Source organism: Lepidochelys kempii, chromosome 1 (genome assembly GCF_965140285.1).
Source record: "Lepidochelys kempii isolate rLepKem1 chromosome 1, rLepKem1.hap1, whole genome shotgun sequence".
Classification (NCBI taxonomy): Eukaryota; Metazoa; Chordata; order Testudines; family Cheloniidae; genus Lepidochelys; species Lepidochelys kempii.
In genome coordinates this window covers 167,633,752-167,742,490 of record NC_136380.1, presented here as the reverse complement: position 1 = coordinate 167,742,490, position 108,739 = coordinate 167,633,752, and the positions used below count along the sequence as shown (strand labels likewise).

The 108,739-nt window shown below is 42.6% G+C and overlaps 2 protein-coding genes across 24 annotated transcripts; both read left to right on the top strand.

The window, feature by feature from the left end:
- Nucleotides 1-13,489: 13,489 nt before the first annotated feature.
- LOC140905436 (uncharacterized) lies at nucleotides 13,490-15,148 on the top strand. The gene is made up of 2 exons (XM_073328830.2): nucleotides 13,490-14,042; nucleotides 14,631-15,148. Exons 1-2 carry the CDS (start codon nucleotides 13,490-13,492, stop codon nucleotides 15,146-15,148), a joined length of 1,071 nt encoding a protein of 356 aa, XP_073184931.2.
- Nucleotides 15,149-32,639: 17,491 nt separating this feature from the next.
- BACH1 (BTB domain and CNC homolog 1) lies at nucleotides 32,640-87,583 on the top strand. Of its 23 annotated transcripts, none has more exons than XM_073362700.2 (8): nucleotides 32,640-32,835; nucleotides 34,898-34,920; nucleotides 38,406-38,527; nucleotides 41,682-41,843; nucleotides 51,000-51,297; nucleotides 53,320-54,705; nucleotides 57,108-57,314; nucleotides 72,180-87,583. In XM_073362700.2, exons 5-8 carry the CDS (start codon nucleotides 51,058-51,060, stop codon nucleotides 72,636-72,638), a joined length of 2,292 nt encoding a protein of 763 aa, XP_073218801.1. In that variant the 5' UTR covers nucleotides 32,640-32,835; nucleotides 34,898-34,920; nucleotides 38,406-38,527; nucleotides 41,682-41,843; nucleotides 51,000-51,057; the 3' UTR covers nucleotides 72,639-87,583. The 23 variants fall into 23 exon arrangements, 21 of the variants coding, with proteins under 21 accessions (XP_073218801.1, XP_073218754.1, XP_073218786.1 ...); XM_073362653.2 differs by having other exon boundaries at nucleotides 34,898-34,924; XM_073362685.2 differs by having other exon boundaries at nucleotides 34,898-34,924; nucleotides 38,391-38,527.
- The last annotated feature ends 21,156 nt before the right edge of the window (nucleotides 87,584-108,739 follow it).

The following is a 108,739-nucleotide window of genomic DNA, read 5'->3' as shown; positions in this document are numbered from 1 at the left end:
AGTACAAAACAAATCTGGTCTATTTCTTGTTTTGACCCACTCCATCTATCTTTTACATCTTTGGCTGGCAGCAGACGGTGCAGAAGGACTGCATGCCATCCACATCTCATGGCTGCTCGGCAGAAGACGGTACAGTACGACTGCTAGCAGTCTATATCGCCTGCCCACTCACCATAAGACGGTTCAATAGGACTGACTGCAGGACTAAAGAGAATGACCTGGTCAAGTCACTCCAAATTTAGTCCCTGCGCCCATGTCTGCCCAGGCGCTCCTGATCGACCTCACAGAGGTGACCAGGAGCACCTCGGACATGACGATGACGGCTACCAGTCGTACTGTACCGTCTGCTGCCACAAGGCAAGGGGTTGCTGCTACTGTGTAGCAATGCCGTACCGCGTCTGCCAGCACCCAGGAGACATAGGGTGACGGTTACCTGAGCGGGCTCCATGCTTGCAGTGGTATGGCGTCTGCACAGGTAACTCAGGAAAAAAGGCGCGAAACGATTGTCTGCCCTTGCTTTCACGGAGGGAGGGAGGGAACGGGGGCCTGACGATATGTACCCAGAACCACCCGCGACAATGTTTTAGCCCCATCAGGCATTGGGATCTCAACCCAGAATTCCAATGGGCAGTGGAGACTGCGGGAACTGTGGGATAGCTACCCACAGTGCAACGCTCTGGAAGTCGACTCTAGCCTTGGTACTGTGGAAGCACTCCGCCGAGTTAATGCACTTAATGCACTTAGAGCATTTTCTGTGGGGACACACACACACTCGAATATATAAAACCGATTTCTAAAAAAACAACTTCTATAAATTCGACCTTATTCCATAGTGTAGACATACCCTAAGGGCCTAAGTCCCATTGACTTTGAATGAGACTTGCAATAAGTGCTATGTCACTTTTGAAAATGGGACTTAGGCTTCTAAGTAATTTAAGCACTTTTGAAAATTTTACTGTTGATTCTCACATAGTGCTTTTTATCCATAGATCTCAATGCACTTTACAAAGGAAGGTATGTATCATTATCCCCATTTACAGATGGGAAACTGAGGTATAAAGCAGTGATGTGACCTGCCCAAGCACACGCAGCAGGTCAGCGGCAGAGGCATGAATAGAATATAGGTCTCCTGGCACCCCAACAAGTGCCCATCGACTTGATTCCCTGCATACTATTTCTCTTTTTATTATAGGTGAGATTGGTAACACCACATGTTATTAAGGTTGTCTGACAATTCCGATTATAAGACCCTTTCTCAGTTGCTTATAACTTTGTCAAACTTGAACTTTTGGGGTAAAATGTTCCATCCTGGTTGTCTGCCTCAAGCTGAATTTATAAGGATACGTTCTGTTAAATCTGTTCTGCAGTTTCTCAGAGTGAGGCTACAGAAAAATATATATTGTTTGGCAATGTTAAAAAAAAATCTATGGCAACCTTTTCTTTGAGAAGCTGTAGCACTCCTAGTTTGGAGTAGGGACTTGAAATTTGGCAGTGATGTGGACTATGTATCAGGGATGTGCTTTTTGCCATCCTCATGAAAATCTGACCAACTTCGGCCAAGTTACAAGCCTTTGAAAAATCTCACTTGACACATACTCAGTAAAGACTTCTTAGAGTTTAGCAGCTAAAATCTCTGAAGATTCCATCCTCACTGAGCATGCACCATTGCCTCGCAGCTCCTGCATGTGATCTGCTATTCCCACACAGCAGTTGAACATGCTCCATCCCCTCATAGCTCCTACACGTGACTGGCCTGCATGTGTGCCATCCCTCTCAGAGTGACTGAGCACACTGCATTCCTGGGTTAGAGTGGCAAAGCTGGCTCTTCCCATAATTTGCAGCTCCCAGCTGCTCAGGGCCAGGTGCTGGAACTGGGAGTAGGGAGCCTCCATCTTCTGGGCTCTCAGTGCCTCCCTGATGGCACACAAGCAGAGTGGAGGAGGAAGCCGTCCAATTCCAATGCAAAGGGCACAAGAGCCATACTGAGGGGAGAGAAAGAAGTAGATTGGGACAGAAAGTCTGGTGAGACAAGGACTTTGGTAGGGGGCAGGAAAAGAGAAACTGTGACTGGAAGTTGTGGGGAGACAGACTGGGACTGATTGGACAAGGAGACTGGGACTGAGATCTGAGGTGGGGAAAAGAGAGCCTGTGACTGAGTGGACAAGGAGACTGGGAGTTGGGGAAGGGGAAGGAGGTTGGTACTGGTTCAGCAAGGAGACTGGGAGCTGGTGACGGGAAATGGGAGCCAGTTTGTAGGGGGAGGAGGGGAAGACAACATTTAAATTGGACAAGGAGCTGGAGGAAGAAGGGGAGATTGGGACTGGAAACCAGTGGCAAGGAAATAGGCCTAGCGGGAGAGAGGAGATGGATCTAATGAGGAGCTGGGATGAAAGGGGAGAATTGTGAATGACTGGAAAAAGAGACTGCAACAGGGAGCCGGGGGTGGACAGGGCAGGAAATAGGAGCATGAGCATGGGCGCCAGGTGAACCGCAGGCTTGGGGAGGCTACTCCGCAGCTGACCCATCCCTTCTGCCCCAGGCCCCACTCCTCCCCTCCCACCCTCCTTCCCCCTCAGAGCTCAGAGACCCCCACCCCACCAGTCCCAGGCTGCCTGAGCACCCATCCCCCCAACCCCAGAGCGCCAGGTGGGCAGGCAGCACGAGCACCGGCTCCGACCTCCCAGAGTCCCTGGTTGTAGGCTAGCCCCAGGTGCCGGATCCTTTCCAAAAGGGTAGGGGGCGGGGAATGCCTGAGGTGAAAGAAGACCTCTCGCAGAAGCAGCTCTCCCCAACCCAGCTCTAGCTGGTGGAGGGGAGCGGGAGCCTCAGAGCCGCAGCTGGGCGGGCAGCTGTAGGGAGCCACGGCAGACCCTCTACCTGCCCTGGGCGGTGGGCCCAAGCAGCCCCCAGCCTGTGTCCCCACCTCTCAGGCTCCCCGCCCAGCTGCGGAAGGAGGAGGGTCTGCAACTCCGTGGCTCCTCAGAGCTGCCCACGCGGCTCTTACCATGGCTGGGCTGTGGCTCTGAGCCCCTCCCCCTGGCCAGAGCCAGAGCCAGAGCCAGGTCGGGGAGAGCTGCAGAGGCAGCTGTGGGGAGCTGGCATGGAGTTGCAGACCCTCCTCTTGCCCCAGGTGGCCGGGGAGCCCAGGGGGCAGGGACACGGGCCAGAGGCTGCTCTCAGCTCCCCCGCACCATGGGCAGGTGGAGGGTCCACCGCAGCTCCCCACAGCTGCCTGGGCTCCACGCTGGCCCAGCCGGAGGTGGGGCCGCTTGGGGAAGAGGAGGGGAAGGGGGCGGGATCCGCCCTGGTGAAAAGTGGTTGGGCCAGGCTCTGGTTCTGGCGCCACTGGCCTGGGGCCCCGGCCACATGGGAAGGAAGAGCCACACCCACAGAAGAGTGCGGTGGGAAGCAGGAGGGAGGTTGGGGTGCATTGTGGGTGGGGACATGCTGGCAGTTTGTGTAGGCTTAGCCTTCCCCTGCCTTTGATACCTGCCGCCCATGAGCATGAGGGGAAACAACAGGAAGCTGGAGAGAGGGTAGAGACAGATCAGATGAGGACCTGGGAGGGGAAAACTGACCGGGGGCATGGAGCAGGGACGACAGGGACTGGCTGAGCAAGGAGACTGGTGGGGAGAGACGGGGAGAGTGGGGAGAGACGGGGCCTCAGACGGAGAGCCTGGAAGGGTTGACAAGGACTGATTGGGCACGTAAACTAGGACTGTCTAGTAAAAATAGTGTACCATCATGTAATTAAAAACAGTATCATAATGCAAATGCACAAGGGAATTGAATTAAGGTTGCACTAACCTTTGAGTGCTTGACGATGAAATCTTAATGTGGTCTCAAGTAGGTTTTTTTGAGTGTATTTGTTTCTAACTATGAATAGAAATTACCATAAAAACCGAAATATGGCCCTGATCCTATCTGGTGCAGAGTGATCTCAACTCCCAGTGACTTTAATAGGAGATAGGAACAACTGACCTAAATTCTTTATCTGTGAACAGATAGTTTTTTACCCATGTACAGACAAATTTTGAAAATATTGAAATAATCAACACTTAGTCCATCAAATCGCTAATAGAAATTCTTATGATATGAAATTGTTCTTTTTAAAAGCAAATAAATAAACACAAAAACCTGCCTTTAAACCTTAGAAGAACATGCAGAACTTTCCCCTGACTTGCTTTATCGTCCCCTCACTAGTCATTGAATGCTGACCAAAACTGAACTATTTTTAGCTTTAAAAGAATGTTCTTTATTCAGGAGTATTAAAACACGTGCTAAGGAAAGAGAAGCAATTTAAGTGGAGTGGTTTTATAAATACACTAAATATGCAGTGAGCTTAGACCTACAGTGATATGTGCTGCTGAACAAACAAAATGCCTATTTTAGTATGATCTTAAGCATTTGGAGCTTTTTGTCTAATGACATGCTTTCCTCTTTAAAGAATAGGTATTACTTAATATATGTCTGAAGTAAGAAAAGGTTTAATGAAATTGTTAAGTCTTAAAATAGTGCTCAAGTACAGCTGCAATTGTGAGACACTTTTTTAAAATTTATTTTTTTAATGGAAGCTTCCGGTAAATACCACATTAATTGAAGTAGCAAAGCCAACCAAAGGGAAGGGAGAAAAGAAGAGAGAAACACTCTCTGTATTATGTAAGCATTGTGGCTATGATTCATTGAAGTAGAATTTTCAAAAGCACCTAGAGATTTTGGGTGCCCAGCTTGAGGGAGCTTAATGGGGCCTGATAATCGAGGCTGGGTGCTCAACACTTTATAAAGTTAGTACAAATTAGTACTCAGTAGGGTTGCCAACTTTCTGATTGCAGAAAACGGAACATCCTGAAGGCCCCGCCCCTGCCCCACCTCTTCTCTGAGGCCCCACCCCTGATCACTCCATCACTTGCTTATTTTCACCGGGCTGGGGCAGGGGGTTGGGGTGCAGGAAGGGGTGAGGGCTCCGGCTGGGGGTGCGGACTCTGGGGTGGGGCCAAGGATGAGGGTTTTGGAGTGCAGGAGGGGGCTCTGGGCTGGGGCAGGGGGCTGAGGTGTGGAAGGGGGCTCTGGGCTGGGAGTGCAGTTTCCAGGCTGGGGCCAGAAATGAGGGGTTCAGGATTTGGGAGGAAGCTCTGGGCTGGGGCAGGCGGTTGGGATGGGGGGAGGGGGGGGTCCAGCTGGGGTTGTGGGCTCTGGGCTGGGGCTGGGGATGAGGGGTTTGGGGTACAGGAGGGGGCACTGGGCTGGGGTGTGGGGTTGAGGGCTTCAGAGTGTGGGAGGGAGCTCTGGGCTTGGTCAGGGGGTTTGGGAGTGGGAGGGAGTTTGGGTGCTGGAGGGAACTCCGGGCTGGAGCCGAGGGGTTCACAGTGAGGCTCAGGACTGGGGCAGGGAGTTTGGATGTGGGAGGGAGCTCAGGGCAGGGGAAAGGGGTTGGGGTAAGGGAGGAGCGGGCTCTGGGGGGTGCTTACCTCAGGCAGCTCCCAGGAAGCGGCAACATGTCCCTCTGTCTCCTCGGTGCAGGGACAAACAGGGCCGGGGGCTCTGCCAGTTCCTGGCCAATGGGAGCTGCAGAGCCAAAGGTCAGGGAGGCACCTGCACCATGGGCAGAAGCAGCATGCAGAGCCCCCCTGGCCACACCTATGCCTAGAAGGAAGAAGGACATACCAGCCGCTTCTGAGAGCCGTGAGGAACCAGCCGCTGCAGCTAACCGGACTTTTAGCAGTCCATCAGCTGTGCTGACTGGAGCTGCCAGGGTCCCTTTTCGACCAGAACGCCCAGTCAAAAACCGGACGCCTGGCAACCCTAGTACTCAGTTTTGAAAACCTAGGCCTTAGAATTTATATTGAAGTAGGCCCCAAAGACCCCGGTGTTGCTCCATTGGACTAAGTGTTGTACAAACACATAGTCATAGACCTTTCGCTGAAGAACTTGGAACCTTGAAATACAAAACCTAGACAAAGTCTGGGGAAAGGGATGAAACAAAGGGATCAGAGAGATTATGCACACAGCTTGTATATCCATTTCTTTTTCTACTTCTTATGAAGGCAAGGGGGTGGTTGAGAGGTAATGGCAGCAGAAGTGAATATACAGGAGCAAGGGAGTGGTGGAAAAGGAAGGAGGGGAATGGAAGGAAGTGGGATGGTGATAAGGGGAGATAAGAAGAGGAGGGAGGAAACGAAGGATGGAAAAGTGAGGCTGCCAGCAGAAGAATTGTAAACGACAGAGGTGGGAGGAGACTAAGGCAACAAACCAGTCAGCAGACAGAAAACGTCCAGAGTTCAAACTGTAAAAAGTAGTCTGCTGCTGACCCTGCCATCCAGCAATATCCTCTGGATGAGCTTGCGGCCGCCCTGCTGCTGCTCAGGCAGTCCTTGTTCTTCCCAAAGGCTGGCTTCACCCAAGAGGAGGTCCTGCTTTGTGTTGTCCCTCCCTTGTGGCTGAAGGGCAGGGAAGTGATTTACTGCCCTGGAGTGGGTGGGTGTCTTTAGAGGAATTTCCCCTCACTGGAATCTAGGTCCAGGAGAGCAGGGAACTCTGTTTGTCTTCCCTGCCCCAGAGCGGCTGCTCTCAGCTGTTGCTAAGGAAAGTTACTAGTGCTCAGAGGGTCTGGCTTACACCCAGTGGTGAGCTGGAGCCGGTTCGCACCGGTTCACTAGAACGGTTGTTAAATTTAGAAGCCCTTTTAGAACCGGTTGTTCCGTGAGGGACAACCGGTTCTAAAAGGGCTTCTAAATTTAACTGGCCAAAAGTTAGGCGCTGACTCCATGGGTGTTCCAGCCCTGAAGCTCCCAAGGGGAAAATTTGGTGTGTGCAGAGCACACACCCCCGGCCCCAGCTCACCTCACCTCCTCTCCGCCTCCTCCCCTGAATGCGCTGCCCCGCTCTGCTTCTCCGCCCCCCCAGGCTTCCCGCGAATCAGCTGTCCACGTGGGAAGCCAGGGCAGGCTGAGATGCAAGCTGCAGCTTTCCGCTCAGGCCCAGGGAGGCAGAGCGGAAGTGAGCTCGGGGGAGGGGCGGGGGGCAAAGGAGGGCCGCCCGCACCACAGCAGGTAACCCATGTGGGGGGGAGTGCGCAGGGGAACCGCTCCCCGCCCCAGGTCACCTCCGCCTCCCTGGGCCTGCACCCACCAGTTTTTCCTGTGGGTACTCCAGCCCCAAAGCACCCAGGGAGTCAGCACCTAAGGCACCACTTTTGATGTAATCAGTGGGGGAGCAGCTGCTCCCCCTGCTCCCCCCCTAGCTACGCTCCCCCGCCCCTAGGAGCCAGAGGGATCTGCCGGATGCTTCCTGGGAGCTGCCCCAGGTAAGAACCGCCAGGACTCCCCACCTCGCCCCCCAGCAGGTGCCTCTGCCTCTTAGGGGTGGGATGGGCACCCACTACGGTGGCCCACGGACCCTCCTGCCCGGTTCTGGGGGCAGTCAGGGGACAGGGAAGGGGGGTGGATGGGGCAGGGGTCCTGGGGGGGCATCAAGGAACACGGGGGGGTTGGATGGGGCAGGAGTCCCGGGGGCAGGAGTCCCAGGGGGCTGGGATGGGCAATGACCCCCTCATGGGGTGAGGAGGGAACCCGTTGTTAAGATTTTTGCAGCTCATCACTGCTTACACCCCAGAGGTCCTGCTCTGTTTCCTTTATTCCATGTGGTTGGGGAGAGGTAGCAAGGGCACCGGGGTGCAGTCTTCTAGCTAGTCACAGAAGGAAATGAGCACAGCTTGTCATCATGGCTTTTGAGCATCAACAAAATGAGGAGTCCAAAAGAAATCCAAGTCTACAAACCAACCTAACATTCTGAGGGATCAACAGTGGGAGGTCCTAGAGCAGGCAAATTCTTTGACATGCTTCTCTCTTCTTGCTGATATTGCCTTTCTTGCCTTAGGTTTAGCTTTAGCCAATTGTTTTTCATGCAGGTGCTGATCTCAGCTAGGCAAGCAGAAAGCTGTTAGATGGTGCTATTTACATTCAGTGTAGAGGAGTTGCAGAACTGGGTATTATCTGTATATTATCTGTATATGGTTGGCATTTCAGTCTGTGTTGTCTCACTAACTCTCCTGATGGTTTCATGTAGATGTTGAATGAGGAAAGAGGATTGAGATTTGTAGGATTCTGCTGGTGAAGATTTAAGAGATAGAACAGTTGCTCATAACATCCTCTGGGTTTGGTCTGGACATGAGCCATTTCAGGGTGTTTCTGTTCACCCTGCAGCTTCTCAGAGGCAGGATGGGAGTATTTGGTGAACAGCAGTATCAAATGCCAGAGATAGGTCCAAAGGAATGCATAAGTATTTACTTAGTCTGTAGACAGTAGGGAGATCATCCACCAATGCAACAACTGCTGTCCTTGTACTGCTCCCTGGCCAGAAGTCTGACAGATAGGACTCCAGGACTCTGGCAGCTAACAGGTGGTTGAGACTGTTTTGTGCTTGCTTGGAAGGACTTGGATATTATTGAGTATTTCCTATCTAACAATTCTTACACATATAATATGGCCCAATCCTTCAAACAAGTCATGTTTAGTCATTCATAGGTCCCTACTGACTTTCAGGTGTGGGCCCTTAACTTAGACAGAAGATAGTTTACATTTTACAAGATTTTGGGAAGAACTTATATAAAAAAACCAACTAAATATTAATTCCCTGTGACAGTCCTTGTGGGCTCCAGTGGGGAACCTCTTGGGCCAGTTCTACCAGGATAGGGAGGGTGTATGCGTGGGTGGGTAAATAATCTCTGTTGTCATAGAAGAATTGTTCAGTTGTGTGGAGCCATTATAGTAACTCCCAAACACACACAGAGCCCTCCCACCATGTAGGGTATGTGGCCAGGGCCCCTCTGTTTCTGGTTGATCACAGCTTCTGAAATAATTCCTGAGGTCTATTGGAAGTCTGTGCCCCCCGCACTTTGGACTTTCCCTCAGATCACTTCAGCTGGCCTGGATAATCTAGCCAGTTTACTATTAGTTACCACATAGTTTACTGACTCCATCTGACTTTTTCCTGATGCTGTTGCTCATTTTTATTGGCATTATATTAAATATTCTGTGGATTTATTTCCAATTTTATCTGTCTTTATGCTTAATTGTTTCTTGAAGGTTTGTGTTTGTTTCATCTGTTCATGTAATTGCTGTATGAACTGGTGATCCATTTTGGAAAATGCAGATACATTAAAATGCAGTATTGCTTATGAAATCTCTTATGATGGAGTCACTGAGAAATCAAGAACAATTTGATCTAACTGTGGCTATTTTGCTCTTTTCACTGTTTTCTTAATTAATTGAACCATTTAATCTGACTTTTTCTAGTAGCGCTTCAACCTTCAACTTGGTTTCCAGATTTCTTTTTGGTCTATTGATTTTTCTGATTTATTCCATTAAAGGCCAGATTTCCTCCTTCACTGTAATATTTGCCCCAAGGTCTTGCCTGCCTATACATAGTTATCTCGTTTCAGATAAATCTCAGTTCCCTAATGTCTATAGTCTGTTATACTTGCTCATCTAAGGACAACCTTTTAGTCAATAGGTCTGTAGTACTATCCTGGATTCGATAAAGTAAATAGTTTTATATTGTTCTTGAGGGCTGTATATTTTTGTTTGAAATATTATGTACAGCATGTGAGTAGGCTCAATTTGATCCAGCCCAGTTCTAAAATTGGTAATTGACTGTTGTAGATGGTTTTTGCACAGTGAATTAAACCATCAGTTAAAGATTTGAGTTCTAGAAAGTATGCACATTGGTAAAAATAGAATCCTTGTATCTGCTGTATTCATACTGACTAGAAATGTGTGGGGTAAGCTCTGGATCTAGAAAAAAATTGCTACTCTGCTGACAGCTGATGAAAAGAGGAACTTCTGGATATGGGTGAGTACTGTTTTGATATCTATTGTACCTCGGAAACTTCTGCAATAAACGCCTTTTATTAAGGAAATCCAACTAAGTGCTTTGTGACACTTCAATACGTAAAAGGCTCTTTGATTAGGCTTTATGCTGTCAGATTGTAATAATACTTTATTAGTCAGCTGAATTTTTGTGTGCTCTCAAATGACATAATTTGTATCTCTTCTCCTGTGTGAATGAAAAGCACTTCTAAGAGTCCAGTATAAGCTAATAAGAGTAATACAACAATACCTTTTGTCGTTATTGTATCTTTCAGAGAACAGCTTCCTTAGATCAATGGTTAGAGCACTCTTCTGAGATGTGGGAGACCCTTGTTCAAATCCTTTCTCTCACCTGTGGCAGAGAAGGAGAGAACTGAACCTGGGTCTCCCACATCCAGGCAAGTGCGCTAATCACTGGGCTAAAAGTTTTAAGGTGGGTAGCAACAGCACCAACACTTCCTCATCTGGCTGTTTTCCATGGAGTGAGGCAGCCACCTAAGCCATTCTCACAAGGTACGTCTACACTACAAAATTATGTTCACCTAAATTACGTCGACATACAGTCATTGCAGTAATTCAATCGCTTTTGCATGTCCATGCTATGCTCCTTTTATTGGCGGTGTGCACCAATTGCACCAATTTAATTGTCAGAGTGGGGCATTTGGGACGGCTTTGGGAAGCCACCAACAGTTGATGAAAGCAATACAGCGTCTACACTGACACTGCGTCGACCTAGCTATGTCGACCTAAATACTAGCCCTGGTGACTTAATGCAGTTTACATCGACCTAATTCTGTAAGTGTCTACACTAAAATGTCACTCCTATTGACGTAACTATGCCGACTTAATAACTCCACCTCCGCGAGAGGCATAGCACTTAGGTGGACATAGTTAGGTCGATACACTGTCAGTGTAGACACTGCGTTGCTTACAGCGACAGTGGCTGGCTTTCAGAAGCTGTCCCACAATACCCCATACTGACAGTTAAATTGGTGCAAGTGCTCCTGGTGAGGACGCACACTGCCGACACAAGGAGTGTAGTGTGGATGTGCAAAAGCGATTGGCTTTCTGCAGTGGCTGCATGTTGATGTAACTTAGGTCGACATAATTTTGTAGTATAGACATTGTTGAAGCTGATTGTGGTGTCCAGGCAGTTGATGCTAGTGTGGGAGAGTTCCAGAGAGATTTTAGTGGATGGGTGGTGGTTGTTGAAGTTGTGGCAGAAATCTATGAGGGAGTTTAAGCCGTCTGTCCAGAAGATGAAAATATCATTGATGTATCTCAGGTATATTATTGGTTTCATGGTATATTTGACCAGAAATTCTTCTTCAAGGTGGCCCAAGAAGAGGTTGGAATACTGGGGAGCCATCCCAATACCCATGGCTGTTCCCATGGTTTGGGGAAAGTGTTTGTTGCTGAATGTAAAATTGCTATGGGTGAGGATGAAATATTTGAGTTTAGTGATGTGTTTGGGGTGGATATCTGAGAGTTGTCCATTGCCTTATAAATATTTGAGGCAGGCAGATATACCATCTTTGTGAGGGATGTTGGTGAATAGGGAAGTGACATCCATCATGGCAAACATGTTGTTCTGAGGGAGGTTATGAATATTGCAGAGTCTGTGGAGGAAGTCAGTTGTGTCCTGGAGGAAGCTGGCCCTTTGTGTGGTGAGTGATTTGAGGATGGTTTGTATGAGTATTCCTTCAGGAAGAATGATGTGGCCAGATATGCTGGGACTGTCTGGGTCTTGTGTGCCGGGAGCAGCAGCACTGGTCTCTTCATAGCTTAGTCCTCCAAATAAGTCACATTAAAGTTCTCCTTCCCACCCCACCCTTCTGGGGTATCACAAGTCCTTTGAGGTAAACTGTCCCAGGCAGTCCACTGCTCACTGCCTGGTCTGTGCCACTCCCCCAGTGGCTGGTAGTGGAACCTGGGCCCGCCCTCTACACCGAGTTCCCGTCCAGAGACCCTCAACCCAGCAGCTCTGGGCTTTTATTCTCCCGGCCCTCACTGCTCCTTCCATGGACTGCTTCCCGCTCTGTCCTTGCAGGTTCCTGCTCTTCCCCCTTTGTATCAGGGAGTGAAACTGCCGGTTTTCCTCCTCCAACCTGCCAACTTCCTCTCTTTGTAGATCCTGCCAAGCTCCTTCCCCTAACTGGATTTCATCTGTAATTAGACCCTAGCACTCCCTAGGTTTCCTCCAGGTGCAGCCTAAGGTTAATTGGCCTCATTTACCTCTTCAGGCATTTTGTGGAGTGGACACCCCACCACAGCCTTGTTAACATAGTCATCACAGTTGAGGACTACGATGGCATGCACTTTATCTGCTGGTTTGATCACTATCTGGTGGTTAGATTTCAGGGACTGTATGGCTGTCCTCCAGGTGGTGGAGAGATTCTGGTGGATGAGATGTTTGTTAAGGATTTTGCAGACAGACAATCTTTTTTCCTGAAGTAATCAGTGTAGTGATCAAGAGTGTGGTTTCGTCTGCTCTGTGGTATCCAGACAGATGATTCTTTTTTCTTATGATTGTTGGTGGGGATGTGGTAATTGTGAGTAGTGTTGTCACTGTTGTGAAAGGATTCTTTAAGGCAGAGATGGTGGAAGAATTTTTCTAGTTCTCCATGTTAGGATGGGATCCGGTTCTGTGGTGGGGCAGAATATCAGTCCCTTAGAGAATAAAGATAATTCAGTTCCAGTGCGAGGCAGTCTTGATAAACTGGTGATGATTGGGTGTCATGTAGCATCCATGTGGTGGATACTGGAGATGGTGTTCTGTGGGTCATTGAGTAGTTGTAGTTGATTCCACTTTTTATTTTTGTGTTGGATCCCTGTCATCAGTTTTTTTTATAGTTGTTTTGGATTTCTTGCATGATTTCCAGGTAACTTTCCTTGTTTTTTTCCTTCAATGTGTGAGAGCATGTGATGATTTCTTGTCTGAGATGGTCTCTTCTGGAGTATATGAGGTGCAGTAAGTGGTCCTCAGTTTCTTTGAAGTCCATCTGCAATTGTTCGACATATTTGGAGTATACTGGAAGCACTTAAACTGCCTGACTCTATGTGGCTGGTTCGTGTTCATGGATTACTAAGCAGAGATAGGTGCCTCCCTACAGCCAGATTTAGGCACCTATCTCCATGACAGGGGAAGGGCTTAACACCTCTTCCCCCCAATCATCAGCATCTCCCATTGTCTAGCTTAAGCATCTCCCTGCCTAGCATGTCTTTTGTTCTCATTCTGCCCTGGTCTACACTAGGACTTTAGGTCGAATTTAGCAGCGTTAAATCGATGTAAACCTGCACCCGTCCACACAATGAAGCCCTTTATTTCGACTTAAAGGGCTCTTAAAATCGATTTCCTTACTCCACCCCTGACAAGTGGATTAGCGCTTAAATCGACGTTGCCGGCTCGAATTTGGGGTACTGTGGGCACAATTCGATGGTATTGGCCTCCAGGAGCTATCCCAGAGTGCTCCATTCTCACCGCTCTGGACAGCACTCTCAACTCAGATGCACTGGCCAGGTAGACAGGAAAAGAACCGCGAACTTTTGAATCTCATTTCCTGTTTGGCCAGCGTGGCAAGCTGCAGGTGACCATGCAGAGCTCATCAGCACAGGTGACCATGATGGAGTCCCAGAATTGCAAAAGAGCTCCAGCATGGACCGAACGGGAGGTACGGGATCTGATCGCTGTTTGGGGAGAGGAATCCGTGCTATCAGAACTCCGTTCCAGTTTTCGAAATGCCAAAACCTTTGTGAAAATCTCCCAGGGCATGAAGGACAGAGGCCATAACAGGGACCCGAAGCAGTGCCGCGTGAAACTGAAGGAGCTGAGGCAAGCCTACCAGAAAACCAGAGAGGCGAACAGCCACTCTGGGTCAGAGCCCCAAACATGCCGCTTCTATGATGAGCTGCATGCCGTTTTAGGGGGTTCAGCCACCACTACCCCAGCCGTGTTGTTTGACTCCTTCAATGGAGATGGAGGCAATATGGAAGCAGGTTTTGGGGACGAAGAAGATGATGATGAGGAGGAGGTTGTAGATAGCTCACAGCAAGCAAGCGGAGAAACCGGTTTTCCCGACAGCCAGGAACTGTTTCTCACCCTAGACCTGGAGCCAGTACTCCCCGAACCCACCCAAGGCTGCCTCCTGGACCCAGCAGGCGGAGAAGGGACCTCTGGTGAGTGTACCTTTTAAAATACTATACATGGTTTAAAAGCAAGCACGTGAAAGGATTACTTTGCCCTGGCATTTGCGGTTCTCCTAGATGTAGTCCTAAAGCCTTTGCAAAAGGTTTCTGGGGAGGGCAGCCTTATTGTGTCCTTCATGGTAGGACACTTTACCACTCCAGGCCAGTAACACGTACTCGGGAATCATTGTAGAACAAAGCATTGCAGTGTATGTTTGCTGGCGTTCAAACAACATCCGTTCTTTATCTCTCTGTGTTATCCTCAGGAGAGTGAGATATAATTCATGGTCACCTGGTTGAAACAGAGTGCTTTTCTTCAGGGGACACTCAGAGGAGCCCATTCCTGCTGGGCTGTTTGCCTGTGGCTAAACAGAAATGTTCCCCGCTGTTAGCCACAGGGAGGGGGGAAGGTTGAGGGGGTAGTCACGCGGTGGGAGGAGGCAAAATGCGACCTTGTAACGAAAGCACATGTGCTATGTATGTAATGTTAACAGCAAGGTTTACCCTGAAAGAGTGTAGCCACTGTTTTATAAAATGTGTCTTTTTAAATACCGCTGTCCCTTTTTTTTTCTCCACCAGCTGCATGTGTTTCAATGATCACAGGATCTTCTCCTTCCCAGAGGCTAGTGAAGCTTAGAAAGAAAAAAAAACGCACTCGCGATGAAATGTTCTCCGAGCTCATGCTGTCCTCCCACACTGACAGAGCACAGACGAATGTGTGGAGGCAAATAATGTCAGAGTGCAGGAAAGCACAAAATGACCGGGAGGAGAGGTGCAGGGCTGAAGAGAGTAAGTGGCAGGCTGAAGACGGGGCTGAAGCTCAAATGTGGCGGCAGCGTGATGAGAGGAGGCAGGATTCAATGCTGAGTCTGCTGCAGGACCAAACCAGTATGCTCCAGTGTATGGTTGAGCTGCAGCAAAGGCAGCTGGAGCACAGACTGCCACTGCTGCCCCTCTGTAACCAGCCGCCCTCCTCCCCAAGTTCCATAGCCTCCACACCCAGACGCCCAAGAACGCGGTGGGGGAGCCTCCGGCCAACCAGCCACTCCACCAGAGGATTGCCCGAAAAAAGAAGGCTGTCATTCAATAAATTTTAAAGTTGTAAACTTTTAAAGTGCTGTGCTTAAAGTGCTGTGTGGCATTTTCCTTCCCTCCTCCCTCCTGGGCTACCTTGGTAGTCATCCCCCTATTTGTGTGATGAATGAATAAAGAATGCATGAATGTGAAGCAACAATGACTTTATTGCCTCTGCAAGCGGTGATTGAAGGGAGGAGGGGCGGGTAGTTAGCTTACAGGGAAGTAGAGTGAACCAAGGGGTGGGGGGTTTCATCAAGGAGAAACAAACAGAACTTTCACACCGTAGCCTGGCCAGTCGTGAAACTGGTTTTCAAAGCTTCTCTGATGCGTACCGCGCCCTCCTGTGCTCTTCTAACTGCCCTGGTGTCTGGCTGCGCCATGGCATTAAGGGGTAGGCTGGGTCCCCAAGGATACATATAGGCATTTCAACATCCCCAACAGTTATTTTCTGGTCTGGGAATAAAGTCCCTTCCTGCAGCTTTTGAAACAGACCAGAGTTCCTGAAGATGCGAGCATCATGCACCTTTCCCGGCCATCCCACGTTGATGTTGGTGAAACGTCCCTTGTGATCCACCAGAGCTTGCAGCACTATCGAAAAGTACCCCTTGCGGTTTATGTACTCGGCGGCTTGGTGCTCCGGTGCCAAGATAGGGATATGGGTTCCGTCTATAGCCCCACCACAGTTAGGGAATCCCATTGTAGCAAAGCCATCCACTATGACCTGCACATTTCCCAGGGTCACTACCCTTGATATCAGCAGATCTTTGATTGCGTGGGCTACTTGCATCACAGCAGCCCCCACAGTAGATTTGCCCACTCCAAATTGATTCCCAACTGACCGGTAGCTGTCTGGCGTTGCAAGCTTCCACAGGGCTATCGCCACTCGCTTCTCAACTGTATGGGCTGCTCTCATCTTGGTATTCATGCGCCTCAGGGCAGGGGAAAGCAAGTCACAAAGTTCCATGAAAGTGCCCTTACGCATGCGAAAGTTTCGCAGCCACTGGGAATCGTCCCAGACCTGCAACACTATGCGGTCCCACCAGTCTGTGCTTGTTTCCCGAGCCCAGAATCGGCATTCCACAGCATGAACCTGCCCCATTAGCACCATCATGCATGCATTGGCAGGGCCATGCTTTCAGAGAAATCTGTGTCCGTGTCCTGATCACTCACGTGACCGTGCTGACGTCGCCTCCTCGCCCGGTATCGCTTTGCCAGGTTCTGGTGCTGCATATACTGCTGGATAATGCGTGTGGTGTTTAATGTGCTCCTAATTGCCAAAGTGAGCTGAGCGGCCTCCATGCTTGCCTTGGTATGGCGTCCGCACAGAAAAAAGGCGCGGAACGATTGTCTGCCGTTGCTCTGACGGAGGGAGGGGCGACTGACGACACGGCTTACAGGGTTGGCTTCAGGGAGCTAAAATCAACAAAGGGGGTGCCTGTACATCAAGGAGTATTTCAGGCAGGACTGCACGGAGGGTTCCAATAAGAAATGGTGCACCTAAGTTATTGTTCTTATTGGAACAAGGAGGTTAGCCTGGCCTCTGATTGATACATGGCTAGATTTACCTCGCTGCACCTTCTCTGTGAGTGACTGCAGTGTGACCTAGAGAAATGAGTCCCCTAGACAGGGGAGGAGGCAAATGAGTACAAAACAAATCTGGTCTATTTCTTGTTTTGACCCACTCCATCTATCTTTTACATCTTTGGCTGGCAGCAGACGGTGCAGAAGGACTGCATGCCATCCACATCTCATGGCTGCTCGGCAGAAGATGGTACAGTACGACTGCTAGCAGTCCGTATCGCCTGCCCGCTCACCATAAGACGGTTCAATAGGACTGACTGCAGGACTAAAGAGAATGACCTGGTCAAGTCACTCCAAATTTAGTCCCTGCGCCCATGTCTGCCCAGGCGCTCCTAGCCGACGTGGCCAGGAGCACCTCGGACGTGACGATGACGGCTACCAGTCGTACTGTACCGTCTGTTGCCACAAGGCAAGGAGTTGCTGCTACTGTGTAGCAATGCCGTACCACGTCTGCCAGCACCCAGGAGACATAGGGTGACGGTTACCTGAGTGGGCTCCATGCTTGCCGTGGTATGGCGTCTGCACAGGTAACTCAGGAAAACAAGCGCGAAATGATTGTCTGCCATTGCTTTCACGGAGGGAGGGAGGGAGGGAGGGAACGGGGGCCTGACGATATGTACCCAGAACCACCCGCAACAATGTTTTAGCCCCATCAGGCATTGGGATCTCAACCCAGAATTCCAATGGGCAGCGGAGACTGCGGGAACTGTGGGATAGCTACCCACAGTGCAACGCTCTGGAAGTCGACTCTAGCCTCGGTACTGTGGAAGCGCTCCGCCGAGTTAATGCACTTAATGCACTTAGAGCATTTTCTGTGGGGACACACACACTTGAATATATAAAACCGATTTCTAAAAAACCGACTTCTATAAATTCGACCTTATTCCGTAGTGTAGACATACCCTCTGAGTTGTTTGTCTATCCCCATTCATTGTTTAGGAACCTAGGTGCCTAACTCAGCCTTTGTGGATTGTAGTATTGTTTCTATGATTTTCTAGGTGCCTAAAAGTTAGGTGCCAGGATGCTTAAAGTTGCAATGCCTAAGTCCCACTCCTATTGTACACACCGTTTGACATCTTTACAATCATGTTACCTGATCATCAGCTCACACAGTTGTAAAGCTGTTAAACCGTGTCCATGCTAGGTGCTAACTGGTGTTTCAAAGCATATTAGTTACCTTGACTTTTAAAAAACACATTTTTCATAATCTACACAAGGTTTAAGTGTCTATTTTTATGAAGACAAAAGTTAAAGAACAATGCATGCAAACAAAATTTAAGTTTTGATTAATTTGCCAGACTACTTGGGAATAGGGCACATAGGGCATTTGGAGTTTAACTCCTGTCATGAAGTTAATCAGAAACAACTCCATGTGTAGACAAGCCCTTAATACTGGATATGATTAAATTAAAATTGATGCTTTAACTTTTCAAAATTAAAAATTAGTGACTGTCTTTGGTGTTAGGTTAGAAAGGGCATAGGCATCATTTCCATACTTAGGATGAAATTCATGTCACTGAATAAAACACAGATAAAATAGTGGCATCCTACTCCTCTGTACCACTTGTTTAGATAGTTAAGACTACTGAATTCACATGGGGACAATAAGCTATTCCACAATATTAGTTGCTCTTTAAACACACTGTATCTTATTTCAGAATAATTTTCAGACATTCTTTGGCCGCTACCTAGGTTTATTCTTGGTCCACCCCAATGTCATTCTTCACATCAGCCTCTGCAGAGCCTCCTACGGTGCACAGAGGATGTGAAGGGCCCATAGGATAGCTGGCTTGCTTGCAGGTTTCTCTGTGGAGACCTAGCACAGGCCTTAAGTAATGAAAAAATGCTCTTCTGGCCCACTGGATTGTGAATTTAACCATAATTATTATTTTTTATTAGAGTCAACAGGGCACAAGCAGATCCCCACTGTACATTGTGCTGTACCAGCACATTGAGGTTGAGTCCCTTCGTCAGAGTTCATAATTAAAATCATTGACTTTAATGGAACTGTGTCAATTTACTACACCTGTGAAGTTGTTCCAGTTTGCACCAGCAAATAATGCAACCCAATATTTAGATTCTCTGCATAGATCCTTTTGGTCATTTCCCCTACTTTAGCTCACTGAATCTTATCTGTCCTCATCAGGAGATGGTGGTATGGCAATATACAAATCCTTATTCTTTATTTAGGTTAAAATATACATCTATGGAGTGTGATTATGAACATGAATGAAACATTGAAATTAAATGTTGTTTTCCATTTAGTATTTATAGATGTCTTAGTTTATTCAAAGAAAATATTTGACTTCATAAATGTGCTATTGCTTTTAACAAAAAATGTTAGATTTAAGGTGAATTTCTCTATTCTTAAATGTATTAATAGTGTAAAATCTAGTCTAGAGTTGAACTGCACCAACTGCACCACTCACAGTAATTGGACAAAGCTGATGTTTCAAAACCAGAAAGTACCTGGAAAACACAACTGACTCTCCAGTCAGCATTTTTTTTGTGCTGCATCATTTCCACGGAATTGGCAAATAATGAAAAACCACATGCAAGTCTTTTGTGTCCTTACACAAATAAGTTTTAGTTGGTACTGGTTTAACTAAATCAGAAGCTTCCTTTTCTTGTAAAAGAAATTCTATAAAAGTTTATCCTGGTTCAAAAGTTTTAATCGGATCTGGCAGCATTTCCCACTGCATGTAATAGTAAATCTCTCTGTCAAAATGGTAAAAACTTTCAGAGCAATAGAAACATTGTAAGCAGGACCACCATACATTTTATTTATAACCTTATTTGTTTGTGAGCACCATAAAAGTTGCTGCTAGTTTCTTGTCAGTGCAAACGTAGGACTCAATCCAGTAAACGCTCATATGCTTGACTTGAGTAGTCTCAACAGAGCTGCAGGCTTTAGGTCTGGGGCCAGAGCTGAATATAATTGATTGACATTTCAAACTACATTTACATGAAAGTTTATAGTTTGGTTGATAAGGTGAATCAAATCTGAATGATTGTTGAATATCTCATGTATGTGGCTAGAAGGAAAAAATTAATTTCTCAAAGATAATTACTCAGAGCAGCCATAATGAAACTGATACATTTCCATCGTACTTTTAACAGGATTTTCCTCTGAAAACTGATTGCAGTTTTTTGGTTTGAAAGATCAGTGTTTTTTAAACTTTTCATATGACACATTTTGCTGTATCACTTTAGACTTCTTAGTCATACTGCGTTACTGATGAATCCACAAAGCAGTATTAAAATAACTTAAGATGGCTACAATCCACTATATATTTTACAATATTTAAACATAGTGGGACACATTATTAAACAGGTTTTTAAGAGTTTGCTCATTCCGAGTTTACGTAGTCCCATTAAAATCAATTTAAATGGACTAGTCATGTTCTCAAAGTTAGGAGCATGCTTTGCTGGATCAGGGCCACATACAAATACCCATCTTACTCTTTCTATTGGGGGCATTCAGCACAACACCCCATCGTTAGTTGTTATTTTAAATTTATCAGATCATCTTTAACTTTTTAAATTAATATTTAAATTCCTGCTAAGAATCCCATGTAGTCAACTGAATTGTTTGCTCATTTTCATTGTTGAATCTTCTTTCATGTATTACTTTGCTCCAGCAAACTTTTTCAAAGTTGTTTCTGTGTTGTCCATTTTTTACGTATGCCTTACTATTTATTATGTTGGTCTCCACAGTAATTACTGTCCATTTGCATGTAATTTCTTATATGTTGTTAATATCTGGTTTACTGAGAATCCTGATTCACTAGCAAAAACATACATGTTGCAGTTTGTTGTGATTACTTGATCTAATATTGTATTAATTCTTTTTTAGTACAGTTCACTGTCAGACTTTAGTAGCTGTGCACTTTTTGCTTCTTTTTTACTTGTCTAAAAAGGACTTCTAATGTAATATATGGTCTCATCATGCCATATAATCCCTTGTAGAATATTGTCATGAATTACCCCATATGCTACAATATGTTCATGCACAAATTTTCTAAAGAGTTATGTGACAAGTGTTAACAGTGAATGTTGTTTTTCTTTGCAGTTATTATCAGCAGGAGAAAAAAACTTTTGTAGTGATAATCAAGATGGCCCATTTAGACAGTTGACAAGAAGGTGTTAGGATACTTAACATAGGGAAATAGATTCAATATGTGTAATGATCCAGCCACTCCCAGTCTCTATTCAAATCCAAGTTAATGGTATCTAGTTTGCATATTATCCTGCTGATAATAGCTCATCTTAATTAATTAGCCTTTTACAGTTTGTATGGCAACGTCCACCTTCTCTGTATGTGTATATATCTATCTATCTTCTTACTATATGTTCCATTCTGTGCATCCGATGAAGTGGGCTGTAGCCCACGAAAGCTTATGCTCTAATAAATTTGTTAGTCTCTCTAAGGTGCCACAAGTACTCCTGTTCTTTTTACTTTGTATAGTTTGACATGTGATGTTGACAATTTGTGTTTTAATAGTTATAAAGCTTTAACTTTTTGAATCTCAACATCGGCTGTCATTAAATAATTATTCTCACCCCGTATAATTTCTTGCAGCTGTAAAAATTTAAATTGATAAAAATAGAAAAAAGCTGAAAAATAAACATCAATATTATCTGTCAAAATTATAAAAAAATAAAAATCAAATTCTGCGAAGCCTGGTTCTAAGGGAGGTCCACCTCCCCACTAGCTGTTTTGTTTCCAGCCCTGCACACAACTTAGGTAGCCATATGCCTATTTTCCCTGGCTCAACAATCACAAGCAGAGCTAGGCACCTACCTGCAGCCTGGACTTAAGCATCCATCTCCATTAGAGAGGCAGGGCTTGGAACACTTACCTGACCTAAGCCCCTGCCAAGCGTACAGGCTTTTCTCTGGATCAAAGTCTAACGGCCTGTCTATCTCCATTCATTGTATAGGGAGCCTAGGCACCCAGGTCTGGCTTTGTGGACTCAGTTTTGTTCCTGTGATTTTCTAGGTGTCTAAAAGTTGCCATGACACTTAATGTTCCAATGCCTAAATTCCTTTGTGAGTCACCCCCACAGTTGAGAATTTGATTGGGTTAATTAGTGCCTGGACCTGAGTAGCCTCATTTATGGGGCATGCAATTCTACATTTTGGAGAAGAGACAGACACAGAATTAATTTTTGCTGCACAAAGAAAACTAGGTACTTGTGGTTTGTGTTACTGGGTTAGAGCAACAAAGAGGGGGAGAATCAAGGACTCCCTCTTTTATAAAGTAAATGAGTAATCTCAGAAAAGGATTATAGATACTGAAAAAAGGAAATAAAATAGAGTTAAGGTGAGGAATAATCCAATTCTCTTTTTGGCAATTTACCTTGTGACCAATAGAGAAAAAGTAAGTTATAATAAGAACCACTGGTCGTTAAAATTGGAGCTATGCCAAAATATTTGAAAATAAGTCCTACTTGTTTACATTGTTTATTTTGTGTTAGCTCTACAACAAAAGTAGACTGGATATCAATTGATGGTAGCTTATCCACTACAAACAAAAAAGTTGGGTTTATTTTTATTGAAATGTTGATGTTATGCCACATGGTATAGAATCGTATCTTGTTTTTTGTCATCAGGTCCACCAGAAGCGAAGTCTCCAAATGTAAAAGCAACTTGACTCTTTACCTGTTGCACTGATATATTTAAAATGATCTTCAAAATGAGCTGTGTGTGTAAATCTTGCAAATAGTTTACTACCCAACACCTTTAAAATTAATCCTCTCCTCAGGCATTAGACTTCAAAGCAGCACAAGCTCAAAAAGCTAGTGTTGTATTTCTTAAGTGCGAGTCAAACAGTTCAGATGTGCTAGAATGTAGATTCATTTCCATGGTTTCTTTCAAAGTGCCATAAGTGTTTGTCCTCAAATGCCAGACAACTTTATTAGTCTCTTGCATCATTTGATGAATATTTTTGTTGTTCATATGTCTGTCTCAGTTGCATCTGACATCTGTAATGGTTATGATCAGAACACATTCCATTCCTTTTTCCTTTCTTCATGATGACTCAACAGCCTCCTCCTTTCTTGAGAGTATGACTACAATTCTTAAGGAATCATTTAAATCTATTGTATATGCTGTAAGGTTTTATTAATCTATCTCTGTGTGTATCTGAGAAACTATTCTTATACCATTTTCAATGCCTTTTCCCAGGGCTTTTATTTTTAATTTTATATATATAAACCATATATATAAACTATAATTTTGACCGCTGAACTGGTTAGTTCATGTCAATAGTGGACACTAATTGTTTTATAACATTTTTTTAAGTCTTGTCCAGCAAACACAATATTGTTTTTGTTTATTTAACTGTTTCTTTTGGTTTTATAAATGTAAAGTATTTATCTTGTGATTAATACTACACTTTTTGAGTGTGAACTAAAGACTTTTATAATAACAAACCATAAAAAATACATGTAGTTATGGAGGCAAATGGTACCACACATGTCCCCACTGAAGGACAGCTACAGAGTAGAATTCTTTCTTTCTTTCTTTCTTTCTTTCTTTCTTTCTTTCTTTCTTTCTTTCTTTCACAAAGTATGTGACATAAGAGAGTCCACCTGAGATTTTAAAAAAAACTTCTTTTTAAGAGTTTATCACACTAAAAGACAAGAAACCAGATCCTCATCCTGTACATATTGGCATAGTGCCATTGACTTTAGTGGAACTATACAAATTTACAGAGGTTGAGAAACTGGCCCTTTAAATATACAAAATATAGTAGTAGCTACTTGGTAGCAAGATTGAAAGGTAGAAAATGTAAACGAAGTGGGTTTTTTTTCCAAGTTTAATCATTTGTATATTTATATGCTGTCCATTAAATGAACTAGTGGTTGGGAATATTGGTAAACAGCATGCCTCACCAATAGATATTCCAATTTCAACTAGAGCTCAGGCAAGTTAAATATGTTAGAATCTGACTACTCTTACTTACATCTTTTATACCACTGTAGCTTAAATGTTATTGGAATTACTCCAGATTTACACTGATGTAAGAAAGAAGAGACTCAGGTCTTTAGAGATTTTACTGTGGTTATTCTGAGCCTGGCTCCATGTAGGAGCACACAGTTAGAATCTGGATCTGTTGTAACTTTCCTCTGGAGAATTTATTAACTAAATTTCTGTGGTTTGTTGTTCCTGTGTACAACAAAGGAAACAGGAGCAGGCAAAGATACGTTTTAAGCCATCTTTGCAACACCCTTATTTTGGGCTATGCCAGAAGCATAGAACAACTAAGATCAGTCAAAGGGCTGTAAATTGTGCTGAGTTGCAAAGGCCCTCTGTGAGCCATTACACCAGCACAGACTAAGCAGAGCACAGTGCAATCCAGCCACATCTCCTCTCTCCCCAGCCTAGTCTGGCACATCTGCTGCACTGGAGGCAGGAAATGGAGCTCTATATCAGTTGTCAGCTCTATATAAGTTGGAGAAACAAGGATATTGTGTGAGGGTCATGTAAACCCCCTTCTATGCTTCTGCATTACAAATCAGTAAATGGGTCATTAGTTTTTGTTTAGCTTTTTCATTTATTCTGAAAACTCTTAATGAGCATTAATTTCAGTTCATGCATTATTAAGCCTGTTGAAACCACAGCATTACTCATCTATAGGAAGGTCTGCTTCCCTATTTTCAGTTTAACTCCCAGATCTCCTTTTTGGTAGTTTCATTTCTCTTTTTTAGGAAAAAAAATTGGACTATTATTTTTTTCCTTTCAAGCAGTGCCTAATTCAATAAAGACAGTATTAGGTTCTTCAGTGTGGTCATGTATGAGAAACAGGGTATTACAACATATTTTAATTCTGTCTTGAGTTGTTTAGGAAGTCAGCATTGCTAAAGGTGATGCACTGAAAACAGTAGCCAGGAATCTCTTCCTAGTTCACATGGGGCAATATTTTGCATACCAAGTTTCAATCCAGAGTAAAAGTTCTTTTTGTTTTGATTTCCTTTTTCCCTCCACCCTCCCACTAAAAAGTCATAAGGGAAAATCCATAAAACTTGTAACAGACCCTTATATTTTATGCCCTCTTTGTCTTATACTTCTGCAATAGTTTTCTCCTTGTCATTCTTAATTTGCAAATATGAACATTTCAGATTTTCAACCTGCTCCTGCAACAGAATTTTTCCAGTTAAACAGTTCCCCTAAAGCTACTTGCCTCATATCTGGATTTAAGCAAATTGAGAGTTATGACAACTACCAATATCCATGGAAGTAGGTGGGAACATGAGAACCATAATCATGCCATAAATGAAGAGCTGCTCTATAAATTGAGATTCAGAATAGAAAGCTGTTGCCACTAAAAGCATCAGTAACTGTCAGCCAAATTTCAAGCAAGAACACAAAATTCTGGTGTCATTAAATTAACATTAGCAAATTGCTGTCCTTGTTTTCATCTTCTATTGGGGAGATCTTTATGCCAGCTAAACCAGAAATGATGCATGTTATTTTGTAGAAAAACGTCGATGATTCCTACGAGATGCATTAGACAACTAAAAAGACAGTATACTCTCATTTCACGTACACTCTCTTTTTAAAGAGCTTGAAAGCAGACACAGAGCCATCCACTGGAAGATAATGTAAATTATTCTCCATCAAAATTAAAAGTTTCAGAATTTTGTCCTCATAATCTTCATATGCATGCTAGTGAAACCGGGCAACCCCTCTCCATGATGTCTGATCCTGGTTAATCCTAAATGCAATTTAAAGGTTTTTGGGTATTTCTCATGTAAATAGGGTGACCAGATAGCAAGTGGGAAAAATCAGGACAGGGGTGAGGGGTAATAGGCACCTATATAAGAAAAAACTCCGAATATCAGGACTGTCCCTATAAAATCGGGACATCTGATCACCCTACATGTAAAGATATAGCTGCCTTTGATAACCATATAGCCCTTGATAAAATTGTACTTGATTAAAACAGAAGAGTTTTGCGATTATTAACACTTATGAAAATAGGTAATTATTATCCCTATGTTACAGATGGACAAACAGAGGTTAAATTATTTAGCAAAGTCATGGGGACAGATTCATCCCTGATTTTAGTGCTTTTACACCAGGGATGAATTTGGCTGAGGAAGGAAAGCCAGGAACTGAGTCCAGAGCTCTGGGCTCCATGATCTGTGATTTAACCAGAAAACAATCCTTCTTCTTAATGGAAGTGTTTTTTCTTAGCTTAAAGGCATCATAATTCCTTCTGAGAACAAATGCTTAAGAGCAAAAAATTAAAAATGAATTATGAGAAATAGACAATATAACTATACAAAAAATTCCACAGCCACAAACTAAGATCTAAATTTGTTGTTATTGTTGTTGATAAACGTCATTGAATTCTGTGTCTCCCACCCAATCATATATTTGACATCATCCTTGTTTTCTTTGTACTTTTTCAGTACCCCCTTTGGTGATTTTGTATCTTCCCTTGTTCTCTTATCTGCAGAGTTGCAGAAGCGAAGCTGTTCCTTAAATGGTCTTTTGTACAATAGCAGCTTACAAGTATATACTTCTGCATATTGTAGGACATTGGAAGGGAAAATGTTGCTTGACATTGGAAGGGAAAATGTTGCTTGACCAAATTTTATTTTGTACAACTAATATGATAAAGAATGTTTCATATATTAATCTTACCTTGATTTTGTGTTGCAAAATTGTCAGTTACAAGAGATATGATTGCTGTTCAGAAATATTAACGCATGTTAAATGAGTATAGAACCATTAAGTTGTTTTAGGAATACTGGATCATGTTACAACACAGCAAACTGAAAGGAGCATTGTTTTGGGGGGATGTTTAAAGTTTGTGTGCCAGGTCTACAGCAAGTGTTACAATGGAAACTCTGCTAACTTACACTAGCTGAGGATCTGGCCTACAGTGTTAATGTCTATCTTTAATACAGCTGCTGATGGGTGGCTGGAGTTTTACAGTAATCAAATGTTTTCTTGAAGCTTTTTTTCCATGCATGTGTACAACTCTGAAATTTAGTGGTCTAACTTCCCAGGTTCTGGAAGAAATGAGGCCCCTGGACATGGAGTGAGCCATCCACAAATGCCACTTGGAACATACATGGATGCTCTGTGGTAAGGCACAGCTGCAACCAGTGCTTCAACCTGCCATTTTGAACAGAACTGGAGGTGTCTGAATAAAAAGAGAACAAGAGGACTATTAATATCAAACACCTTACAAAAGCAAAACCAACAAGAGATAGAGAAGTGATCCAAGGCAAAGTGAGGCCTAACTCTGCCTTAAACAAACAAACAAAAAAAACAATCTCAGAAGAACAGTCTCCCCCTATTTCAATGTGTTGATTTAAACTGACCAGTTAGGGGAAAAGAATAGATAAAAATCAGGAACTCCATGAGACTTTTCCCTGGGTTCTATCAGATTTAAGTTGGTATAATGACTACTGAAGAGTAGCCATCAGCTGAGGAGCTCCTTCACTTGAAAAAGGAAATGTTTTGGTGCACAAGGTGCTGCTTAGCCCACTGTGCAGTCTGAATGTACTGATCACTGCGGTGCATCAGGATCTCTCAAACCTCTTAGTTTTGGGGATTTCTGCCTGGGTTTGCACTGCAAGAAAAAGATGCAAGAGTATGAATCCAGTTAACATGGTATCTTTAAAAAAAGAATGTTAGAACATGCATGAATAAAAACACAAATTCAAAAATAGTTAAAAAATATTTCTGCAGTACTCCCTTTACAGTACTCCAGGAGCATAAAATGGGAAGTACAGCCGGTAAAGGGATTTCCGGTGTAACATAATGCTGGCAGAAGGGCCCTACATCACCTTCTTGCACAGTCCTGCAAGGAGGCAGCAGATGACATCAGGGTGAGGAGCACTCTGCTCAGTGGCTATTTTGGGTTGCACAGCAGACCCCAGGTCTGCTCCAAATTGCTTTGGGAGCTGGGGACGCCTCTAGCTGAGGCCAGATTTTGGAAGCAGTAAGCCACTTTTTACCTCACTCTCCATGTGGGCTCGACCTGTAAGGCACAGCATAAATCTGATCCCTGGTTCATAGACTCACAGGCAAGGTATACACTAAACAAATTTGCAAATATAGCTATACTGGTAAACCTTCCTAGTGTAGATGCAGCTCATACCAGCAAAAAAGTGCTGGGGTAATTTATAGCAGTTTGGTGAGCAAAATAAATCATACTGGCAAAAGCTCTTTTATACCAGTGTAACTGCATCTACACAAGGGCTGTTGCTGGTATAGAAATGTTACCAAAAAATCACACCGCCAACCAACATTACTATACTAACAAGGTTCTAGTGTAGACCTTGCCATAGACTTTAAGGCCAGAAGGGACCAGGGACCCCTACAACCCTGTAGTCTGAGCTCCTGCATAATACCTAAGAACCTAACTTAATAATTTCTGCAATAAGCCCATAACTTCTGGTGTCTACAACCCTAAAATTGTTCTAGAAATTCTAGAATGTGTTGCTGGAGGGGATGGAGCAGCCACTGCAGAACCCAGGATTGAGCTTGGGAGCAGGGAACAGGACCCAAAGGAACTGCAATAGACCTAGAACAGGCTGGGATCCCTGGGACTGTCCTTTCCAGTCTGGAGCCAGCTGTTTCCCCTGTTCCCCCACCAGCCAAGTTTCAGTACCTCCTCTCACTCCCTCTCCTCTCCCTTCACCCCTCCCATTCACAGGGAGCTTCTTCCTCTCCCCAGTATGGGCTGAGAAGTCTTCAGAAAGGAAATCTGGGAATAGGCAAGTTCTGTGGAAAAGGCTTGGCCTGGATTTTTTTGTCATTTTGAGTTCCTTTTGTGAATAAAACCAACCTACAGGAGGTGGATAAGTTTGAACCTCATTACAACTATAATGAACTGTTTAAAAGCAAGGTGGAAGAAATTCGTGTTGTGGTTTTGCCTTCTGTTTAAAACGTGAACTCATGTATAAGGTGATGGCTTCCCCTCTGTTCTTCTGATGGGTACATATGGACTAGGGATCCACTTGTACTGAAATTAGACACTCGTGTGTGCCTCAACTGTACCCTTCTCCAAGATCGGTAAAAGTGTGGTAAACTCTTGCAGAATTGGTAATTTTAGCTCCTGGAGTTATGCAATTATATGAGAATCTCAGTTTTCATTAAATAAAAATGGATGGTTCTAGCCCTCCTGATTGCAAGGAAAAGCTTGAAGAAGCACATCCTATCAGCTCTAAAAACCTAAGGCAAATCAAAACAAGTCCATTTAAATATCATGACTTCTGAATAGAGCTGGTTGGAACATTTTCAGCAAAATGTTTCACAGAGACATATGAGTTTCAAAGAAGGGGACGCAGCAAGGGAGAGATTCAGGATATGTCTACAAGTGCTACAGTAGCATAGCTGCAGCTACATTGCTGAAGCACTGTAGTGTTGACACTTACTACAGCAACAGAAGGGATTTTTCTATCAATGTAGGTAATCCCCCCCGAGGCAGAAGCTATGTTGATGGAAGAATTCTGGTATAAACCAGTTCTTACTGGCTTGCTTGTATGGGGGTTAGGGCACCAGGGAGGAAGACAAAGGTTCAAATCCCAGAGTGATTTGGGATGAAACCCTCTGCCACACATACCCACACACTTCCCAAATTGAAAAGTTCAGGTTTTGATCTGAAGAGAGTCCTGGTAATAATGGGGGACTCTAACCATGCAGATGTTTGTTGGAACAGTAATATGGCAAAACACAACATTTCCAGTAAGTTCTTGGAATGTATTGGGGACAACTTTTTGTTTCAGAAAGTGGCAGCAGTAACCAGGGGACCAGCCATTTTAGACTTGAATCTCAGCAACAGAGAAGAATTGGTTGTAAATTTTAAGGTGGTAGGCAATTTTGGTGAAAGTGACCATTAAATGATAGTTTTCATGATTCTAAGGAAAGGAAGGAATGTGAACAACAGAATAAGGACAATTGACTTCGAAAAAGCAGTCTAACAAATTCAGAGAACTGGTATGTAAGGTCCCATGGGAAGAAAAATCTAACAGATAAAGGAGTTAAGGAGACCAGGCAGTTTGTCAAGGAGACAACAGTAAAGGCACAACTAAACAAACTATCCTAATGCAAAGGAAACATAAGAAGAATAGGAAGAGGTCAATATGGCTCTATCAGGAGCTCTTTTAAATCAAAAAGGAATCCTATAAACTGTGGAAACATGGATAAATTGCTAAGCAGGAGGACAAAAGGATAGCACAGGCATGTGGAGACAAAATCAGAAAGACCACAGCACAAAATGAATTACACCTAGCAAGAAACATAAAGAGCAATAAGAAGTTCTTTAAATACATTAGGAGCAAGAGAGAGACAAAGAAAAGTGTATGTTCTCTACTTATCAGGGAAGGGAAGCTAATAACTGATGATATAAAAAACGCCGAGGTGTTTAATGCCTATTTTGCTTCAGTTTTCACTGAAAAGGTTAACGGTGACCAGATACTTAACACAATTAGTATTAACAAAAAAGGGAAAGGAATGCAAGCCAAAATAAGGAAAGAACGGTTAAAGAATATTTAGATAAGTTGGATGTATTCAAGTTGTCAAGTCCTGATGAAATTCACCCTAGGGGTACTTGAGGAACTGGCTGAAGCAATCTTGGAACCATTAACAATTATCTTTGAGAACTCGTGACAATTATCTTTGAGAACTATCTTTGAGGACAGGTCAGGTCCCAGAGGACAGAAGGGCAAAAATAGTCACCCATCTTTAAAAGGGGAACAAGAAGGACCTGGGGATCAGACAGCCTAAATTTGATATCTGGGAAGATACAGGAGCAATTTATTAAACAATCAATTTGTAAGCATCTAGATTACACAGGATTATAAGGCATAGCCAGCACAGATTTGTCAAAAACAAATCATGTCAAACCAACCTAAATTTCCATCTTTAACTGGGTTGCTGGTTTAGTGTCTTGCAGGGAAGCAATAGATATATCTTAATTTTAGTAAGGCACAGTCCCATAAAATATTCTCATGAGCAAACTAGGGAAATATGGTCTAAATGAAAGTATTATAAAATGGGTGCATAACTGGTTGAAAGACTGTACTTAAGGAGTCATTATCAATGGTCTGCTGTCAAACTGGGAGGCAGCAGCTAGTGGGATCCTGGAAAGCTCAGTCTTGAGTCTGGTACTATTCAATATTTTTATTAAAAAAAGAAAAGGAGTACTTGTGGCACCTTAGAGACTAACAAATTTATTTGAGCATAAGCTTTCGTGAGCTACAGCTCACTTCATCGGATGCATTCAGTGGAAAATACAGTGGGGAGAGTTATATACACAGAGAACATGAAACAATGGGTGTTACCATACAGACTGTAAGGAGAGTGATCACTTAAGATGAGCTAATACCAGAGTAGAGAATATGCTTATAAAAGTTGTAGAGGACACAAAGCTGTGTGGGGTGAAAGCACTTTGGAAGACAGAATTAGAATTCAAAGCAACCTTGACAAATAGGAGAATTGGTCTGAATAAAAGATTAAATTCAATAAAGACAAGTGCAAAGTATTTCACTTAGGATGAAAAAACCAAACGCACAATTGCAAAATAGAGAATAACTAGTAATACCGCTGAAAAGAATCTAGGGATAATAGTGGATCATAAATTGAATAAGAGTCAACAATATCTTGTAGTTGCAAAAAAGGCTAACATAAATTCTGGGATCTATTAACAGGTGTGTTGTATGTAAGGCAAGGGAAGTAATAGTCCCACTCTACTTGGCACTAGTGAGGCTTCAGCTGGAGTTCTGTGTTCAGTTCTGAGCACACTTTAGGAAAAATGTGGACCAACTGGAGAGTATCCAGGAGAGCAACAAAAATGATAAAAGGTTTAGAAAACTTAACCTATGAGGAAGGGTTGAAAGAACTGGGCATGTAGTCGAGAGAAAGAAGACCAAGGAGGGACCTAATCATCTTCAAATATATTTAGGGCTGTTATAAAGGGGACTGTGATCAATTGTTCTCCATATTCACTGAAGGTGGGCTTAATCTTCAGCAAGGGATATTTAGGTTAGATATTAGGAAAAACTTTCTAATTATAAGGATAGTTAAGCTCTGAAAAAAGCATTGGAGGGTAATTGTGGAAGCCCTATTTTTAAGAACAGGTTGGATAACCACCTGTCAGGAAGGGTCTAGATTTACTTGGTCCTGCCTCAGTGCAAGGGGCTGAAGTTGGGGACCTCTCAAGGTCGCTTCCAGCCCTACATTTCTATGATTTCAACACGATTTTATTTCCTCAAAACTACTGAAAAGCTTGTGGGGTTTTGTCTGTTTCAATGTGAAACAAAACCAAATTTCAAGTTGCCATGCAAGAGAATTGTTGCCCTCTGCCTGGGGCTGGGGAGGATGGTGCCACCCTGACCCCTCTGAGGTACAGCGATGCCGGAATGAACCAACCCACAAAACTGGCCAGCTGACAACGTGTACTGGGCCCCTTTTCAGGTTTCCCAGAACAGTTACCCCACAAAAGGGACACGCCTGGGAAAATCAGGACAGGCGGCACTGGCAACCCGACACTGTTGGGTGGGGGGTCCACGCGTGGGTAAGCAGGGGGCTGTGCCAGCTCTCCAGGGTGACGGGCACAGAGAGCCATGAGGCCTTGGATGGGGCAGTGGCTTTAGGAGAGCGGCGCGTGGCGCTGAACCCTGGATTTGACACCCCCTGAGACAGCCCCAGGCCCCGCCCCTCCCCCAGGGCTCGCTGCTCCCCCACCATGCCCCGGTCCGGGGGGCGGGAAGCCGAACGTTCCAAAGCCCAACGGCCACGCTCGCGCCTCCCGGAGGCCCAGCCGCCCCAGCGCAGAAGGAAGGCGAAGGTGTTGTTCTCGACGCGCAAGCGCGCTGGAGCCGACGTAGGCGTCAGAGCGTCAACCGGGCCCGCTGCGTCCAATCAGCGGGCGGCGAATGGGGGGGTGGAGGAGGAAGGCTGGAGAATGTTGTTGCGAGTCACCTGATTCTTATCGCCGCGGGTTGGGGCAGCCTAGTCAGGCACTCAGGAGGAAGCCCCTGTCCGGCCGGCCGAGGGTGACGGGCCTTGCGGAGACCGGCGTCGGGCGGCAGAAGAGCAGGGTGGGGGGTGCTGCGGCGAGCCAGCTGCGGCGCGCCCGGGGGTGGCCGCGGAGGAGGTTGGTGCTGCTGCTGGGCTCGCGCAGGGGCAGTGAGCGCCGGTGCCCCACGCGCGCGCGCGGAGGCGGGTGGGGGCGGCGGTCACTCGCTGGGTGCGGGGCGGGTGACCCCCGTGCGCGCGGGGCGGGGCAGGCGGGAGCGCGCGCTGTGGCTCGGGGACCCCAGGTCACGCCGCCCTGCGCAGCGCTTTGAGATCCGCTGGGGGCGGCCCCAGCCGGCTTCCCCTGCCTGCCCGCGGGCAGAATCCGCGCCCCTGCTCGCTGGGGCTGGAGGGGAGCTGGGCGGGCAGAGCGGAGGTGGGAGGGACCGTGTCTTCCCCTGGCACCCAGGCAGAGCTGCGGGCCGGGCGCCGGGACAGCCGCCCCAGCGCTGGCCTGCTCTGCCCGTGGCTGCCCCGAACAGGGGTTGCCCCGGGCAGGTAAGGCGGGGGGGGGGCGGTGGAACCGTTTGGGGCCGAGCTGTTGCTTGTTAGCTGGGCGGAATGGGCTGCTCTGCGCAGCCGTCGGGGCCCGTCCCGGGAAAGGTAAATAGAAGCCGCCCCCTCTTCCCCGCCCCCACGGCACCGTGTCTTCAGGCTTTCCCGCTGAACTCGGGCAGATCCCAGCCGCTGGCTTTGGCGCGGTCAGCACGCTGCTTGCTCTCTCGCAGCATCTGGCATCTAATTATTCATCTTCTCCCTTCTGCGTGTCCGCACGCCTGTGTGCTCCAGGCACATCATACGCCCCCAAACGCTTGGGAATGTCCGTCCTCTTTAAAACGAAGGAGCCCCTCAATGTTGCTAATTTGGGATCAACTATTTGGTTTTGATGGTAAAATATCTTATACAAATCCTAAATCTGAACACTACAGTATCTGTCATCAATTGTAGTGGCCCGGGAGGATTCATTTTAGACTTTCCTGGGGAGATCTACATTTTATCTGTACTGTGAGATGCCTATGATATGAAGGGCAATGTAAAATAAAATTGAAAACTAGAATTATGGAGGAATCATCACCAATTTCACTGTTAAATTAGCATTTAGAGGACATGTATTGGCATTTTTCACACCATAATATTGTAGTAATTTCAAATTAATACGGAACGTTAACACCTGCCATTATAAAACTAGGAAATACCAGTGACCCTATAGTTATATCCCTTCTGAACTGAAGACATAGCTGGGTAAGCATAAGCCAGGATGATAACTTTCATGTATAACATTTTTGCTGCTGCTGCAGATTTTATCAGTATATACTAGTATATTTTATTTGCATAAGGAAATTCAGTTTGAACTGCTACTCAGCTATTCCCTTCCTCAAGTTCCATCTAGTACTGTATTAGTTGCTACCTCTGACTACTTGTGATATTACTCTGTTCCTTTCTTGAAGGAGCTTATGTTATTTCATGTGATTCCACTTTAGGCTTTTTTAATTGTATAAGCCTCATTTGTGAAGTCAGGCTAACTTTTCTGCTTACTTCTTCTTTGCTTCTGTTCCTGCCTTTGCCAAACCACATGATAGTATTTAAACACTGAAATTTTCAAAAGGAGACTAAAGGAGGTAGGTGCCCAAATCCCACTGAATTTTAATGAAACTCTGTGGAACCCTGAGTCCAAACATCCCCAAACTTAGGGAAAGCTTAGGTTTGCATCTCAACATTGTGGCAAATTACCACATTTAATTAAGCTGGGATTTAGAACAGGAACAGTAGGTACTTTTCTCATCTTGGTCAGCTTCACAAATCATTGAAAAGAAAAAAAAACATATCTCGTTTACATCCAGATTATTTGAAAAATGCTACTTTTAGCCCTGCAAGGTGAGCCCCAGCAGCTGGAGTCAACTCACCCAGGCGCTGCAACTCAGTACAATGGATTTCTTTGCAGCGTACGCATACCCTAAGTGATTTTGCTCCCCTGAACTCTGAAGTAATGCTGTAGTTGTCTGTTCAAAATCATTGCTGTAGTCAAAAACAAACATGGGTATGAATTAAGTGTTCTAAGGGAATTTCAATATAAATTTTCATGCTTTTGTGGGTTTGTCAATCTTAATGTTGTTTTAAACTGTGTGTGTTTAAATTTCTAGGCTCCAATCCTGCAAACCGTTGTGTATGTAAGTAATTTTACTGAATTCATTGGGACTAGTCATGTATTTGAGTGTTTGCAAGATTGGGGACCTAGGTAATACATTGTCTGATGCTAAACAGTTTCAGGTGTTTCATAAGGGGGTTTTTAGGCTATGTCAATTTGGTTTTAGTATAAAGTATCAGAAGTTGCTTGTGGCTATTGGGGTCAGCATGTGGTAGATTGTTGCCCTTATCATTTGCTGCTGTTGGAATCACCCAATGTAAAAACTGTCCTCACATTTTATTACCCAGTCTAACATGACACCACCATTGTGGGTGTGAAAGGGGTATTTTCATACATGCATGATAGGATCGAGTCCCAAGTAATCTTATTCCAAAATTAGTGAAATTATAATCTGAGAAATATAGATCAAATAGGTAGAATTCTTCTTTCCTGTTATGTAAATTTGGGAAATTTATGTTCACATAAGCCCACCCCCCCCCACACACACTTTTTGGTACACCCTGCACCAACCTGTCCCAATGTGTGGGGCATGCTAGCTAGGAGTGTGTGTGGACAGGCCTCTTAGTTGTTTACGAGAATTTTAGTTTCATTGCTTGGTTTTTTTAATCTGTAGCTGTTGGGCCACCTTGTTTACATTAGCCTCATTAGCACTACAAAAGTGATTTCCACCCCTTCTTGTCAACTGTTGAGAATAGTCCACTTCCACCTTAATTGAATTGGCTCATTAGCACTCACCCCCCTGTGTATTTATACCTCTCTACTGTATGTTCCACTCCATGCATCTGATGAAGTGGGTTTTAGCTCACGAAAGCTTATGCCCAAATAAATGTGTTAGTCTCTAAGGTGCCACAAGGACTCCTCGTTGGTTTTGGGCCTGTATTTGCTGCCAGTTACTGCAAGTTTTGGCCACACATGATTACCCTTAACTCAGGTGCTCTGGTGTGTTTAACTTGAGTTGATTGGCTGAGGAGGGGAGAATAGGCTAAAACTTGAATGATGGCAACTTGTCAGCTGTTAGTTTGCATCCACCGTACAGAGTGTGTTAACACCACTGAAGTGCTGGTAGTCCTCCAGTGCCTTCCTCATCTCCCACCCTGTGCCCAGAAAACACCGACAAGAAAAAATTGATAGTGGCCCAATTTACGACAGCACTAAGAACCATGGGATGTGCCCCCAGAAATCTAGTGCCCCACACAAATGAGTGCGCTGCCACTGTGGATACAACTTTAATATTGTTTTACATTGTGACCACTCACTCCATCTAGGCTAAGGCCTCATCTTCATTAGGAAAAGGCTTGTTCTGAATGCATGTTAGGTGACACAAAGTAGTTTTTAGTTTTCATGTGAGTTAGCAGGCCACGGTTCCGTGGGAGAACCTAGGGTTTACTTCAACCAGCTAACTTGTGTGACTATGACAAATTGCTTTGTTTTCACTAGGATTTTACCTTGTGTTAGGTTTCAGAGTAGCAGCCATGTTAGTCTGTATCCGCAAAAAGAAAAGGGAGTACTTGTGGCACCTTAGAGACTAACCAATTTATTTGAGCATAAGCTTTGGTGAGCTACAGTTGTATCCGATGAAGTGAGCTGTAGCTCACGAAAGCTTATGCTCAAATAAATTGGTTAGTCTCTAAGGTGCCACAAGTATTCCTTACCTTGTGTTAGTTACTGCATGTTAGCTGACATGAGTTAACATTACCCCTTTTGCTAGGGAATACACACCCAACTTGCCATGAGTAACTTGAGCACAGATAACTTGAATAATCTCTATGAAGACATATACCCTAGGGGAAGCTTAGGCTATCACGTGGCCTGCTAACATGTCTTCGTATATTAGTTGGCATCTTGTTGAGTATTGACATCTTTTCAGTCATGTTAAGACAACACAATTGAAAACCAGACCTGTTTTCCTTTTCCATGGGGTCGTTTCTTTATGAGCAGATCTTGGATGGTATATCCATATATATGTGTATTTACCTGTGTTAGGTACATAGGTCACAATATCTGAGAGCTTTTCAAACATTAATGACTCTTTTCCACACAGCCCTCATATGAGGTAGGAAAGTTTCATCCATATTTTCTATGTGGAGACTGAGGTACAGAGAGACTGACTTGCCTGAGGTCGCACATGGAGTCTGGGTGGCTAAGCTGCAAATTGAAGCCAAGTCTTCAGAGTAGCTGTCCTGTGCCTAACCACAAGGCTATCTTCCCTTCCCTATGTCCTGCACATTCTAGTCAAATTTATTTATACCTTTGTCCTCACTGAGGTGAAATCTTCAAAATTTTACTTTTAAACTTTTTATTCCGTCTACTTTCTGAAAACTTATTTCAGTTTTGCAAATGTTTATTTGAAAAGCTTTTTCAACTGGGCACGGTTAGATTTTTTGATCAAATATTTTAAAATTGTTTCTCGAATGTAACTGCTTCTGTTAAATCCTTCAGGATGATTCTTGGCTCTGTCTCAGATTAGTAAGTAATATATAAGAGTTCTGCACAGTTAGTTCTGTTTTATTAAATGCGTTTTATTCACCTGTGTATGTACTCAAGCAGCTTCCCCAGTACTAATCAACTAACAAAATCCTTAGGGCTGTGTTTAAAGCCATTGTATGTCATTTTCCATACTTAAAAAATGTTAAAGAATTAAGAAATTCTTGAATTAAGAAATGAAATGATTTAAATCTAAAATATATGAAACAATTCACATTTTTAGGAGGGAATGAGTTTGCAAAGCTTCTAGGTCATGAGGGGAAAGGTGAAGGATTTTACCTTTTAAATAAAGCAGGAGCTGACAGTAAACTCTCTTAAATTTTTACACACATTTTCTGGTTCACTATTTAAGAATATTTCTTTTCTCTAACCCTGGGAGTGTTCATAAATGTGAATTTTTATCTTGGAACTTGTCTCAAATGTGAGACGACACTTTGAGTGTAAAGTAATGGTGTCTGAAGATGGGTAGAGGTTTAGAAGACCCAACCGTATGACCATGTGACCTGCTTCATGGATTTAACATAAGTCATGTTACAACAATTTCACTCTTACACTAAATTGACTTATTGTGGTCCATTCCAATTCTCTTTTAGAAAGTCAAACTGTTGCAGTGCTTTATGTTCTTCTTGAAATGTGGGCTATGCCCACAATAGGTATCTCTATAATTGCACTGTTTTTCACAAGAATTTCTTTTGAATGCTATTGGGGTGAGAATTTGTGGTGGATGGAAGGTAGGAGTGGGGACTTCTAAATCCCATGCCCAACCTTAAAAATGTTTAAAATTGAAACTACTACCCAGAAAAGTTTAATAAGGCTATTACTGACTCTGACCCAAACAGTGAATGTTGGGTAATGAATCAAACATGCTCTAAGATAAGGAAGAATTAGGTTGAGTCATGGAAACAGTTTCTAGCTTTAGAATATTCTACTTTAGTGTAGCTCTAGTGTAGGGGAAATAATATGTGAACTGCATTATTCATTGCTGAAAACTTACCTGATTTTAGTGTTTTTTCTTAAAGCTCCAGCTTCCAGAGTCTTACCACTTACTCTTAGCTCACATAACTGCCAAGAAAACCTGGACAAGGTGAACCCTAAAAGTTTTAAAAAACCAAAACAAAACAGAAGGCAAACCAAAACAATTGTAAGTCTGTTTTCAAAATCTCATGGATTTTTTTAAGACAAAAAAAAAATGGTTTTGCTGGCCCCTGACTATTTAATTTGGATTCAGCAAAGCTCAAAATAATACTGTGATAAGAATCATGGGTCGGCATAGGGACATACTAGATGACCTAATAAGCTCTTAATTATATTGAAAGTATAATGTTAGTATTGTGCCAGATGTTTTGACTAGTGACTTAAAGAATACACTTTTGTTCTTAATTTATGAGTGAGGTAACTGCTTCTTTTGCTTTATGTTGGGAAATAAAATTAATACTATCTTAATTTCTTTGTTTAAAAATCATCCTGGTTCCTTTAAAAATGTTTGCAAAGTAAAGATGAACAAAAACAGATAGAATGCTTGTTCATGCCTTGTCAGCATAACATAATGAATCAGCAACTCTTAACTACTGCAAGCATTCATCTGAAACATAACTCTGTATCCATAAAAGGAGAGAGAGTTGGGGGAAGGGGCATAGATATAAACTGTTGTTTAAAATCTACTGCTAACGTCTTGCTGAACTGCCAAGTGGCCACACTGGTTCTCTGAATAGTAGTAAATACCTTTAGTTCTTTTCATCTATAGATTTCAAAGCTTCTTTTTAAAAAAAAAATAAAAGTCTAAGTATCATTCCTCTTTTGCGGATGAGGAAATTGAGGGAGGTACAGTGACTTTCTTAAGGTTGAATAGCAGCTCAATGTCCGAGTCAAAAATGGGAACCCAGATTTCTTGTCTCCTGATCTAGTGCCCTATCTGATGACCACATTGTCCTCTAACTATTTAAGAACTTAAAACTTTTTATTAAGGCACACACATTACATGCACAGTGATGCAGACCACCTTTGTCTGTATTAGCAGCTGCTAATGGCTTCAAGTCCCACACTCTGTCTATCCAAGTGATAAATGACAGCTTCACTGTCTTTGTGGCACAGTGGACAACTTAAACTGCTTCAAGACCTCTAAATCAGATCAGATTGCAGTTACTAGAGAGTCATTCTGTCTTAGTTATGCAGTTCATGCAGAGTTCCTGAAGAGGTTAACTGCACATAATGTTCAGAAGGTGAGACTTGCTTATCACAAAAGATTAATATCCCAAATGTGGTACTAATTGAAATGGAGAATTGTCACCATGTTCTACACAAATTGTGAAATAAAAGTCTCATGCTTGCTGTGTTGCAAAGTTCTGCAGGTGGGAGGATGGAGCTTGTCTTAAGGGGGAAATGTCTGTTGGCCCCAGATTTAGAAGTAAAGGAAAACATGCATACAGAGTTAGCTGACTGGTGGAAAACACACCTGTAACTGATACCTGAGTCTGAGAATGGTGGATCAGATCTTCCTCCATTTGGGGACCTCAGAAGTGTGTTTATTTACCATTTGGTTAAACAAGAAGCTGCTCTTGGTGCCAAGAAAACATTGTTCTGGCAAGTTGAGCCATCTCCATACATTGGTGAAGGAAGCTTGCATGTGCTTTCCCTGCTAGTTCCTGTGAAGATAGTAAGTGTCCTGGTTAGAGCTGGGAAAGTTGATGAAATGTCTAGAGGTATCATACTAATCCTATACTAGTAAAGACAAAATAGTCTGTTGGAGTTGGTATTACCTAAGGCAGGGGTTCTCAAACTGGGGGTTGGGACCCCATACGGTGTCATAAGGTTATTATGGGGGAGGGTGTGTCAGCCTTCACCCCAAACCCTGCTTTGCCTCCAGCATTTATAATGGTGTTAAATATATAAGTGTTTTTAATTTATAAGGGGGGGATCGCACTCAGAGGCTTGCTATGTGAAAGGTGTTGCCAGTACAAAAGTTTGAGAACCACTGAGCTAAGGTCTCAGACTACTTGGCAACCTAGACCTAAATTCTATGGCAAGATTCCAGTGTTCTGAAAGACTGGTGCAGTACATGGGAAATTCTGCAGCTGCTTCATTTAAACTATAAAAAGTAGCTTTTTAATATTTAAGTAAATTAAATAAAGGAACCCATAGTCTCTCATGTCTATTATGGTAGTATATGAAATTGATCTTATGATTTCTCTATACTTCTGGTGTTTGTGTCAAAGCTTTTTTTATATGGACAACACAAATGGAGAAGCTGGAGGTGCTGGCAGTTGAATAGAGGGCAGTTTGGAGGTGTGGGAGGCAGTTAAGGATTGTGGGGTAAGCACACTTGTTGGATGTTTCTATTAAAATGTCCAGCAGTGAAATAGTGAACAGCAGTGACATTTGAACTGTCTTTTTTTAGGTTAGAAACTTACATAATAACATGTATCATTCAGACCTCTTGCCTGTTGTGTTTCAGGTTGTCTGTAGACTCTAGTATTGCACCAGATCAGTACATGCTAACAATTTCAGGGCTTTCTTTGCTGCCATAAGAGCTAGAAAGTTTTTTCTGAGGCACAACTCTTTACTGAGAAATTGATTTAATACTAAATTGAGCCGTTGTAGAGTACACAAGGCTCAGGTTTTTTTTTTTAAAAAAAAAAAGATGATCAGAATGAGTTTGATCATATCACTACAACACCACCTTTTCTAATCCAGTATAATTCTCTGATTCATGAGAACTGAATCACGGTGTCTCAAGTTCTGATTTCTTGAGATGCTCTGCTAGGAAGACTTGATGTAGAAAGGGTATTTTTGCTATGAAGAGACTGACAGAGATCCTTTAAAATACCTCATACAGAATATTTCTGGACTCTTGTATTTGTTTGAGGCTTGCTTTGAAACTGACTTGCTTTATACTCATTTACTAGTTATCTTTCCCTATAATGAATATGGTAAAGTAGTTTCTCTGCACCTTCTTGTCAGGTTCAGATGGATGTATTTCCCCCCACCATAAAATTTACATCTTGCGTAAAATTTTAAACTGATGAATTATTTGTTTTAATAAGAATACCAGAAACACACAATTCTTCTACAGATCATAGGATTTTTCTACCCTGAAAAATGACTAGAGGTGGCTGTTGTTGTTGTTGTGGTTTTGTTTTTTTTTTAATCCACCTTCTTACTCAGATCCTTCCATTGTATGTATTTGGCAATATCTATTTACCTTAGAAAGAGAAATTATTGTGTGTTGCTTTTTACTTATGTTGACAGTGCAGTGCCAACACTGTTAAAATAGTGTGCATTCTTGTGTATCCTTATAGAGAGATTTACTCAGTTCAAGTTACACTTGTACAGATCCACTGAAAGCATTGGGATTGCACAGAAGTCACTGAGATCTAATTTACTCTGCAGAATCTTTATGCTGGTGGTGACAAACAAGAAAGAAACAACCAAGCTGGACTTTGAGAACGTGAGATAATCTTGTAAGGCTGGTGGTTAAGACGGAAAATATTTTTACTTGCAAGCTAAATATTTTGATCTGGAAATCCATGAAAGAAAACATGGACCTCAGATTAATATTTTCTCACTTTTCAGAGTAGAATTGCACTTAAAGGAACCAAAAATATTTTTGATACTTGTAGTGGAATATCAAAATATGTTGGGGAGGTGAAATAAAGTATGTACACAGGACCATATTTCCCAAAAAATGTACAGCTTTAAAGTTATGTAAAATTTGTGGCCTAAGGGCCTTTGATACTGTTATAGCACTGAAGACAGTGTTTCATTTTATAACTCGGACATGATGGAAGTTTCATATTAATTTAGTAGTGAGTTGTCACACTGCATCTGTTTTTTTTTATTTGGGCGGAGGGGAAGGGCATGTTTATCTCATAGGGAAATTTTTTGCTGACCTAACTGTAAAAGTGTCGCAAGGGAATACCTGCATATTCTGTTTCTTCTTATCTGGTGCATTTGGCCACTTAATCTGGTGTAAATTATTTTAATTGGCTATGTGTTAATTTTACAGTAATATGTTGATATTTGAGGTTCTCTTACAAGTTATCAGCTGCCTAATTTCTAGTGTTTCTTACTCAAGTATTAGTTTTAAAATAAGCTGCTAGCTTTTTATTCTTTGAAGGGGCAATGTGATTTGGACTTTAAAAGTTCACTTTTGAAATAATGAAATAAACTGTCAGCGCTGACCATTCTGTTTGGCTGCTGTTTGTGCTTTGCTTGCTCATTTATGGATTGTTGCGGGGGACACGTCTAAGACTGTCACGAAGTAGAAAAACTTAATAACCCTATGTATTTCTCTTAAGAGACAGATACACCATAAATATCAAAATTAAAAAAAGGTTTGCTTTGTTTTCCCTGAAGAAGACTAAACCTAGCAACTCATATGTGCACTAGTGCCTGCTAACTCACTACCTTTTAAAAGTCTACTGTGGAGCTGGTTATGCTCCCCAGATGATCCCTTTTCAGGGAAGGGCAATTCTTAAATATCCTTGGCTACTAAACCAAGATATAATCCTAACATCTCTTCTGAAAACTGCCATCTTTGGGTCTAGCATATGAGAGAGAATATGGTGGGTCTGCAGGTGCATGTGCGGACATGAGGACATGGTAGTACAGCTATATGGTCTCTAATCGTGTGTGTGAGCCCCAACATTAGAGAAGAATAGATGATTTATTAGACGGACATTTAAAGCCTGTGCTGAGGGAAGCACCCTAATTTCTCAGTTAAAAAAACCACAATAAGATAGCCATCCTTTTGATCTTTGTCTTTACTTCTCTAAACTATGCTTTATCTGTGTATTGTGTTTTGACAGTTTTTTTTTTTTCCATGAGCATTTGTGGTGCTGTACTTTTTTTCCCTTTTGTTTCTTATATGCCATTATTTAGACTTGACGAGGAAGCATTTCATTAACTACAGCAATTTTAAAAGAAATGAAACTGTCCTTTCCTGAAAACTTTGAAATACGATGTGCAATTTCCTGTATTGTATGCATCTAAAATATTTCAAAATCTGGATTTCATGCTTAAAAATAATTTAAAAAATGGAAATAAGAACTTACTTTATTTTGAGTTCTTTAAAGGAGTAGCTTGTCAGTAGCAAATTAAAAAATCAGTTAGATAAAAAGTGCTTATTTAAAATTTTGATTTGAAGGCACCTGAATTGTTTAAACAAACTAACACGAACTGAAGGGACCAAACTTAAACATTGTGATAGAAGCAGTGCTGGCAGCTCACTGCTGACTTTAAACATATAAGTGGGGAGAGGTTTGAAATCATTTTACGTGTAGTTTAGTCATTGGGTGGAGACTATCCTTTTCTGCGTATGCGTAATAGGCTTTTTGGTCCTCTAGTATGCAGAAGGGAATATTTTAACTGGACTAAATAGATCTTGGAATGGATTCATATCTAGAAAAACCTTGGTTTTGATTTCTGGTGTATATATTGTCTCATTCTTGGTTACGTTTGGTGAAGCAGGCAGAGTGAGTGCATAAGGATTTCATTTGGGAGGGTGGAAAAAGCAATTTAAAAAACTGCTTTATAACTTATGCTGTATGTATCTACTCTACCATCTTCTATAGACACAACTAGCTTTGCGTGAGCTTTCATCCTAGCAATGAAATCTTATCCGTTTTCAGTTTTGCATTTCACTTTTTTTTTTTAGTTTGCCATCGTATTCCTAGTTCCTTGCTGTGCCTTTGTGACCTTTGGGTACTGTATACAAGGAAATTACTTGAATACTGTGAGACACCCACCATTTGTATCTCTGCACTACAATATCTGGAATCAATGGGATGAGTTAAGAACATAGACGCATGGAATCCTAATTTACTTTATTTGCTTTTCACTCTTAATGATGCGTACATTTTGGTGTGGTATGACTCTTCAGGTAGAATGGAATTTATTGATTAACTAAATTATTTATTAATTAAATTATATATTTTAAATTAATTAAATTTAATTAAATTATATATTTCTAAGCCCCTTCAATTTCAGTTTAAACCAATTTTTACTGAAAAATTTCTGGATTTTACAAAAAGTATTGAGTTTTTTCCAATTTTTGCCTTAGGTTTGTATCATTCAAATATATAAAAAATAACTAGTTTTATTCAGAAAATACATTACATGAGATACTATGTATTATGATAATACATTAATCTGTGTGTATATGAAAAGCTGCCTGTTGAAGTAAGGCTATGTATTAGTCTAGAAGATGTACATAATAAACAAACAGGCATGCATGCAAGCGCCAAAGTGTGTGTGCATCTGAACGTACTGATGAATCTCATGCTGACCGCGTACACATTTCAAGCTGTTAGCAGATGATGTTTAAAGATTTGACACACTAAAATGGAAAGAAAACAGAAATCTGTATCAGAATATGTTTCAGAACACAAGAAAGTATTCGAAAGTTTAAAAAGAAACAAAATAGGAAAAAAGGATGAAGTTGAGGGTGTGTGCTGCAAATGGTGTCGCCCAGTTATTAAATATAAATATAGGCTAATAGTTAAGTCTATAACAGTAAGCCGGTTATTCAAATGAGAAGTTTTATTTGGGGATTAGAGATGTATTGTTTTCTTTAACTCAGAGGTGGCATTGTGTTTTGAGTTCTGTTTTAGTTCTTCAGCAAACCACACTGATGAATGGAATTAGCGCATTAATCTACTGCATACTGTCCCCCTGTATTTCCATCCACCAAAATAAACCTCGATATTTACCCAGAAAAATTAATAATTTTTTGCGCTTATTTTCACCTGTTTTTGTTGTGATGGTAATAAACACTGATAAATTACTGGGAAAAAATAAAATAAAAACTGGAAACAAGGGGACCTATGTATTTAACAATTCCTATGCAAACTGTTGCATATAATTAGTAGTTAATTTACGTGTTTTTTTATCTGAAATAATGTGTGTTTTTAAAATCTCAAATGTTACTTTGAGGTCTTTCTCACATTTAAAAAAAAAAAAGACTGCTCAGGCTTTACAGCCATGCTGTGGCTGTATATTCGTGGAAAACCTGACATGAAAACTTCTACTCTTTTTTAATTTTTTGTTTTTATGCAGTTTTTGCTATTTTTCCCCAGTTGATGTACAATAGAACCTCAGGAACACCTCAGGAATGGAGGTTGTTCGTATCTCTGAAACGTTCATAACTCTGAACAAAATATTATGGTGGTTCATCCAAAAGTTTACAACTGAGCATTGGCTTTATACAACTTTGAAACTTTACTAATCAGAAGAAAAATGCGTAAGAATCTTAATTTAAATGAAATAAGCACAGAAACAATTTTCTTACCTCATCATTTTTTTAAACTTTCCCTTTATTTTGTTAGTAGTTTACGTTTAACACAGTGCTGTACTGTGTTTGCTTTTTTTGGGTCTCTGCTGTTGCCTGATTGCATACTTCCAGTTCCAAATGAGGTGTGTGGTTGGCTAGTGAGTTCGTAACTCTAGTGTTCATAACTCTGAGGCTCTACTGTATTATTAAAAATCCTCACTTTTTATCAAGGCAGGGTTGGTGTCACAAAGTTGGTCTTCACAATGTAAAATAATAGGCTACATAGCTGTAAAATCAGCCCTGCAGAAGATTTTCCAGCCAAACAACATCAGCATCAAGAGTATGAATCTGTCCCTCATTCTACCCCATTTACCTCAGTGAGTAATTTCACTGTCTAAATGGGGGGCCTGTGATAGATATTCAGTTGAGGTGATATACCCTTCCAGCTGTGGAAAAAATTTCCAGCCAACTATTCTGGACGCTGTGCTCAACTTTACCTCCTTTTCTTCAGAAGCTGTTTGCTTCTACAAGACCTCAATAAGTTCATGGAGGATAGGTCCCTCAGTGGCTATTAGCCAGGATGGGAGGGATGGTGTCCCTAGCCTCTGTTTGCCAGGAGCTGGGAATGGGCGACAGGGAATGGATCACTTGATTACCTGTTCTTTCATTCTCTGTGAAGCACGTGGCATTGGCCACTGTCGGAAGACAGGATACTAGGATAGATGAACCTTTGGTCTGACCCTGTATGGCTGTTCTTATGTTCTCAAGATCCAATTTTATGGGGGCTTGTTTTAAAGGGACTTGTGGCTTTTCCTTTAATGTTAAGTGTAGTGCAGGGGAGTTTCTGGTTCTCGTTATTGGTGTCATTGATACCTCACTGATGTTGGTGACTGTTTAAAAATAGCGAGCATAATTTCTGTATTTTTCATTGATAGGTTGGATTAGTTTTTGGGGTATGAAGGGAGAATCTCCCACTAGAACACTAACACTGTACTGAGTGCTAACAGACTGGGTTGTGGCATTTTTACCAGTATTAGTACTATTACCCCCTTCCTAACCCAACCCAAAAAAAACAAAAACCCCTAGTGTTGACAAAACCATACAGACTTCTTATAGGATCCCCCAGTGGAAAAATACAACTCTGGCTGACATTAGGCTATGAAGGTAGATTAAAGTATCTTAACTTTATGGGTGTATCTGCACTAAGAAAATTCTCTAGCAGCCGTGCAACCAACACTGTAAGCTGCAGGGTAGATTGAATGCAGGATTTTCTACCGCAGTTAAATGACAGTGACCTTGTGTACATTATAATACTCAGATGTGTTTGAACACAGTTGTCAAGATTAGATTTAAGTGACACTCTTGCCCATAATGCAGCTGTCTGGACAAATTGTGTTCAGCCTTGTCAGCTAAATGTGACATACTCTGGCCCCAGCATCTTTTAATTGCGGTTAGCTGACACTTGCTGAATATAGATTGTCATGGTCTACAAAAAACTGGGCAGCCTGGTATCAACCAACTTGCCTTTACAACTTTATTCAACCATGACCGTCTGTGTTCCATCAGGAGTCTGTCTCTAAAGAAGGTGGGGATGTACAAATATAGCATAGAGATAGGACTGGAGAATGTGAGTGAACTTGGTCTGTGCTAGATGCTGGAAGAGAGCAGATAACAAGGGGTGGAGAGGCTAGGATGTCTGCTATCTTTGTTTTCCTTGGGTACTCTCCTCTTCTCCACACACGTTCTCTCCTGAGAGTTTAGGAATATCTGTAGGAAAATGGAGTGCATGAGCTCTTCTATGAGTCATAAAGTTGTGTTTTAAATCATGTATTCATGTACTCCCTTAAATAGTGATTTACTGATAATCTGAAGCTTTTCCACCAACCAGAATCTCTCAGCCTAGTGGGAATACTAACATTATCAGTCATGTCAGTCTAAACAAATTTTGGCATCAAGGCCATATTTTGGAAACTATCGTTCTTACTCTTGTAGTTCCCTCCTCTTCCTTCCCATTAGGGATGGAGGGGTGACACTTCTACTAAATGATGTCAGGTGACATCAATATAACAATGGGTAATGAAAGAATGTGTTGGTGTTTTTTGGTTTGTTGAAACTGCATGTTCAAACATATGAACTTGCGCATATTGGGAGACGTGCTGTTTTTGTTGTACAGAGCCTTTGCTCATCCAACACAGACAGACAAATTAGAGGAAGAGAGAGTGATCATGCAATGTGGGGAAATGAGACAGCAGTGATAAATAGGTGTAGAAGAAAAGAACACATGCAAACGAAGTGAGGTGGGAAGAAAATAGTGTGAAGGAAAGGACAGAAGTAGAGAGATCAGCTGGGAAGTGGAAAGGAAAGTTAGTTACCTTGATTGGTTTGGTAGATTAGTTGTAGAGGGAACTGGGTCCATCTTTTCTAGAGAGAGGAATAGTCATTACAGTGCACGCTTGCCATGTCAGGTTTGAAACACCTATTTCAATCTCTAGGTATCTTACAAACCTTGCCAATGCAATGACAAAATTACAAGTAATTGTCCGTATACCAACCCCCAAGATTATAAAAACAAACAATAGCTCTTACCATTGCCACTATTGCTGGGTATCCCTCAATCCATCATATAGATCAAATACTAGACAACGTGTGTTTCTGGTATTACTCCATAGCAGCATATGAAGTTAAGGATGAATTTTGCCAGTTGACTTAAAAAGAATGCTCTTTTAATGTTAGGCATTTTGAACAATTGAATAAAAATTAGGGCTGCCTATTAATCACAGTTAACTCACGTGATCAACTCAAAAAAAATTAACTGTGATTTAAAAAATAATTCTTGATTAATTGCACTGTTAATAGAATACCATTTAAAATTATTAAATGTTTTTGGATGTTTTTCTGCATATTCAAATATATTGATTTCTATTACAACACCGAATACAAAGTGTACAGTGCTCACTTTATATTTTTATTTTTTATTAAAAATATTTGCACTGTACAAATGATAAAAGAAATACTATTTTTCAGTTCATCTCATACAAGTACTGTAGTACAATCTCTTTATCATGAAAGTGTAAACTTACAAATGTAAGGGTTTTTTGTTTGTTTTTACATAACTGCACTCAAAAACAAAACAATGTAAAACGTTAGAGCCTACAAGTCCATTCAGTCCTACTTCTTGTTCAGCCAATCGCTAAGACAAGTCCGTTTAGATTTACGGGAGATACTGCTGACTGCTTCTTTACAATGTCACCTGAAAATAAGAACAGGCATTTGCATAGCATGTTTGTAGCCAGGGTTGTAGGTATTTAGGTGCCAGATATGCTAAACATTCATATGCCCCTTCGTGCTTCGACCACCATTCCAGGGGACATGCTTGATGATGCTTGTTTTTAAAAAAAAAAAAAAAAAGTGTTTGAACTCCTTGTGGGAGAATTGTATGTCTCCTGTTCTGTTTTACCCACATTCTGCCATGTATTTCATGTTATAGCAGTCTTGGATGATCCCCCAGCATGTGTTCATTTTAAAGAACGCTTTCATGCAGATTTGACAAAATGCAAAGAAGTACCAGTGTGAGGTTTCTAAGGCTAGATACAGCACTCAACCCAAGGTTTAAGAATCTGAACTGCCTTCCAAAATCTGAGAGGGACGAGGTGTGGAGAATGCTTTCAGAAGTTGTAAAAGAGCAACACTCCGATACGGAAACTGCAGAACCTGAATCACCAAAAAAGAAAATCAACCTTCTGCTGGTGGCATATGACTCAGATGATGAAAATGAATATGCGTCGCTCCGCTCTGCTTTGGATCATTATCAAGCAGAACCAGTCATCAGAATGGACACATCTTCTGGAATAGTGGTTGAAGCATGAAGGGATATATGGATCTTTATCGCATCTGGCATGTAAATATCTTGCAATGCCAGCTACAACAGTGCCATGCGAATGCCTGTTCTCGCTTTCAGGTGACATAAAAAAGACATGGGAAGCATTATCTCCTGCAGATTGTAACCAAACTTGTCTGTCTGAGCAATTGGCTGAAGTAGGACTGAGTGGACCTGTAGGTTGTAAAGTTTTTCTTTATTTTATTTTTGAATGCAGTTTTTTTTGTACATAATTCTACATTTGTAAGTTCAACTTTCATTATAAAGAGATTGCACTACAGTACTTGTATTAGGTTGTAATAAAAAATAACTATAAAATGACCACTGTACACTTTGTATTCTGTGTTCTAATTGAAATCAATATATTTGAAAATTTAAAAAACATCCAAAAAATTTTCAATAAATGGTATTCTATTGTTTAACAGTGTGATTAATTGTGATTAATTTTTTTAATTGCACAATTGCGATTAATTTTTTTAATCGCTTGACAGCCCTAAGAAAAATGTTGCTATTTTCCAAGGCCATGTGAAAAAAAGTTTAAAAACGTCATGTTTAGTGACGTCATGTATGTAGTAATAATGTATGTATGCAAATTTTTTTAAGTGAAACTGCTTTGTGACTTCCGAGGGACCATCTCTGGGCTTCAAATAGTAGCTCCGTTTCCATGGCTGTTCAACTTTTTTTCCAGGTGCCTCTTTTGAGACTGCCAATGAGGAAGCTTGTTTCTAGTGTCTATGATGCAGGCGCTTTCTCCCTGAAAATGCAAGCATGTTCCACATAGGCCACCAAGCAGCCATGCAAACCAACTAACTAGTCGCAAAATGTTGCATATCTTATTTCCATTTTTTTTATTGTGGGATCACTTGAGCTATTGAGTCATTATTGCTGTATTTAAGTAGCATATTGTAGGATTTCTTTGAATTTGTTTTCTCTTCATAGAAGAACGTAGAGTGTACACCACATTTAAACAAACAAAAGCAGCTTATGTAGTATCTTGATGAACTTTGATCTAGAGCCTCTATACTTGTTCCTTTCAATTTCTGTAGTGCTGCAGTCAGGAAAAGATCTTTAAATACAGATACTTATTTCATGTCATAGAGTTTCATGGTAAATTTGTCACTTTTAATCAACATGCATCTCCAAAAACAATTGTGTTCATTTTTCAAGTGTTTTCAAATGTATTTTTCCTCCATGAGTAATAGGAGCAGGAGTTATTTTTAAAAATCATATAATGAAACATGAGCTTACTAAAGAATGTATTTAGAAACTTGCTTAAAAATAAGTATCTAAACTATGTTGTGTTTGCATTTTGTTTAGCTTAGAATCTGTATACTTAAACAGTGACCTTATTTTTCTTAAGGGTGCAATATGTGTAACTTAAATTGTCCCCTCTTGTGAGTCATAGTATTCTTATCCCTGAATTCCTATCAGATACTTACGTACTCTGTAAATTTTCACGTTTCTTTTCAGGTTTGAAGAATAGAAGAATGCTTTCCGCTGAGAATAGCACTAACACTGCTGATACACGATGCCTTTAAGCGAGAAGAATAGTGTGGTTTTTGCATATGAGTCTTCGGTACACAGTACCAATGTTCTACTCCGTCTCAATGATCAGAGAAAGCAAGATTTTCTTTGTGATGTTACTATCCTAGTGGAAGATCAGCGATTTCGGGCTCATCGGTCTGTGCTTGCAGCTTGCAGCAGCTATCTTCTTTCAAGAATTGTGGGACAGTTGGATGCTGATCTTCTCATCACTTTACCAGAAGAGGTGAGTGGCACTAATTGGCATACTTCTGTACATCACCATACTTATGTTTCTACACCATTACATTAAATTATGCTATACAATAGGCTGGTGTTAACTTTAAGTAACTAATAATCTTAAGTGGTTTAGGAACTGGGAAACTATTTGGTGAACAAACCTCTGCTTCAGAATTGTCATTTATCAGGCATTCAGTGTAAGGATGTGGGGGACACTCAAATGAGAATGAATATGAGCTATTTAACATCAAATTATGTCTTTAAAAAGCTGTAAATGAAATTAATATTGCTTGCTTGCAGGATTGTAACTTCTGTGCTGCACAAAATATTTTTCAAACAGAAGTTACATTCTCATGTTCCCCAAGCTTGTGTGGGCTTCAAATGCTGCTGATTGTAGATCACTGTGCTTTGTGTGTGAGAAGGGAATACTTTGGATTATTGGAATACATTATATTATTCACCATTTCAGTTCGTATATGCAGTGTGCTTTGTTAGCACTCAACAAATCAGGTCACTAGTTAGATTTAATTATTTGCCACTAATGCATATATGTTTGGGATTTGAAGATAAGAAGGTTGACATCCTCTTTCCCCTTTTGGTTTTACAAGTGTTTGAAGCTAAGTTAGTGTGCTGATTATAAACAGTGCCACGTGCAAACTGTCTTGTACACTGTCTTCAGAGCATGCTCCAAAATAGTTAGAAACGTCACAAGATGTTTCAGGATTCCTCTAAAATCTATATCACCATGTGTTTGGAACACTCTGCAGCATACCGTTATGATTGTTTTAAAATAGTCGTCCCAATCACATTGTAGAGTATAATAGAACCTGATTTTATTCGCTGTCAGGGTCCGCCACCTTTAAGTTGAGTAGTACTTTACTCTGCAAGTAGTTCCTTTGATTTCAGTGAATCTGTTCGTGGCATAAGTTAGTACTAAACATGAAGGGTTCGTAGAAGGAAGCGGAATCTCTCCCTAAACCTTTATGGAAGTAAGAGTATGAGATTGGCGTTAAAACTGAAGAGAACAAATTTCTTGGACTCTTTTGGGGGGTATTCAGTGAGTATTGTATTGCTCTGTGAGATGATTCAGATCCCTAGCAGAAATAGGGCTTGTAGTAATAGGGTGTGGAGCTTTCAGAAATCGACCTGATTCCAGTGAGTCATTAAACTAAGAGTAATTTGTCAGTTTGCTATCTGTTCAGACAGAAATCAAATTTCCTTTTAATGGGAGGAACTGGGGATGGAGGGTGTACCCTGTACTAAAGGAGTAAATAACCAGTTATGACCAAATTACTATTATTGACTGATATCAGAATCCGTAACACATTAGACTGTGAATGAATAATGGTGGCTGCATTTAAAAAGGAGTGTGTTAGATGTCAGGAGTATAGTGACTTTGCCAGTAAATTATCCTGGAGTACCTTGCGTTTTGAAAGGAAACCTGAAAATATAATCCTGCTTTTGCATCTGTTTACTGCTCTTCAGTGAACAGTGATACTTTAATCTTTGAGGAATAGTAATATACTGGAATTTATCAATTTCTTTAACACTGTGAAGTAGAACGCTACTATAAAAGGGTCACAATAAAATCCTGTCATATCAAAGATGGATTTTTAAGGGAAGTTGGCTAGATATAAGTGTTGGTTAATTTCTTTTTAAGGAAAACGACCTTCTCTCCTCTCCTCATTTCTGCTCACCATTTCCCCACAGGACTGGATCTGTTTGTTCATTAATTCCTGTTTGACGTGACCGAGCAGGGAATGTTCCTGTGATAGGAGCCCCCATTTGCTGTCTTAAGCCCAGGTAGACCAGACGCCAAATCTTTGTCAGCAAACAGTTGTAGGACCAGGATAAGTAGCTCGCATGTCATTGGGCAGGGAAGATTTGAGTCCGTTTCATATTGACCTCTTATATAAGAGTGACAAGACTGTGGTTTGTGTCAAGTGTCAGCCTTACAAGAAATGGGCCATACTAACATGTTTGTTCTTTCTTCTTTTTTTAAAAAAAAAAAAAAAAAAAAACCAAACAGGTGACACTTAAAGGATTTGCTCCTTTGCTTCAGTTTGCATATACTGCCAAACTTATTTTAAATAAAGACAATGTGTCTGAAGTTTGCAAGTGTGCAAAATTTTTGGGAGTACATAACATTGAAGAATCTTGCTTCCAGTTTCTCAAATTCAAGTTTTTGGACTGTAAAGCAGACCAGCAGGAATGCCCTAGAAAGAAATGTTGTACCTCACGCTGTGAGAAAGCAAACGTTAACGTTGCCCTTGTGGATGATGGGGGCCTAGAAATAGATGACGAAGTGGAGGAATTGTTGGAAACCGGATACACTGCAACTCCTAATTCAAAGCTCAGCAAAGGTGAAGAAAATGCAAAAGTATCTCCTCATCTCCAAGATAATACCAATCAAACATGCGATCCTGCATATTTAGAAAAAGATAATGTTTCTGGCTTGTTTTCCCTATGCCCAAAATATAGGAAGTTCCAGAAAGCTTTTGGGAGTGACAAAGTCCATACTGCAGAGATTGGTTCCAGTATTAAAGATGATCAGGTAACATCAGCTACATCCATTCATCAGAGTGAATCATTTAATGATGCCATACGAAAAGCTCAGGAGTGCACAGCTGTGCAGCTGGTCTCACAATGTGAAGAGACTCAGGTAGAAATGGAAGAGGGGGAGAAAGAAGAGGAATTGAAGAGAGAATCTGTGTCTCAGAGTATCTCATATCCTATGGAGAAAACAGATGTTGCTTCTTTTCCCCAAAATTTTTCTGTTGCACCTCATGAACTTTATTCTGCACCTTTTCTAAATGCATATGAGCAATACAGCAACTTGAATTTCAGTAGTATGCAAAACACAGTTGTAGCTGAAAAAACTGTGACAGGTACTGTAGTTAGGAATGATAAACCAGTCAGTGAAAATCAAGATGATTCGCTTTTGAAGTCTGATTTGTGCACTCGAGAAGACATAAGCATTACATCAACTAGTGACCGAAGCAGTGTGGAGAGAGAGGTAGCTGAACACCTAGCAAAAGGTTTCTGGAGTGATATTTACAATACAGAGACTGCTTGTCAAATGCGTTTGTCACCTGCAACAGCAAAAGAATGCTCAGAACCAGTATATTCAGGAAAAAAGTCAGAATGCCCATGGTTAGGTATCAGTCTCAGTGAGAGCCCTGAACCTTGTTCTCAAAGAACTTTTACAACTCTGAACTCTGTCAACTGCCCATTTATAAGTAATCTTGGTACTGAAGTATGCTCAAACAGCCCAGAGATAAATAGTGGAGATTATATCCAGGAACCACAACAAGAACAATGTCCATATACTTGTGTGATAAGTTTGGGAGAAGACTCTGAAACTGACACTGAGGGAGACAGTGAGTCATGTTCAGCAAGAGAACAGGAATGTGAGGTGAGGACATTCTGGCTATATTTTTGTTTCCATACATCTGTATGCTCTGTTCTGAAATCTAATTCTAGACCCTCTTAGTTCCAGACAGTTTTCTTGCTTGGTTTCAAAACACTAGGGGGAAAGTACCATTTTATTTCTCCGTCTAAAATAGTCAAAAAATCTGTTGGGAATACAGCTAGTAATTTTAAATAATTAGGTTGTTAAAGGAGGTTTATTGAAATTCATAATGTCTCTGAAGTGTGTGGAAATGTGCAAGATGAGAGGAGACATGTCGGTTATAGAGCTAATTGCATAATTTTCCTAAGGAAAAATTTTCTATCAAATATACAGTTTAGTTAAAATTGAATATTTTGCGTGAACATGTTTGGTTTTGACAAAATTTTCAATGGGGAAAAAACTGAAATGACTTTTCCGTCTGTTTGATATTGAATTGTTTTGACTTAAATACATTTTAAAATATACTGTAAGTGTCAAAATGATTAAGTATTGCCAGAACAAAATGTTTCATATTAAAAACTTTTTGGAATTTTCATTCCACTGGAAACTTTGAAGTCTTGGATTTTGTTGCAATCTGGCGGCAAATATTTTTTTAGAAGGGCGGTGGGGATTGTGGTTTTTGACAAGCTGTACTCTGTATAATTCCAGACTACTTTTATATTGTGCATGTTTCTGCTGCTTTGGTTATATATTATCTGTCTTCAACTGCAGAAATTGCTTAATGCTTGTTTTTGTGATGAAGTGAAGCACTCCTGTTTTTCCTGTTCTGTTCTCCCCATCCCTCTCAATGCATTGTTTTTTTGTTCATATGGTAAACTTTTACGTTCAGCTGAATGTCGTAAGTAATCAATTTCCACAGACTATGTAGAAAAAATGGAAATTTATATGATTTTTAGAAATTCTAAAGTTACAATATGATGCTGTCATATAGAACTCTAAAGAAGTGTTTTACCTTTCAGGATTTAAGAACTGATTCAGCCCTCCCAATATAAGCAGTGCACAACTTGCATTGAAAGTAAGGGGGAAGCTACACTAGCTAACTCCAGTGCTGAATGTGTCCTATTCCTTAAATTCATGGAATGGTAAATGGCATTATTGTCTGGAGCAGCATTCCATCCGCTTCTTTAGTGTTAATGATGTCTCTGGTGGTAGTAGTAGAAACCCGTTGAAAGACTCCCTCCCTGCATTCAGTTCTTTAGGTGAAAGTAAGCTGATATTATTGTTGACATTTTTATTTTTAAGTCTGCATATATTCTCTTTATTGCTTACTTTAAAATATAAATATTGCATTTGAAAAATGAAGATGGCTTTCAGCATGAACCAAGCATTGGTGACAGGCCTTATAATGTTGGTATGTGTGCATATTTGTGGCATCTGCTGTCCCCAAAGGTCAAGCATGCATAGTGTGGGGGAGGCTCAATTCTATATATAATAATAGAAAGTGTTAAGCAACCTAAATACAGGAGTTGCAACCAGTTACCCTTACAATAGAAACAATTTTATACACATTTATAGATGTAAAATATATATGCAATATTATATATTGCTAATGATTTAGGGTGAAATTCAGACTATGCTGGGGGACGCCTCTAGAAGCTCTTAACTCAGGATTTCTCAACCTGTGGTTTGGGACCCAAAATTGGGTTGCCAAAATGTTTCAAAGGGTTGCGTGGTAGCTCCTATGGCTCCTGTCCCCCAGGGCTGGCTGGGCACTCAGATTTGGCCTAGCCATGATGACAGGGAGTCTAAGTCGGCCAAATTTGAGTGAGTGGCACTGCAACCTCATGAGCCAGGTCACAATTCCACAACTCCAGTTTGGTCCAGTCAGGTGGGTGTGGCCAAACCTGAGCAGCACTGCAACGCTGGAGGTTGCAACACTGAGAGCCAAGCCTAGCTAGCCCCACAGCATAGGAGATGCCACTGTGGGCCCATGGCGGGGCAGGACCCAACCCCATGGGGGGCCTTGACCCCCAGACTATTTACTGGGTTGTGACAGGACATAAACATTTACAAATGGGTACTGAGCCCAAAAAGGTTGAGAATCGTTGCACTAACTGATACCTGACATGTTGTGATCCACTGCACAGAAGTAAATTTTACTCTTAATTAATATTTTTTTGGAAAACCTGAGATTAAATGTGCAAAATCTTTGGATTACATCTACTGGATTCTATCAAGATATCTGTCTGAAATCCCGGGATTTTATCTATGTGACTGTGCAAACGTGATGACATTGCTTTTGCGCCTCTGGTTAATATTGGTGTTCTAGTTCTGCTCATGTTTTTCCAATGAAGTTGCTTTTTGTAAGTGTTTTATTAATTTCGAGAAACCTGTCCAGTTTAGCTAATTTTAATTTTGCTTGTATCAGTTTCCTCCTTGGTTCAAAACTATATTTTATATTTTAGGTAAAACTGCCATTTAATTCACAAAGGATCATTTCACTTTCTAGAAATGACTTTCAGTCATTTCTGAAAATGCACAAATTGACTCCTGAACAGCTGGATTGTATTCATGATATCCGAAGACGAAGTAAAAATAGAATTGCTGCACAGCGCTGTCGTAAGAGAAAACTTGACTGCATACAGAATCTTGAATCTGAAATTGAAAAACTGGTATGTATAGAAAATTCCTTAATGAGATCTGACTCATCCCTCAAATTAGGTTTTGTTTTTTTGGGTCAGACAGCTTGGTCAAATGTGGAGTAAGTGTGATTTTAGCTGCCTAATGTTAGGCACTCAACTTTGAAAATTTTGTTCACATACAGCACTTTCCTACAGTAATTTAATGTTGCTGTACTGATGCTATATTAAATAAAATATTAGGCACTCTATAGATCAAAACAGGGTATATTGTCTTTAAAATTACAGGTCTAAATAGACACTATGTAGCTGGGTAGCACCAAAACCGAAAGCCTTGTTGGTACTGTAACTTTTGTTTGGATTTGTAATTCATATTTTCTGTAATCTGTTTTAATGTTTCTTTGGGAGGGGTAGAAACTGTTTATAGGCTTCCTTGAAGAAGCATGTTTATTTAAAAGATTTAAAAAATCAAACTACAGAATGACTTTTTTTTTTCTTTTGTCCCATGACTCCACAGACAAGGACTTATGTATTCCCATGTAGTTAGTTACTTCCTGAAACAGTGATTCGCAGTCTGTGTAATGAAGTTGCTGAGAATTTTTATATGGAATAATTTGTAAGTTGTGATACTCCTTACTTTAGCTAGTTTTTTTTTTGGTCCCCTGGGGGGTCTGCTCTCACACCATAAAGATCAGCTAACAGCACATGTCTAGGCTCCACTGTGTCAACTGACATCCCAACCTTGAGTAGCACACAGCTTGGACATATACTGTGAGTTGAGCTTTGTGGTGTGAGAGCCGACACTTAGCTTGGGCTGGAGAGATGCTTCTTGAGTTTTGTGTGTCATAAACATGAGCTTCCCTTGTAGTAAGCAGTATTTAAGACTACTGGAGGAGCAAGAGAGGTAAGGTGGGTCTCAAAACAGTGAGCAGCTTCTTATCTGCAGTAGTAAGTTGCAGTAACAAGTTAGTGTTTGTTTCCTATAAATCCATTGTAGTAGTCTGATGGCCTCAGATTAAGTACTGATGTAGGAGGCCACTATTAGATCAGTGCATGGCTGCTCTGCTCCCTTCCCAGGACAAATAAACATTCTACTCTTGTCAACTTGGAAAAAACTGTGTAGGGTGATAGGCTTGTTCTTTTCCCTTCAGTTCTGACTTCAAATTGAAAAAGTAATAGATATTTTTCAGTTTCACTTGCCATATCTTGAAAAAGATAGACTAAAAGGAAAAGGCCATTGAAACTTTAATGTTCATATAAATATTTAAATTAAGCCCTAATGTAGACTAATTTTACAATAAGCAAGCAGTGTTTGCCTGAAATATCCCCACCTTTTTAGCTGGTTGACCTTAGGCAGGTGACCTGTTACCCTATTAAATATAAGGGAGATAAGAGAGAATCCAGAGTGTGGACTTTGAATTGTTTGAGGGAGGAATGCTGGTAGCAGCCAAACCTGGAAAGAAGTTTTGAGGTGATTGTTGTAACCTAAATGATCTGTTAATCAAGCCAAATCTCAGAAAGATGCTGAACTTGGCCTACATGTTCTGTGTTTGTTAGAATAATTTAGGAAAGGCAGCCACTCACAAAATACTTGATATGTCTGGCAAAGCAGGCACTGAATATTTGCCATAATGTCACTGCAAGTCAATATAGAGCTAATAGCGTACACAGCTAGTGTTTGCTTCTGTAAATGGACTTAATCTTACTCAAGGACATATCTATTACACAGTGTTTTTGTAAAATAGCATTGTATTTACTTGAAATACCTTAAGCAGAAGAAACAAATGTAAACTAAACTATATACAAAACTGATTGGATGCTTTTACTAACTTTCTTACCCAGATATAATAAAATCTGAACTGAGAGTAGATGTTTGGTCTCTTTTCAGTTGCCCATATATTTTCCTCTTAAAGGGTAATGTTGATTTAATGCAGTAATTGCATTTAAGCATAGGAGACCTAAAGCTCTCGCAGCAAGAAAATCAATGTGAGTACAACTTATCTTCATTTCCTCATGTTTCAGTTTTGTTTCTTTGAATAGTGTCCATATGGGTGCTCCCCTTCAGGTGCTGGTGAATCCCACCTGGCCTTGATCAGAGATTTCTGGTAGCAGTACTCATTCGGACTGCACATGCACCAACATGTTGTCATGCCTTTCACCAAGGTTATATAGGGCTGTACAGGCAAACCACCCTCAGTTTCTTCTTAATTACCTCTGACTGAGATGGAGTGTCAGCATGCCTGCTTCACTATTGATAAGCTTATTATTATTTTTCTCATCCTTCACCTAATTCCTTGGTAGCTAAGATGTAAATGAACATGACAGATGGCAGTATGCTAAACTGAACACTTACAACAAAGATAAAAAACTCCTTGATCTTTTTGGCTGTAAGGCTTGCTCATCTGTGACCCTACAGTTCAGGATCACAAATTATCAAGCCATTATTGCAAAATATGATCGTATCAGTCATTCAACATTCACGTCATTCATTGAACATCTTCCAGCAGAATATTGTGATCACTTCCAGGCCAGCATAGCCAAGGGTCAGCTTATGCGCAGTTCACTTCGTCTATGCTGTCATGATGCATCTACCATCTTGGCTTCAACTCTCTGGATTTCCTAGGGTGGTCCAGAATACTGTTGAAGATCTCTCCTTCGATGGACTGAAGCTCTTCTCTGAGACAACTGATGACTTGCCATACATGTTGAAAGATTCGGAGATCTGTACATCTGCAAACAAATGAAGATTTAGCAAATGCAGTGATCCCACCCTGCCCAACTTTAGGAGTTCTGCAGATGTGCCAAGCCTCCTAGGAAGAGGCTGGGCTTCATAAGAGACCACCCACTACATCTGCTTTGGCCACTCAACTATCTTCATCACTGAAATGTCAATTTGATGGACTAGTCTACACTCTGGAACAGTGCTGTTTTTTGATCCTTCAGTTATGCCAGTTTACCTGCTTTCCTTCCTTTGGTAACAGTCTCTCTTGATTTTAACCAGCATAGGACGGGATTACATCAAACAAACTGGAGTTGGAGATTATAACATCCGATTACTCCATCTAGAGTACATCTATCACTCAACCCACCCCCTTTCCCTATCCCTTCTCAGGGACCCCTTGCACAAATACTTGCTGAGACAAGAAATCATCTCCCTCCTTTGGTTAGGAGTGATAGAACCAGTTCTACCTCAGCACAGGTGAAGGGTATTTTATGGTCCTAAAAATAATGAGGGATGCGGGAGTGGAGACTGCTAAACATTTTTGTCAAGGCATAAAAGTTCAGGATGGTGATTCTGGCAGCTCTGATTCCATCAGAGGATTGGTTTTCAGCCCTCAACCTCCAGGACACCTATTTCCCTATTGCAGTTCATCCATCTCACAAGAGATTCCTTTGATTTATAATGGGTCAAGACCCTTTCCAGCATCAGATTCTTCCTTTCAGTCTTTCCTTGGCTCCAAGGGTATTCTCCAAGGTGTTGGAAGTTATCACTGCCTACCTTCCTCAGCTGGAGACAATAGCTTTTCCATATCTTGTTGATTGACTGATCAAAGGCTGATCTTACAATGAAGTTTTCAGCACTGTCCCTGTTTCTCAGGTTAGCTCAGCATCCAGCTCAACATCAAAGTCCACTTTGGCACCAGTACTAAAAGGTTAGCGTTCATAAGAGCTTCCTTAAATGCTGTAACAATCAGACAGGAACAGGTTCATGACTCTCTCAAATCTAGTGGAAGAGATTCAAATAAGCCCAGAGACATCCACAAGCAATTGTATTCAGTTACTGGGACACGTGGCAGCTTGTGCCTTGTGACACAGCGTGTCAGATTATATCTCCACCACTTCCAGGGGTGGACCAGAACAATTTATACTCCAGACAGATCAGTCTAGACAGACTGGTGTTGGCCCCTCAAAAAGATGGGACTCCCTCAGTTGGTGGAAGGATCCCCACAACATCTGTGTAGGTGTTTCGTTGGTTCAGCATCCTCCAATCATTACCATAACAGATGAGTCTTCTCGGATGGGAAGCACACTTGGAGATGCACAGCATTCAGAGCAGGTAGTCAACACAAGGAGCTCATTTACACATCAACCTCCTGGAGCTGAAGGCGGTCAGGAATGGTTGCTTATACTTTCTGCCATTAATCAAGAGCACATCCATCAAAATCATGACAGGCATTGTAGTCTGCATATTGTACATCAACCAGCAAAGAGGGGGAGCAGAGATTTTGTTCTGGATCGCGGTCTATATCCACTACCGCTATGAGCTAGCAAAAGTGCCACCACTAATAGTCAAGGCGCACTCAGCTAGAGGGCAAGCATCATCAGCGGCCTTCCTGACTCGGGTGCCAATCCAAGAGATCTGTAGAGCTGCTACCTGGTCATCCGTCCGCACGTTAATGTCCCATTATGCACTTACCCAACAGACGGGGGACAATGTTGGCTTTGGCAGAGCAGTGCTGCATGCTGCAAGACCATGAACTCTGAGCCCACCTCCACTGACACTACTTGTGAGTCACCTAGAATGGAATCGATACGAGCAAGCACTCGAAGAAAAAATGATTACCTACCTTTTGTAACTGTTATTCTTCGAGTTGTGTTGCCTCATGTCCATTCCATAACAGCCCTCCTGTCTGCCCCTCTGTCGGAGTTGCTGGCAAGAAGGAATTGAGAGGGCGTAGGGCTGGTGAAGCCTGATATACTGACTCATGAGCGTGGCACTCATGGGGGCGCTCAACGGATACCGCTAAAGCAAAAATCTTTGATCGTGCATGGGCATGTGCACACCTAGAATGGAATGGAATGGACATGAGCAACACATCTCAAAGAACAAGAGTTGCGAAAAGGTAGGTAACCATTTTTTATTGCATTTGCCAGAAAAGTAGGGGAAATAGGGATGTTAACAGGGGACACCCTCCCTTTGTTACAGTATTCTTCAAAGACAAAGTATCGTTACAACCACATGTGAAATGTTTACCTCCAAGCTATTGTCTGAATTTCATCTCAACCAAGTTATCCATCTCCTGTCTTTTTTTTCCCCCAAAGCCACTTACGAAAGGCAGAGTCCTGACTAGTCTTACCTTGGATGTCAGGAGGGCGTTAGCCTTCTGTGACAGGTTGGATCACAGAAACCCCCAACCGATGTGCCAAGACTACTTCTGCCCCTGCCTTCCCTGCCAGCTTGGGACTCCAGAACTCTGCCTGGCTGTGCCAGACATGCTTGCCGGCCACAAATACAGACCCAGGTCTGAACAACGTCCCACAAACTGCAAGCTTAACTGAGAGCAGCTTACAGAAGTATGCCTGTCTTTAACACTCAGATTCCAACTCCCAATGGGATCCAAACCCCAAATAAATCCATTTTACCTTGTATAAAGCTGATTCAAGGTAAACTCATAAGTTGCTCGCCCTCTACAACGCTGATAGAGATGCACAGCTGTTTGCCCCCCCCCCAGTATTAATACATACCCTGGGTTAATTAATAAGTAAAAAGTGATTTTATTAAAGAAAGAAGGTTGGATTTAAGTGATTCCAAGTAGTAACAGAACAAAGTGAATTGTCAAGCACAATAAAATAAAACATGCAAGTCTGAGTCTAGTACAATAATAAAACTGAATCCAGATAAAATCCTCACCCAGTAAACTTCCTTTTACAGACTAGTCTCCTTCTAGTCTGGGTCCAGCAATCACTCACACCCCCTGTAGTTACTGTCCTTTGTTCCAGTTTCTTTCAGGTATCCTTGTGGGTGGAGAGGCTCTCTTTAGCCAGCTGAAGACAAAATGGAGGGGTCTCCCAGGGGTTTAATAGACTTTTTCTTGTGGGTGGAGACCCCCTCCTCTCTCCTATGCAAAGTCCATCTACAAAATGGAGTTTTGGAGTCACCTGGGCAGTCACATGTCCATGCATGACTGAGTTCCTTACCAGCCAGGCCACATTCCTGGAAAAGCCCAGATGTGGATTGGTGTCTCCAAGTTCATTGCTGGCTTAAGGGTTTCTTGATAGGGCACTTACTGAGAATAATCTTTTCTCATGAAGCTGACCAACTGCTTCACTAAAACCTTAGAATCAAACAAGTATGCAGCCAATATTCATAACTTCAAATACAAAAATGATACATGCATACAAATAGGATTAATAGATTCAGTAGATCATAACTTTTACCGAGATATGTTACATGGCATATGTAGGAGCATAAAACACATTCTAATTATGTCATATATACGTTCATAAGCATGTTTCCATAAAAATGCCTTCTATTGTCACACCTTCTGTTTGGACAGAACCAAATCATTCAGAAAGTCTTCTAGATTGTTTGTCTCTACTTCTGAAAGGTCTGTAGGGTTTGCAATGTCCAGAGGCTTTCAAGGTGGATTTCTAGTTGTATTTATCAATCTTCCAGTTTATACAACCTCTTCTTATGGTGTTGGCCCATTCCACAAGGCCTCTCTCTACTTCTGTCATTACTCAAATGTGTTCCTGTTCTGGAGATTTGCAAAGCTGCACCTTCATCTTCAGTACATACCTTTTCCAAACTTTGTGATAGTTCATTCTTCTAAATCAGATGCATCCCTTGGAAATAGTCTTGTCTTTACTCATGGATTTGGCTCTGAAGCTCCCTCCTCCAGTTGTGAGGACTGCTCGATAGTCACCTGAATTTGAGTATGCATAGGGACACTACTCAAAGGAATAGTTACTCAGCTTGTGCAGTAACTGCAGTTGCTCGAGATGAGTCCCTATGGGTGCTCCTCTACCCATGTCCTTCCCCTTTAAGAGTTTCTTCGGTGGGACTTTGTGATGGAGAAGGAAGTTAGGGTAGCTCACCCTCAAATGTAGGGTACATGCTCAGGCCAAACAGGTACTGCTACCAGAAATCTTTGTTCAAGGTCGCCCAGGGCACTTGCACACCTGAAGTGCAGCTCCCATAAGGGGACACATCTGGAACTCTATTACTATACAAGATGAATAAACTCTCCTTATGACCCCCCTTTTTTTTTAATCTTTTAAACATACTGAAAAAAACTAACTCCATCATGACAAATATTGACACCCCTATAGGTCACCAGCAGGGTTGGAACCTTTAAATCCACTGCACAGACCTCTCCTATTTGAATTAAGGAAGTAACTGATCGCAGTATTAGGTTGTCATCCTCTGTGTAAACCAGCAGTAGAGGAGATTGAGACACATGCACTTTGTCAAAGGGTTTCATAGATATTTGCTAAAAGCAGAGTAATGATGAGTCTTGGAAATCTTGAGTTTCATTCCAGATGCTGAAGGGGAGTATTCTGTAGTGGTCACACTCTTCTGCATCATCCCCTCCAACATAACACTTTCCCAGTCCTGTATCTTCTCCACCCCTTATCCCAATTTGTTCCTTCGCCTTCCCACCCACAGTCCAGCTCTTGTCTGTGTTCAAGTCAGGCACATTCCTTTTCTGTGCTGCCTTGGTGGCACAAGTAGAAGGTTCATTAAGAGCAAAGGCCAATCTCCCTGCTTTCAGTTTCAGTGCCTGTTCTGTAGCTTCTGGGAGCTGTAGTTTCAGGGAAAGTCCTGCTGAGACCTTGTAACTCTGGGCTGGAGTCTGGCACTGTATTATGCAATGGGAGTGAAGTCCTGACTAGATTTCTTTATTACTGACGAGAAGGTCCATTGTCTCCAGCTCTGCTTCAGGGTCAGATGTAACCCGTCGTCACTGGCAATTTCTCCTTTCTTGGATTGGAATTAGGAGTTCCTCTGGGTTCCCCCTGCCTCCACTGGTTCAGGAGATCTATCTGCAGGTCAGTCAGTATGGAGTCAGCAAGTTAAAACTGCCAAGGCCTGGTCAGGGCTATTATCTTCAAAACCCCTATGTCTGTTTGCCCCACTTTCCAATTTGCTGAATCTTTTGTCTTCAGGTGGGGGTAAAACAATCCATCTGAGCCTCAATATTCTCAGGTTGACATCTTAACTACTTGATTGCCAAAATGCTTGATGAGAACAAATTCTTCAGAAGTCTGGTGGCTGCTACTGAAAAATAGGAACTTTTTGACTAAATTAATCTCTTGCTTTGAACATTATCTATTGACACTTTGAACTCTACCAGGCTATATGGGTTGTGATTTCAGCTTCCATCCTCCTACTTGGGACAACAGTCCTGACTCATTTTATAATCAAGTTTTGTGAAAGTTGCTCCATGTTCCACTGGGGGCATTGCATGAAGTACTGGCCCAGCCAGCAAAGCAAAGCAAAGGAAATTAAATTTCTTCTAAGCGATGTGCTTTGCTATGTTGTGGGTACCGTGGGGCAGATGTATTTGTTTAGCTGCCCTTGGGATTTTCCCCTCTGTGTGTGTGTGTGTTTTTGCTTTGGGGTCAGTCTTGTGTTGCAGAGCTCCTGGAACCTCTGGTCTGCTGTCTTTCAAGGTGGTATCTGTACCATGTGTGACAGATGTGAGATCTTGGAAGCATGGATACTTCACAAACCTGTTATACTGTGATGGCCCAACATGGCCAAGGGATTAGGCATAAACTTTTGAATCTATAAATGTGGTGTGTGTCTTTTGTGAACTGGGGATTGTATTGTAGCTTTATGGAGAGGTTTCAGAGTAACAGCCGTGTTAGTCTGTATTCGCAAAAAGAAAAGGAGGACTTGTGGCACCTTAGAGACTAACAGTCTCTAAGGTGCCACAAGTCCTCCTTTTCTTTATGGAGAGGGTTACTGTGCTATCCCCCAGGAACTAAAATCAGTTGTGGGGGTTTAACAGCAGATCCCAGGACAGGTAAACCACTCCAGAGAAGTATAAATACCTGGGGTGGAATTACATATATGGATTCAGACTGGGTTCAAGAGGTCCAGGAGATGAAGAAAGGACTTTTTGTAGGAACAGTCTTTCTAACCCGGCTGTATGGCCCTGGTTTTGATCCAGAAGCTGACATGAGATTGTAACTTAGAGGACAAAACCACTTTGGAAGGATTGGAACCTGCCAGGGTCTCCATGTGGAAGATGGGTGACACCTGCTAAGCTTAGTATGTATGTAGATTGCTTATTTTATTATATGTTATCTCTGCAATGAACTGTGAAAGCTGGCTCATCACAGGCTTTGACAATGTCTCCCATTAAGAGAGCGAGCCGTAGGTGCTGAAAAAAGGACGGAACTGCTGGGATAGTCATAGTGAATTTCAGGAAGAATGCAAACCTAAATCCCTTGTCTGGAGGAAGAGGGATGTGGATCCTCACCTATGGAGAGGGGATGGCTGAGGTCTGAGACCTAAAGCGGGTAGAGGTGCAGTTAACCTCAGATGTGCAATATTATACCGCTGTGAAAGAGGGCATTCTTCATACCCATAGCTACAGCTCACAGAGTTTGGAGATGGTCAATTCTCTATAATATTGTAGACTGTGTGGGAAATGTGACATGGTTGGTGTCCTCATCCCCAGTTCCATTTTGCGCGGGCTAGCCTGTGTGTTTTCCCCAACACTTGCCAGTGTAGCATTCAGCTAATACAATGATAGCATCCATTGTATGCCTTCATGCTGTCTCTTTCACAGAATTTGCAAAACTCTTCTTGAAAACTCTGTTTGTAGTTTGAAGTAAAAATTTTGTTCCTTGCTGAAGTATGATCTGGGAGAAGGGAAGTGAAATTGCAGTTATTTCATGTCCTGCAGTCCTAACCTAAAGTATATTTTGGTAGTCTTGCCATCCTTACTCACGTAGAACTCCTCAGCCACCTTCCAAGGGGGGCTTATACCGTTAGCTAATCTCCAACCAGTGGGCATATGCAGAGGCCATGCGAATAAGAGGATGCTTTCCAGTAACTGTACTTGAGGAATGGTGCCTCTGTATATTCATGCTCCCAACCCACTTTCCTCATTTTGGTCTTGGGCTAAGGTTTCCAAAATTAGGGAAGGAACTGAGATGTGGTTGGGGCCACCACCTCTTGTACGCTTGGAATTCTGCAGGAAAGGAAAGGGTGAGTATTCCCAGCAGACTTTTATCTCCAGAAGATTCTGCTGCTCAATACCAGGAGATGCCAGTTCCACAAGTTTGAATATGGGGATGTGACACTCTGAGCAGTAATTACTGGCAGGTAACCTCAAAATTAATTGGTATTTTTATGTTGGTAATTAAAACTAGTGCTGCTAATTTGGAAGAGCTCCTTCTAACTTAGTTAAAATATTGGTTATATCCAATAATTAGTATTCACTGTAGATAGAAAAATACCTTAACTGGAAATATTTTTGGGAGATATAGGATTTAGTACTAAGTAACAGTCCACATCAGTTTACCAATACAATATGCAACTAAGTGCCTCAGCATACACAAGATGTGTGTATATTGATTGACTTCAGAAAGGAAGCAGCAGCTCCTGCCAGCCTTGCTTCCCTCTGTTAACTAGTGGAAGTGGGGCAGCAAAACACTGTTACTGATTAGCTGACGTGGGAAGGACTGGCAGCACCTGCTTCCCTGCAAAGTACCACTAAAGAGTTCATCAGTTTTTTTCAGGGAGATAGTAGTGAAGGATGCTGTTTGAAGCTCTGTTGCAAAAGGAAAGCTTGGAGGAAAGGAGAGAATATGGAAGTAAAACTTTAAAAATATTTAAATTGTTTATGAACGAAGGAGTCAATGTAGCATATGAGCTGGTGGATAAACAGGGTATGTAGTCTAGGTTTTTTTTGTTTTTTGGAGAGAAATTCATTTGTTTAAAGCTGCATCAACCGATTATATTGCACCACTAAGTCTTACGCTTGTTTAATCTACATAGCCCCCTGCCTCTAGCCTAGTCCATCTCTACCATCTGGAGAATTCCAGGTTAATCACAACTTGATTTTACTGCCACCTGCTTCATTTAACTTGCTTTTTCCTACTTCTCCACTCTTTCTTCTTATCCTCCTCTGTGTCCTCCCCTCATCCTAATTGTCCCATCAGTCAGTCCTTGCCATCTCCATGTCCGTTTCTTGAGCCTCTCCTACCCTGGTAGCCTCCACTTCCACCATCCATCTTAAAAGCCCGTAAACAGTCACAATTTAGTACAAAATGAACAAAAACCCCACAAGCATTGTTAAATTATCTGAGCCCTCCATACCATATGAATATGTACGTAGCTTGAATAAGTGCATTTTCTTTGAGTGCTTGCACATGTTCATTCCACTTTGTGTGTGAGCACAAGTGCACTGAAACCAGAGATTTTTTTCCCACACTGGAACTTGTTGGGGTTGTGCATGTGCCCACTACGCTCTGCTGGGCGAAGGTATCAAGGGTCACAGAGCCCTAAACACCAGTGCTCCCCCTAATTCTTTCTCACTGCCTGTTGTCAGCATTCAGAGCATGTTTGAGCTAGTTATGCTCTTTCCCAATTTCTCTTTAGAGAAAGTTTTTCTAAATGTTGTAGTAGTAGTACATAGGTAGTTTTAGCATAGTTCTAATTAACGGTACATTTAAAAAAAAATTGTTGCGTTTCCTTCTAGCTTTAAGCTCAGTACTGGGGCATGCTTAAATTCCCAGGATTTTTCTGCTATTCTTGCTGTAACAAATCTATGCCAATCAGCGATCCCCACTCTCACTGTTTAAAGTGTTTGGGAGAAGGGTACGTGAGGCACAAGTGCCCTATCTGTAGGTAGGTTAAGACGAGGATTGAGAAGTTCAGCTTTGACATTTCTTGGTGGAAGCAACTTTGCATGCACGCACATCCAGAATCCTGCTGCTCAGTACATGGAGGTTGACTCTACTGATCTAAGAGCGTACGACTACGCTCAGTGGCATCTCCTCATTGCCATTGTCTATCTCCAGTACTTCACATGCAGCAGAAATAGAGTACTTAGATCTCTTTTAGCTAGAAGAAGCCCTCTTCATCTTCAAGGGCTAGATGATCAACAGAATCACACAAGAAGAAAACCAGTACTAAGGTTTAGAGCTAAGCCAGCTCCAGCTAGGTGCTCCCTAATATTCCATTTGTAGTTTAGCAATGTAGAGCCATTGACTCCAGCATACAACGTGTTACTGTCGAGACTGCTTCCATTTCCAGTCTTTCTATGATATCGACTTCACCTACGATGCATCTTATGCCCTTGGTACTGATGACTCCTGAAGCATACATGGCAACCAGGACCACTTTTCCCTGTCTGTGCTAGACTCACCATTGATGCAGGATGAAGTTCAGGTACCAATTATTCCTGCTACACAAGCTCTGGTACTGGGGATCTCTTCAACATTTACTTATTCAGCACCATTAGAGACAGAGCACTTGGTGCCATAGTGACCAGAAGCTCTTAACAGAGCAGATGTACAATACCTTCAGCAGGACCGCTGTCCAGTGTTGCATCACATTGGCCCTCAGATTATGCTTACCCTTCAAAGTTAAGGGTGGATTCTTACCTTTGGGGATCCCATCACAGAAGGCCATATGCTTCTTCTTATTTATCCTTGGTCTCAGCACCCTCATTTGTGTAATAGCAGGTCCTAGGAGGGGATACTTTGTGGCTTGGCCCAAGTACCATATCATGTACAGCAGTGGCCCTTTTGGAATCTTTTGTGGTTCCTCCAGACTCTGTGCCGTATGTCTGTTACCATGAAGGCAATGTTCTCTACCCAGTACTGATCCAAATACCCACCAAGCAGATGATCTATTTCTCCAGTGCCTGCTTCTTTTGGTACAGCACTTCAGCAGATGGCAGAACAGGTGGACTCTATAGTGCCCCCATTAAACAGTTCCTCATCATTCCCCAATGATGCCACTGTCTCTGAATCATCTTTTCCAGTTCCAGACATTCATAAGATGTATTAGAAACTTAAGAAAAACATAGCCATCTCTGTTGGAGATACAGGGTCTGCTCAAGTGACTTTACCTGTTAATGAGGTTGTGTTGGAACCTACCAAAATCCTTTTGGCAATCCAACCCCTCCCTCCCTTGTCTGACACTTATTGTCGAAAGGACCGAAGAGGTTCCAAGTTTGTTCCCAGAGATAGGAGTACTTTTATTTGTACCCAGCCACAGGATCTTTGGTAACAATGGCCATGCATAAAAAGGTGAGACAAGGATGATCTAAATCTACTCCCAAAGACAGATTCAAAGAAACTGGATTAGTTTGGGGGAGAGGTTTTATTCATTATCGAGATTACAATTTAGAATTTCAAATCAAGCTCTATGACATCCTCAAACTGTTATGTAATCCAATTTAGACCTAAAGTTGCTAGATAATGCTAAAGAGGACTACAGAGCTCTTGTTAGTGAGGGTAGTAAGAAGTTCATCAATGCACTTTGATCAGTCCTCTTTCGAAGAGGTTTGCTGCATAACCATGCAGAGTGCGCATGTGCTGTCCCAAAATTATTGCTGTGGGAGAAAGATCTGCTTTGCCGTGCTAGTGTGCACACGTGACCTGTGTAACACATCTCAAAGAATACCAGAAACTGAACAGGTTTGTAATAATTTTATCTTCTACAATAACCCTTGTCTTCCCTTCAGTCTCCCAGTTTTTGTAAATTCACTCTTGCATTATATATGTAATTACTTTGTAAGCTCTTCAGAGCAGGAACATTCTTTTTTGTGTCTGTCTGACAACCTATTATGCTTATGGATGATCAGTGAATAAATACAATAACCCAAATGTTCAACTGGCATCCTCACTTAATATACTATTTCAGTAGTGTATTTTCTGTACTTAAGTACAGCAACAGAAATAGTACCAGTCTCCTCCTGTCCATTATTACTTCATCCTCTGTTTAAGTTCTCCACAGTTGTTACACCATTCCAGACAGTATTTTGAAACTGTATTGACTGACAGTTTGTCAGAGAGGATATTTTGGTTAGGATTACAGAGTGCTCTGCTTTATCCACCTACGCTCACTACATATTTTCCCCAGTTCCATTTGCACAACAGTCACAAAGGCTATAGAAGTCACCAGCCCTGAAAAGGGAAGTGGCAACGAAGAAGACATACATTCCCCAATTCAGAAACATTTACTTACACAAAGTGGAAGGAGAGGTACAATACCACAGAGGTACACAATATGGTGTGAAATCTGGATTTAAACTTATCTCTTGGAATACTGGCCTCAGTGAGAGTATAGTGTCTGGTATTAAATGTTTAATTTGTTAACATAACTACTTTGGTAGATCACTCCATTTAGCAATTTTATTGATCCTGTAGTAATTGCCTTAAACATGGTATCTTAATTACATGACCATAGTGATGACTAATTTTGGCATGCATATGCAATATGTTAAATAAGAATTAGCTTTTTTCACTTGTAGGTTCTGTTTTTCAAGTAAAACCTTAATTTTTCTGCTGTCAAGTTTTGAGATCTTTAAACACTTGTATAAGAATAAATTAAAATTAGTGCTGCCTCACAAATAGCATTTGAGGAATCACTAAGGTGATGGCATAAATTGTACAAGGGTGGAATTCTTCATTTGCAAGGCTTTTTTCATAGTTCAGTCTCCACATGACCACTATTCAGAACTTCTGTAGAGGAATTTGATTATAGATAGAATTGTGCAAAATAGTTCCGATGAAATATGACCTCAGAACTTCATTGTTTGGACTGATCTAAAAGATTAAATTCTAAAAGCCTGAAAAATGTTTTTCAGAAAATGTGAAATTATTTGAGAATGGACGTCTTTCACACATTGTCCTGGGATCACTTTTGAAACTTTAGCATTTTGTTCAGGTGAAAATAGTTTTTATTTAAATGTAAAAAGGTGGAGTTTTGCAAAGTTCAAATCAAAATCAGCTCTTTGCAAAAAAGCTACACTTGAGTCTGTTGCTTTTTATCATCACTTTAACATGTTATCTTTTTTCCAAGAAAAACAAAATACACATCTATTGGATTCAATATTTGTTTCAGCTTTGGTGAAGAGTAAAACTATACTTTTGATTTCAGAGCACTAAAATGTACAGAGTCAATAACCATGTGTCTCTTTGCAGCAAAATGAAAAGGCGAGCTTGCTAAAGGAGCGAGATCACATTTTGTCAACGTTGGGAGAGACAAAGCAGAATCTGACTGGACTTTGCCAGAAAGTATGTAAGGAAGCGGCATTGAGTCGTGAGCAAATACAGATACTTGCGAAGTATTCCACCTTGGATTGTCCACTTTCACTTTTAATTTCTGAGAGAGAACGAACGGCTCTTGATGGCAAGCCTGTGATCCCATTGTGTATAGAATTACCAAGTGGGCTTTCAGGTGCTGTGTCGGCCAGTGAACAGAGTTCTTGCTATCCATGTGTAAGAGGCACATCTGATACCACTTATAATCAAGTGCAGGAACTCTGTCCAATTTCTATGAAAACATCGGAGAAAACTTTACTTGTGGAACAATGTGGACAGAGTGGTGGTATCACAGATTTCTGTCAGCAGATGACTGACAAATGCACTACAGATGAATAAATCTGTTTTGTGATTGCCAACCTCAAACTTATGGGATTTAAAGTAAGGGTTTTAGCATTATTATAAAATGCCTTAAGTGAAGGGAAAGGCAAAACTTTATATTTTGCAAGTGCATTAACTAGTATCTGTCCATCTACATTACTCAGCAGATCTTTGGCTTTATTTTATGTAATTTCGGGGCATAATATTTTACATCACTCTAAGAAATGCGTCCATCTCTAAAAGCTTGTACGAGCGCTCAGCCCTTTAGTGCAAATAAATGGGATTACTTATAGTTGGATTAGGATACCAGCATCATGATGACTAGTGGAGTACTAGAACTACTTTCCTGATTTTGTGGCATCTCGACCCCAGATACTTTCAAAAATCTATTCTTGTTGTACAATGACTTGCTAGCAGATGATCTTATGCTTCCCTGTAAAATGTCTCATATGAGGGTCAGAAAACAAAGTATTTTGAAAGACTAGGATGGCTTATAAATGTTACAGTCATTGGGACCAGTGAGGATGTGTTTGAAAATAACTTTTAATCAGGTTACCTTTATGGGTAAACATAACTTTCAGTGCATTTTCAATGGCTTGTACTTTAATTCTAACCTTTTACAAGTATAAAAAGAAAATGAGCCAGTTGGGTTTTGTTCATTACTTATTTTGTAAAGAATAAACCCAATCTTTAAAATAAGACAAATGGGGGGAGGGGAGGAATAATCCCTGCTGTAGGGTTTTTTTGTTTCGCCTTGTGTTAGAGGCAAATTGCATACAAATATTCCCTCATTGCTTAGCTGCTGTTCTGATACCAGACATTTTAAGTACCGAACCTCACAATAGAAAAAAATTCACTTTGCTGGTTTACATAACAAAACATAGAAGAATCTTGTACAAGCCAATGGAATTCATTTTCTACCTCAGTGTACATTAACCTTTTTATGTTGGTGTGCATGTATGGAAGGTCATCTTTTGCTCCAATTGCGACTGTAAATATTGGCTTTGCAGGTTTATCTTATTTTATGGTGAGACAGAATTTTTGCCTCCAGGATACTAAAACATAACCCTTTCTGATAAGGTGCTTGATTTAAGCTCTCTCTATATAGGTAATTTAGCATTAATAAGATTTATATTATAAAAGTGTATTATGAACCATTGGCCAAATATAAAAGAGTTGACAAATCTCAACAGTACTTCTAATAACCATATGTAATACAAGTAAATACACTACCTCATATCCAGGTGATTTCAAGTTCATTCAGATCTATAGTGATAGATTTGTTTTTTCAAGACGAATTTTTTAGTGTTGCATAGCATTGTGATATGCAAGTTTAAAATAACTGAACTTTAGAAAAAAGTACTACTCCAATACAACTTGATGATGTGGGTTCTACTGGTTGTGGGTATCTTTTCCCTTCAGATTATTGAGAGGAGACTTTTTAAATGACTAGCATTTATATTTTGTGACTTTATAATGTATTTACTTATGAAGATCACGTGATGTCTTCTCCAGCAACCCACTAGCCCTCTTATCCCAATGCCCCATGATTAGTCAGTTTTGCCACCACATTTTTCTACTTACATTAACAACTTAGGGCCCTTTATATAACATTCTAAAGTAGGTCATATTCTAAAATGGCATAATACAATGAATTGAGACTAAATCATGGGTTTGCAACTTCATAGTCACATTTTTATCAATAGGAATGATCTATTTTTTAAAGCCATTTGGTTGGGCTATCTGGGGCTGGCCAGGGTCTTGCGAATATCTAGTGGGCCAAAACGACAACTGTTGGGACTGGGGGTCAGCAGTGACCACCACTTAAGTCCTAAGGCTAGAATAGCCACCACAGAGGTGTTGTGCTACATTGCTGCCACCTGTTCATAGGTTGGCGTCTGAATTCTATCCCACAAACCCTCAGGATTCCCAGTGCAAAACCAACAGCTCTGGTTTTGTGTGTAGTATGGTGAAATTCATCCTGTGTGCTTAAACTTCAACATTTTCTAATACCAGCCTGGTTTGAAAAGTTTGAGGTAGTTCATTGCCTAACCAGCTGCATCTAAATACATTTTTGATTATTTAATACAATAGACCTACAGGTTGCATGTGGACTTCTATAGGCTACATCATCAACTTGCTAAAGTTAAGAATGAATGGCAATTTTATGATATAGGATTCTCAGGTAAATATTGTTTCAGTTGAAATACTCAATTTTGAACTTGTAAAAATACTTTAAGGCATGTTTAAAAATACCTTTTAAATTTGTTGGGCAAGATATTGTAAAGCCTTATCAGTAAAATGGCATACAGCGTGTAAAAAAGTGAAATAATTACAACTGATTTTGTATCTTTCATAATCCAATATTTTCTAAAAATACAATAAAAGCCAATGTCCTTTCTAAAAAGGCTTCCATTTTATGTACATCTCTTGCAGTGCGAAGCTAATGTTTACTGTTACATTACTCATTTATTTAGTACTACTAAAATTGATCTCTGGAAACAGTAGCATCATTATTTATACAGTTTACAAACTCCTGAATAATACAATAGCAAATATTACGGAATTGGAATAAAGTTCCCAAAAGTTTGATATTCATTGTGTCCTGTGTTTTGAGGGTTTCCTGTGGACTTTTTAAAATAAGTTATGAATTTTGCTATTTGTTGGGGGTGGAGGGAGGAAAAAAGATGACTATCCTTAACATGTTGAAGAAATTCATTGTTCTTCTTTGAGTGCTGTCCCTGTGGGTGCTCCACTCTAGGTGTCTGTGTGTCTCGGTGCTGTTGATTGGAGATTTTCTGTAGCAGTGCCTGGTCAGGACACAGGCACTCAGTTGGTATCTCCCATCTCGTTGGAATCTTCCTGAGGGCCTGTATCCCGCACCCCCCTCAGTTACTTCTCAACCGTCTCTTCCCTAAAGATCTGCAGACCAAAGTGGAGGACCTCCCCTATGATAAAGACAAACTGTTTTCCAAAAAAAACACCAAACTACTTCACTCTATGAAAGATTTTAGAGCAACACTGCACGCCCTGGGTATTCACCCATTTTTTCCCAGGAGACAACGATACCAACCTTACCAAAGACCATGCACACAACAACATTTTCGGCCTCAACCCAAACCATATGACAAATAGGAATCGCTCTAGACCCCCTAAGCGCAGACAAAAATCAAGCTTAAGCAACCACCTCCCACTCATCTGGGAATAAACAATTTTCAAACGTTGGTCAAGAGTTTGTGCGACCACTCCTTGATTCCACAGCCTACTTACCCATTTGGCCACTGCCTCCAGAGTTTCAAACGTGCCCGGCAGCGTATTACACAGGATCGCTGGGTCCTCGAAATAGTTCAGTCCGGTTACTCTATCCCATTCATATCCTATTCTCCTACCCTTCCCCATCGCTCTTCAGGGACCCCTCTCACGAGCACCTACTTCGTGTAGAAGTGGCTCACCTTCTCCAGCTAGGTGCAGTGGAACCTGTGCCACCGCAACATTGAGGGAAAGGATTCTTCTCCCATTACTTCCTGACCCAGAAAAAGATCGGGGGATGGAGGCCTATATTAGATCTATGCCGACTGAACAAATTCTTGAGGATACAAAAATTCTAGATGGTCATACCGGGCACAATAATTCCTGCACTGGATCAAGGGGACTGGTTCACAGCCCTCAACCTACAGGACGCTTATTTTCATATATCAATTCATCCAGCTCACAGATGCTTCCTACAATTCACAGTCAGTCACGACCATTTTCAATACAGTTCTTCCTTTTGCCTCTCCTCAGCGCCAAGAGTGTTTTCCAAAACTCTAGCCATGGTCGTGGCTCACCTCCACAAACATGGAATCACGCTTTTCCCCTACCTGGACGATTGCCTCAAAGGCAACTCCTATGGTGAGACGCTTCAAGCTACCTGTTCGGCCATCTCCCTCTTTCACAGCCTAGGCCTCCAAATAAACATCCAAAAATCCACTCTGACACCTACACAACAGATTGAGTTCATCAGAGCTCATCTCGACTCAATCCAGAGCAGGGCCTCGTTCCCATATCACAGATTCCTCACTTATCATGTAGCTCATATGCATGTGCTCTATTTGTCCCAGGACACAGGCAAGAATCTGTCTACAGCTCCTTGGTCACATGGCAGCCACCACCTTCATGGTCCAGTATGCCAAGCTACACATGAGATGTCTTCAGGGCTGGCTCAATTCCAATTTCAAACCCAACAGACACACCTTAGGGACACTGCTAGCTCCTCCTCCCAATGTTCTAGCTTCCCTACATTGGTGGACAAGACCAGAAAACCACTGCACGGGGGTTTCCTTCCAGCAACGATCCCCAATGCTCATGCTCACCACGGACGCTTCCCTAATCAGTTGAGGAGTGCATCTAGGGGGACGCAGGGGACAAGGCCAGTGGTCTGCATCAGAGACGCACCTACCCATAATTCGCTCAGAGCAGTGAAGCAAAAATGCCTGCACTTTATGAGGGGAAGAAAGAACAAATCTTTTCGGGTCTTAACAGTCAACATAGCATGTATGTACTACATCAACAGACAAGAGGGAGCCCGATCACATTCCCTTTGCGTGGAAGCCATCTGACTATGGAATTGGTGCATACAACATCAAATACAAATCGTCGCTTCCTACCTACCAGGCTGCCACAACACTACTGCCGGCGCACTCGGCAGACACTTCTCAACAGAACATGAATGGGAACTGCATCCCACAATACTTCATCTCTTCTCCCTCTGGGGCACCCAGTCAGTAGAGCTCTTTGCCACATCCCAGAATCGAAAATGTCAGCAGTTTTGCTCCAGAGCGGGACTCGGGACTGCATCCCTAGGAGACGCGTTCCTCATCCCGTGGAACAACTCTCTCCTCTATGCCTTCCCACCAATCCCTCTGCTACACAGGGTTCTTTGGAAGATCGTAGACGAGGCCCGGGCCATCCTTATTGCCCCGGCTTGGCCGAGACAGACTTGGTATCCTTACCTACTCCGCATGTCCTCCCGTCATCCATGGGCTCTCCCAAACAGGCCAGATCTCCTTTCCCAGGACAACGGACTGGTTCTTCAACCCCAGCTCCACCTGACAGCCTGGTTCCTTCATGGTTCCAAACCCATGAACTAGCCTGTTCCGAGCAAGTCCAATACGTCCTTCTGCACAGTAGAAAAGACTCCACTCATAAAACTTATCTGCAGAAGTGGAAGCGTTTTGTCCTCTGGTGCTCACGTAATCACCTAACGCCCAATACGGTGACCTTCCCTAACATTCTAGACTACCTCCTGAGACTAAAACAGGACGGACTTTCACTCAGCTCCATCAAAGTACACCTGGCGGTGCTTACCACCTTCCACGACCAGTTAGAAGGTTATTCACTCTTTACTCTACCCCACCATAAAATGATTTCTCGCAGGCCTGCAAAATCTCTATCCTAAAATTTACCTAACGGCAGCTACATGGAATCTTAACCTCCATTCAAGCCTTTGGCTACCTCCTCTCTTCTCCATATGTCCATGAAGGTAGCTTTCTTAGTTGCAATAACATCAGCAAGGAGAGTAGGTGAAATAAGCACCCTGATGGCCCATCCTCCCTACACAATCTTCTCCAAAGACAAAGTCAGTCTGAGACCACATCCTAAATTTCTCCCTAAGGTGGTATCCACCTTCCACCTTAACCAACCGATATACTTACCTACTTTTTATCCCAAACCTCACAAGACTCCACACGAAGCATCCCTACATACTCTCTATGTCAGGCGAGCAATTGCCTTTTACTTAGATAGGACTAAGCCATTTCGTAAATCTCCACAACTTTGTCTCCATCACCGAAAGATTGAAAGGTACTGCTCTCTCTAAACAACATCTGTTCAAGTGGATCTCTGACTGCATCAGATCCTCTTAACGTATTCAAAATATTCAACTGCCCAAAGGCATTAGAACTCATTCCACTCGAGCTGTCTCAACATCCGTTGCCTTCCTACATAACGTACCCATTTCTGACATCTTTAGAGCGGCTACATGGTCATCTGAACACGTTTGCCAAACACTGTGCTATCACACAAGATACCATGGCAGACACCACACTAGGCCATACAGTACTCTACAGTACTCACTGCCGCATCTCCAAAGTCCCACCGACCATAGTGGGTACTGCTACACTTTCACCTAGAGTGGAGCACCCACAGGGACAGCACTTGAAGAAGAAGGGGAAGTTACTCACTTTGCAGTAACTGAAGGTCTTAGAGATGTGTCCCTGTGGGTGCTCCACTCCCCATCCTCCTCCCCTCTACTTTGATGTACTAGTATAATCACTCCACGGCAGAGAAGGAACTGAGGGGGGTGCGGGATGCAGGCGCTCAGGAAGATTCTAACGAGACAGGAGATACCAACTGAGCGCCTGTGACCCGACCAGGCACTGCTACTGAAAATCTCCGATCAACGCAATGCAATTTGAACAGTGGAATATAAGTTTACACTCACACTTCAAAATGTAAGTAAGAATACTTCGAGTGCTTGTTCAGGTCTATTCCATTTTAGGTGTGAGCACACCCACGTGTGCAACCGGAGTTTTTTGCCTAAGTGATATCCATAGGGTCAGATGTAGTGTCCCCTTGAGTGCCACACCCATGTACTAATATATAGGCACCACTGACCCTACCCCCTCTTTTCTTTCTTACTGCCCGTAACGGTTGGTCGGAGTGCCTTGTCTTACAATCGCAAGAGCATTAGCGGTTCTTCAATAGCCCATTGTGTTTTTCTTTGTATATAGTTTAGCCTTTAAGTTAAGCATTTGGTAGTTAGTCCTGGCTGCGCCTTCACCCTGGAGCGGGGTATGCCCCCCCCTCTCCCGGCTTCAAACCATGCTTGTCCTGCAGTAGGCCACTGCCTATTAGTAACTTTCATGACAGTTGTCTGAAGTGCTTGAGGGAGGCCCAGAGGAAGGACAAGTGCAGAAATCTGTAAGAACTTTTGCTCTAGAACCCAAAAGGAGCAGGATAGCCGCTTGAGGGTCCTCCTCGTGGATGCTGCGCTTCATCCTGTGTCAGAGCCTTCCCGCTCAGATCCCACGGTGAGCATCTTGGCATCTGTGCAGAGCACGTCGCCAGCACCGTTCCCCTCGCTGATGCAAAAGAAAAGGAGCCCTCCAGCACTGGAAGGGAAAGGGACCTCTGTCAAAGGACCTACATCAGGCCCTGTGTCCAACCTGGGGCTTCATAGGAGTACTGCTGAGGTCAGAACCCCCAGCCTGGCCAGGGATCTGCCTCTGACTCCCAGGAGCATCAGGAGACCACAGCTTCTCCTAGGGCCCTCATTGCCCAAAGCAGCCCCAGTGGCTAAAGAACAAGCAGGTCATCCAACACTGTGCCAGGTGCCGGACTTGGCTAAGGCCCCAACACCTAAGGGCAAGCTGGTCATCAGACTGCCTCACAGGGCAGTGGAGCACCCTCAGTCCCTGGACTGCAGGTGTAGATCCCAGTCTCCAAGGCCTGGGACCCTGGCATCACATTCCTGGTCTCCAGTCAGAAGACTGAGGTCCCCGATGCAGCGCTCTCCCACCACGAGACCTGGGACACTAGAGTCAAGGCACCTGTCCCCATACCGCCAGTCCCAGCAAGCTTCTTACCAAAGATTTGCCACCACACAAGTCACCCTCTGCCAGATGGTCTCCCAGTTGTCGTTGTCATCGTCATCTCCAGAACAAAGCCCTCCTGACGACGTCAAGGAGCACCAGGCCCTCCTTAAGAAGGTGGCTACCAACTTGAACTTAAAGTGAGGAAGTTAGAGGAATCCAATGCTCTCTTTAACATTATGTCTTCCTCCACCCTGGCCTGGGTCGTGCTGCCCATCCACCCAGGGGTCCTTAAGATTGCCAAATCACTGTGGCAAACCTCATCTTTGACTCTGCCTACTACTTTTCCGCCTTCTTAAAAGTATTACATCCATACAAAAGGATTAGAATATCTGTATACACACCTTCCAGCGGCGTCACTGGTTATGTCTGCTGTTAATGAAAGGGAGAGGCAGGGCCAAGTCAGTGGCACACCAAAAAACAAAGACTCTGAGACTGGACTTATTTGGCAAAAAGATTTATTCGATGGCAAGCCTGCAATTTTGGGTGTCTAACCACCAGGCCCTGTTAGGCAGGTACAATTTTAACCTTTGAGACTCCCTTAACAAATTTAAGGAAGCCTTCCCGCAGGAGCAAGCTCAGAATTTCACCTTTTTGGTGGACGAAGGCACAGCAGTGGCAAGGTGGGCCCTTCAGATGGCCTGGGACATCGCTGAGTCAGCGGACAGGGTGGTCGCCCCTGCAGGGGCCATGAGGCACAGCTCCTGGTTGCAGTCCTCTGGGTTGTTCCAGGAGATGCAGGCCACTATTCAGGACCTCCCATTTGAAGTGATGGGGCTCTTCTCTGAGCTCATGGACTTGACACTCCATGGCCTTAGACTCCTGTGTACCCTCCGCTCCTTGGACCTCCATACTCTTCAGCAGGCCAGGAAGCCATTCCACCCCCCTGCCTCCTCAGTCTCCACAGTCTAGGTCCTGGGGGACTCCCTGGCTGGGCACCTACAGGAGGAAGAATAGAGATACGGTCCAAGCGGCAACACCCGTTGTCGTCTTCGTCTGCTCAGCCTGGGCCTTCCAAAAGCCAAGGAGGCCAGAAGTTGGGTGCGCTCGAGGACAACGCCCCAGTTACCTCCCAGGATCCACCCTCCCATTCTTTCCTCAACTGCCTTTGTCTCTTCTGGTTGACCTAGTCTTTGCTGACCTTGGACAGTTGGGTGCTCAAGTTACTCTCTGCAGTTCGTGGCCAACCTCTCCTTCCCAACCCCCTTTCCCCATCACTCTTCAGGGACCCCTCTCACGAACAACTCCTCATCCAAGAGTTTGAGAACCTCCTGCACCTTGGGACGGTGGAGGAGGTCCCTCAAGACATGAAAAGAAAGGGGTTCTACTCCTGCTACTTCCTGATCCCGAAAGCAAAAGGGGGCCTCAGACCTATCTTGGACCTGTCATCTCAACAAGTCTCTCAAGAAGTTGGAGGCCAGGAGGACCTTGCGAAACTTCATCATCCCCTCCCTGGATCCGGGAGACTAGTACACTGCCCTCGACTTGAAGGACGCAAATTTCCATTTTTCTGTGGTACAGGTGCTTCCTTTGTGTTATGCTAGGCCAACCCCATTTCCAGTGCATGGCATTGCCACTAGGTCTCTCTGCAGCCCCTAGAGTGTTCACTAAGTGCATAGTACCACTGGCCACTTACCTGAGGCGCTGAGGTGTTCAAATTTACACCTACCTCGACAACTGGCTAATGAAGGGTCAGTCCCAGGAGCAGGTGCGGCAGCATCTTGATCTGCTTTGTTACACCTGTCGCAACCTGGGGCTGTTAATGAGAAAGTCGACGTTAAGTCTAGTGCAACACAGAATTCATTCAAGCAGTCCTCTACTTTAGTCAGGCCAGAGCCTTCCTCCCCGAGGCTTGGATCCAAGCCATGGCGGACCTCATCTCATGCATACAACCTCTCACCACCGCTTACATGTGCCTGCAATTATTGGGCCATATGGAAGCTTGCACTCATGTGGTCTGACATGTGTGGCTCCATCTTAGGCCCCTGCAGGCATGGCTGGCATCTGTCTTCATACCTAACAGACTCAGCATGGACCGGGTAGTCTGTCCGGGACTACTGTCATCACTCACTTGGTTGCAGAATCCTGCCTTGGTGTTGGGGGAAGTTCCTTTTGCAGCTCTGTGCCCCTCGGTGACCATAGTCTCTGATGCTTCGGACCTGGGGTGGGGAGCCCACCTGGGCGATCTCAGCATGCAAGGCTGTTGGTCAAGTTATGATTGTTCCCTACATATCAATGTCAGGGAGTTCAGAGTGGTTTGCCTGACCCTCCAAGCCGTCCTACCTCACATAAAAAGCGGAGTGGTCCAGGTCCTGACGGACAATACAACAGCTACGTTCTATATCAACAAGCAAGGTGGAGCCAGATCATCTGCCCTTTGCCAAGAAGCGCTCAGGCTCTGGGACTTCTGTGTACAACACAGCATCCATCTCGTAGCTGCACCTCTCACTGGGGCCAGGAACACTTTTTGGCAGATCGCCTCAGCAGGACCTTCTCATCTCACCAGTGGTCCCTTCATCCAGAAGTGGTCAGCATCAGCGTGCAACTGTGACAGAATTACTTGAACACAAGGTCCCTTAAACAAACAAGTTGAGGCGCTAATGTCATAAGTGGTGGTAGGAGTAAACTAAAAACCAATATCGGATCCAGAATTTTTATGGAATTAAAGTACAATCCATTATCGCTCTAGCAATACAGACCACCCACAGGCAAAGCTGAGGCCTTTGATTTACTTTGGAATCATGTGATATAATTTTTTTAAAAGGCTTGGTATAACAAATGGACTCTAGCTAATTCTGATGTTTGTTAAAACTGTAGCAAAACATACTGATTAATGGGCAAAATAAATTATTCAATTTCCCAGCAGGTTATCTAGTGGAATATTAAATTAGTGGTACTTCAAATATTGCAAATTCTATAAAATGTTGTAACTTCTAGGTTCTTTTTTGGGACTACATCAAATATGCAACTTTTCATTTTGTATTGCATTTGTAATAATTTTTCCTTCCTTAAACATTAAATGCAGTCTGTTATGAAAAATTAGATGCCCCACAGTGTGTAGATGTGACTTGCGCAATTCTAGTTAAAGGATCTGTGTCTTTGTGCAGTTCATAGCTATAGTTTGTATCACACCTTAATTCAGTTGTTAGTAAAGGATCTGATTCTGTCATCCCCCTCCCTGCCCATGGAACCATTAAATGTAAGGGGACTTTCTTCCACTGAAGATGTGCAGGACTGGCCCACAGAGGTATGTGCTTTGTTTAATCTGTATCATGACTTCATTGGGATTGTAATCCTAATTCTAAACTGTGGATTCTTTAAAGGAAAAAAGACTACAGATTCTTGGGGGGAAAAAGTCAGTTATAAACTCAATTTATTACTTTCTCCTGGTTATTTGTCAAATTTATTTCACTAGAAAAGCATTTAGTATAAACGTAAAAAATTAAAAGCCTCACTTCAACCTATGGGCATAATTCTTATTTAATATATAAATGCTTTAAAGCAACATTGGTGAAGTGTCCATTCAGTATATTTAAATATAATCAGTGTATTTTCAGCAATTTAAAATTTCACTGGAAAAGATTTTTCAGTTCCATCTGTAATGATTCAACTGTTGTCACAGACATTTCCCTCTAGAGACAACTGCATCACCCTGTCTTGATTCCTAGAATACGTGATGTTTATTGCCTTGCTTTATTCTAGATGCTTCCTGCCTTTGTACCAGACAAAAAGAAACACCTGAAGAAAATTGTCTAGCAAACCTGACCAAAAACTAGTACATAAAATAAGGCTTCAGTGTTAAACGCACTGATGTATCTATATGCATATTTATAGAGTTCCATTCCCCATAATACATGAGTTACTAGATTCTTCCATATCGTGAGAGACTGCCTAATGGACATGTCCCTCCCATTCACCATTGGATAGACTACTTCCCCTCCTATTTGCAATTATAACACTGGAAATTGCACCACTTGTTTACTTCCCTTCATTATAAGCAAATATTTACAATTAATAAACATTGAACGGGGATTCAGTATCTTCTTCCTGATCATCCATAAAAGTCAAAACTGGATCATAGCAGCAATTACAGTAAACACAGTTGGAGGCAGGGAGGAATTCAGTCTAAGAAAATCCCATTGATCATGATGAGTAAAAACTCAGGGTATGTCTACACTACGAAATTAGTAAAATTACGATTTTATAGAAGTCTATTTTTAGAAATTGATTTTATACAGCCGATTGCATATGTTCACAAAGCTCATTAAGTCGGCGGAGTGCCTCCTCACTACCGTGGCTAGCATCGACTTATGGAGCAGTGCACTGTGGGTAGCTATCCCACATTTCCCGCAGTCTCTGCCGTCCTTTGGAATTCTGGGTTAAGCTCCCAGTGTCTGATGGGGCAAAAACATTTTTGCGGGTGGTTTTGGGTACACGTCGTCAGTCGCCCCTCCCTCCATGAAAGCAACAGCAGACAACTGTTTCATGCCTTTTTTCCGTGCAGACGCCATACCATGACAAGCACTGAGCCCGCTCAGCTCACCGTCACCGTGGCTGTTGTGTCCTGGGTGCTGCTGTCAGCAGACGGTGCAGTAGGTCTGCTAACCGTTGTCATCCACCGCTTCTGCTGCAACTCTGCTCTCCTGCAGACACCATACCATGGCAAGCATGGAGTCCGAGCTCACCGTCACCGCTGTTGTTGTGAGCATTGGTAAACACCTCGCACATTATTCTGGAGTATATGCAGAACCAGGCTAAGAGACACCAGCATGAGGAGGATTTTGATGAGGACATGGACACAGACATTCCTGAAAGCATGGGCTCTGGCAATTGAGACATCATGGCGGCAGTGGGGCTGGTTGATAAAGTGGAATACCAATTCTGGGCCCGGCAAACAAGCACAGACTGGTGGGACCGCATAGTGTTGTGGGTATGGGATGATTCATAGTGGCCGTGAAACTTTCACATGCGTAAGGCCACTTTCCTGGAACTCTGAGTTGCTTTCCCCCGCCCTGAAGCACAGGAATACCAAGATGAAAGCTGCCCTAACAGTTGAGAAGTGAGTGGTGATAGCCCTATAGAAGCTTGCAATGCCTGACTGGAACCGGTCAGTCAGGAATCAGTTTGGAGTGGGCAAGTCTACTGTGGGGGCTGCTGTGATCCAAGTAGCCAATGCAATCATTGACGTTCTGCTATCAAGAGTAGTGACTCTGGGAAATGTGCAGGTCATAGTGGATGGCTTTGCTGCAAAGGGGTTCCCTAACTGTGGTGGGGCGATAGATGGAATGTACTGGTTGGCAAGGTGGGGATATGCATAAACTGCAAGGGGTACTTCTCAATGGTGCTGTAAGCACTGGTGGATCACAAGGGACGTTTCACCAACATTAATGTGGGATGGCTGGGAAAGGTGCATGACGCTTGCATATTTAGGAACTCCGGGCTGTTCAAACAACTGCAAGAAGGGACTTACTTCCTAGACCACAAAATTACCATTGGGAATGTTGAAATGTCAATAGTTATCCTTGGGGACCTAGCCTACCCATTGCTCCCATGGCTCATGCTGCCTTACTCAGGCAGCCTGGACACTAGTAAGGAGCAGTTCAACTATAGGCTGAGCAAGTGCAGAATGGTGGTAGAATGTGCCTTTGGACGTTTAAAAGCTCGTTGGCGCTGTTTGCTGACTAGGTTAGACCTCAGCACAAGCAACATTCCCATTGTTTTTGCTGCTTGCTGTGTGCTGCTTGCTCTCCCCCGCCCCGCGTTCTTGGGCATCTGGGTGAGGAGAATATGGAATTTGGGAAGGAGGTCAGGCAGTTATACAATGGATGCAGCAGGGGTCTGTGCTCCTGGTGGCTTTCCTACAGCTCCACTAGACACTTCATCATGTCAGTTTGCTCCCCCATTAGCCTCAGCATCGCCTCCTGCCTCTGCTCTTCACACTCACTTAATGCTTTCCTGGCCTAACACTGAATGCCTCCATGTATTAAGCTATGCCCTATCAGTGTGGGAAGACTGCTTGGAAAACATGTCATTGTGAATGCGTTGTTTTTTTTCTACTTCTAATCTGCGATAACCTCAGGGATGGAGATGATAGGAGGACCAGAGCAACATTTGCACCTGGGGAGGGGGAGATAAAAAGGGACAGTAAAATTTAAGATGATACATTTCTGAGAACAAAAGGGAGACTTTCACAGTGAATCAGGCAATTCACAGCAGATAGCACATGTGCTTTAGGTACAAGGTCACATTTTGCCTTTTATATTGAGTGCCTGCCGGTATGGTGACACATCACACATGGCTGGGCAGCAGAATTCAGTTTCCAGGGAGCTATGGTAAGGCACAGGGTAAGCAGGGTTGGCTTCTTACACATAATATGTGGGAATGGTTTCAAACTGCACCCCCATCCTTTCCCATAGCAAGCAACAATTTATCACATTTAAAAGGAGGGGTTGTGGTTTTTGGGTGGATATGCAGCAGACACCTTCCCCCACCCCACCGCATAGCTATCCTCTGGGATGAGCCCTTCACCCCTACCGCATGGCTATTCTCTGGGATAATCCCTTTTAGCCAAGCACAAACAGCCCAGTGTGAATGGGGTAAATCAAACATTAAAACACTATTGTTTTTAAACTCTGTACTGTTGTTACAAATGTGCACTCATCAGAGCTGCTTTCTCTGGCTTCAGGGTCGGGGATCCCGCCTTCAGAGGATATTGAGTCCAGCGTGATGAAAAGGTCCTGGCTGCCGGGGAGAATGGATTCACCGCTTGCCTGCTGCGCATTCTCCTTCTCCTCATCCACAAAATATTCCTCCCTGTTGCGTGGGACTGTCCCCTTGCAGGTGTCCACAGACAGTGGTGTGGTAGTGGTAGGGTCCCCCCCACTAGAATGCCATGTAGCTGATCATAGAAGCAGCCTGTATGGGGGTGTGACCCGGAGTGCCCGTTTGCCTCCTTTGTCTTTTGGTAGGCTTGCCTGAGCTCTTTAACTTTCATGCAGCACTGCTGTGTGTCCCTGCTGTAGCCTCTCTCCAACATGTCCTGTGCGATTTTGGCATATATATAATATAAGCACATCTTTTGGTCAGCATTCAGCCTGCACAGATACTTCTCCCCATACAGCAGTCAGATCCAGTGTCTCCCCTTCGGTCCATGCTGGAGCTTGTTCGCGAATCTGGGACTGCATGGTCACCTCTGCTGCTGAGCTCGCCACGCTGGATGTTGGGAAACAAGGGATGTTGTGGAAATGAAAAGCCTTACTTAATATTTTACATTTCAGGTGCTCTAGCTGGTTTTCCTTTTCCTGTATCTTTAATAAAGATATTATTTATTGATATTTTTATTGATGTTTTCCATGGGACTAAGCAGCCTTAGGGGTGTGTCTGTGGGGATGGGGCGAGGGGAAGAGGTGTCACACCATCACCACCGTTTTGTGAATCTGCTCAGCAGTTTATTTAAGCTTGAAGTAGACTCTCCATTTTCTTTTTTAAACTATAGATGGCAGCACACTACTACACACTAACTTATAGCTGAGCAGAGAATTCATTTATAAAATTAGCAAATAAAGTTTTCTTAAAAAAAAAGTCAATCACATTTATTCATATACAGTCAAGTGATTTCAGCCTGCAGCCTCTGCTTCCATAAAATTAGATTTAACACTTTTAAACATAGCTTGTTCTGTTCAGCAGATTAGTAATACATCTGAAGCATTCAGAAGACTCATGTTATTGCCATTTTAGTCAACTGGCAATTTCTAAAAGCTTAGACTACCCTTTTAATTGTTTTTAGAAGCCACCTGCAATTTTTAGGACTATTAAAGGTAGAAAAAAACAAAGTACATAATTAGGTAAAAACACAGGGGAATAACTTATAATGTACTGCAGTTTGTGTATACTGCACATCTCTGCTTAAAATTGGATAGAAAGTATGTTAAAAGCTTTTCTTAGGTCCCAATCAGACTACTCACATGCTTAAAGTGAAACAGATGCTTACGTGCTTTGCTGGATGAGAGCCTTAAAGTCCATATAAGAATGGAAATATCACACAGTTTGAAAATCAAACAAGAAACTTCCAAACATTCTTAGGCTTGATCCTATTCTCATCTACACCATGGTAACATTGCTTGTAGTTTAGAAATTTGTGATCATGCTAGTGTACACATACAACACAGTGATGTGCGAAACAGGCTTTTAAAGCCCCTTGCTAAAATTCCACCAAGAAAGGGAAGGGAGGGCGACTTTACCTCCTTCCAGGATACTGCTAAATAATCTTTGCCAAAGATGACTTATCTTTGTTCTTCAGAAGCAGATCCAGAAGACCAAATATATCATCTTTTGGAATGTGCTAGGTTACATCATGGGGCAGGTATTTTAAAAACCAAGGCCTTGGAGAAGAGATTACCACTTCTCATATTACATAAATTGAGTACTCTGCTATACTCTCCATATATGCCAGCAATGAAGTATAAACAAAGTGCAGATGAATAGAAACTTTGTCAGGTGATTTTTGCCTCCATCCTTAGTTATTGAAGGTCCCCATGGTTACTCCCTCTTTAGTTATGAAGATAAACCATTTTTGTTTAAACAAGAAAACAGATCTTCCTATCCCTCCCTCATATGCTTGGGGAAGTTGTACATTTTTCCCTATTCTCTTGTTGTTTGTTTTTTACTGTAGGATTAATGCATTCTCCTGCCCCAAACTCAATGTGATTACACCTCTTAACAAGCATTGCAGTATATGGGGTTAATCACAGACTTAAAGGAGACCATTTAGGGGGACCCTCTTGTTAAAACAGCAGCAGCAGCACATTGCTGAAATAATGTGTATGCCTTTGAATCTGAAAGAAGCAATGAACTCTGAGTCTGGCACCACAGTCTTGCATTTTCTAAATTCAAATGATTGATACTAATCTGTGGGTTTTTTAAACAGAAGCCAGAGTAAAGTTAATAATTGAGGCTTCATTAGACACAATGTGATAAATTCTGTGAAGCAGAGCTTTGGGCTCATTATAAATGCTTCATTAATTGCAAATGAAGTGGGAGGGGATACAAATGTTCCACTGGTATCAGATGAGCCTTTCTAATTATTTGGGGCATTCAGTGATTTGAAACCAAGTCCTAGATATATGGGAAATTCTTTATTAGGATATTTATCTTCAAGGACAGATCCTACTTTTTAATATAGTAATTTCTTTGGCTACAAAATGTTTTCATGAAAATGCCACCAGACCTTAATCCACATTAAGCAGTAAGGCCCCAATTCAGGAAAACATCCTTATGCAGGAAGCACTTAAGCTGATGCTTTACTTCAAGCATGTGCATGAGTTCCAGTGAAGTCAAGCTTAAAGTTAAATTGTGCTTAATCCTGCTACCATTGAAGTCAGTGACATTGCTCCTGTTGAGTTCAGTGGTGCAGGATCAAGCCCCAAGCTGCATTTTTCCCAACAAGTGTTTTCACCAGGTATTTTTTTTCCTTTAAAAAAAAAAGTTTGAACAATTTAAAAGAAATAAATTATTTCCAATCTTAAAATGAGCCCACAAAATGTTTATTACTAGGTTATAAAACTCTGAAAATAGGGGCTTATAACTGTAACCCTGATGGAAGAAAGTAATAAAACATTAATCCAGATATACTGCTTGTCTATTGTTTTGGGGGTAAGACCTAGGGCCTGACCCTACAAATATTCCTCATGTTGGAACACAGATGACCTGTGCCTGCTGGTAATGGGGGGCAGAGTGAGGGCAGCCACCTTCAGCATGCTCAGTCCATTTGAGCATGCTCAGTACAAGCCAAGCAACAAATGGGGGAAGGAGGGAACAAGACCCCACATGCCACCCCATGTGTTGCCCCTGTGTTGGAATATACCATAACTTCATGCTCCATTTCCCCCCTCAAAAAAACCCCAAAACCAAAATAAACTCAAACTTCTGATTAATAATCACTTGAGGCACTTCTAACTACAGCCAGCTGGGAGGGGAGAGGACATTCTGTCTTCCCCCCATGATTGCCTCCTTTGCACCAACCTCTTTTTTCCTTTTATAACTCTGCCCAGATCAGCTATACAATAGGAATCAGGTAACCCCTTACACGCTGGAGCACTTTTATACCATGTCACAATCATACTTACATGTTAGCAGGATCAGTGCCTTTGTTCGCCATGGATGCTGGGAAGGGGGGAGATTTTCATAAAATGACCTGCTCTGTTTCACTCCAACCCACCCAATACTGAGTGAGACCCTTCAGGGAATTCTTAAGCATTTGGCTTTTTTTTCCCCCAACATCTCCTTTAAACTATTAATTGCAGCTATTAATTAAAGGGCTGTGAACTGAGTCATGACCCCCTATGTTGTAAAATTATTACTTTGGCATCTTTTGATTGAAAAAGCCACTTTAGCCCTAGCCACTAAACTGGAAGGATGCAAAATATTGGTTTTAATATATATGCTTTTAGCATAGGGTTGCCAACTTTCTAATTGCACAAAACTGAACACCCATGCACTGCCCCTTTTCTGAGGCCCTTCCACCTTCCTCTGTCGCTCACTCTCCCTCACCGTCACTCATTTTCACTGGACTGGGCTAGGCAGGGGGTTGGGGTGTGGGGGGAGTGAGGGCTCCAGCTAGGGTTGTGCGCTCTGGGGTAGGGCCAGAAATGAGGGGTTCAGGGTGTGGGAGGGGGCTCTGGGCTGGGGCAGGGAGTTGGGGTGCAGGGGGGGTGTAGTCTCCTGCTGGGGGTGCAGGCTCAGGTGGGGGCCAGGGATCAGGGGTTTGGGGTGCAAGAGGGGGCTCCAGGCTGGGGTAGGAGATTGGGGTGCAAGAGGGGGTGTGGGCTCTAGGAGGGGTCTCAGGGCCGGGCTAGGGGGTTCCAACCTGGGGCAGGGGGTTGAGGTGCAGGGTCTGGGAGGGAATTAGGGTACATGAGGGGGTTCTGACCTGTGGTGGGGGTTCTGGCCAGGTAGTGCTTACCTTGGCAGCACAGCGGGGCTAAAGCAGGCTCCCTGGCTCCTTGCTGCTCCTGGAAGCAGCCGCCATGTCTGGCCCCTGGGCAGAGGTACAGTCAGGCGCCTCTGCATGGTGCACTCTGTCTGCAGGCACCAGCCCTGCAGCTCCCATTGGCCACAGTTCTCAGCCAATCAGAGCTGTAGAGACAGTGCTGGGGGTGGGCCAGTATGTGGAGCTTCCTTGATCGTCCCTGCACCTAGAGGCCTCAGGGACATGCCGGCCACTTCCAGGAGCTGTACAGAGCCAGGGCAGGCAGGGAGCCTGCCTTAGCCCTGCTGTGCCACCAACTGGACTTCTAACAGTCAGGTTAGTAGTGCTGACTGGAGTCACCAGGGTCACTTTTCAACTGGGCATTCCAGTGGAAAACCAGACCCCTAGCAACCCTATCTTATGAAGTGATAATTTTACAGCCAGCATCTTGACCAACACCAGGGATTGAATGGTGGAGGGGTCACTTAAATAGGTAAGGCTCTGCTGTTTGAGCTCAAGAGCCAGGTTCTGTAGCAATGGGCTTGTGATGGGATGGATTGCCCACATTAGCCCTGCAAGAGCTGAATTAGGCCAGGTGGACCTAATCAGCTCATTAGGCTGCAAGCAGGGGGCTCCTTAGGCTAGGTGGAGGCAACTGATTGGGAACAGGCTCACCTGTGCAGGAAAAAGCAGGGCCTGTATAAAGCCAGGTAGCTGGCTATAGAAAGGAGGCTACTACTATGAAAGACTGTGGGGACTTCCTGCATGGAGGAAGTTAGCTACTGATAAACCCAGTAGGAGTGGGAACTAGGTATGCAGGAAGAAGCCCAGTAGCAAGCAGTAGGAGGGTAGAGGGACTGTGGCTCCTTATTATAGAGTTCCTAGGCTGGAGCAAAGTGTAGAGGATAGACCTGGGTTCCCCTAGTGGTCACTGGGGAATGGCAAGGACAATAGAGGTGCCAGCCAGATAATATTTCTGGAAAGACTGTGAATTCCCTGGAAGAAGAGGACTTTGGTAACCTAGCCAGAGGGCCAACCTAAAAAGAAGTTGCAGATCTAGAAGTGAGTGGGGCAGCAGAGTGAGACAAGATGGGAGAAGAAAAATACCACAGAGAGAGTGCAAGCTGGCAGGGCTAATCCCCAGAGTGGCGAGAAGGAGGTGCTGCTGCTTGTGGTGAGTAGACCATGTGATATGTGGTGGAGAATGGGCAAATGATCACCCCTGACATGAGGGAAGGTCGAGAGACACTAGAAACACTTTATAAGGCAGTGACCCTGATACAAGGGGAATAGGAAAGACTATAGGAGAGTTACAGCTGTGGGGGATGAAGACACCTGAAAAGGGAATGCCCCTACTGGGATGGGGGAGAGATGCTTTACTTGGCTAGCTGAAAGTAAACAGAGCCCCAAAGAATCTGTCCTGTGGGGAGAACAGGAAAAGGAGGGGTGTGTTTTGCTCGTGGTCAGCAGGGGCACCTATGGAAGGGATGCCTGTATATGAGCTGTGAGGGGAAGATTAGCCCAGGGAAAGAATTTGCTTTAGGTGCTTGGAGGCTGGCTATATAAAAAGGTATTACCCTCTTAAGAGAGGGCCTAGTAGCAAAGGGGAAGGCAAGGATCCCAATGACACAGTGAAAAGGGGCTCAAAGATAAATGGATTAGGACAGAGAGGGCCCAGCTGGAAATAGGCATGACTCCAGAGCTGAAGCAGGCTACTGTAGAACCCAGACACTGGCTGAAAAGTGTAAAGATGCGATGGAGGAACAGGACGGGCTGTGGCTCATGGTCAGGGACCTAAAACAAGAAAAGGATGACCTGAGCGTCCAGGTGTGGCAGGTGCAGGGTAGGTAATTTAGAGAATACCTGCTCACCCCAGGTTGTGGTCTTGAAGGTGTGTGATCGGGTGCACTCCCTATACTAGCCCTGCAAGAGCTTAATTGGGCCAGGTGGGCCCAATCATCTAAATTGACTGCAAGCAGGGGGAACTTAGGCTATGAGAAGGCCACTGATTGGGAACAGGGTCACCTGTGCAGGAACAAGCAGAGCCTGTATAAAGCTAAGCAGCTAGCTACAGAAAGGGGGATTTTGTTGCTGGGAAAGGCTGCAGGGAAGGAAGCTGAACTCACCCCCTTGAGTGGGGAGGAGTTGGAGGCTAGCAAACCTGAGGGAAGCTAGATGTGTAGGAAGAAGCCCTGGGAAACAGCAGCAAGAGGTGGGACTGTGGCTGCTTGTTATAGGGTCCCTGAGCTGGAACGAGTGTAGAGGGCAGGCCTGGGTTCCCCTACCAGCCTCTGGGAAGTGACGTGGATATTGGAGGTGCTAGCCAGCAGGTCTGGAAAGACTGAATTCCCTGCAAGGAGAGGACTTTGGTCCAGAGGACCAAGCCACAGAGAGGAAGCTGCAGACCTGGAAGTGAGCGTGGCAGCAGAGCAAGACAACGCTGGAGGGAGAGCGTAAGCTGGCAAAGCTAATCCTCGGGGTGGCCAGTAGGAAGTGCCCCACCCTGTGAGTGGGTCCTGTGATAGGGCTCTAACACACTTGGCCCATCTGTAGATCTGGCATGGGGGGGGGGCGCACATGAGTAGGGCCCTACCAAATTCACAGCCAATTTTGGTCAATTTCATGGTCCTAGGATTTTTTAAATGATACATTTAATTATTTCAGCTATTTAAATCTGAAACTTCATGGTGTTGTAACTGTAGGGGTCCTGACCCAAAAGAGGTGGGGTGGGGGGAGGAGAGTTTCAAGGTTTGTGCGCGTGTGTGTGTCGGGGGGGAGGGGTGCAGTACTGCTACCCTTGCTTCTGCACTGCTAATGGTGGTGGTGCTGCTCTCAGAGCTGGGTGGCTGGAGAGCAGCGGCTGCTGACCCGGAGCCCAGCTCTGAAGACCGAGCTGCTGCCAGCAGCAGTGCAGAAGTAAGGATGGCTTGGTGTGGCATTGTCACCCTTACTTCTGCGCTTCTGCTACTGCTGGGGCGCTGCTTTCAGAGCTGGGCATTTGACCAACAGCCACTGCTCTTTGGCTGACCAGCTCTGAAGGCAGCACAGAATTAGGGGTAAATGCTGTAAAATCAGCAGTGTCAGATCAAGGAGTTAAATAAAAACACACTCCTCATTGAGAATAAAAACAGTAAAGGTCTATGTACAAATGCTGTTATGTTCACAGCCTACAAACAAAAGTTTGTTTAAAAACAAAACATACTCTTGCTGGCAGGGTGAAATGTAGCACTACTTTATTTCTTTTCATTCAGAATGAAAAGAAAAAGACCAAAACCAGAGAGAGACAAAGTAGGCTGCTCTCTAAAATAGTCACAGCTCAATCTGCCTTGCTCTAGGATGGCTGCCAAATGACTTCTGCTAGGTCTAAATAATACACTTTCTATAGAGCCCCATGTCTGCAAACAGAACCAGGACCACCCCCAAAAATTAAAAGCATAAGCTACAGGGTTGTTCTGTACCCTTGTTTGCCATAACTGTCACCCATACAGACAAGGGTTCAATGCTAGGGGTTTAATGGTGGCAAGAAAACTTTGTCATGACTTCACTTGACTCAGCATCAATGTTATAGTGGATGTCTTGGATCAGTGCACTGCCTTGTGCGTTTGACTCTGAGCAATTTCCAGGCATGTCAGGAGGAGCAAAACCTGCAAGGATGTAGAGGCGGTTGATGTGGGTAGACTTAAGGCAATTTGTAGTATAGTGGCAGGCAGTGTTAAATACAAGGTCTAGCTTCTTTGTGTGAAGGGATTATGCCCATACTGCACAGGCATATTTAGCAGAGGAGTAGCAAAATGCCAGTTCTGTTGATCAGAGTGGATGGGTCTGCACCCCACTTCAATGTAACCAGCTTGCTGAGGAATGTTTTGTGTGCTAATCTTGGCTTTAGTTTTCTCAATGTAGGCTCTAAAGGAGAGTGTTTGTTTGAGAATAACACTGGGGTATTCAGGATTTAAGAGCGCATTTGCCCTCTCAGTTTTTGAGACTGAATGCACTGACTTGTCTTTGGATTTGCATGCACTTGGTTGGCTGCATAGTACTTGTCTCAGGTATTAAGTGCATTCATCAGGGTATTCTCTAATATGTCAAACTTCTTGTGCTGTATGGTGATGCACAGATTTTCTGCGTAGATAAAGCATCTTGTGTTGAGGGCAGCTTGGCTGGTTATTTGTGTAGCACCTACATTACCTAACTGCGAAGGTGTACCTTTGAGAGGCCATTCTTCTATTTGCTACAAAAGTTAACGAAGAATCTCCTCCTCCTCTCCCTTATGGTCCGTATTAGCTTTGATGTCTTTTCATTACCATTAGTACCTTGGCAAAGAGCCCACAATAATTATTGGTCTCTCAACTGCCTATGCTATAGCCAAACACCAATCCCATAATCAATCCCTTTTTATATCCATCTTTGTGTCAAATTCAGAAGCTGTCCAGTGCATGACTGACCCAAGCGAAAGCTAACCTGTTCACTGATAAGTGGTTCAATAACTGGTGTCAGGCAATATAACAGTACCTGTTCAAACAATTTTAAAATATCTCATAGGAATGAGAGGTTGACAGTGTTTTGAGTCAGATGTTTCCTTACCAGGCTTCAAAGGGGCCTTACCTCGGCTTGTTGCCAGATTTTTGCACCTTGAGCTGGATGAGACAGGTATTTGACATGATCAGCAGCCACTTACATGTGTGTGGGCTGACATTTTTTAATCTCAGTTCAGATGTCCTCAGTTCAGATGCTTTCCCTGTTTTCAGGGCATTGATACTGGTATCTCCCTTCTCCATGGAGGAATTGGTTGCAAGATCTAGATTACTGGATGTTTCCGGGCGTATTTGCCAAAGTGACCAGTTGATAATGGTCTGCTTAATCTTCCTATTGAATAGCATTTGATGGGCAATTTGGTCAGCAGAAATGTTGAAATGATGGCTTATCTTTGCATTGTTGGTCTATCTACATTTTACTGTCATGGGTCATATCCATGGATTCTGTCACGCTCTGCCAGATTTTACACAATCTTAAGCTATTTCTGACAGATGTTCACCAGCAACCACTGTCTCATCTCCAAAGAGGTCATCTTGGAATTTTTGCCTGCATGCCTCATACAGTATGGCTGACTGGTGTGTTAGCCCAGGGGTATGTTGTTTTTGACATCCATGAAGTGTTTCTCCTAGCAGATAGACGTACAGCTTTGCAATGTGGCTGTAGTTTTCAGGTATCAGGTCAATAGGACTGACAGCTAGGTCAAGATCTTTGGAGAATTCTGATCAATTGGTTCTCTTGAAGTTGAAGCAATGCCTGAATGACACAATGACGGCAGCATTTACCTCCATTCTAAAAGGGTGGCATTGCAATCTTGGAACTGGGTCTAGCACAAATGTTCTACCCTTTGTCAGCGCTATGCTAGGTCACATCTGTAGGTCAGGATTATACCCACGCTTCCACCAGCCACAGTTAAAAGAACAAGGTAGCTTTGGGTCATGAGTCAGGCTCGGAGGCCCACATCTCAACCAAGTTTCCATCATCCTTGTTCTCTGTTGAAATTGCCCATCATGATGCATTGCACATCTTGTTGTACAGACAGGTCTATCAAATTAAAAAGTATCTCTGGTGGGTTGTAGGTGGATGTTTTGGACTTCTTGTAGAGCTCAATGATAAGCTCTAGATGACTTTCTTCCATTTTATAGGCGGATGTAATCTTGATGCAGGGCTTAACAGGAGCCTTCATGTGGCAGCCCCCTGTCAGCCTTAAAGGCTGTAAAATCTGCTAAAACCTTGAACTACCACTTCCCCACTAGGTAATAGTGACTACAGTATAATTTAGGTTCAATATCTAAGGAGTAGGTAGGGGACCAAAAAGTGACTGTGTCACTAAATTTTAGAAGGGGAGATTTCAGTGACATGAGAAAGTTGGTCAAAAAGGCCCTAAGTAAAAAGTAATGACAGTAAAATTCTTAAAGGTAGTATGGATGTGACTTAAAGAACCCAAATTATAATTCCCTTGCTGAACATAAAGGGAAGTAGGGACAATGTGTAACCCAATATGGCTAAATGGCAAGGCTCCAGAGGCTATTTGAGCCAAACAAATACTTCACTTTTTTGAAATCTGATCCTAGTGAAGCCAATAAACAGGAGCATAAATTTACAGCAGGCAGAATGTAAGAAGGAAATTAGAAGGGCCAAAATGGAACAAATAGCTCACGGTTTAAAAAAGCCAAGTGATTCTTTACAGCAGAATCGGGGAGCCTGCAAAGTAATGGTGACATTAATGAAACTGAAAGGTAGGAAATACTTTTTCACACAATATGTAATTAAACGGTGGAACTCACTGAGACCAAGAATTTAACACAATTCAGAAAGGGACTGGACATTTTATATGGGTATGAAGAGCATCATTAATTATGCTAACTCTGGATGACACTGTTGAAGGGATATGAAATGTCACTTCAGGGTTTAAACCTCCAACTATAGGTCAGGATGAGCCCTAATGGGAGGAGGGGCCCACTTACACCCATCTGCCTACTGCTGGGTTTTTACATCTGTGTAACTCATGTGGTACAGGGGTGGGGGTCCCGGAAGGTGGTGGTCAGATGGGTTGAGGGTTCTGAGGGGGGCGGGAAGTGGGAGGGGGCAGATAAGGGGCAGGGGCTAAGCTGTCTGGAGAGGCACAGCCTTCCCTACCCCGCCTTCCATACAGTTTTGCAACCCCGATGTGGCCACAGGTCAAAAAGTTTGCCCACCCCTGATGTAGATGGTAGGTTCTTCAGGGCAGGGATTGTCTCTTACTACCTGTTTGCACAATGTTTCACAATAGGGCTGTGATCCCAGCTGTGGTGTCAATGGCAGTACTGGAATAAGTGTGAATTATAGCATTCATATGCACTTTACAAATATTAATAGGATTTACACATCACCTCTGTATGGTGGGTAACTAGCATTTCCCCAGTTTTACAGTTGGGGAAATAAAATGGATTAAGTAATTTGCCTAAAACAACAAAGGGAGTTACTATCTGAGCATTAGGGTGCAGAAGTCCATCGTTATAACCCCAAGCTTAGTCCTCCAGATCATCCTGTCTCTCATGCTATTTGAGAAGTCCTCAAAGTCCCTGTTTCTCCTTTACTCTTTTCCCTTCTTCCTTCTCCTCTCCCCCTCATAATAAAAGTGAAGGGGAAAGGGGGACGAATAGTGAAGCATACACAATGAAGGCAGTGAGTGATAGAGAGTGGACAATAATGAATGTAAATAGTGAAGTATGAGACAAAAAAGGGAAGAAGTGAAAAAGGAAGTGCTGAAAGGAAAGAGTGGGGGGGGGTGGAGGGGAATACTACTACTGGGTTTTAAATTTGAGCTCATTCCATACACACGAAAAAGATAGAGAACATTGATCCTACTTGGTTTGGAGAATGAGAAAAGCCAGGTTGCAAATAACAGCCTTTCTTAGAATAATTGAACCAGGACTGGACAATTCAGCCAACCAAACATGCTGCCTTCCCATTCCTCACTAGACTGACACTGTATATCCTCCTCCTACATGTCTCCTAGAATGATCTAGACAACAGAACACCTTTTTAAGCCAGCTATCAGGTCAGACATTGGCTACTGAAACTGTTCATAGCAGGAGTCCTATTACCCGATCCTCCACCTCAGTAAAAGGAGAAATGTCAAGTTTATAACTCATTATCCCCTTCTGATGTCACCTGGTGTGACAAGGGTCCCGGGATGTGCTGAGATTGCTCAATTAAGGCAAACTGCAAAGAACTGGACAATCACCAAAACAGGTGGTTATTCTAATATTTAGATTTGCCAAGTCAGCAACAAAACAGCTTCTACAATAGGGGTCTCAAAGTCCCTCCTGAGAACCTCCCCACTGCAGCTCACAGAGGAGAGACGCAGGCATGGTTCAGGCAATTTCTGTGGTAGGTGCCACCTCCTGCAGCTCCCATTGGCTGGGGGAGAGGGACAGAGATACAATCACTAGTTGCTGGGCACAGTCGGCCATGGAGGCAGCATCATTAGTTGCCGGGCAGAGTCAGCTGTGGAGGCAGTGTCACTTTTTCCCCACAATGAATATAAACAAGTCAAAATACCCAACACAACTATCTGATGCCCACCTTGCTGCAATCCTGACTGTTTCAACCGCTCAGTCACTGAGGCCAAACCTCAACCAGCTGACAACTGGAGCGTTGCCAGGTGTCTGGCAATTACTAAAAACGCTCTGGCAGGCGAAGAATAATTGTATGACTTTATTATTTCTAAGAAATTTGAAATAAAAAATACAATATAAATGTTTTCTTTGCTGAACACCATCCTCAGTGACATGAGGATCTGAGGACTCGCACTGGCCCTAAAATAAATTGAGTTTGAGACCCCTGTTCTACAATAACTTCTTACTCATTACCCAGAAGCCAGAAATTCAGTTCCCTTAAAGCAACCCAGCCTTGAGTTCCCCCACCAGACAGTCAAATCAAATATGATGATTACTGAAAATCTTGTTCATCATATAAAAAGTTCTACCAATCCCACAGGATTGAACACATTACCCCCCCAGGTCAATAAATATCTCTGATCTTGCCCAAATACACGCTTACAGCCAATTCTTATTAAGTAAACTAAGTTTTTGGTTTTTTTTTAAAAGAGCATATTTGTTAAAAGCTCATGCTACATACAGCTATGAATAAAGTCTTTAAGTTAGTTTCATAGTAGAGATGGTGAGCTCTAGAGTTGCAAAGAGTCCTTTCCATAATCAGTTCATCAGCTTATAGTTCAATAGTGGGGTGATCCAGAATGGAACTGGAGACCTCAGTCTTGAAACTCAAACTTCCCCTGATGAAGTTTAAGCAGATCTGAAATAACAGGATCAGAGCCCAACACTTCTTTCTATAGTTCTCTGGCAGGCCATCAATAGCCTCTTGACAGCAGGCATGCCTTGGGTGAAGAATAGTGGCTTTGAAGTAACATCCTTTTTCCTAAGGACCACTGATGATTAGCTGCATAGATTAACAAAAGGCAACTTCCCATCTCCCACCATTTACAGGTAGTTTACCACAAACTTCAAAGAGAAATAGTCAATAATATTACTACATTCACAGTTTATCTGAACATTAACGTCTTTTGATCACTGACTTAACAGAATATAGTGACAGGAACTGTCTGGTTACGTTGTTAACCTCGTACAAGATATACATAACATAGACTACTACAATCATCATTGTTTTTCCAATTCTTTAACGATGTAAGTCTACATCTCAAATCTCTGGACTATCTAACATGGCTTTGCTAGCTAATTATAAGGAAGAGCTCTAATTACCATTTAAATACTATCATAATTTGTCTTTAAAGGTAGAATTTGGGTCCTTTAGCCTTCAAGTTGCTTAACCTTTTCTGGATCAGTGTAACACCCGGCTTACAGCATGAGCTGTGTCGGGCTGGGCTGGGCTGGCCTGGCAAACAAGCTCCTCCTCCTTTTTAAAAATGGCCTCTGCCAAGCTTGTACTCTAAGCGTAGATTCTCCAGGCCACATTTCCTGTACATGCTCATAGAGTCCAGAGTTTCTTACAACACTGTTTCTGCTATGGAGCAGCAACAAAGGTGCTCAGCATAGGTCAGTTGTAGGCTGCAGCCAAAGAGTAGGAAGTTTTGTTACCTTATTTCAGTACATGGTTTGCTCTTAATAAAGGGGTTATCTTGAAACCAGTCTGCTAATCAGTAACATGCTATAAAGCTGTTCCAGGGGCAGAGAAATCTAAGCCATCTGCTACTCTACCATGTGTGACCTCCCTTTCATAGATAGAAAAATAAATTACAACAATCTTCAGTGAAGGCAACTGGCCTCTGGCTAAGCTTAGAGATAGTTACGTGCAACTGTGTGATTCTATATTGGGGAGATCTTGCTCATATCGCACAAGATTGTTTGTTAAAAGAAAGTTTCTTAATCCTGAGCTATCTTCCTCAAGGGAGGGAGTAGGATCTCTTCTAAATCCTTGGATTACGTGAATGACCTTCAAGCTTACAAATGTACTCACAATGCCAAAATGGCAGAAACTATACAAGAGAAATTCCTTTTATTTGCTAAGATTTTTCCCTTCCTGTTTATTTGCCAGGCTATATTTAAAATGCCTTAAATATTGAGTGTGGCGGGGTTAATTTGTAGCCCTTTAAAAACCACTTGTTTTAAACCATCCAGTTGCTTATGTTTCTGAAAGAAACAATCCAGATATTTAAGAATGTTTGGCTACTGTATTAGTAGAGCTAAAATTAAATTTGGAAATAACATCTAAGAACTCTGCTGTAGAACTTTTTAATATATATTATTTATCCTTGTCCCTTTTTTACAATCTTTGAAAAGCAAGCAATTTGGGAAGTTATAAGCCCTGATGATAAAGATGTAGAGTAAAATATTTACTTAACTATGAAAGATAATTCAAAATCAATTGTGCAATCAAGACTGTTCTCCTGATATGTCTAATGGAGTGCCTTTGTGAGGCTGCTGATTGCTAGCTATTGATATACTGGAGTTCCTTTTGTTTCGGTTACAAAATATGAAATTTTGAGTCTTGTGTCTGTCATGTACAAGGCAACATAACACTTTAAGATTTAAATACAAGACAGGGAACATCTCTTCATATGGAGTAAATGAAGGTCACATGCTAAAGGTGGTAACCTTCACCTTTATTCTGACCCTCCCTTGGCTTAATGAATGCCCAATAAGTGTCTACTTTCAAAAGAGCAACCCATCTGGGGATGACTTAAATACTCAAGACCTATAAGCCTTGCCCATAGTACAACATCACAGATGGAACTTACTGGAGTACTCTTAAAGTGGTGGGGGAATCATGCCAACAGGAGCAGGAGAAGGGTAAGATGAAGCACTATAATAGTTGAGAAGATGATCTAGTGGTTTGGGTGCTAGCTTGGGACTTAGGTGACCCAGGTTCAAATCTCCACTCCACCCTAGACTTGGGTGACTATGGGCAAGTCCCTTAGTCTGTGCTTTGGTTCCCCGTATGTAAAATGGAAAGACTGAGAAAGATATCATATGCTTCATGGTCTCTTATTCAGATAATGAGAAAGCTTAAACATGGTTTTTATTGTTTTGCCTACAGGCCCCAATTGCACTAAGCCAGTAAGAGTTCCTGCCCAAAACAACTTGCAATATAAATAGATAAGACAGACAAAGGAAGTATTATCCTAGCATGGTTTCATCTTGATTTAAATGAGCAAATAGGAACATTTTTTATTTAAATAATTTTAACTGTTTTGCATTTGGCCTTCTTTGTTTGTTTTTTTTCATTAGAGAGGTTGGTTCTCATGGGTTAGTAACCATTAAAACATGTTGCTTTGCAACTAAGAATAACCTTTACATTAAATGTTGGTGCTGCTTTTTGCAAACCAGGAGGATACGCTATATCTCTACGCATTTTTAAGGAATTACATAGATTCTTAATTTTTACCTTTTTGTATTAGGCTAGAAAATGGGGAATAATTGATTTCTTATATACTAGATCAGCACTCCCAAATTGTGGAGAGCACCTCCTGAGGGGTTATGAGGCACATGCGGGAGGGTGCACAGCAGGGCCTGGACCAGTCCCAACAAAGGATGGAGAGGAAGCGCCACGCTTCCAGTCCCGCTCTGCCTTCAGGCCTAGGCCCGTCTCCATGGGGAGGGCAACATGTGCATTCCCAGCTCCACCTTCAGCCCAAGCTCTGCTGCTGAGGAAGATTTGGCTGTGCAGTAATGGAGGGGGTGGGTGCGGACAGATTCCATTAACAGTAAGGGGAGGAGGCGCAACTGGAAATGTTTGTATACTAGATGATTGATCTTTTACTTGTGTTTTATTTCAAGCTCTATTTGGATGGGAATTCAAATGCAATTAAAATGCACAAAGCCCCATAGCATTTTAAAGTTTTTTAATCAAATAAATAAAATTACCTTAAATGTGCAGGATATATAAACAAAAATATCAAAGTTTATCAAAAACACATTGTATTTAAAACTAACTTTATGAAACAAAGGAAGTATGATCTGTGTTTAGTGAATTGAACTGATTATTTATTGTCACCATGTCCTTCAAGATTTTAGAACCAGTAGATCTCATCCTCTCAACTAACTTTTGCTCATACTTTGTAAGAGGACAATAAGGTTTCCTGCTAGTCCAACTTCCTATTTTCTAACTTTGAATGAACTAATCGTTGAACTGCACTAGTTAAATAAACTGAAATGAAGAAAATATTCTCTCTGCACCTGGAGAAGAGGTTACTGCTGTCAAAAGCTGGTTGAGCACTTCAACAAACTCTGGTTACAGGTGCTTACCTAGTGCCTCCCACCAGTTTAGTGATTTGGTTTTCTTCAAAACATGGGCAGTGAACATGTACTTGAAATTATATATATTAGTTTAGACCTTAACATAAGTTGTCATAATTGCAAATTTAATTTTAAATAGGTTTATTTTTTAATTTTAAAAAATCATTGATTTTATCCACTCTGTATTATTCCCTCTTTGCCATCTGTAAAGTGTGGTGAAGGGACATTAAGTGACTTGTCTACGGTCGCATAGGGAGTCTGTGGCACACCTGGGAATAAAACCCTGGCTCCTAATTAATTGTTCTGTTCACTCGACCATGTAGAATCACTAAAATATTTCTATCCTAGCAGGGAGTTTTAAAAAATGCTCACTTGTCAGATTCCCTCCCTCCTGTAGTATTTTATTTTTTATTTCAGTGATTAAAATTTCTTTGCCATGCACAAAGTATTTTGTTAACTAGCCTAGGTCTAGCATGCTCTGAGTCTTTATGAACATTTTTAATGTCTATCTAGACTTAGGCTGTGGATGTCTTTGATTTTGGGGGCAATGGAATTTGGACACAACTGTTTCTCTTTAATGAGAGGTCTTTCTAAAATGGAACTTTTTCCCCATAAAGTTATCAATCCTCTTTAAAAATACACTCCCTGCCTCTGTGGATTTTAATTCCTTACTGAGCAGACACAGTGAGATTCTCCTACGGGAGAATCTGAACATTTAACATGCACTTTCACTTTTCCATAATCCCTTCCACAGTTTAAAAATGAGTCTTCCTCTTGATAGCACTGTGTGAATGAGAAGGGAAGAAGGAAGCAAGCAGCTGTGTACCAAAGGCAGGTCAGGGGCCTCTAATCTTCTATTTTCTATATACAAGATTAAAGATCTGCTTTGAGTTTTGATTAAGAATCCGAAGTTAAAAGATTAAATACCAGCAAGCCAAATTAAAGAGGTTTAAATCCAATCTCAGAATTCATCAACGTACTAAATTTTTAAGCTGTCATTACAACACTGGATTAGTGCAAAGCTTCCCTGAACCCTGATTTGATGTTCTCTGGTCCACAGTGTTACTCTTCCTAGAGTATATGCTCTTGGCACAAAACCAGCTATTGTCTTGTATTCAAGCTCATTTCACCTAGAATTTTTTTTAATATATACACCCATGGCCTGATTGATCTAGGAATGCTGCATATTTTTTGTGACCTGCATCTTGTACACAAGAAACAATGTGCTGTTCTGTATTATGCATTGTCACAAAATGTATTAAAGCTTAGTAAACTTGGCTATTTTAGAAAAAGTTCTCCTTAGTCATTCTGGTAATGATGCACAATATTCCCATGAGTTCCAGTTGTAAATACTTCCTTTCTGCATTCTAAGCTGCCTATTCCAAAGCTATATGTTACAGGAGCTTGGCTGAGGTGAGGTTAATATGGTCATCAGGCATAAGAAAATGAACTTGCCACTTCTTTATTAAAGTCTATAATTGATATACAGACCTCCATGGTGACTGAAATCTCAGTTTAAATGAATGAAAAGCTCAACATATTTTTTTCCAGTTATCTTCTAATGCAAATTCCTATTATAATAAATTATACGAAATACAGCAAACTGTTTAGTACACATGCTGTAAAACACTGAGAAAATGTCCCCTTGGTTTGCTCATTCCTTTAACATTTTGGGTCTGTCCATTGCAGGGTACTTCTAGTATTTAGGCTGTCGCAATTACACCAGCATTAACATTATGCTTTCCTGGATTACAACCACAAAAGATCACTTAAATGCTGTACTAATCAATATTTTAATTTGCTGTTACAGCCTCTGACAGAACTGTGATGTTAAATGAGCCATCGAAAAATGTTCATCCAGAGACAACCTGTACTTGCCAAATGTGGGGGGTGGGGCGAAAGAATGGTAGAGTGAGGGCAGTGGCTTCAGCAGATGTTACTAAGCATGCTCAGTACAAGCCAAGCAGCTACTTGGGGGGGGGGGAGGGGGAAGAAGTATGAGGGGTCACATGACCCCCAAACACACACATTGCCTCTGCATAAGTCTTAGACTGGATTTTTGTAATATTAAAATTTTTTTTTCGAAGACATAAATGTAATATTGTATCAGGCATTATTCTATGTATTTTCTCCAAATAGCAGGTTAACATCAAAGACATGCCAATGTACTGTTCAGAAATAATGCAGTTAATTCACTTTTCAGGTGCTTTATCAAATGCAAAAATATATTAAGGGTTTATTCTCCATGGCCCATCTCCTCTTTCTGCTTGATCTTGGGCAGGGTCAGGGTCTAAATTGGGCAAAACTCTTAACTTTAACCTGGGATTTCACTGCTGGAGCTGAAATCTAAGAGCAGAGCTGTTCTTAGCTGACTATCTTCACACATGGCTGGCTATGAGGATTTACAGGGTTAGAAGCCGGATCTATAGGTCTCTGAGCAACTGGGACATCTATGCTGCCCCTCCGAAGGTCTGGCAGAGCAGGCATCAGCCTTGTGGGGCCAGGCACCACTGGATGTCCCACCCACAGAAGCCCTGACTGTTAGAACCTACCATGTCCCTGATTGGCCCAGGCACACTCCCTTGGACTTTAAATAACCATCCTTGACCTGCTGCTAAGACAGACCTTGCCTTGTTCTTGTTTCTTTCATCTTTGCCTTGTTCCTGGTCCCTGTTTCTTTGCTTTGTTCCAGCCCTGACCCAACCTTGCCCCTGCCTTTTCTGACTGTCAGTTCTGGTTCTTGTTTGACCTTTGGCTCAGGCATTTGATCTCTGACTCTCGTTCTGACCCTTATCTCTGGTATTCAGTTTCTGATTCTGAGCCTTGGTTCCATTTCCTGGATTCTGATGCCTGGTCTGACCGCTAGTCATTGACCACCTACACCCTGGTTCCTCTCGCTGGCTTTCTCATCCATGCTGGGGAGAGGTTCTGGAAACACAGACCTTTCCAGACCTGCTACAAGGAAGGGGCCAGTCTCCTCCTCCCTATACTCTTGGTCTTCTAGGACATAGGTTACCAAACTCAAAATACCTAGATAAATATCTGTGACTCACCTGCATCTGTAAAATGGGATTACACTGTCCTGATGAGTTAGTCTGTGCCCCATACAGCTTACATTCTATCTCTTAGTATATGTATGTACAACACCTAGCATAATGGGTTACTGATCTCAGTTGGGTCTCTAGGTGTTGCTGTATTATAAATAACTATTAATAATAATTTAGGTTGCCTGCACCAACTGATTTAGCAGAAATGCATTTCTGCAGAGGGTTTGCCTAATCTCATCGTGTAAGATTGTTTGCATTTTTACAAGAGCATTAAATCTGTAAACTGAAATGATATAAAACTTCAATTGAATTTATTTTGTTCGTTTTTTGCTTTAATCTTTCTAATGACTTTAGCGGCTAAAATTAATGATCATAAAGATGCACTAAGATCACATCCCTTTTCCCCTGTAAAAAGCCTAAGTGAATGAATGTTGCATGGAGGCTTCAATGAGGCTACTGTAGCTTCAAGATTGTTACCCATATGTGTGCACAGAGGGGTGGGCATGAATTGTCCCCTTGGAATTGATAGGCCTTTTTAAAAAAAGTCTAAGACCAGATGGCTCCAGAGATTGGCATTAGTATATCCCAAGACTTGTTACTTTGAATCCTACCCACTGGTGGACTTTCAACAGTATACATGAAATAATTTGGTCTTCAGTCTGAGTAGTGAACGTGTGGTGTGTGCACTATCCGAGAGGACAATGACCAGACATTCAGAGACTGAACTACCTTCCTGCCCTTGGATGTGAACTCTCCAGAAGGGAGTTGAGGCACAACAGCCTGGCTGTGTATAGGAGCTTGGAGCATCCTTCCCCCAGAGTGTCTAGAATCTTGCTTTTTCCTCACTTTCAATTTGGCTGCTACTTAAAGCCAGCTTGGCCGGGGGGGAAGGGGGTCTGTAATTTTCACTTGCCTCCCAAGTCAAATGCCACTTTACTCCATGATTCTTCATAGGGGTTCTTGATCTCTCTCTGTATGAGAGTGTCTTTAATGTGAAGCATTTTAACACAGTCACTTCCCTTTTTGATACTATACAGTTGTCTTTACTTTGTATCCTAAAGAAATATTCTTCAGAATCATGCTTCCTTCTAGGATCCTGGTCCCAGAGGAAATGTCAATTTTTTTCTTTGTGATCTTCCCACAAAGTGGCTCAATATTCACTCAAGATTTTTTCAAACAACAAAAAAAATTCAGATTGACGAGGTTCTCTGAGAGAATGTTGTACCTACTCTTTGATTTTAAAGATGTAAAAAATTGATTTACATTGTTGCCATCCTGATACTGGCAGTTTAGTACTCTTCTATCTTCTTGAAGTTCTGTTGTTAATGGCTTCATTTATGTATATCTGAGTTGCAGAGAGAAAAGGAAATCTCTCCTAGTGAACTGGCTCCCAGGAAGAATGTGTTTGTGTAACTTGTTTATTCAATATAGATAAATGCATTAATGCCATCTTAAGGTTGAGATTTGAAACTGACAATACCCATACAATTAAAAAGTTAAAGCATTCACACTAGCTTAGCTCTCTCCCCTTGTGCACACATCATAAGGACATCTGGCCAAATTCATGTCTGGGGTAAATGGGCATAGATCTATGGAAGTTGTGCCTATTTGAGTCACCTTGTGAATTCAGCCACATAGTCTTAACATGTGAGATTGTAAATAGTCATAGATTCCTAGGCCAGAAGGAACTATTTGAGATCCTCTAGTCCAGTGGTTTTCAAAGCCAGTCCACCACTTGTTCAGGGAAAGCCCCTGGCAGGCTGGACCGGTTTGTTTACCTGCCGCATCCACAGGTTCGGCTGATCGCGGCTCCCACTGGCCACGTTTCGCCGCTCCAGGCCAATGGGGGCTGCAGGAAGGGCGGCCAGCAGGTCCCTTGGCCCGCGCTGCTTCCTGCAGCCCCCACTGGCCTGCAGGAAGCAGGCCTGTGATATAGAGGAGTTCAGAACTTCCCCAAAATAATTCCTAGAGCATCTCTTTCAGAAAAACATCCAGTCTTGGTTTAAAAATCCATGGAGAGGCCACCATGACACTCTTACCCCAGTGTCATGCTGGAAGTTCATGGTCAGCTTATCATACACTATGACCCCCAAATCTTTTTAGGAATCACTGCTTTCCAGGATAGAATCCCCCATCCTGTAAGTATGGCCTACATTCTTTGTTCCTAGATGTATGTTTACATTTA

What these genes read in the sequence shown, in the direction of transcription:
- LOC140905436 (XM_073328830.2), top strand. Translation starts at nt 13,490, where the DNA reads ATGGAGTCCCAGAATTGCAAAAGAGCTCCAGCATGGACCGAACGGGAG. An exon ending in AGGCGGAGAAGGGACCTCTG is followed by an intron (nt 14,043 to 14,630) that starts GTGAGTGTACCT and finishes TTTCTCCACCAG; the next exon opens with CTGCATGTGTTTCAATGATC.
- BACH1 (XM_073362810.2), top strand. Translation starts at nt 51,058, where the DNA reads ATGCCTTTAAGCGAGAAGAATAGTGTGGTTTTTGCATATGAGTCTTCG. An exon ending in TCATCACTTTACCAGAAGAG is followed by an intron (nt 51,298 to 53,319) that starts GTGAGTGGCACT and finishes AAAACCAAACAG; the next exon opens with GTGACACTTAAAGGATTTGC. An exon ending in CAAGAGAACAGGAATGTGAG is followed by an intron (nt 54,706 to 57,107) that starts GTGAGGACATTC and finishes TTTATATTTTAG; the next exon opens with GTAAAACTGCCATTTAATTC.